Source organism: Patella vulgata, chromosome 8, assembly GCF_932274485.2.
Source record: "Patella vulgata chromosome 8, xgPatVulg1.2, whole genome shotgun sequence".
Taxonomy (NCBI): Eukaryota; Metazoa; Mollusca; class Gastropoda; family Patellidae; genus Patella; species Patella vulgata.
Window position 1 is genome coordinate 1,220,284 of NC_065886.2, and position 144,179 is coordinate 1,364,462.

Sequence of the window (144,179 nt, forward strand, 5' to 3'; positions counted from 1 at the left end):
ACTTTTCACAGGTTGTATGTACTCCAGAATCATATTGCTAAAACACTCGTCTGTCCTGCCAATTAAAGACAACTATTGTCCATTATTTGTATTTTGTGTATTTCTATAGCGAACCTTTCACAAAGTGCCCAGATGCGCTTTACAATTCAATAGAGTACAGAAGAACCACACTACATGCAAACCACAAGACAAACATGCGGACACAACAAACTACATGCAAACCACAAGACAAACCTGCAGATTAGACAAACTACGCGTACATTGCAATAAATTAACAACAAATATCAAATCAAGTGAATGGATAGGAATAGACACAACTCGTCAAAACAAGACCGAGGTCATTCTGAGACTAACATGTAACTATTGTTTTCTTATAGTCATATGTACAAGGATAGGATGGGACAGGGGCATTTCTGTCAATTCCTTGGGGAACTCAAACCGTCACTAATTCTTGTACATGGTCTTTCGTGCCAACGACTGGCAGCACGTTCTTTTCTAGGAACCGGGCTTGAAAAGTGCAACCGGGCTTGTCAAACCAAACCGTTCTTGATGGAAAATCCAGACCACCAGACAATTCATAAGCTTAGTTGTTTAAATAGTACATCGGCTGGTTTTACATGCATAACAAACGTCAGACATTCATGTCCAGTGAGAGCATTCATGTTCTACATCATGCATAATAATACGTGTCAGCTCTTATAGCTACATGTATGTTCAGGTCTAGACGGGGCATTGCCGGTATCCTGCACCATATATAACACATGTCAGTTCTTATAGCTATATGTATGTTCAGGTCTAGACGGGGCATTGCCGGTAACCTGCACCATATATAACACATGTCAGTTCTTATAGCTAAATGACGCGATAATATGGACTTAGATTTAAGGGTACAAAGTATCCAATGGGGACCTACACCATTTATTTAGGGAGTTAACACAATTAGCAATATATGACGCACCTGTTTTATTTAAAACGCAATTCCTTAGATCCAGTCTTAGTCTTGCTAATTATGTTTTTAAACACTGATCATGTGATCAAGATAAAATAGACCATAAAGTTTCCACGGACCAAATCTGAGTCTTGCTTATCATGGTGTGAATACTGAACAATTTGTCCAAGATAGGTCATAAATTGTCCACGGATGGATCCCGGTTTAGTCCTATTAATGATGTTTACAATACTTGCCTAGATAATATAGGCCATAAATTTTTCCACGATTATCATACGATCCCCACGAACTGTCCGACTGAATCTATATATAGAATAGCGAGGGGAAAGTTTGATCAGTGATGTCCGATGTTATCTTTTTCCTAATCAGCCATTGTCCTTTCTCCACTCCTTGAGATTGATAAAGGAACCTCTCATCAGTATTTATATAAATTCAATTAATTTTGATTTCAGTTAAATCTGATTTAATTCACGTGGAGAGACAGGTGCGTTATAAATATTACTTTATTTTTTTTTTATAAAAAGTTATTGTGCGAGATTTTACCTGTTTTCGGGTGATCTGCATGGTTCCGACATATTCCCGAACCAGTAGTAGGTGGTATAATGGGAAAGTGTGCGAGATTTTACCTGTTTTCGGGTGATCTGCATGGTTCCGACATATTCCCGAACCAGTAGTAGGTGGTATAATGGGAAGGTGTCAGACTTTAGTGTTGGAGATGGGCGTGTATTGGAAGATTTTGTTTTTTGTTATGCTTATGTTTTACCGTTGTCAGTCATTACATCACATGTTTGCCCAACCGGGTTTATATGGTTTAAAAGAGACAGCATTTTATCATAAATTTTAAATTTTGTATTTTTCAATAATGTATTTGATATAATTTAGCCTGTCTCGAAATAATCACCATATTTTTGGCGCAATATATCCCGGTTGGCGCTGACGTGCCATAAAAAAACATTTCATTTCATTTGTTATGCTTATGCTTATGTTTGTTTTAATTTTTTTGAGTTAACGTACGTCATCCAGAGAACCAACATATTTCTATTTTACCTAGAAAATCTAGTAATTTAAGTAGAAATTACACTGAATCCCCTTCTTTTTGCTAGAAAAATAGCTTATATCAGACAAGAACATTGTTTTTTAATATCTGATTCCTCTAATGGTTGACTGCAGGAAGCCTGGTATATTTATAAAGTTGTGTTTGGTATTTTATAAAAGGAATGATTTTTGTAGAAACATTATACAATTAATTCCCCCAAATCTTATCCTATCTTAAATATCTCAACCCCACCTTGGTAAAGTCCAACTTTTATTGCGACGATGGAACTGCGTCTAAAAATCTATCAAATATAATGAAATATGTCTCCAAATATTTCGATGGTTAGGCAGAATATTCATATATATATATATATATATATATATATATAGGAAGTCTTACCTAGTTTTCCCGAATTATATATTATTATATATTATTATATATTATTATATACTATTATTAAATACCAGTCTGATTAAAATAAACATCTATATTTCGTTTTTTTATACTTTCGATGACCTTTACTACATAAAGATTTTACCAGATGTAGTGCCTGGGGTCATAATTGCGGCTTTTGACCAAATCGTTGACGTTTCTAGTGGTTTACCCACAGTTCCGTGCACAGCACAACACGCTAATTCCTCATATCAACCAGAAAACCTTTTATATAACAACTCTTCCGGATCCTAGTGTACGTAGTAAAGACAATTAAAGCGAAATCTTGAAGTATAAAAAACGAAACGAAATAGGATCTGTGTTTTAATCAGATTGTACTAAATACACGCCTCTGTTGCAAGATTTGACTATTGCAGATCTTTCTCCTTACAGTGTCATACCTCCACATTTCAGTGGGGGTATATTATGTCGTCACCCCAGTCCGATGCTAGAGCTTTTGGTACCGTGACTTTCTGTTCCGGGGTTATTCATCTTATCCAAAACCGGATATCTTTCAAATATATAGTGTGAAATATCGTAGTCACAAGTGGACGAACGTTAGCGATTTTCATTGATTCGCGAATTATGGCCCTTGTTTGTTTTTTGAATGATCCTTTTCACATTGGTGTGAATAATTTTCGTCATGATATCGATCATCATTGTAAAGGGGTCGGGGGTCGTGGTGTAGTGGTTTAACGTGTGTGCGTGAATTCACAAGGTCTGCCATTCAGTCAAGTGGCGTAGTTTCGATTCCCCGCTTGAATGTGACAAGGAGTAGGGTCGCCTTTCCAACCTCGTGGGTTTTCTCTGAGTTCTCCGGTTTCCTCCCACTGCTAAAGACCCCCCCCCCCCTCCACGCGCAAGCAGCCACATGTTAGTGCTGAAATGACCTAGTTTGTGTGGAGTAGACGACAAATCCAACTTCTCTCTCCATCTCTCATTACACCGCGAGTTCTGTTCCTGAGTTATCCCACTTTTCCGAAAACATTGTGAAGCCTATTGTGATCAGAATAAGTACTTTGACTAAAGGTTTCAAAGTATTCATTTTTTCTTGTCTATTTTAAACCATTATAGCGTGAAAACGACCAGCTCTTTACCTAAATTTTACTTAACACATCTTTAATACATTATAAATCCTTCGAGTACAGCACCGCACACACGTTATACAGCTACGCCAATCGACCACGACAACTCGCCACCGCGCACACTTTACAGACATGGTCAATAAAGTATTAATACGTATTTTTAATGCACTATTAAAAAACAATAGAAGATTGAAATTCGCTGGAATTTTGATCAAAAATTGTCAAGTTTGTACATAATGACGTAATAACATGACTTATTGTTTACGGTGTTTTCATGATGACGTAATAATATGTCATATTGTTTATCTTGTTTTCACACTAACTAAGGCTTATTCAGCTATGGAACGAAGAACGAGCCACTTGTTTAAATAAAGATGTCAGGAAGTAATCAAATAGATTAGTTTATGTTCTAAACGATTCAAATGTTCTAAACATGACACCCATATATAAAATGAAGGTGAATATAAACAGCCTAGACACAATCATCTTCCTTTCATTATCAAATTATCAAACTAATCATTTCACACCTATCAGCCGTCAAACCCTCAATATCTGTAATCTATCATTGATATCTTCCATTATCTATATATCAAAACACACTTTCTGACAACTTTTGTTTCTCAAGCCTGGGATGACCATTATTCAATATAATATTAGTCAACTATGGTTCACAATGGTTGTAGTGGTATAATAATGTTATATTCGCCTACTTAGAACTCCATGTCCTTCATAAAATCTAAATTTGGCAGACTGTCGTAAAGAAGGATATCATCATCGTCATCATTATCATCATCGACGTCATCATCCTCATCGACGTCATCATATAGAGTTGTAGAAAGTCTAAACTGTTGAATTTCCTTATTACCGAAAATCAACAACACTAACCAACTTAGAATAAAATATTTTGCACTAACATTAGTTCAACAACTCACAATAAACTGTTAATGATACCTTATCCTATAGATACAGAGCTGACCGATCTTGCTGTGATAGATAAAGAATAGACAAAGCAAAATGAATATATTGAAAATGTTATTTTATTCAAATGACTTTATTCTGAGCGAAGTTATCAATAACGTTTTGACAAGATGTGGCGTTGATTGTTTATTATCGTAACAACGGTACTAGTATTTCGAGACCTGGCATCGATTCGCCATTTTTTCAATTAAATCATTAAAATGTTGGAATCTACTTGAAATCGGAGCCTAGAGGGTTGATTATGGTCTTGTCATTTTAATAAATCTCTAAATAAAGTAAGACCTGTAATAGGTAGATTTATCTCTTACATCATCTGTATATTTGGAAGATGGTTTTGTAGATTTATCTCAAATTTTACAACTATCTAATTAGAACATTCACGCTTTAATGGTTAAGACATTTGTTTTACCAAGCTTTCAAGCTTCCCAACAAGTTATTCTTACGTTCTTGATGCGATGCAGGGATGCCGATAAAGTTACATCCCTGGTTTGTCAGCATTAACTAAGCATTGTTGTGTACATGTATATATTGTCCTGTCATATTTTCATTTTTTATCATAGCTTGATAATGACTAGAGAAGCCAAGTCGAAACGTCGCTCAGTAAAAAGCAGTAATTGTATTCCATAGAATTGTGACCTGTATAAGTTATTCTTTAAGATAGGGGAGCGCGAGTAAACATTATGTACATGCCAGTAAAGACTTAGTCCTGTTTGTGCCGTATATTTTCACTTCACAGTGTCATAGCACACCACATGCATGGAACAACTTCAAAGTGACTGTCATGGGCACACGACATGACTTGTATCGACGTCACAGTGACTGTCATAGCACACCACATGGCATGTATCAACTTCACAGTGTCATAGCACACCACTTGACTTGTACCAGCTTCACAGTGACTGTCACAGCACACCACATGGCATGTATCAACGTCACAGTGTCATAGCCCGCCACTTGGCTTGTATCCATGTTGATTATCTGGTTGCCCAGTCGTAGAACGTTACACTCCGTTTATAGACCACCATGTCTATACAGTAGACCACTAGTTATCCCCGCCCACCTCGCTTGACCTATGTCATCATTTAATCTATCTAAAAGTCCACAGATAACACTAAGATGTAGAGTAATTATATTTAACACTACTAACCAACATAGATACCGGTCCCATACTTGTATTCTCCTCATATTTAACACGACTAACCAATATACATACCGGACGCATACTCCCGTCATCTCGTCATATTTACATGCAACCAGTGATATGAAATGAAATGGGGTTTAAAGTCTTACTGTTCTGCCCAGGCTGAGATAACGGACAAAAGCCATACAGTGTGCTATGAGGGAAATTTTGTCCGGACAGCGGAAACTAAGGCCTACTCGTTCTTAGAATTCCAACTGTCAAAAGTTCTTTAACGTGCACACTAATTTATACAAGAGACATCGGTTTTTGCCCTATCCGAACGACTATACGTTGTTTCTAGCAAAGCCCTCCGCCCTGCACAAAAGACAAGCGGGAACCATGCTGGTCAATCCCGATGAAATTTCTCGGCAAATATCGGGATGAAACAAGGGGCCTCCAGGTTAGTGAGCCAATTAATGAAGCAGCCAGCAAGATTACCGAACTGATCCGCAGTAAATAATCAATAGGTCGATCATATCACTGGTAAGGATCACATCGGATAGAGATAATCACCTCTTCTTCTCTTGCAAACTAATTTTTGTTTTAAAAAAAAGAAAGAAATATTTGTTTTCTATGACATGGGAATGGATACAGTCCGGCATGGCGTAAAAACAATGTTTACCCGTGTAATTCTACCAGTTTGTAGTACTACCATATTACCCTGTTGGTAAACATTAGGTTGTGACGTCACAAGCATAACTATACGGGGAAATCCCCAGGGCCTATTGGTTTCCGTGGATGTTTATTTTGATGTCAGTAAATGTTAATATTTTCAGATATTATAAGTGAAGATGCCAGGAGAACATAGAGTAGAAGCACCAACCCACGAACCGATCTGTAAGACGGTCGAGATGCACACAGGAGGCGAACCCGTGCGGATCATCGTGTCAGGATTCCCAGAGATTAAAGGGGAGACCATTCTAGAACAACGTCGTTACGTAAAAGAACATCTAGATCATTATAGAAAGTGCGTGCTCCACGAACCACGCGGTCATTTTGATATGTTTTGTGCTCTGTTAGTGAAACCGACCGTAGAGCAAGCTGATCTAGCGGTTATATTCATGCACAATGATGGTTATATAACAATGTGTGGACATGTGGTCATATCATTAGCAAGATATGCTGTTGATCACGGACTAGTTAAAAACATTACATCTCCTGAAACCAAAGTCAATATCCAATGTCCGTGTGGTTTAGTTACAGCTTACGTTGCGTTTGATGGAAAGAAGGCGGGAGCAGTCAGGTTTATCAGTGTACCGGCATTTGTTTATAGAACGGGTAGGTAGACATTCTTCAGCAGAACGGTTTGTCCTCGCATGCCGAGGTCCTCGATGCAATGTTTTACACACGACGTAAATAACGTTCTCTTTCAAATCGTAGTTTATTCCGGGTGCTGACTTAAATTGTCGAACACCAAATTAACATAATGTTCTATGAAAGGTACACGGACACAAGTCAAAGACATCGGTCAAATTTATTGAGAATGTGTTGATCAACATTTATCATGTTTCCTTTAACCAAGACAGCACTGGTAGTTATTGGGGGGGGGGGGTACATTTCGTTTAACCAAGACAGCACTGATAGTGATGGGGGGGGGGTGTATTAGATATGTTAAAAGTTGCACGTACTGAATGTTTATAATCACTATATTAGGGATTTGCGTAAGTGTCTGTTATTGGTTGTCGTTAATCGAAATATTTCCAATCTTATGAACAACAGATACACAGTCAAAACCTTTCTAAACTCGTTTTTATCATAAGAAATCAATCAGACTTTATTATTGCTCGAGCTCTGATGTAATAAATAATCAACAATTTATTTATAGTATCTTTTATTGTTAGATATTGAAGTAGATGTGCCCAGGTTCGGGAAACTGAAAGTAGACATTAGTTATGGTGGAGCATTCTATGCTTTCATTTCGGCTGATAAAGTTGGTTTAGATTTGAAATCGTCAAAGATTAGAGATATTGCCGATGCTGCAGATGAAGTATCAGGTGAGTTTGATGATGAACTTATTGTCAGTATGTAGGGTTCAGCCAATGGATAGATCACCGAAACTAATTTCCTTTGTTTCTTATAGTTCAAAATTGATACGGTCAACTTCAAGTGTGGCCAAAGATCACGAGATGTAAGCAGGGCTATTGCTAATCCTAACCCTAACGCTTACCCTGACCCAAACCTACAATCTCGTCAACACTCTCGTGGCCTGACTTTATTTACACCTCAACAACCTTGACGAAATCTTGACTTGGCCGTAGGAAATAGATCTATCCGTTTCCTCTGTACTAGGATCTGGTAGAGTTGTAAAACAACCCGCGTTTTGCTTGATATGAGGGATTAGCCAATCATATGACCTGTTGAGTCGAGTTTTGACCGGTTGGCACGCGGAACTGTGGGCAGTCATTCACAGCGATAGAAAACAAAACAAACCAAAAGATATATTTCCGAATAGCCACCTTCAAATCCGACTCGATTGGTTAATTGAATGGCTAAATAAAGCGTGACCCTTGACGCTACCCCCCCCCCCCCGATACAACTAGTTAGATCTTCATGTAATGAAGGCCACCGAAAGCATAAAAACCCCTAAATGAATTATAGATCTGTATTTTAATCAGACTGAGGTTCAAGTATATTCAGATCTATACCTAAAATACACACAGGCCCGTAGCCAGCTTGCTAGCTTCGGAGGGGCAGTGAAGTTTTTAGGGGGGGTACAGTGTACAGTAGGTATTTTAGAGCTATGATCGGCAATTTTTTTTTCGGGGGGGGGGCAAAACATTTTTTCTGGGGGGGGGGGGTATTGCCCCCCCCCCCCCGGCCCCTCTCTGGCTACAGACCTGAATACACAATTATCTGATCAACACGCAGAGAGAAAGAGAGAGAGAGAGAGAGAGAGAGAGGGAGGTTTAACGTCAACTCGACACAAACTAGGTCATTTCGAGACTAACACATGGTTCAATTTTATTTCAATAATTCGCTTGCGCTTACGGGTCTTTAGTAGTGAGAGGAAACCGGATGACCCGGAGAATACCCACGAGGTTGGACAGGCAACCCTACTCCTTGTCAAGTACAACCGGGGAATCGAAACCACGCCAGTTGACTCAATAGCAGACCGTATGATACAACGCACACGTGCTAACCATTCGGCCATCGACCCCCCCCCCCCCCCAATGATCAAGAAGAACAACAACAGCATAAGATGAATAAAGCTTGAAGACCAGATCCAAAAAATCATCTATTATTAAACAAGCATTATGCAAGAGCTAAATCTGCCGATTGCTGGTTTTTCTTTTGGCCTGAAATGTTATTTAAATTATTAATTAGACATTAATTGACTCACCCAGACCACAATCAACTCTCGATGCCATCGTTAGCCTGTGATATTTTGTGGATTTGAATACATTTTGTGATGGATAATTTAACGTTGCTGTGGAAAATTGAGACTTTTTGTAGTATAATACCAACGTTAGTAATGATGTTCGAGGTTAGCATAAAATTGAATCGCTAATATCTCGATTTAAAGTAAAGCAATTTGACTGAAATTGTTAGCATATTCTGTTTTCATTATCTATTTTTTTTAACCTTTTATAGCTAGGACTGTCAGCTCTTTATCTAATCTGCCCATTTAACTGTTATTTTATTTTTTTTTATTGAAAGCGGCTATAAAACGTCAGGTGAAGATTGAGATGGCTGGTAATAAAGATTTATCATATTTAAGTGGAACTATTTTAACTGATGGCAATGATTCAATCAATGGACGTACATCATCTCATGTCTGTGTTTTTGGAGATCGTCAGGTAAGTTTTCAACTAATTTCTTGAAGACCTCCAAATCACTACCGTTGAAATTTCTTGAAGACCTCCAAATCACTACCGTTCTAATTTCTTGAAGACCTCCAAATCACTACCGTTGTAATTTCTTGAAGACGTCCAAATCACTACCGTTGTAATTTCTGACACTAAATTTAGCGATATGCATAAAATTGACAGGCATTGTACATCCGAGATCGTTACGGCTGTGGCAAGTGTGTTGACAATCTTGTGGCTCAGTGGGTATGGCACTGGTTCGCTTATCAAGAGATTCCGCGGATCCTGGTGCTGTCCGAGACAGTTCCACGAATCCTGGAGCTGTTCGAGACAGTTCCTCGGATCCTGGCACTGACCGAGACAGTTACTCGGATCCTGGCACTGACCGATACAGTTCCTCTGATCCTGGTGCTGGCCGAGACAGTTCCTCGGATCCTGGTGGTGGCCGAAACAGTTCCTCGGATCCTGGTGCTGGCCGAAACAGTTCCTCAGATCCTGGAGGTAGCCGAGACAGTTTCCTATTTCATTGTTGTGAACCCAAAACCTCGAGCACGTTAAAGAGCATGTGTCAGTTGGAAGAAAGGTAGACATAGACACACTTGTCCGGGGAAAACCTCTAGTCATAGAACATGATCCCAGTTGGAGCAGAACATTTAAAGTTAATAAATCGACCAGACTCGCAGTTTCTTTTTCAATCGTGTTTGTTGTGTTAGATTTAGTGGTCTGTAAGTTACTTGTCAGTTAGTTGTGCAACCCTATTCCAAACTTGTTGGTTATGTCAGCTTTATTTTAGCGTTCTTTAAGTTTGTATGTTGGATAGAAGACAGTATTCAATACATCTAAGAATACTGTCGGATATCCCAGTTAGAGCAGAACATTTAAAGTTAATAAATCGACCAGACTTGCAGTTTCTTTTTCAATCGTGTTTGTTGTGTTAGATTTAGTGGTCTGTAAGTTACTTGTCAGTTAGTTGTGCAGCCCTATTCCAAACTTGTTGGTTATGTCAGCTTTATTTTAGCGTTCTTTAAGTTTGTATGTTGGATAGAAGACAGTATTCAATACATCTAAGAATACTGTCGGATATCCCAGTTAGAGCAGAACATTTAAAGTTAATAAATCGACCAGACTTGCAGTTTCTTTTTCAATCGTGTTTGTTGTGTTAGATTTAGTGGTCTGTAAGTTACTTGTCAGTTAGTTGTGCAGCCCTATTTCAATCTTGTTGATTTTTCTAGCGCAATTCCAAACTTGTTAAACTATTATTGCAGGTTGATCGATCACCATGTGGATCTGGTGTAACAGCTCGTGTAGCTTTACAACACCACAAACAATTAATACAACTCAATCAGACTAAATCATTCCAGAGCTGTAGAACTAAAGCTATATTTACAGGCAAACCTGTTAAACCGGTTTCTATTGGTCAACGTCAAGGGGTCAGAGTTGAAATTTCCGGAAAAGGCTTTTATTGCGGCAGCTCTACGTTTACATTAGAACAGGACGATCTGATTGGGCGAGGATTTTTGTTGTAAATTATCTACAAACTACAAATTATCTAAAAACTTACAAATAGTACGAACGGGTCTTAGTCATGTTTACTTTAGAATTTCTATCCAGATTTACATTGTTGTTAGACTGTAATAAACAGAACATTATTTGGACTGTTTTATACAAAACATCTATCGGATACGAATTTACTATGAATGTCTTTATTTTATATACTAAATAAAATCTATTTTTAAAGACTAATGTTGTTTCATCAAGACTAGTATCAGATATTACTGTCTGGGTGGTCAAGGGGATGTTAGATGGGTGTGTGTTAGAAGACTGTGTGAAGTATGGGGTGGGTGGTCGGTTATGTGTTAGAAGACTGTGGGATGAGATGGGAAGTATGGGGTGGGTGGTCGGGTATGTGTTAAGTGGCGGGACTGGACTGGGTTGAGAAGTATAGGCTAACATACCTAATTATAAATTCCTAACCGCATTTATGACGGTAGCCAAAGTGTAACGCTAAAACCATTCTGTGATCGACCCCTTGTGTGACCACGCTAACAATAGCTGTGAAAGACACTATTGACATTGGCATTTAAACGAAAAGTGCTGCATCCACCATACACTTCGTATAATTATTTTGTATCAACGCCATCCATCAGCATCACCCGCCCAGGTGTTCCACAATGTGGTATCAGATAGTATTTACACTCATGTACAACACCCACACACTACTCATGTACGACACCCACCACTGTACAGTCCTGATAATTAAATCCGCAACTAAGGCTACATGATCAACTGCAAACTTCGGACTAATAGCGTGCGTGGTCGGAGTCAGAAATTTCTGGGAATTAAGTGTGTGTGTTTGTGTTTATATGATCTATTGATCCAGCACTAACCCTCCATGGAGTTACCCATCTATTTAGTAACCCACCAAATACCCAACGACGGTATTTGGAGAGAGAGAGAGAGAGAGAGAGAGAGAGAGAGGGAGGGGAGAAATGGGGTTTAACGTCCACTCGACACAAACTAGGTCATTTCGGGACTAACACATGGTTTAATTTTATTTCAATAATTTGCTTGTTCGTAGGGGTCTTTAGCAGAGGGGGGAAACCGGAGGACCCGGAGAAAACCCACGAGGTTGGACAGGCGACCCTACTTCACACACGGGTTGGTAAGACCCGATGACTTTTAAACAAATAGTACAATATGATCGATAATAAGTTAAGAATTGATTCCAGGACAGCATATTGATATATTTAGTTTAACATGTTGCTATGGTAATATTGATTAGTTTATATACATACATACACTTCTATATTTACAATATTCACCTATCCAGGTGAGATTGAATTAAACTGTCATTTAAAAAAGGATTATACACCTGGAATAAAAGACACAGATGTCAAAACACAGAGATAAAACAGAACACCGACATGTGTGTTTTTCTACTGTTTTAAATCTAACAGTAGATTTCCACGTGGATATCAGTATGTTTTAATGTAGACTAAATAATAATTCAGTCAATTGTATTAATACTCAACCAAGACGATGATTCACTGACAATACTGTGATTGTTAATAGTGTGTGGTGACCATGTTATGATGGACGATTAAATACGACACGTGTATCTGTTCCGGTATGGTGACAATGTTATGATTAAACAACGTTTCAACAGATGTATCTGTACCAGTGTGGTAACCATGTTATGATGGGCGATTAATTAAACAACATTTCAACACGTGTATCTGTACCAGTGTGGTGACCATGTTATGATGGACGATTAAACTTCACACGTGTATCTGTACCGGTATGGTGACAATGTTATGATGAGGATTTAAATAAACAACGTTTCAACACGTGTATCTGTACCGGTACGATAACAATGTTATGATAAAGATTTAAACAAACAACGTTTCAACACGTGTATCTGTACCGGTACGATGACAATGTTATGATGAGGAATTAAACAAACAACGTTTCAACACGTGTATCTGTACCAGTGTGGTGACCATGTTATGATGGACGATTAAACTTCACACGTGTATCTGTACCGGTATGGTGACAATGTTATGATGAGGATTTAAATAAACAACGTTTCAACACGTGTATCTGTACCGGTACGATGACAATGTTATGATAAAGATTTAAACAAACAACGTTTCAACACGTGTATCTGTACCGGTACGATGACAATGTTATGATGAGGAATTAAACAAAGTTTCAACGCGCGTATCTGTTCCATTGTTGTGACAATATTATGATGAAGAATTAATTAAACAACGTTTCAAAATATGTATCTGTACCGTTGTTGTGACAATGTTATAATGGAATAGGTCATGCTAATTACATGGGATGTTTTGTTTTGTTTGTAAATAACAACAAGTCTCTCATCTTATTTGTTCGCACCATGTGAACATGTTATAGATTGGTATAGTAAACCGTATGTTTTATGAAAGGGTTAGGGTTAGGGTTAGTATATATTATCATTAAAGTCGTGATTGATAGTGAATCCATTAAAAACTACAATAGAAAATGAATACCAGTCTATAAACGGTTGAATTCTATTCCGTATTTATAGGAGAAGTAAAATAGATTAATAACAACCATCCGTATAAACAGGTGCTCGTGTTATGGTAAAACCCCCAAATAGTGGACGTACATAATATACAGGGTGGATCGTTATTATAGTAAGCTATATATCAAAGAGGATGAATGGCCGAATGGTTAGCAGGTGCGCGCTGTGTCATAAGGTCTGTCAGTGAGTCAACTGGCGAGGTTTCGATTCCCGGTTGTACTTGACAAGGAGTAGGGTGGCCTGTGGGTTTACTCCGGGTCCTCCGGTTTCCCCCCATTGCTAAAGACCCCTACGCGCAAGTGAATTATTGAAACAAAATTAAACCATGTGTTAGTCCCGAAATGACCTAGTTTGTGTCGAGTGAACGTTACCCCCTCCCCCTCTCTCTCTCCCCTCTCTCCCTGTCTCTCGCTACATATCATAGTGTAGAGAGATCAATGTATGTTACGTATATAACATACTGTGTGGGCCATATATTGCGCTATGTATGACAGTATAGAGACACCAATGTATATAATATATAGGCCAGGAATTTACGACTTATAATATGAATGAATGGTTTAACGAACGGGAGTGACGGGTATATCTATTGATGACTTGAGTTGTAATTGACCGTCTATTCAGTTAACTGTCGATATGGACCATAACGACCGATGTAAATAAACATGGCTGAACTCGTGTCAGGTGGGTGTGGATATGTTCAATACTAAAGATGTATCGGAAATATAAATTAAGTGGAGAATTTAACCATTTACCTGTTCTACCACCTATAAAAATGGGATGTGGTGTGTCAAATCACCTGGATCAGCATGTCAACAATAAACCCACGTTACAAAGGTAAACAGCATTATAATATATATTTTATGTTAAAGTTGTTTCCACTACGTATACACAACATAAACACATCAATACAAACCGCGGGGTTGGATGGCAGAATGGTTAGTGCGTGCGCGTTGTATCATAAGGTCTGTCATTGAGTCAACTGGCGAGGATTCGATTCCTCGGTTGTACGTGGGTTTTCTCCGGGTTCTACGGTTTCCTCCCACTGCTAAAGACCCCTGGGCGCAAGCGAATTATTGGAATAAAATCGAACCATATTTAAGTCCCGAAATGACCTAGTTTTGTCGAATGGACGTTAAACCCATCCCCCCTCTCTCTCTCTCTCTCTCTCTCTCTCTCTCTCTCTCACCATTCCATGAATCGCAACAGGCCCAACGAGTCTCGGTATATATGTCTTTCTAACATCAGCTGGTAACAGATACTAGAAGACCGGTGTCCAATATCCCTGTATACAGTATATGAACAATATCCCTGTATACAGTATGTAGATATGAACAGAGCTGAAGTCTTCAACACGTTTAATATATTTATAATATCTATGTAAAACAGGTTTAATATATTTATAATATCTATTCTATGTAAAACAGGTTTAATATATTTATAATATCTATGTGAAACGAGGAATGAAATGTAGTTTGACTGTCGTGTATACAAGTATCTGAAGCAGATTGTAACCACTCAGATTTTATAAGAATAATTTATGTGAATCCCGTCTTTCTAAGCTTTTATGTCTGAACGGTATTTTCTGTGTTTTATAAGAATGCGAATCTGAAGTCTGTGTGTATATTTTAACACGTAGTTTGAATAAACCTATTAAAGAATAAAACAACCTTACAAAGTGTATATAACGTTACGGTATGGGAGTGAATAACAATGCACACACTCAAATATGAATATTTTTTTGATCTTATGACCGATCTTTTCTTTATATCGAGAGTAGGTGTTTCAACACTATGGCAAATTTGCAGTTGACTAGATACTGGCGATAAAAGATATACATTTACGCTCCGTTAATATCTTTAATACAGTTAGGGGTGTAACTTGAATTTACCTTAAAGCTATTCAATTAATCAGTTTTCTGTTATAAATTGTATGTTTATTTTAATATATTAAGTCTAAGTATAAATCAATCTGCTTTAAACTATATGCTTCAGGCCAGTTTAGTTGTTGTGATTTCAAATCTACTTTGCATTAATAATGTATATATATACAAATTATATAGGGAGAGGGGTTTTACATACGCTCAGCCTGTTCCTCAATCCCATACAGACAACCTGAATAAAAAATTTAAAAAAAAAGAAAGTTTAAAGATCATGAATTGTGGGTCGTGCAGTCAAAACAAACTAGGCCATTTCGAGACTAACAAAGTGTATATTTTGATTGATTTATTAAACTGGACCATTACATGACTACCATATGACATATTATAATTCAATGATTCAGTAATGCACTTGCACGGAGGGCGTTTACCGGTGAGAAGAAACCGGAGATCACGAAAACGCTTCTAGTATAGAATGGTATAGAAGGCAAACCTTAACATCTAAAAAATAAGGACCAATAACCCCAAAGTAGAACACCACTCATCTCGTTTCTACTTATGGCAAATAATCATCAAAATATTTCCTCCTGAAACGGTGAACTGTGATTTTGTTTTTGTTTTTACCCGTGCATATTTCCAAATGGTTTTGAGGCTATACCCCGGAAACAGACACATCAAGACAATATATTTTATTCAACCGTTCTGTGGATTCCGAAGTTTCCAAAATTCTTGGCTTTGGCTTTGGTTCCCCGTTTATTCATGTGCATTTGATTTTCTGTTTCAGTGGGCTCGTCAACGAAACGACTGATCTCGACCACAATGAGACAAAACAAGACAAAGAGTTGATTGCAGAGCATAGTACATCTTTGAAACGCGCTAAAAGTCGAATTAAGCGAACTTTATCACAGTTTGATTTACGTAAAGATAAAACAGCGACCAAGCAGAAGTTAGATCGTAATACAAAATTAATATTAAAAGGGAATCTTTATGTAGATTTTCCTTCAACTGCTAAAATTGTTAGAATATTCACCAGCAGTACCTTTACAGGTAGGTTATTCACTTCTGGTGCTCTTAGTAAGCGTAGAAAAAAATTAAGTTTAAACCGAAATTTCCGGGTAATCTTCTAAAAAGCCGTTGTCTGGTCACCATTTTCCTCAAAACACACTGTATGGCGTATGCCCGTTTTCATAAGCCCACTCGCTTGTCATAAAGTTCAGTTGAACTTCAGTTTAAACTGAGTTTTCAGTTATCTTCGTCGACATCAAAATAAACCCCGGGACCGTAAATGTATAGGTACCTTTCACAGATGTCCTGTGCCAACTAAAGAAAGTTATTTAGGGGCAGAAATGATTGGTTCGTCAAGGTACGTGTAGTTAGGGGTGGGTAATTTGCACCAATTCTAATCGGAGTCCTTTTTTCATCATTCAGATACTGAACATGAGAGGAATTATTTAATGGAAAATACGTATCCTAGATTAAAAGAGTTCTGTCAGAATCTAGGTTATGAATTTCAAATTGTTGATATGAGATGGGGAGTGAGGAATGAAGCTATGGATGATCACATGACCACAGAGCTATGTTTAAAAGAAGTTGACCTCTGTAATAAATTATCAACTGGTCCTTCGTTTGTTGTAAGTAAATCTTCTAACACTATCTTAGTGATAACAGTAGACCAGTTTAGTAAATATTGGATTTATTTAGATCGGATCAGAATATCAAACAGTTACATAGATACATCATGAACTAGACTACATAGTAACTAGATTACATCAAGGACTAGACTATACTGGAACTATTACTACGACAGGAACAAATCTAACTATCTTATTATTTACATCGGATCAGAATATCAAACAGTTACATACATACATCATGAACTAGACTACAACAGGAACACATGTAACAATATTAAATTCATCAAGCCGTCCCTCTGCCAAAGCAGCGGCTAAGCTCGGGTGAGTACATGCACTCGTCCAGTGCCTAGTCCTTTGAAGTAATACGGTACGTGTGCACAGATCATATGTAGTTTGTAAATGACACATGGGATTAATTACAGGTTTAATTAGAACGTGACTAAACAGAAGTATATACAGAGTTGAAAAGTCAATATATTATATTATCAACAGCAGCTCAGGCCAATAAGGCCTATTCACCGAAATGAACGCTCAATTTGATGAAAGTTATAGAGTACTTTTTTACAATCTCCTAATCCTTCACCTGAACGAAATAACTGTATTTGAATTGGTTGGAGATTCCAGTCCATTTCAATGTTTTATTTATGGAATAGTTTAATAAGTAAATCCAAAATGATTGTATTATTTCAGACAGTAAATCTCTATTAATCGTGATTCCATATTTTATGGAGCTATACACAAAAAACAATGTAACATTTAGATGTTATAGATTTAACTGAGAGTTAGTTTGAGGTGGGGTAGCGTCACGACCAACCCACCACAAAAATATGTTAAATCATTGTAGTATATATGCTCCGTGTATTTTCAGACATTTTTATCTCATAAATATGGGTATCGAGATTTTCCTAGAGAAATAGAAGCTGATGAATTTGAACTGCTGCTGAGTAAAATAGAATCGAAAGAAAGTAAAAATCTGTTAAATAAGTAAGTATCTAGTATCGGTAATAAACAAAAATGAAATGAAATGAAATGGGGTTTAACGTCCTACTGTTCTGCTCCTATACTAGGCTAATGAATACGGACATACGCCATACAGTGTGCTATGAGGGAAATTTGCCCGGGCAGCTGCACTATCGCCTACTCTTATATCGAATTCCAACTGCCAAGGGGTCTTTTACGTGCATTCCAATGTATACACGGGACCTCGGTTTTTCGTCTCATCCGAAATACTAGACAGCTGTCCTTGTCAGGCCCTCCATCCTGCATCACTGACAAGGTGGAACCACACCGGAAAATCTGGATGAACTTTCTCGGCCAATGCAGGGATCGAATACCCGACCTCCAGGCTAGCGGTAATAAACAAACAAATTTATTATACCCCTTGAGTTATAATTATACCCCTTGAGTTATAATTATACCCCTTGAGTTAATTATACCCCTTGAGTTAATTACCCTCCTTGAGTTATATACAGTCTTTTACTACACCCCTGGAGCTATTGTAGTACCATGAGTCTTTTGTCAGACGTGGAGAGCGGACCACGCCAAAACGGTCGCCCGATTCGGTGCATCTTTTCTTACTACATATCTTAGTAGCCTTGTGATCGTCTAGTATTTTCTTAATGTTTACCAAATTATAACTCTTTGTATATACCAATCTGTCACCCATTCTTGGCTGCATTAGATACGACTTAGCCACGATATTAATTAATGCCGTTGACTATGTTATGTTATCAACACGTGCCATTATATACATTATTATATTTCAGGTGGTTTATAAGAGATGATAATTCTGTACCACCTACCTACCTTCTACAACCAATCAGTTCACAGCTACCTGATTTTATATCATCAGATGTTGACAAGAAGAAACAAGCTAAAGACACGTGGAATAATCAACACGAACAAATGAGAGAAGCTCTGGTTACATCTGCTAAACAAGCTTTAGATACATCAACAGCTCACAAATATCTTAGATCAGGTATGGACACCAAATATACAAATATCTTAGATCGAGTATCCCAGATAGTTCACAAAATCTATAACAACCAATCCAGGCAGCCCACAAAACCTACAACAACCGACCCAGACAGCCCAAAAAACATATAATAATCGAGCCAGACAGTTATTAACCAACAGATCATTATAAAAAGACAAAGCAAGAACCTATTACATCTAAATATTAAATAATCTTATTCTGTAAAGGTACGTTACTAGTTCTGGACGCATGATTAAAATGTTCCAACGCCCCCCAACCCATACCTTTTATTTTCATAGAGATCCTATATGAATCGTAAAATACAAATACGCATTCTACTAATTTTCTTGCAATAAATTCTTATCATGGATATTGTAATTTTGGTTAGGGTTAGGGTTAGGGTTTGTTTAAATGGTATAAACATGCATTATTGGTGTTGTTTGTTTTACAGTAACCGAAGCTGAGATAGACCGGGGTATACTGGATCACAGTCAGAGAGCATTCTGGTTTGATCGTCAAATACAAGATATAGACAAACAAGAAGCCAGCTATATTCTTAGTCGTTATAAAGGTTTATTACTATACCATTCAATTTATTTATAATTGTTTCTATTATATTTCTATACCTTTGATTATCATTTCATTTATTTTATTGTAATATTTTACTTCTCCCTTCCACCAGACCATATGTTTGTCTCCAACATTCAAAACCTCGACATTTTCAGAGAGCCATGTCCTAAGGGCGCCGATTCGATACACATCCGACAAATGTGAAAAAAGGGCATGCAGACATACCCTGATCCCAAACCACACACGATTATATGTCCACATCAGGGTGTATAGGCAATAACAAATGTACTAATCTTGATTTTCTATTTTAGAATGCAATGGAAAGAAAGAATATTTACTGGAATCTCGAAAACTTCTAGAGAATTTACGAAATAATAAATTAAAGCATAAACTACCGGAGGATCATATCAAGAAATATACAATAGATTGGACAGAACATGGTAAGACGAAGATCTTGGGCGTTGGTCTATTTTAATTTTAATTCTCATTGTGAATCACAGTAAACCATTGATATGCATATCATTGACTGACAAAACATCCAAAAGGCGACATGTACCCTATAGCATCCTGCACGCCAAACTAACCATTCTAAAACTAACCAAAGAGCCAATAACATCATCTATCCAAAAGGCGACTAATAACCGAAAATATCACACAGGTTGATAAATATTGTCATTGTTACTTCTATTGTAGATGTAGATACAATTATTGTCATTGTTACTTCTATTGTAGGTGTTGATATATTTATTACTTCTATTGTAGGTGTTGATCCAACTAAAGAAGAAAGTCATAGATTGTATATCAGTAAATTAGCTGATGATTTTGAGAGAAGTATAAAAGATGGTATACAGAGAGCTATACAAGAAAAACAATCTAATATATCAAATAATACAATCTGCCAGGAAGTTATACAACATATCAATTTCTGTAAACATAAATGTCATTCATTTCATGGTAGAAAAGACACTTTTTATGTGAGTTGATATTTATCTGTATGTCCGTTATACTATATCCTATTGGGATCGAACTAAACTCATAGTTCAATACCCTATACTATAGCCTATTGAGATCGTACTAAACTCATAGTTCATTACCTTAAAGTCTATATAAATCATGGCTAAACTCATATAATATAGCCCAGTGGTCAGGGTGACAGTGGTCATATAAGATAGGTAAGGTGACAGTGGTCATATAAGATGGCTAAGTTGACAGTGGTCATATAAGATAGCTAAAGTGACAGTGGCCATACAGCATGGTTTTTAATCATACAAATATTTTCCAGATTAATTGATGATAGTCGATGCGATTGGTTTATCAACTGGTTGCAGTTATATATGTTTGAATGACTTTCTAAGGGGGATAATTCCAATTTGTCTGACGGTATATTGTGACAATTTCAGTTCGTTAAATATAATCGGACATAAATGGTTTGTAATTCTATGCAGGAATGACTGAAATACCACTTGTAAAATGGTGAAAGTTAAACTACACGTATTTTGAATTTATAGGCAGTAAATAATCTGATTTTGTGCATTACAGATTATAGATGATTACCTGATGAACAACAGTGACGAACCACTGGTAATACACGGTTCATCTGGTTGTGGTAAAACATCTATTGTTGCCATGGCAGCCAAAAATACATTTGATAACAAAAACGGAGAAAAAAACACAATAATTATACGGTATGATATATATATTATAATGCGTTTTATGTTTGGACTATTTTGTTATACAAATTTACAGGTCTTATTTAATTGATTGACTACTTTAATTTTATAGGTCCTATTGACTCATGACGTGTACACAAAGTTTTACTATTTTGAAAGAGTATTCGGCACAGTTTGACTGCAAATATCCCAAGACTTTGGAATTTTGATGCCTGTTAAGTCTATTTGTTCTGATTCTATTATTTAGATTTCTAGGAACAACACCTGATAGTTCCAACATCAGTGCCTTGTTATACAGTGTTATTAGTCAGATTAAACTAGTTTATAAAGAAGAACCTATTAAACAGGGGCTGGTGAGTACATTATTACCACATTAAACATGGATTGGTGAGTAACAGTATATAAAATATAAATATAAATAAATAATATATAACACATGAATATAAAGAAATAACGCATTACAACGTTATAACTGGCCACCAATCTATGGATAAGACTACACTGAATTTGAAAAATTATATCTGGGTCAAGAATGGCAGCCAATTACTTCATCTAATCTTCACGACGCGGCTTGTGAAAACACCTGTACGTTTACACTACAGCCCCGACTCACACCAAATAAAACAGTGACACTCGGGCATTTAATCTCGCATATAGTTGAGAAATTAAAACGAAATGAAATAAAATGGGGTTTAACGTCCTACTGTTTTGCTCCTAAACTGGGCTAATGAAGACGGGCATACGCCATACAGTGTGCTATGAGTGAAATTTCGCCCGGGCAGAGGCGCTACAGCCTACTCTTATATCGAATTCCAACTGCCAAGGGATCTTTACGTTCACGCCAATTTGTACACGGGACATCGGTTTTTCGTCCCATCCGAACGACTAGACAGCTGCCCTTCCTGCACCACTGACAAGGGGAAACCACGCCAGAAAATCTGGACGAACTTTCTCGGCAAATGCAGGGATCGAACACAAATTAAAACGAAATTAAGCAATAATAATTTAACGCACGGTTTTTAATAATACGGACAGCCCATCATAAATTTATTCTAAGGGCCATTATTATAAAACGTGGCCAGGCGTGTAACAAGAGTGTCACTATTTATAATGCCCACCAATAGTGATGTATAATATTGTTCATTGATAGACAAGCGCTCCAAACTTTTCGACAAAGTAAACATATACATATTTGTCTTCTCTTATTGCAGAGTCTAAAGGATTTGACTGAGGAATTTCATCTGAGTTTAGAACATGCAAGGAAACGCCGACCAATGTTGGTACTTCTTGATTCTTTAGATCAATTAGATACCAAAGGTGGCGCTCGTCAGTTGTCTTGGTTACCACGTAAATTACCCGAGTATGTTAAGATGATTGTGTCCACTCTACCGGAAGCTGAATATGAATGTTTTCCTAAGCTCCAGGTATCGTAATCAGACTTCATTTGAACTTAGAGATGACTACAGATGATAGATAGTCTCGGATTAGAATCCGTACCAACTTAGAAAATTTTAAAAAAAACGAGAACAGGAAAATTTAATTCTGCCATTAAATTATTTCAAAGATTATACGTAATACATACGAGATAATCTAAAATCAAAGCCAAGGTGGGGTTGTTGATTAATAATACTCAATATTAGAACGTGTAGCTATACTTGTGATAGACATTTAAATATGGTCCAGGGTCACTTTTAAACTGTTAGGTATTGAAACGACCCACACCATTATTACAAAGCTAGACCACTATCATAACGTACTCGTTACATGTATAAACAACACGGTACCTTTATTTTGTAGGCGATGTTTTCAACAACATCATGTTTTCTACCAGTAGAAACTTTATCTAATGATGACGTTGAGGGAATTCTCCATAAATGGCTGGAAACCAAACAAAGAAAACTCCTGGATTCACAGTTAAAAATAGTTCTGGACGCTTTTCATCAGTGTCCATTACCATTATTTCTAAAACTATCATTTGACGAGGCGTGTAGATGGAAATCATTTACTCCACCAAGTGTATCAACCCTACAGACAACAGTTCGTGATGTGATCAATGATTTATTTGCTAGGGTTGAATCGCTACATGGACAATTACTTGTATCTCGAGCACTGGGCTATCTTACTTTAAGTAAGTACATGTATTTTTCAAATAACAATTGCTGATTTTAAGAAACTGCTGCTGCCATTTCCAGACCCGTTTACATTGAGAACGGTTTCGTTTAATGCATGGTTCAATTTTCGAGAACCATAAAACAGCCATCGCGTGTCCCAATACACCAAATTATAACTTTGCGTGGCTATAACATTGGACTCACAATTAGTATATCTCGGTCTTGAATTCCTACCGGGAAAAGTGATTGGAATTTTTTGAACCAGGATCTGCGAGGTGGACATATAAACCGAGGTGCACAGATTTGTGAAATATCCAATGGAATGTGAAATGCAAAATGTGGCCAGACCCAATCTCTAAAATACACATATTTCTTAATAGCATAACTAGAGGGCCCCACCATAAATAAATATCTTCAAATATCTCCAAATATTCGACAATTATGCCACAATATTGAATATAACAAATTTTAACTTACCTCCTCACATTTATAGTCATTAAATATACAACCGTGCACAAGTTATAACCACTTAAACATCGATAATAAATTAGATTGAAAATGTTTACAACAAGACGTCATTACATCCGGGCGTTTTTGGGTACAAAATAGGTTACGTGCCCTTGGTTTGAATTAGGCCCTTTAGCCAGTGTACCTACCGTTCTCCAACTGATTGAAGGAGCGTAGAAGAATTTAATTTTACTAATGAACACAATTTTCTTAAGCGGATGTGTAACAGCCAAGAAGCTAAATATTACTGTTATTCAGAATCAGAATCGTTAACAAAATATATTTTTACGGTTTTAAAAGTTTATAGCCTCATTTGGGGATTCTTGGCTTCGTGTCTAGCCAGAAATCAGTTCTTGACTAGCCACTGAAGTGTGCACATTCGATGTGGTGAGCTTTAATAGAGCAAATTTTGGCTGCGTGGGGCACCCTAGTATAAGTCCATACGTCAGAACATAATGGTATCAATTGGCATTTATGAGTAACTTGTCCGTAATGCTTACTTCCAGGTGGTGGTGGTCTGACGGAGACTGAATTAGAAGATATTCTGTCGTGTGATGATGACGTATTAAATGACGTATATATGTACTGGACACCACCTATACGGCGATTACCTCCCCTACTCCTCGTCAGAATCAAGGCTGAATTAGGACAATATTTTGGTAGATATATTAATAACATAATCTTATATTTAAATAGCAGTCAGTCAGCTTTCCCTTTTTATATTTATTATAAAGCATTTGCTATAAGAGAAATATATTCTAAATATTGTTTTCAAAATGAAATATTTAATGTTTTGAAAAAGGAATGTGTTATATGTTGTAATTGAGAATATTTTTGTTTTGAAAATGAGATGTTAATTTCTCCTCGCAACTTTATATTTTAAAATATATTATTATATTTTTTTGTTTTGGTTTGCAATGAAGAGTGAAGACACCAAATAATTTTCAGGACCCTTTTACTGTCGGATGTTCAGGGCAGTGCAAACAGTGCAGCTGTAGATCTTATTTATTTATTCGCTATTTATTTCATTTGCTAGAAGTGCTGATGGAGTTCGGGTGTTTTATTTATTCGATATTTATTTCATTTAATTAAGTTGATAGATGTGCTGATTGAGTTGGGGTGTTTTATTTATTCAATATTTAATTCATTTGATTAAGTTGATAGCGGTACTGATAGAGTTCGGTGTTTTGTTTATTTATTTAGTATTTATTTTATTTAATTAAGTTGATCGAGGTGCTGATGGAGTTCGGGTGTTTTATTGGTATCATCGTCAGTTCATTGAAGCAGCTACTGATAGATATTGTTCAGATGTTAATATTAAAGTAAAGATGTGTGGCGTTATAGCGGATTTCTTCTCAGGTATCTGGGCAAATGGTGAGTAATAATAGTAGTATAGAGGCCACTTTGGGTACTTTTTGATTGGCATCGTGGTATTGATTGATCTTGGTTGACCGTTTAACATATATACTAACATAACCATAGTATATAGAAAATAATAACCGTGGTTGACCTTTTAACCTAAAGATAACCTAGGAACCTATATCCTCGATATTATGGATTGTATTGGGTTAGGGTTAACGGTCATGGGGGTAAGTTAATGACGTTGACTGATCCACGACATACATTTTTATTTTGTGTTTTTGAAGACTGGCGTAATTTTAATTTTAAATGATGCGTACCGGGTATAGAACTCGTCACCGGGTATAGAACCCGTCCTCGTCTCCGTTCGGCCACATGATTAAAATGTTTTTTTTCGTACAATTTTGCTCCCCAATTTAGTTTTATACATGATCAAATGACATCAAATCGAATATTATATTTGAAAAAGACCTTAAGCTATATCTATAAAAAAATTTCAGGTAAAGTCAAACCATTTAAAACTAAAAGTGGTGAAGCATCAGAAGCAGATCGTTATGTGACGTCACAGCCTGTTAAACTAGGCGAATCGTATAATTTAAGGAAATTAAACAATCTACCTCATCACAGACAACAAGCTAATCAACTAGATCTATTAAAATCTGAATGTCTGTGTAACTTTCACTTTATACTTCATAAAATAAAAGCATCAGGTTTAAGGTAAGGAGTTATTTTAAATTAATTTTCAGTTTTGCATGTACCTATGCCCAGAATTGCAACCTCCTTAGTGTGCGTCTGTACGATGTAAATATTTCACTCTGTGTGTCCGAGGAAAAATCACCGGGAATATAATCGATGAGGAAACATTTTATTGAACTGTATTTCAGAGACCAGAAACAAAGCGAGATCATCTTGGGGCATCCTAAATGATACCTGGATCCTACCTTTATCATAGACCAGAAACAAAGCGAAATCATCCTAGGGCATCCTTGAATTATGGATCATAGACTGATTAACATATTGTTGAAACATCAGATCTCTCTATTGTTTTTTCACTTTTCTATTAAATACAGGCCTGTGCTGGATGATTTCTCGTCAGCTAAAGAAAGGTTTGTTGATGATGAAGATATTAAATCTATCTGCGATGCCCTACAGTTATCACAACGTTCACTGCAATATAATTCTAACGAACTACCATCACAGTTACTGGGACGTTTAAAACCTACCAAGGTATCTATTTGCTTTATTCCTCCCATCCCTCTCCCGCCACCAATATCCACCAGTTTCATCATTTCCAGCATCTCTCCAATCAATAGCATCACGATTTCGTATCTCTCCGATCAATAGCATCACGTTTCAGCACTTATCCGATCAATAGCATCCCGCTTCCGCATCTCTCCGACCAATAGCATCACGTTTCAGCACCCCTCCGACCACTAGCATCCCGCTTCAGCATTTCTCCGACCACTAGCATCCCGATTTTGGGCATCTCTCCGATCAATAGCATCACGTATTACTATCTCTCAGACCAACAGGAACCTGTTTTATTTTCTCTCCGACCAATCGCAATTAATGTATTTATTGATATATTACTTGTATCTTTGTTTTGTTTATAGAGTCTACAGCCTCTACTGGATGATTGTAAGAATTCACCATTCTACTATTTACTACCAGATAAAACTATATTAGCACAGCCTGGTGGATCTTTATTATATTGTTTATCAAATCATGTTGGTGATATACAGGGTCTTGATATAACTAAAGATGGTGAATTAGCTGTAACATGTAAGGGACATAACTCTTTTTATACTAGTGCACGACGGACGATCTGACGTGGAGATCTGCCAGAAGTCCCGTGTACACATTGGCGTGCACATAAAAGATCACTTGGCTATCCGAGCAAAAATTCTCTCATAACACGCTGTATGGCGTTTGTCCGTCTTCATTAGTAAAACTACCATGACTGAATGGTGTCAAAGAGTCTATATTTGACACGTTACTTCTGGTATCTCACAATATATTTACTGGATTCTGTTTAGTCGTTCACATGGGTGTGACTCTTGGTAGAGATTAATGGTCCCTTTAAAACAATAAGATTTATATAAAATACCAATACGATGAATACACGTATTGGTAAATTGCTAAAACTCTACCCAATTTTAAATAATTGTATTTATAGGTTCGACAGATAGAGCAATAAAAAACTCTACCCAATCTTATACAATTGTATTTATATAATCAATAACAACTCTGTTTAAACTTATATAACTGTATTATAGGTGCCACAGATAGAACAATAAAAACTTGGTCAGTGAAGTCAGGTAAACTTGTACGATCATATGATATCGGGGTTGAAGACCTAGAACATGTCCAGCTCTGCCACAATGACCAAGTTCTTGTGGCTTCTGGGACGAAGTTTCTTGTAGGTGTGAACTTTCTGACCGGAGTTAAACTGTATGAAATACCGACGGAATCTAAAAGTAATTTCTGTGTAGCTGGTGAAGATAGAGAATTGCTGGGAATATTTAAAGGGAAGGCTATAAATGTATACAGTGCTATAACAGGAGAATTACAATCACAGACTAAATGTCAGTTTTTGAAGGGAGAGATGGCATTTGAAGAATATGATTTTTGTGTTGGTGAGTATATTAATCTATTTGTTTCAACTGGTGACTGTAAATAAATCTAACAAACCGTGGCTTATGATGCTGTTAATAAATAGATTAATGAAAGCGCTGGGCTCGCTCCTCGTTTCCTAATGTAAGTCTGCTATTTCTGGGATATATTTTAGAGCATTAAACGGAAGACTTTTGGAAATAGAAAAATGTATTCTAATCCCAGGCGAGTATAGGTATATGGCGCTTCTTGATAATATGTGGAATACATGTAGATACATACCCCAGCTCTAACTGGTAGCTCCTGTAGTGTCCAGAGAACCATGTCTTCTCTTGCGTTTCTAACCTGATAGCGTGAACGTAATTGTGTTTTATTTCAGGTCAGGGTCGGTATATGATTGGTACGGATAATGATCAATACGGCGTAGCCATATTTGATGTCATTGAACAGAAGTTTCTTCATGTAACAATGATCTATCCAGAATATAAAGATGAGGATGGTGATTTAATGAGGAATACAGTGGATGCAATGGCTATATCACCAGATGAAAAAAATATCGCCATATATAATTATTCCGATAATAAATTTCGTATATATGATATAAAAACTATGAAGGAAATCAAAGTTTTAACTAGTATGTATAATATTTAATCAGTTATAATAGGGAGTTGGTAGAATGGGGTATAATAGTGTATTATATTCAGTTATAATAGGGGTTAGGTTGATTGGGGTTTGTATAAGGTATTCAGTTATAAAAGGGATTGGACTGAACAGTTTTCAAGTGCTTAACGGTACTTATAGAGGTAAATAACGTGATGAAAGCGGAGAGATATAAACATTGATAATATAGAGTTAAATAATGTTATAATAGCGGAGAGATATAAACAGTAATAACATTGTGAGAGAAGCATTATGCCAAATATGCTATTCTAGAAATGAAATGAAATGGGGTTTAACGTCCTACTGTTTTTTTTCCGAACTGGGCTAATGAAGATGGGCATACGCCATACAGTGTTCTATGAGGGAAATTTTGCCCGGACAGCGGCACTACGGCCTACTGTTATATCGAATTCCAACTGTCAAGGGATCTTTTACGTGCACGTCAATGTGTACACGGGGCCTCGGTTTTTCGTCTCATCCTAATGACTAGACAGCTGTCCTTGTCAGGCCCTTCGTCCTGCATCACTGGCAAGGGGGAACCACGCCGGAAAATCTGGATGAACTTTCTTGGCCAATGCAGGGATCGAACACCCGACCTCCAGGCTAGCGAGTCAGCATCGGGTGTCACCCATCCCTTTAACCTTTATGATCACTGAATAATTCCAGCAAATTAGTTATCTAAAACATATCGAAAAAGATAACCCAGCATCAACATTTGTCTTCGTGGAAAATTATTTCGCTAAACACACCTAGACATATTGAATTAAGTATACATAATTTTTACATTACGTTTTTAAGGATACGCAAAAGGATCGATTGAAAAACTTCAGTTTACTCCTGACGGTAAATATTTGTATGTGGGTGCTAAAAATGACGTTGTGGCGTTTAATCTAGAAACAGATGAGACGTTTATTGCTGTTCATCATCCTACGTCTGTCAGTTATGTTATTACTTTGGATATGAAAAGTGTAGTGACCGTTGGAGACGATCGAATCGTTAGAATCTGGGATCGCAGCAAGGATAACGATGTCACCAACCAGGAGACGCAGGAAAATACGACAAAGAAAACGGCTATAGGGTAATTAACATATCTTGTCTATAACAATTACTCGAAACGTCTCAACTGTACATTTCCTGTAACAAATAAAGATAGCTTAGTGATGGATTATGTAATATTTAGATAAAGAACTGGTCGTACCCTTTCTATTAATAGCTCAAACGTTGATAATAACAAATGAATATATTGAAAATTTCATTCAAATTACTTTATTCTGAGCAAAGTTATATGTGTTAGACGATGTAGCGTTTTTTGTTTATTACCGAAGTAACGGCAGTGGACAAGCGAGACAGTCCGTTTTCTTGTTAAATTTTTAAATCTCTTGATCGTTCTACAGGTCTAAATAATGTACGATTTCAAAATCAGAGAGGCACTCTAATCAAATCATTCTAGAAAACGACTTACTAAATGGATCAAAGCAAGTTTTTGTGAACAGTATGTTGACACATTAGTGATTAGGGGGGTTGTATGGCCGAATAGTTAGCACGTGCGCGCTATATCATAAGGCCTGTCATTGAGTCAATTGGCGTTGTTTCGAATCCCCGGTTGTACGTGACAAGGTGTTGAGTCGCTTGTCCAACCTCGTGAATTTTCTCCAGGTCCTCCGGTTTCCTCCCACTGCTAAAGACTCCTACGCGCATGCGAATTATTGAAATAAAATTAAAACCGTATGTTAGTCCTGAAATGAACTATTTTGTGTCGAGTAGACGTTAAAGCCCATTTCTCTCTCTCTCTCTCTCTCTTTCTTGTGATCCTATCAGACTCCTTCGTTAAAAATATGGTTAGGATTATCAAGTCTCGCGCTTCTAGCTAAAATGTCCTACATGTGGCAATCGAGTTGCAAAGTTCAAGGTTCGATCAATGTCAAGGTTGCTGGAAATCATGGTTGATCTACAAAGGCTGTAAACTTGTCTATTTCTTTTTCTATGGAGGCCGCCATATTTGTTTACAGTGTGTTATGTGCCATGACCTCTGATTGGACAATGCTAATTAGTCACGTGTAAACACAACGAGCGCAAAAATTCGGGAATTGTTGGGTATTGAAGCAACAGCTAGATGTTGTAAAACTCGCGGTCGTTGCTTCAGGAACATGCACAATTTCAAGACATTACGAGAAGGTTTAGAGTCTGTACACAGTCTATACATCAGTATCTCGTGTGTTCACCGCGAGTGTCAATAACATTGGCACTTGGAACCACACTATCAGAAAAGCCTGACGCAATCCATCGGCTGTGTCTCGGTACGACGTTATTAAGACTCCTCTGAATTTCATCCCAAAATGTTCAATTGGGTTTAAGTCCGGACTAAGGGATGGCCAGTGCATAACATTGACACCGTTCTGCTGTAGAAAGTCCCGAGTAACTCAGGCCGTGTGGGCACAGGCGTTGTCATGTTGGAAAACGTTGTTCGATGACGTGCGAAATGTGGTATGATGTGAGGGTCTGAGAGCTTGATCGATGTAGCGCACTGCTGTGATGCCGCCTCCTATCACGGGGCCAAAATTTTGGAACACCACAGGACCCACTCTCTGGTTCAGGCCGATTCCAACCCAAACCATTATACTTGAACCTCCCTTTGAGCCTCGTTCCATGCCACATTGGTCAGAATAACGGTGGCCACGTCGACGCCATATTCTGGTCCTGCCATCTGCAGTTGATACGCAATACCGACTCTCATCTGTTAACAGTACCATACTCCGTTGCCTATGTCGTCAGTTCTGGTGTTGTTGGGCAAACTGTAGAAGTTCACGTTGATGGCGAGGGGTGAGGAGCGGTCCACGGTAAGGTCTACGGCAATGGATGTTCTCTCTGGTGAGACGTCGGCGCACTGTATCGGTACTGATGGGTCTTCAGTGTGTTCCCACTGTCTGACGTGCTGTCTCAGATGCCCGCGTGAAAGGATTCTGCACGTGCTGCCGCACAACATGGCGGTCTTGTCGCTTTGTGGTAACCCTTGGTCTACCAGTTCGGGGGCGATCATCCGTGGTGTTGGTGGCCCGAAAGCTCTTTTCCTTATCTTCCACAGTGTATCTTTAACGAGTGTTTTGAGCTCCGTTATCGGCTGTCTGTTGAAGTATACCTCAAGAACATATCCTATAGAATACCAGTGTAGTTTTCTACAGAAAAGTTAACACTAACATATATTACCTTCCAATAACTCAATTCTGCACAGAGTTTTTTTTAGCTACGTGAAAACATGCAGTCTATTATTATAACGAGTCCCTCAAACATCATGTTGTCACTTAGTTCTCCGCTTTTCGTTCGGTTTTGTATATTTTTTTATAGTATGTAATAATATGTTTCAGTTCACCTATGTTCATTGACAACCCTCGGTATATCATCTCCAGATATAAACATACAGGTTCCTACTATTTACAGATTTACGATCTCGTCACAAATATGGTGGTGAAAAACACAAAGGTTTGTTTATATTATTCTTCCCCTTCCCCTCCTCCAACTTTCCTCAAGGCAGTATATGGAGTAAACCAGAAACAGTAAAAACCAGTTTCATTAAAAACATTTTACTCCAACAATTATTTGAATCCTGAATTTAGTGATGACCAGTTTATTTTTGCATCTGTTTCTTTTGATTTCGCTCTCTAATTGAAACCTGCCAATCCATTCTGCTTGGAGGTATTTATTATACTCAATATGTGCTTGATTACATGTGACGTTTCGACGATACGCTCGTCTTCAGCAATCACATATTACATATAAGTGAATAACAGACTTATCTATTAGTACAACGTTGCTGTACTGGTAACGTGGACTGTAAGCTCAACAAGGTTCCCAAAGTAATTCAGGACGTTTTGGTAACTTATACATTCTGGTGATAATAAATATTGTAATTTGTTATAGTTAGTGACAACTATCAACTTTGTTTTACCTGTGGATGATATAAGATGTCTGCTGCAACATGGTAAAAAGATGTCCCTGTTTGATCTACAAACATCATCTATAATACGAACATACCAAGGTCACGAGTCGTCTAAAGCATCTTCTGATCCAATTATAAATTCAACCAAAACAGGTCTGTATCAAGGGGTGTTGGGATGTAGATCTATGTGGTTATTTATAGAATTTTACACGCTATCACGTGACTGTCTATATAGTTGTTGTTTATTTATAGAATTTTACACCCTGTCACGTGGCTGTAAATGTATATAATTGTTTATTGATAGACTTTTACACCCTATCACGTGGAAGAATGAATATAAAGAAATATAATATAGAAACTGGTGTTTGTGAGATTATCAAAGGCTGTGGTGAAAAGCTTGGAGATTACATAGTGAGTATTCTTTATTTATTAATAACAATAGTGATGATGTTAATCACGCCAAAAGAGATACGAGAGGATAATTGATGATCTTGTAAGCAGAAGGGTGGTAAAATTGCAATGTTTAAAACAGTCTGGAACGACACCACCTGGTCAGGATTAAATAAATCCTGTAGAAATTTTAACCAATGGCCGTCCTCGCTGAAGGAATTCCCACCAGGTGTCGCTAGTAAAAACTCGGTTCCACGTGACCTTTTCGATGGTAAGAGAACCGTGTCGGTATTAAATTCCATATTAATGACAAAATCTAACGTTTGTCAACACACGAGTTCGTAATGAATGTACAGGAAAACTGTGGTATAAGGTAAACAATGAGGTCATTTGGGACCGCCTCGCCTTTAAATTATGTCCCTTTATCTCTAGCGAGGACGCCCATTTACACGAAGCCGCTTTAGAAGATAATGTGATTATTTTTCATCCTGTGATTCATCTTGGGATTCATATTGGGGTTCATCTTGTGATTCATCTTGAGGTTCATCTTGGGGTTCATCTTGTGATCCATGTAGACGTTCATCTGGGGGTTCATCTTGTGATCCATCTTGTGATTCATCTTGAGGTTCATCTTGTGATCCATCTTGTGATTCATCTTGTGATTCATGTTAAGGTTCATGTAGAGGTTCACCTTGCAGTTCATCTTGCAGTTCATCTTGGGGCTTCATCTTGGAAGTCATCTTGTGATTCATCTTGGAGTTCATCTGTGCTGCAGAAACACTGAGATGTTAAATCACAATTTTAAGATCTTACCTACATGTATTTAACAATTACCGAATTTAGTAGTACCCCGTCTTCTCCACAATATAAAACCATTCAAATTCTGAAATACGCGTCTGTGATCAAGCCAGTACTGGGGTTTGACTGTCTGAGGCTCGAAGATGTAGGCTGGTTAATTATATTAAACTCGACTCGATATAAAGTTATAACTGGTTTCAATTACAACAACAACACCTGCGCCAGTTACTACACAAACAGATAACCTTGCTTTAAGTTACAACAGGAACATATACACCAATTTTCAGTTACAACAAGAAAACTATCGGAATTCTTTAAATAACAATCAATGCGTGAAATGTTTTAAATCTTCTGTTGTATATATTTAGGTCAATGAAAGTTGTACAGTTCTGGCTGCGTCCATACATGACGATGAGTGGGTGGTTTTCTTTGATCTTGTCAATAAGCAAGTGATGTATCAGTTGACACCAGGGATGATAGGGGCAGATGAAAAAGATTCTATATATTTAAACGATGGTTTGGTTACCGAGGATGGTCGTTATTTGATATTTCAACATACGCTAGTACCACCAGGTCTGGACAATCCAGATGATTATCAGTCTACTTATATGGTAATGGTGTGGTGTATACCAGACAGTAAGTATAACGATACCGTGGTAAGGGAATGTGCTAATCACATGGTGTAATAATATTGCTAGAATTTTTGCTCTTGAAATAAGATGCCTTTATATTTCATTAATTAATATCTTTGGCAAGTTAGTAATTTCAAACATATTCACATATATAGTGTGCACTAAATCAACTTAGTCTGTAATTGACAGTTGACACATAAAAAAAGTTATTTATCGAAAACATATGTCACTCATTTACCACCAGAATTACACGTGAGTGGAATTATTCTAATTGCATCATTTGATTTAAAGTAACCAATCATTTTGTTAATTACACAAGTTCAGGGCCATGATCACGCTTTATGGTGCATGATATTCATTTACCTTTAAAAGAAACCGGGGAACCCTGTAAGTCAGACCTGCATTAGATTCCAGAGATCGAGGGTACATCTGACAGCCGAGAGGCTGGATAGGGTGGAGAAATTGTTTTAGCTATATAGTATTGTAATTTGTGCTATGCTTGTATACCTGTATTCAGTTATATGCTATATAAAATGTAGAAGCGAACTATGCATTATTATTCCTGGTAAGACAAACGTCTTAAGAAACTGGAAGAAGTAAATACACAACGTGAAGCAGAAGTAAAGACAGCTAGAGACAAATTCTAGACGATCACAAGGCTACAGAATATGTAGTAAGAAAAGATGCATGGGTCGTATGTAGGATGTGGCGACCGGTTTTCCATAGACGCCCTCCACGTCAGACAGAAGGACCTATGGTGCTACATATTCTATTTGGTTGCCGTGACAGTTTCGACCTTAAAGGGGAAGCAGAAAATTTGGAAGAAGATTAGAAGAAAAGAGAGTATGCATCACACGTTGGATGTGGGGAGTTCTCCTGTAATATTTTCCACATCTAACCAGTGACTGCATAGCACTGCATAGTCTTACATATTCGATTTGATACCGTAACGCAGTTTCGACCTTTAGGGTAAGAAGTCACTTTAGAAGACGAATACATATTTGAAGACGTTAAGAAGAAAACCTGTACAATCCAGCAACAGAAAAATTCTGGTGGAAAAAAAAAAATCTGGTGGAGATATTCGAAAAATTGGGTAAATACATTTTGTTTGGAAAATTAAATGTGTTAAATTTGTTTAAAGACCAAATACTATTAATTTAAAGTTAAAATCTGATAAGAAACTAAATATTTAAAATTTAACTGTATAGAGAATAAATTACAGTCATTCATAAGTTTTGATTGATAGGTATATTAAACAATATAATATGACTGGCTATAGGTATGTATATTGCCAGGTTAACATGACCTGTAGTAAATTTGTAGTAAAATTAAAGTTAAAGAGAAAGTTTAGGGAGTAGGTTTTCAAAAATAAATGTTTTGATATAACTAAGGAATAATAAGGAAACGGAATAGGGAATAAAATAGGAACTAATGTTGTCTCCGGCTTGCAGTAGAAAAGAAGGCAGAGCTAAGGATGAAGTTGTGAGTGATTAACTCTAGTTTCCTAGTTGGCCGTGGTTTTTACTGTGATTCGTTAATTTGTGTTTTTTGTTGTTTCGTATACTATATAATTTTGAGGCCCTTAGTCCAGGCCTTAGAGTTGTTGTAATTTAACTTTTGATTAAAAAGTTGGGTTATGAAAGAAAAAATCCCATATGGTTAATCTAGGGATGTTGGTTATAGGTTTCCTGGGGAAAAACTAAAATTATTGGCTCGTTAAATTGTGAGATTATCACAAAGTCATCAATACGAGTTTTATAGGAGGTTAAAGTTAAGAATACGACACTTTTTAGAAAAGTGGAGTTATACGGTAAATTTTGTCCGTATATAATTTTATGTAATTAAATTTTGCTTTAGAAACGTAATATAAACGTTTAATATATTTTTGCTAATTGCTATATTGTATTCATTTATTAAATGTTGCTTTAAATTGTTAACAAAAGATGATTAGAATGTGTAATTTGACATTAGGTCAGATTATTATAAACAATAGGTTCTAACACTGTGTTAAATTTGACGTGTGTGAAAGTCACAATATATAGGATAAAATGGGATGTCATTCAGATAGTGGCCATATCTGTGTGTCATCCTGGCTAATGTAATAATAAAGAGAATGTTTATATAATGTGGAATGTGTTCTAGGTGAATGAAACTGCAGTCGTTTATTTGTGACACAGTTCTATTTTGGATAAATTGTAGTCTGGTATTGTCATAGGTGTGAGCTCAGCTTGTGTTAGTGTCAGTCTGATAGGAAATGTTTATGTAATAATGGTTAGTGTTTATAAAAAAACGAAATACAAAATTGTAAATGATTAGGTCAAAAAGGTCACATTACTGACTGAGAAATATAAAATAATAATGGCGGAATTCTAAAACACAAACGGAAATTCTAAAACAGAAAACGCAATTATAAAATTACTGAGCGAGTTAGGTCAAGATATCAAAGTTAGTTTGAAGATTTATAATTAAAGGGACACATCAACGTTTATTAATGATTAAATAAAGTTTAATTTTAATTAAGAGTGAGTTACTTTAAGTTTTCGGAATAATATATTAATAATAATATTAGACTAATATGAAAATAAAGTTTTAAAAATAAAGATTTAGGAATAGTTAGTTCTTGGTCTGATGGCAATGACATGTTTGATTGACGGATAAAATTGTACAACCCAATCATATTTAGAGGAAAAAGAAAGAAGGTTTCAACTTGACACTATGGTAGCTGAAACAGACCAATACAAATCCAAGAAGAAATGGTTTACCAGTTTACCAAATTGACATTTTCCGAGACAGAATTTAAAGTGAAACCTGAACTTTATAAATATTACGTGATGTGTTATAGTGTTTTGAAATTAGGACACTTGAAGATTTAAAAAAGACAATTTGTGTTTTCTGTGTTTAGGCTTAGTGAATTTTCATAGGATTTTACAGTGATGAACTGTTTTGGAGAACTTTTGCATACAACTTTTGACTTTTGATTTTTGATTATTTGTGGGTTTTTTTCATAGCTTTGTTTTATGGTATAGTAATCATTTATATTTGCCTGATGCATGAATAATTATAGGGTTTAGTACATGGCAGTTTTTAAGAGTCTCCTACCTGTTCATTTAGCATAAATCTTGCAAGTGGGGGAGGTGATATATGTTGATTTTCTAGATTTCTGCTACATTTATGAATGGTTATATAATTCTACAGATGTTGGTATGGTTATTGTAAAGGATTCAAGGGATCTTTTACCCAATACCGAGCAAAAAGTCTTAAAGGAAGGGACGAATGTAATAATATTGCTAGAATTTTTGCTCTTGAAATAAGATGCCTTTATATTTCATTAATTAATATCTTTGGCAAGTTAGTAATTTCAAACATATTCACATATATAGTGTGCACTAAATCAACTTAGTCTGTAATTGACAGTTGACACATAAAAAAGAGTTATTTATCGAAAACATATGTCACTCATTTACCACCAGAATTACACGTGAGTGGAATTATTCTAATTGCATCATTTGATTTAAAGTAACCAATCATTTTGTTAATTACACAAGTTCAGGGCCATGATCACGCTTTATGGTGCATGATATTCATTTACCTTTAAAAGAAACCGGGGAACCCTGTAAGTCAGACTTGCATTAGATTCCAGAGATCGAGGGTACATCTGACAGCCGAGAGGCTGGATAGGGTGGAGAAGTGGTTTTAGCTATATGGTTTTTATGAATTGTCAGATATCCCCTCACAGTCTCACACAACAACTTTTGGTCTTGGAAGGAATTATTAGTGAGCAGAAATTCGCCCATGTATCTGTTATCACTCGTCACTTGAGTCAGTTATATAAAGGGATGACTCGTTCGTTCGTCACTTCCGATTCATGAAACCTGTATTACTAAGCTATCGTAGCAATGATCTCTGTGTTAAAATTATATTTGGAACGTGTTTAATTAGTTCTATCACATATGTGATAAAGACTGACAACAATATTGTCCTTTAATAATTTTGACAATAAATTCATTATTGAAATATCTAACGTATTAGAGACACACGGAGAGTAATTACGCTTTTAAATTAAGGTTTAATTGATTTACCTTTAGTGGCAAAGTTACAACGTTCTCTGATTTTTGTGGAATATGTTTTCTGTTTTGGTTGTCACTGAATGTATGTTTTTTTACTTTCTGTTTTCAATCCTTGGGATTTTTTTGTTATTTTTAATAGAAAAGCTTCATAAAACTCTATACGATGAGGAATATTTTATTAAGTATCACCAGATGGAGAAGAATAAAACTGAAGATGAAGAAATCCCTGATGTGTCCGTTGATGCGTTGTATTTACTGGATAAGAAAACTGTAATAACTAGTAACGATGATAATATTCTACGTGTTTATGATATTGACACGGGTAAATATATACACCATATACTAAAAATACCGGCTTAGGGTAAAATGTCGTATATTGTCTATCACTGACTAATAGTCGTTGGTCTATTGGCTGACAATCTGTTACTGATACAGAATATTGGTTGTTAAATATATATAGAGAATTGCACTCATTATTGGATATGGTTTAATAGGTGTTTCGATAGGTGTTACCATATTGGTGAACTGAACATCGGCATAACCGTGACGGTAATAGGTAATAATCCTGCACTTGAAGACAGTTTTAATTGTAGACCACTCGATAGATTTATTACCCTATGTCAATTGTAGTCAGATATATCCTCATCCGTTAAGCTGGAATATTCGTTAACCCGTAAGGACGCAATGCTTGGCCTTTTATAAACCCAAAGCATTAAGCCACAATGTCTACTTCTATTTCAGGTGACCTGCTACATCGACTTACTGGACATTTCAGCCATGTAGTAATAGTATTAAATAAAGATAGTCCATTCTTCTTGACGTATGCCGACTGGAGTGAAGAAAATTGTATCAGACTATGGGACAAAGAAACCTTTGAATGTCTAACATCATATTGTATAGAAACAAAGGTCAGTTTAAAGCCTTGAGTTAGGAGTGTGGTCACCAAATTTCTGTCACTTTGGGTCGAACCTGAATTTAGCCAATAGATAGCAAATGTTTTATCGAGATAAGGAGCAAATGTTTTATCGAGCTAAGCAGTAAATGTTTTATCGGGATAAGCAGTAAATGTTTTATCGAGATGAGGAGTAAATGTTTTATCGAGATAAGCATTAAATGTTTTATCGAGCTAAGCAGTAAATGTTTTATCGGGATAAGCAGTAAATGTTTTATCGAGATGAGGAGTAAATGTTTATCGAGATAAGCATTAAATGTTTTATCGAGCTAAGCAGTAAATGTTTTTATGGAGCTAAGCAGTAAATGTTTTATCGAGCTAAGCAGTAAATGTTTTTTATGGAGCTAAGCAGTAAATGTTTTATCGAGCTAAGCAGTAAATGTTTTATGGAGCTAAGCAGTAAATGTTTTATGGAGCTAAGCAGTAAATGTTTTATGGAGCTAAGCAGTAAATGTTTTATCGAGCTAAGCAGTAAATGTTTTATCGAGCTAAGCAGTAAATGTTTTTATGGAGCTAAGCAGTAAATGTTTTATCGAGCTAAGCAGTAAATGTTTTTATGGAGCTAAGCAGTAAATGTTTTATCGAGCTAAGCAGTAAATGTTTTTATGGAGCTAAGCAGTAAATGTTTTATCGAGCTAAGCATTAAATGCAGGTGAATTTCATTGCCAAAACTCAGGACGTGTTCTTATAATGTATACTGAGGCTTCGTCGAGCCAGTAGCAACAATATCACTCTAGAAATCAATTTACTAAGTTTTTATAGAATAATTCAAATTTAGAATAACGTAGAAGGTTCGTGCTCTCAAATTTTAGAAAAATAGCCGAGGCTTTAAACTGGGTTGAGTGACAAACAGTTACTGACCATGTACCGTCTTCTTGATTTGCTGCTTTTAAAAAAAACAGCCGACGTATTAAACCGGTTTTGGGACAAACGGTTTCCGCTAGTGCTGATTTTCCCAATGAAATTTGTTTTAGCCATTTGAGTATTCTGGAAAGGGTAGGCATACACACCATGTGCACAGCACGCGTCAATACCAATAGCCACATTAAACGAAAACGAAAAGGTTATGTGATAATCGACATTATGTTATTTTTAACCAGATAAAGACGCCCATGTTTACACCAGATGGATACACGGTAATGGCTACAGATAGTGATCTCGACTATATAAAGTTTCATTTAAAAGGTGGTGAAGATGTCTCCAGATATCAACCACCAAAACAACCTGATCAATATGAAGAACTGTTTAAACCTACTGGTAAGTCAAATTTAGAGATAGATTAATAAGTTCCATGATGCAATGGGTATACACTCATATATTTGTGTTATACCTGGGGAAAAGTCATCGGCGATGTGGAAATAAACAAATATTCGCCCAATGGTTCTACATGGTTCGCGACGGTCCCGAATCTTTCCAAGGACACCAGAGAACCTGTTCCCGACGCCTAGCAAGACTTATCAATTTCCATCGATATTATATCCCCGAACCATAAAATACCTAGTGGGACCTATGTATGAACGTGTACAAATTGAGCACCACGTAACATTGTATTGCTTATCAAGGTGAGGTAGCAGCTTTATGTTATAGACCCACTGTCGACAGTGGCATGGGTGACCAGATAAACCTCAAGCTTATAGAAGTCGTTCGCCCAGGAACAATTTAACCGTGCACTTCAACTTGGCTTGATGTTGAGTCCCCATAGATTTGTATACAAAAAGTACAAGGCATCTCGCAATTGATTAGATTTCAATCGATCAGTCTAATACATATACTCGTTATGCCCAGTAGTCCCGACATGACCTAGTTTGTGTCGAGCGGACGTTAAACCCAACCTCTCTCTCTCTCTCTCTCTCTCATTAGCCCAGTTGGTGCAGAAGAGTAGGACGTTAAATCTGATGCATACTTGAAATGGCTTCATCCCGATTTCTGGGTTAAATGGACGAGTATGATGATCAGTGGATATATCTGGAAAACGACCTAGATTGTATGACATGGAACTTGTAGATATTTAGAGATTCCAAGATCAAACTAATTCTACTGATATTTATCTTTACTTCAGACTATATCGTGGAGCTGACAATACTCGATACTGTACTCTTTGATTCCCCGGACCCAGACAATGATGAATCAGATGTAACAACAGATGATGACGATGGTGATGATAAAAAGAATGATGGTGCTGAAAAGCAGGAGGATGATTTAGATTTAGGACTGGATGACCTAGACCTTTCAAAAGATCTTGGAGATGATTTAGATTTTTTGGATGATTTGGACGATATGTCTGGTTGGTCTGATGATTCTACTGGAACTGATAAAAACAAAAAAGGAAAATAATGAAGATGCCATAGAAATATATAAACGGAGTTAGGAAAAGCTAACTGGGATAACTGATTTAAAAGGCTCCTTTCTCTCCCTTCAAATATGTGCTCTTAAATAATTACTACCGACTGTGAGGGAGAGAATTAGATACAATCCCATTAGTGACGACACAAGTACTTCGTTTACATAATATATGTTATTTAAATAAAAAGTAATATTATTCTCTATTCGTCGAAGTATTTTCGGAAAAACTTGACAATTTAAGAAATAATTACCGAACCATTTGGTAAAATTTAAGTAATACCAAAATGAACGAAGATGACGTTTAATACTATGATATATTTTAGAAATGGTGAAAGTCGAAGAGTGACAAATGTTTTAGACCATTGTTTAGATCTGTAACATTAACCATATCCGTATTGGCAGGACAGTTATCGAAGTTATGACACTATAATATTAAGTAAGAGGATGCACATATAGGGATTTTAGGTGTCATTGTAGATTATTTTAACAAATAATTCACTTGACAACCAAGACTCGTGGGCATCAACTTAGACTATATTGGTCATATTGACTTATGGACATCAAACTAGACTGCATTGGCCCACTTGACTCATGGACATCGACCTAGAATTTATTGGTATTCTTTACTCATGGACATCAACCCACACTGTATTGGTCTGCTCGACTCTTGGGTATCAACCTAGACGGTATTGGTATTCTTTACTCATGGACATCAAGCCACACTGTATTGGTATTCGTTACTAAGGACACCAATCCATAAACGTATTGGCACAATTTACTCGTGAACATCAATCCAGACCGTATTAACTGAAACCTTTGTTTTTGAAGGTCTGTCAACAGTGGGTCCACACCTCTTAAAAACTAAAACATTTTGTTATGAAATGAAATGGGGTTTAACGTCCTACTGTTCTGCTCCTATACTGGACTAATGAAGACGGGCATACGCCATATAGTGTGCTATGAGAGAAATTTTGCCCGAGACCTCGGTTTTTCATCTCATCCGAAGGACTAGGTAGCTGTCCTTGTCAGGCCCTCTGTCCTGCATCACTGACAAGAGGAAACCACGTCGGAAAATCGGGATGAACTTTCTCGGTCAATGCAGGGATCGAACACCCGACCTCCAAGCTAGCGAGCCAGCGCCTTACCCACCCAGCCACCGTGGCTGCTCATTTTGTTATGTGAACTCCACTAATGAGAATTGGTATCAGATTGTCTTTGAGTCTATCCGACATATATATATACTCCACCAGAAGTATAAATACATTTCTACCTCGTACACGAAACTCGTCACCATAGCTAACTTGTGGGCTCGTTTGTACCTTGATTTCAGAAACGGAAGATTGTGAGTCTTTCTATATCAACATCTATGTAATCGTCCCTGTTTGTGTGTGTGAAATTTGTGAACGACACCATTCAGGGTTTATTTTGACGGTAGTTTATGAAAGAGATCACGGAAACAAGTCATCGAGTATTATCTATATGTTGTAATATAATTTGACTTTCTAGAGAAACATTATAACAGAACTCTCAGACAGCTCATCTGTTATGAAACAAAATGATGTCTTATAGTTTCTATATTTATTATAGAAAACGATAAAATTACAAAACTGTCTTGAAATGTATAGAAAAGTACTGACATATCAGTACAGTTTCTTTTGTATTCTGTACAATTCTATTAAATACAATGAAATCGGGTGTACCACTATCAACAGAATGTCAGTAGTCGTAAATATAGAATTTACTTACATCGGGGCAGAATATGAAACAGGCCCATGAATACAACAGGATCATAAACACGATGCATTACTACTTTAAGACACCATTCCGACCACTGCCGAAGCAGCGACTGGAATCGATTAAGTCCATAAGCTCGTCTCTTCTCGTCTCAGCTCTTCTCAGCCAGGTATGTTAAACTGTATGAAAACTCGTTGTTATATACCTCTCACCAACAGTTAGTGTGGATACTAACATCAAATAAGGAAATGGTTCACAAAACACAATTATATATGACGTTTTATATACCACGTGTTATTGTATGGAATTAGCTGATTCAATATAAGAAACGACAATGTCAAAATATGTGGTGGGGGAAGCCTGAATGGTTAACGCGTGTGCGTTGGACCAGAAGGTCTATCATTGGGTTAAGCGACGTGATTTCAAGCTCCACTTTGTCGTGACAAGGAGTAGGGATGCCTGTCCAACCGGATGGGTTTTCTCCGTGACCTCCGAGTTTCTCCAACTGCTGATGAACGTACAGCCATTGAATTTTAGAAGTGAAATCGAAGCATAATTTAGTCCAGAAATGCTTTAGTTTGTGTGGCGTGGACGTTACACCCCCTTCCCCCCCCCCTCTCTCTCTCTCTCTCTCTCGCAATTACATGTGGGAGATTTGTTAAGTTTGTGATTAAAACATAAATGGAACACCAAACAGCTCTTTATTCAGTGTTCTTAGACCTTATTTCGTGATTCATAGTCCTTAATTCTTATTTCTTAATTTGTTGTATTTCGATATTTGTACACTAAATGAACATTTGTTTCTTAAAATCAATATTTGTTTTACAAATCAGACATTTGTCATGTCAGATTTGTAAAATGTATTTTAATTTTATTTCAATATAAAGATAAAATTTATTTTAGAAAATCAAAAATTAGCCTACATTTACATTTCATCAGAGAAATACAACGAAAAACAAATCTGGAACAACAAATTTCTAAATACAAATCTCCAAATACAAATCTTGCAAACATTTCTCCAAAAACATTTCTTCAGTAACATTTCTCCAAAAACATTTCTCGAAATCCATCGAATAGGAGGAATATGATGACGACACATCCCCGGTGAGTTGCCGGGTATTGAACATTATCAAAAAAATGAAAATCGCCGATAGAGGGCTTTTTCCATGGTGAGCCAATAACTATTTTCTTAAATTTTTACAAGGCTAGCACATGAAACACACTCGTTTTTTGGGGGGTCGCATTTGAGAGGCAAGAAGTTTTCAGAGCAAAACATGTTTGTCGTAGTGTCTTAAAGTTCCTGTGAACAGACTCGGAGGACTGTTGACTCCAGTGGTCACGTCACCGGGCTGGTGTTCTGCTCTGGGAACTCCAATCTCTGAGATTTGGTTCAGGCGTTTGTCTCTCAACAAACTGGTCGATATGGTAAAATATAGCATGATTGTTTGCTTGTTACTGGAATTCGTAGCTCATTATATGTACTTTCGAAAGACTTTATCGCTTGTTTGGAACCATCATCCAACTTGTTGCCGAAACTTCTAACCCCCCCCCCCCCCGCCACTAACTTAATAGTATTTAGCGTCACCAAACTGCCCCCCCCCCCACACACACACTAACTTAATAGTATTTAGTTTTTCAAGCTATGTAAATTTGTGTAATATCTGGAATGTCGTAGTATGACCCGTATTTTGACATTTAAAAACTCACCCACCCCCTCCCAATCAATTAATAGAGTTTAATAGTGTACAACTTTTCAAGTTATTTTTTTGCACATATATTTACATACCTTTAAAAAAGATCAATGCCATGATACTAAACTTTATTAAGTGAGGGAAAGGGCGAGGGATATTTAAAGTAAAACAAAAACATTTTAATAAGAAATTCTTCATATCTGTTCATGTTATGTAAATTATTTTCTTGAATATTTGTGTTACACCCCTTGAAAAATGAACAAATTTGAAATGACACTAACATGTATCAAATGGGGAGATGGGTGGGTGAGTGGGTGATTTGACGTCAAAATACGGGTCATAACACATAAGATATCGGGATGCTTATCATTGAAAAGGTTCGAACACATTTTCAAAATTGTAAAATATTTTCTGACATATTCATATTTACGTACCTTGTTAAGGCAAATATAATTTGGATCGATTGTACTCTATTTAATGAGGGGAGCTAGGTATTTAAAAGTCAAAATACGCGTCTTAATACGAAATTTCAGTTATCTTATAATGCTTCACCGGAAAGTTATTTGTATATCTCTCTTTGAATATACGAGTATTAGCGATTTTACTGGCATATTCATGATTACATGATTTAGAAGAGATAAAGTCCTCTTTCGATTGTCCAAAGAAATATGTCGCTATCAGACAAAACCTAATTTCTGAAAATAGATTACTTTCAATTTATTTTATTTAATGCTAGATCAGATTAACCAAAATATATATATATATATATATATATATATATATATAAATAAATATACTCAGCCAAATTAAAAACTTGACACTGATGAATTTCAACAATTTTTTTTTTCTCGTAAGTCAAATAAATTTTAAAGTGTCTATAACGATAGTAAGTAGTAAGAAGCCTTTAATTTCATAAAATTGTAAAGTCACGTGGATCACGTGACTTTTGAGCATATAAAGATGAAAAACCTGAAAAACACGTGCAAACACAAACTCGTGAGGTCAATCGATGCAAGTTTGCTTAAACTGAACACGCACACGTAACTTGAACTGGAAAAACAAATTAAAATTGTTATTTTCATCTTTGTTAGAAAATGCCGCGCCTTTCAAATGTAGAACGTCTACGTGCTATAGGTAGGCTCTATGTTGGCCAGTCTGTGGTCACTGTTGCAAGAGCCTTTAATTGTTCACGCCAGACAATAATTAATCTTAGAATGAGAGTGCTTCAAACTGGAACTATTGCGACCGCCCAAGGGCGGGAGCGCCACGTGTGACGTCATTCCAGGAAGATCAAGCAATACGATAACGTCATCTTAGAAACAGATTTGTCACTGCAACCTCCACAAGTAGAGAGATGTTTGGTGGAAGTGTAACTGCACACACTGGTCAAAATCGCTTGCAGGCTGCTGGTCTTCGAGCTCGGAGGCCCTATAATGGACCAATAGTGACACCTCTTCATCGCCGTAACCGACTTGTGTGGGCCACAAGACACATAAGATTTACCCAAAGACACTGGATGAACTTTCTCGGCCAATGCAGGGATCGAACACCCGACCTCCAGGCTAGCGCGAGCTAGCGTCTTACCCACTTAGCCACGTGATCCCCCCTATTATCAATAGCATGCTATTCAGTTCATCTAAGAAATATCGGTATATAAAATGTATAAAATAAAGTTGTTACAGGGGCTTAATGCCTTGCTATTCTGAACTGACTGGACTAATCAGCGTCCTACTTTTCCGTACCGACTGGGATAATGAGCGTACTACTTTTATGCACTAATGTGTGTAATATGAGGGAAATTGGACCCGGACAGCAGCTCGGCGGTCTAGTCATTGTTTCGATACTGTCATTATGTGACGATATCGTGTTATTAGGATCTGTACGGCCTATATAAGTCACCATGTGTGATAGTATACATGTATCAGATTTAGAGTAAAAAAAAGTAGAGCAATCTATTGAGCAATCTATTGATAACACAGACACTATCTTTAACGCCCCTTACACATTATTGACATATTACACAATGTCTCTCTCTCTCTCATGGCGTGTTCAAATACTTGTATGTCCAGTTTAACACTCGTCGCAGTCGAAGAGGAAACAGTATGAACTGGATTGATCGAGACTATATTTGAGCTGTGTCGTAATCCAATATATTTATAATGCAGATCATAGCGTACAAATACTCGCGTGACTATGATGAGGAAGCGTTTGAATGTTTATATATAAAATAGTAAGTTGACTAGTTGTAGGCTGATTCTATGGGTAATTGCTCATACAGGCGATAAGATAGAATATTGCTATATATAGTTGAATACATGTAATACCGGTGTGATTCGATATTAAACAACATCTTATTTATAACGAAACCGTATATTTAGTTCAGGTTATGAGGAAATACAAGTGATCGAAAATGATGAAGTTTTTCAGACAAGTTGGTATTTTGTTATGGAAGAATTCTTTAATACAAAGAAGGAAAATCTGTGCGTCGGTTGTGGAGGTGTTATCTCCCCTTCTTCTTGTCACCATACTGGTTCTAATCCGTCTGACGGTACCGGATAATAAAATATATCCTCCTAAAGTATACGAAGCTGTTGATCTTACAATACATGAAAATTGGTTTGGTGGATTGCTATTCTATTACGCACCAAAAACCCCAATAGTCGATGATATTATGCACAATTTTATTACAACCCTTACTAACGATGATGTAAAAGGTTCCAGAAAATGTAAGTACTACCATTTTCTTAATTCCTTGCTTTTTAACAGGTACTCTCTCTTTAATGTGAGAACTCAATCATCATTAGGGCGTAACGGTGATATATTCAAACGTTTTTTTTTTAAATCGGATACAAATTGTGATCTCTAGAGGGACCACAAGCTAAAAACGAGATTTTTCGAAAGAAACCAGATGATAATTGTGACCTCTAGAGTGTACACACGCTAAAAAAAAGTGACTTTTCGTACAATCAGGGGCCATAATTCATGAAGTTTCAATCCGATACATGCCAATATCGAAAGGAACCAAATCTTTTGGGGATAAACCTATATTTCAGGTCTCGTCAAAACCTGTATAGTGTCCACAAACAAATTATGGATGGACGTCCGGACGGACAGGGGTGACTACAATATAGGCCTACATCCATATGAAAATGTGGGTGTATAAAAATATCTATTTGATATAAGGTAAAACATAATACATTGCAATCTGCTAATTACAGTATGAGAACCATATAAAGCAGTGGACACATCAGCCGAATCGTTCGGCCGAATCAATCGGCGCCGAATTTTATTCGGCCGAATCAATCGGCGCCGAATTTTATTCGGCCGAATGGGTGGACACACTAGCCGAATGCTTCGCCCGATTCAACCTGTCGATTGCATCACCATTCACGTCACATGATTAAACATGGCGGCATCTATGGTTTCAATCTATCACGTGACTTCTCGATATGAGTGGTGATTGGCTAATGAATTCTATATTCGGCCGAATGCTTCGGCGAAGTGGACACACCAGGCGAATATAATTCGGCCGAATATATCAAACCTGTTTGATTCGGCCGAACGATTTGGCCGAATCATTCAGCTAGTGTGTACACATAATACATTACAATGGAAACGAGGCTGGGTGAAAATTCTTGGGTGAAAATTATAAATATCATATTATATTAAAACTGACTTGGGTGGAAATTATAAAAAAACAAATTATATTAAAATTGACTTGGGTGAAAATTATAAAAAACAAATTATATTAAAATTGACTTGGGTGAAAATTAAAATTGACTTGGGTGAAAATTATAAAAAACAAATTATATTAAAATTGACTTGGGTGAAAATTATAAAAAACAAATTATATTAAAATTGACTTGGGTGAAAATTAAAATTGACTTGGGTGAAAATTATAAAAAAACAAATTATATCATTTTTCATGTCCCTTATCAGCCACCGTATAAATGATATTTCATATACAGCTTTTGTTTTTAGCGTGTAAGCATTGTTTCCAAAAATAATGCAAATATAAATTTCTTTGATTGCCATTAGTAATTGAACATTAAAACAGTTAAAAAAATAAATTCTGTGTTTCGACGATGGTACCATAATCTAGTAGTTGATATTCCATATTTATTGTTTTAATCTGTAAGCAAAATCAGTTTGTATACGAATTTTATAATCATGTTTGCCATATTGTATCTACAAAGGAACACCCAATCAATTATAACTCAATTTTTTAAGAGAGAGAGAGAGAGAGAGAGAGAGCGAGAGAGAGAGAGAGAGAGAGGGGGAGGGTTAACGCCCACTCGACACAAAATAGGTTATTTCGGGACGAACATATTGTTCAATTTTATTTCAATAATTCGCTTGCGCGTAGGGGTCTTTAGCAGTGGGAGGAAACCGGGGGACCCGGAGAAAACCCACAAGGTTGGATAGGCAACCCTACTCCTTGCCACGTCCAACCAGGAAATAGAAACCACGTCAGTTGACTCAATGGTAGACCTTATGATGCAGCACACACGCGCTAATTATCCTGCCATCCAACTACCCTTATATTTAAATAATATGCATTTCCATATAAACGTCTGACTTCCAATGGTTCTACAGTACACACACCTTTGAAAAGATAGGTAATATTAAATGTAAATCCATCAATGGGGAATGGGTATATAGAACTTAGTTAAAATAGCTATATAATTAATGAAGAGTATTATTTATATAATAAGATTTGTTGGTTAGATCAAGATGCTTGATATTTATTGTTATATTGATATTTCTATCACTGCGATCTAAGATAGTTTTATACTGATTTTCCACACTTTCTATATTAGACTAGGTACATATATAGTGTGTTATTTACTTTTATGAATGTAATCTTATGGGGATATTGTATATTGTATACAAAGCCACTCAGTCATAAATTGTTTATTGTTTGAAATGTATTTTCTACATCTACATCGCTTAACTCTATATCTAAAATGTGTTCCCACGTTTCAATAGCTTTTGATCTACTAGATTTTGTTGTCATTTAACTATATTTTCAAGTAACGTTAAGAAGCTCATTATTTTATATTTTGTAAAAATAATTATTTATATCTTCCAAGGGAGTTTTGTTAAATTTAAACTTTTCGTGTAATGAGCCTACAACTTTGCTCGCGTCCTTTACATACCCCAAGATAGGTTTTTCTATTCTGTTTAAAATAATTTTGTGTTTATGTAAATATTGATTATCTATCTTCTTAATTTTATCAACCTATGAACATAACTACAGAATATTATTGTTAAAAAATACATGAAAATAAGGTGTACTAAATACATTGTACTATGAACATAACTACAGAATATTATTGTTAAAAAATACATGAAAATAAGGTGTATTAAATACATTGTTTATTAATAAGTCTTGTAAAGGGTTTTTATCCATCTGATAAAATTACACCCGAAACAGCACGCTCAAATGGGTCTATAGCCTCTTTAATAGTGAGTGCAGGAGGACCGCACTACACGCAAAACAAAAATCTGCAAGATAAACCTGCGGACATTACAGAAAATAGACATTGCACCAAATAAACAAAGCACCTGGCTTTTTCAAGTTTAAAAACTAATTGTGGATGACCCTGTTGTGGTGGAGAGGTGTGGAAACTTAAATAAACATAGGATTAGACTGTATCATTATTATTATTGTTCATCTATGTTAATAATTGGATATATATTTGTACATACGAATATTGCTCTGTATTATTTTTATATATTGTAAATATCTTTGTTTTCCCCTATTGCACTCTGATTCAAGGGTAATAAAACTTAAACTTTGATTAAATATATGAGATAAGTTTACATGTCATGAGTTAACGAGTATCGTGAATTATCCACTTACCTTCATTCATAATTTACTCATGAACGAATCAAATATATGATTTTACACAATGGTAGGGTGGCCCATGTACTCACAGAAATACAGTCCACCGCTGATAGTTCGAGACTACCACTGAAGCGTGCACATTCGCCGTGCCGAGACCAACTTTCTGACAGTAAGATACTATAAATAGCCATGGCACGTGCAATTCTCTACAAATCTATCAACTATTACAGCCGTAAAAAATTTATTGTTGACGATTTTGAATAGCAGTAAAATTAAGCTTCTTGGTTATTACAGCAGATTTAGAAATTACGTTCGTTTCATTTTTTAAATCGCTTTATCATTAACTGTACCGTTAAGAGCGGCATCTTTTGGTTTAGTACAAATAATATCTCTGAAACACTCAGGTTAGGCAAGAACATGATACTAGCAGTAGTTTCATTTTACTTTTACAAGCTTCTTAAAACGATTGTTGAGCTACCTAACGTGCTTATTTCTAAATTCAATTTCTTGTTCTAGCTTTCTGTTATGTTTCGTAAAAAAGTAGTCTTGATTATCCCGACCTGTCAATCAGACGTAGAATGGTCGATAGACTGGTTAAGCGAGACTAATTTCAAAACAAGGGCACGTAACCTATCTTTTACTCAAAAGTGTCTGGATGTTATGGACGACTCTTGGAACCAGTTTTCAGTCTATTATTTATACGTGATTAATGGCCATAGCTTATTAAGTACAACATGATCGTTTATTTAGTGACTATAATTGTGTGGAACTGATTTGAGGCTTGGCATATATATAAGTATTGTGGCGTAATTGTCGAGATATATGGAGATATTTATTTATGGTGGGTCATCCTAACAATGGACCCTTTGTTCTGACTCGGGTGTTCAAGTTACCGATCAACCTGTAATGTGTTGTTTTAGCACGTGCACAGGTGATCATTTGAGGAAACGTAGGTGTTCATATAGATGAACACCCCAACATACTAACCCGGTGATTGTCAAAACAGACCATGCATTTTCGTGCGTGCACTGTATTATAAAAAACAGGAAACACCGTGTTAGTTACAAAATATAAATACATGCAATTAAAACAATAAATAAATATTTTTTCAGTGTAGATTGTGAAATAGTATCATTAGCTAGAAAACGCATCCAATAGTATAAGGAATAAATACACAAAACCTAGCGAACTGGGATAAATTTCTGTTTGACCATGTTTTAGATAATTTGTAATCTTGTAAAATACCTTTCCTACATCATCGCACATGCTATTTTTTTCGCACATGGTTATTTTGTTCTGTGGCTGACAAATCGTGAATGTAAAACGTATTCCAGTCAATGCAGCATACCCCATTCACACCAAATAATTATTATATTATTCATTGGCCTGTTGTGGATTTTAAAGATAGGTTGCCAGACATCGAAACATACGCCCACAGCAGCTAAGTCGTCCGGGCAGTCAATAAGGGTGTCGCATATTTTTTCTTTTGTGGGGAAGGAGAGAGGAATGGGGTTTAATGTCCACTCGACACAAAAGAGGTAATTTAGGGACTAACGCCAGTTGACTCAATGACAGACGTTATGATACAACGCGCACGCGCTAACCATTCGGCCATCGAACCTCCCTTGTCGGTAAGGAAAACATTTACAACACATTAAAATATAAGTACGAATAACAACCCATTGAGTAATTGTCATACTTGTTTGGCTTCTAATTCTGCCCTATACCGACGTTGAGTACTCAAAACATTAAATATCAAGGGCCACAAATCTGGAAGTCATTATCGGAAATCATTGAAAATCAATAGGATTCTTCGTCTCATGACCATAATTGTTCAGCCTCCAGGGCGTGGACACCGGACGGGAGCGACATAAATATACGACATGTTGACGTATAAAAAGTGCCGAAAACCGGAAATCAGCAAATAGGCTTAAAATACATTTATCCATATACCAATCCAAATTCCTTAAAGTTGTATTTAAAAAACCTGACATTGGAATGATCTGATTTGTATGTATCGTAAATAAACAGGTTTACACTAGCTATATTCAGGTTATGCCCACCCCCTCAATCTGCTGAGTAAACGACAATACGTGACAGTCAAAATAATATATTGATACCTGTTATAGCCGAATTGGTCAAATTATTTTGTGTGATAAAGGGCCTCTGATTTTCGTCTCTCTCGTATCCGTCCATTTTCATTCACTCATTCATCTTCTTACAAAAACAAAGAATCCAGTGTGTAAGTGAGTTATCGACCTTCGATCCTCGGGGTCAAGTTAGATGAACACCCGAGCTCGCGCAATTGAACACTTCGAACCCTAACGCGTTCTTGACTGCTCCTACCATGAGGACAATAGTGGGGGTGGGGTGGGGTGGGATATAGAACATGTATGTTTACAAATATTATTATTTTAACTGAATATGAGTTCTAAGGAATTGTCATCTAATCGTCTACCTAAATATTCTTCCTATTTTGTTTTCTCTAAATGTGTGATAAATCTTCAAATTAATTCATTTACAATAAATATCCATTGACTTTAAAGTATATGAATGAACATTATAGAATAAAGTCAAATTATTAATTATATACTCTTAATTTATAATCATCATTACTCACTTTAAATATTTAATGTGTGATCATCATTACTCATTTTAAATATCTAATGTGTGATCATCATTACTCATTTTAAATATTTAATTTGTGATCTTTGTATAGTTGTTGCTAGTTTAAAATAAAGAAAAGTAGACGTAAATGACTTGGTAGGAGAGAAAAAGAAAAAAAAAGTCTTGTATAATATTAAATTTCTACCAAGAACTGTAAAGTGTCACTGGTTGATTTTTTTTTTTATTATATAATGTTTATTTATATACGTTATTTGGGGGGTGGATGGCTGAATGGTTAGCGTGCGCGCGCTGTATCATAAAGTCTGTCATTGAGTCGACTGGCGTGGTTTCGAATCCCCGGTTGTACGTGGCAAGGAGTAGGGTCGCCTGTCCAACCTCGTGGGTTTTCTCCGGGTCCTCCGGTTTCCTCCCACTGCTAAAGACCCCTACGCGCAAGCGAATTATGTAAATAAAATTAAACCATATGTTAGTCCCGAAATGACCTAGTTTGTGTCGAGTGGACGTTAAACCCCATTTCTCTCTCTCTATATATATACGTTATTTGGTTTGATATTGGAACCCTTTCTCCGATTTTTGAATTGTATATAAAATATATCAGTTAGTAAAGAGTAATTTATCAGACTTGCATATTTCTGGTTATAATTAATTCTAGATAAACGTTATATATGGTGAAATAGAAAATAGCAATATTTTAAACCATGGACTAGTTCTGCTTGTGAGGCTTTCCTTATCCAAGCAAATCAGACGAACATGGTGAATCTAAATATTATGTAATAAATATATTAAAACTCATGGTGTTAAGTGTGTTTATGCTATAACTCCACTAGCCATGGTGTAATATTATTTTCATGTTTTTATTTTTAGACAATGCTACTGGATTTATTAGTGAGGCTGACTTATTGAAATATGCCACAAATAACTCGGACTATTTAGAAATGGCGTTCGTGTTTGACAACATAACTACAGAAACTAAGACTCTACCCAGAAACGTACAATATGCTTTAAGGCCTAAATCTAATAACGATTGGAATACAGGTTCTAATTTTCCTGTTTTTGGAATGCAGGATGGATCTTATAGTACGAATGATGGTAGGTAGATTATTAAACATATCATTAATTATTTAATCATCCACTGAATATAACAGGATTTATACCTATGTTGTCAAATATATTTACATGACATTACACATGGAATATCAACAAATTCAAAACTGACGCAAGATTTTTAACTCCACTCTCCGAGTTCACAAAACATTCTCAGACTTAAGTTAAGAATTTACTCAAAATTGTTCGCCTTATTATAGCCCTTTATAAAATTTTTGTTGTTTTAATGTATACATACATCAATAAGAAACTATATGCAATTTTTTTGTGTTTTTGGACCAGAGATATTTCTCATAAACAGTAATTGAAAGATGAGTCTGAAAATGCTTTGTGAACTCGGGGCGTGATGTCCTGTTTACCATGTTGTGTTTTCTATATGTAATCTTAACTTTTAACTCCAGATGTCCTCTTTACCATGTTCTCTTATCTTTTAACATATAACATATAAGTTGTTCAATTGTTCTTTAGAATCAAGGATTGATTTTCACATATCGAAAATATATTGTTTAATTATTATCTTTACCATCCGCGCATAATATCATAAAACAACTATAATTAAAGCAACTTGAAGTTAACTTGTAGTTCTAGAAGTTAACTTGTGGTTCTAGAGGTTAAACGTGGGGTTCTAGAAGTTAAACTTGTAGTTCTAGAAGTTAACGTGTGGTTATAGAAGTTAACTTGTGGTTCTAGTTTTCTAGTTCGTTATTCACCAGATATAGAATAGGTAATATCATAAAGGCACTTTTTTAGGGAATACGTCGGGTGTGTTTGGATTATATTTATATCACTTCACAGTGGACTATAATAGGATTAAATATAACGGGAATACACCATTAACAATAAACTAGTTTGTGGTTCAGATACAGAATTTGTAATATAATTATTATATCCATCATCTATCTGAAAATAAGGATCTATAATTCATATGAAAACATTAATAATAAAATACCAGAATCTAGTATTCCTATGGAAAAAAGAGTAAGTATTCCCTGGACCATAATCAAATAATAATAATAATAGCCCTAATAATATAAACCAGAATAATATAGAGTAAGTATTCTCTGGACCCTAATTAATAATATCCCTAATAATATAATAGCAATGATAAACCAGAGCTATCACTTATGTGATAATGTAATAATATAATAGCAATGATAAACCAAAACTATCATTTATTTGATAATGTAATAATATAATAGCAATGATAAACCAGAACTATCATTTATGTAGTAATGTATTAACGTAATAGCAATGATAAATTATCGCTTGTGTTGAATGGGTTCTATGGCAGCACTACTGACATAATATCAGAATTCTGATCAAGACACTTCCAATTGGATATCTTGTATATTGTGTTGTCAACATGGCTATCGGGAAGTTATGCAGTTTTAGGCTTGTCAATAGCTTTTTATATTGTTTTGAGAAAGGTTTGCGAATTGATTAACCCACAGTTACAATATCTGTCATAAATGTCTGTTATTTCCTTTCAGAATATATCAGAGAAAGATTTGTGCATTATCAAAGATATTTGGATGCCGAGATTATCAAATACTGGGTACCAACATCTAATTTAACAGATTATGACTATTCCATCCAACAGATGCCTTATCCGGCATATGAAAACGATCAAACCATATCGTCTGTTCAGTTCATGTTTCCTCTAATACTGTGTTTTAGTTTTATCGTTAGTGTCTTCATCACAGCTAAAAATATCATCTATGAAAAGGAGAATAATTTGAAGGTACAGTTTTAAAAATATATATTTGTCGGTTTTATGTTATTATTATGTTATATGAGAAAATACAATTCCAGAGAATGGGACCCAGGAAATATTCACATTACATCATAGATTTGCTTTACTTGTCATGGACCTAGTAGTTTCTTTGTCTCGTTTATTTACTTTACTTGTTATGAACTCTTCGATTCAATTTCCTAAGCATAGGCGTCTCTATTTAATTTACATGGCGTGAAACCAGCGATTGAATTTAGTATAATCATCGCTGAATGTTGGCGAATGCCGCACAGGTGTTGAGTATTCTTCCTTGAACAATAGCCGTCAGTTGAAACAAAACACCTAAAACATTTGTTAATTCGCTTACACAAAGATATATACATTGTTGCCAATATGATCTGATCAGCTGCAATAAACCACCCAAGTTCTTCTACTTAAAGATCTCTCGTTGCTCCAACAGAAGTCTATTTTGTTTTAGAATAATCTCTTTTCATTCTAGGAATCGATGAAAATGATGGGCCTGACAAGTTCAGCGAATTGGACGGCGTGGTTTTTGACAGTGTTTATATACCTATTTGTAGCTGTGGTATTTTATACGATGGTTATGTTAATACCAATAGAGGGAAAGAGTCGTGTTCTAGCCCATTCAGATATGTCGGTCATCTTTGTGTTTCTGTTGTGTTATGTTACTTCTATTATATCATTTTGTTTTCTAGTCAGCGTTTTCTTTGATAGAGGTAAGTGGATTCTCAATCTTTTCAAATAAATATGCTTACCACCAAGTACTGCTCCCAACAGGCGATGGCTTAAAGAGTAATAAATCCAACAACTAATTAACCAAATAACCACGAAACAATGGTTAAATTGATTACGAAGGTGTAATTATAATTTGTATGTACAGAAAGTGTTATAATATTTTGAGTTCTGGGTATTCGAGGGTGCATTATAATAAAACTCCGGGTATTCAAAGCCACAATAATACTTCCGGTATAATACTTCCGGTATTGAGGCAATGGAGCTTTTCGACATGCTGTGGAATCAGGCATATTGTTTTGATCCCGTGCCATGTCAGAGTCCACTGTATATTGAGTGTTATCAACAGGATACTCTAGTTTGAAATTCAAATTGAAATGAAAATTATATCTGCTTTAATTCTCATATTTTATGTAATGTTTTTCAGCAAATCTTGGAGCTTCTGTTACTGGAATTTTATACTTCTTGTCCTTTGTGCCATTTTTTGTTATCTTTGTAAAGTACAAGAGTATGAGCCGAAGTGAAAAACTTGGTGCAAGTATTTTGTCGAACACAGCTATGGGGATTGGAGGATATATCATTGGATTTTACGAACAGATAGGTAATCTTCTTTTTTCATTGCCCCCCCCCCCTTCATACCGGGACATTTACGAACCTTACCGGAACGGCTTACAAGCTTTATGTCATCACCAAATTTTCCATCGATTTATTTGTCACTTAAATATACATTATGCAAGAGCTAAATCTGCCTATTTCAGGTCTTTCTCTAGGCTTGAAATGTTATATAAACTATTAATTAGACATTAATTAACTTATCCAAACCATAATCTACTTTCGATATCATCTTATGTGTCGGATTTTCACTGGATTTGAATCTGATCTGCTGTACTATGTTTTTTTTATCGTACCGACTTTAGTAATATCGATCGAGGCTAGGCTTAAAATTCAAAAGCTAATTTCTCGGTTCCGAATGGAACAATGTTACTGCAAGTTTCAACATATTCTATTTACTTTATCTATTTCTTAACTATGATAGCGAGAACAGTCAACTCTTTATCTAATCTCCCATAATGTATCTTTAAACAAAATGCTGTTGAAGTTAGTCTTAAGTGTCTGCCGTGTATCACAGCCATTTATGGCTATTTGGAGCGGCTTCCGCCAGACGATAAAAACAAGGCACCGTTCTCCGATTTCCAACACCTCGATGGGTCAGATTTATTTTAGAATTTTCAACCGAAACCCCTTATATTATATATTTATCGAAAGTCTTTAAATTAAAATTCCACATTGTCCCTATGACCTTCTGATCGTTGTCATGGAAACAGTAGGACTAGTGATGCATTCTTAGAAATAACAGGTCGGATTGATTAATTTATGTATCCATGTAAGGTGATATGTGTTGTTTATAGGTGAAGGTGTTCAGTGGAGCAACATAGCTTCTCCAGCATATTTCCAGGACAATTATTGCATGTTAGACGCCATGTTGATGTTGCTAGGTGACAGTGCTATTTACCTCACAATAATGTGGTATATTGAAAATGTTCATCCTGGAAAACATGGAGTCCCAAGGCCATTGTATTTTCCTTTTACGGTAAGTTCAATTTATTACTATGTCTGTGCGTATGACTAGGAACAGGCGTTTAGTTCCGTCTTTTATTTTTGACTAGACTAACAAAGACTAACGAAGACTAACGAAGACTGATAAAAAAAAGTCCTTGACCTCAAACTCAACTACGTTTATAAAATAATTGTTTGGGTTGTTTGGAGATATATATTACTATTTACCAACTTGAATATATTTTAGAGAAGTTACTGGTGTGGAACAAGCCCTGTATACTACAATAAAAATAAGCAAACGCCGAAAGACTCAAAATTCTTTGAGAAAGAACCAACTGGATGTCAGGCTGGGATAGTGATATCCGACCTTACAAAGGTACTTTCTTATTTTAATATTAAAAAAAATAATTTAAAACTGCTGTTGACTTAGGTTTCTAGTAATTGAAGAATAAGAATCAATTGACTTCTTATACTTCTAATCTATCCAATTCACAGTAGACCAAACAGTCATACTCTATATCTAATGCACAATTCTCAGTGATGAATACAACCGATATCAAAATAAACTAAAGAATATGGAATGAAAATTAAAATAAAACCATCGATATGCTAATAAATTCTAAATTCACCTTAAAGAAATCAATTAATACCCAGATTAGTGTAAGATACTAAATAAATTAATTATATGAATTTTAGGAGTTTAAATCTAGAGGTGGAAAGAAGAATATAGCTGTTGATAATATGAATCTGAACGTGTATCAAGGGCAGATAACTGTGTTATTAGGTCATAATGGCGCTGGTAAAACTACAACCATGTCAATGTTAACTGGTATGTTGTATTGTATAGTCCAGAGTATTAAATTCAGTGAAATTAGAATTAGTGATCTGTCATAATCTCTAGATTGTGTTTTAAAAACTTTGTTTTCAGGTTTAGATTACTTTGTGGATAGTGGAACACAAAATCTGCTATTTGGCACCATGACACCATTCAATACCTACATCTAGTTAGCACAAATATGAAATGTCCCCGACATTCTTGCCATTTTTGTTGGCGATAAAGGTTTATATTATATTTCTGCCAGGGTTTGATGAATGTTCATGAGGTGGAAGGATTGGTTACGTTGATATGTAAGGCGAACAGCTGTATGCCCACTCGCATGCTACTTCCAGTTTGTGTATCACAATATTTTTAAAGTGAATCTCAAACATGCTTTTGAGGAAGAGGTTGCCACGTGTTGGATCATTTGTGGTAGAATGCGTTCAACCAGACGAAAATGTGGAAAACAGTTAAAGGCCTTCACAGAGACTAGAATTGGCCAACACTATTTGCGAGATCACCTAGGCTACGACCCAAAAACTTAGTAGTGTGGTCAAGAGTTTTACCTGTAATTGTACATTTTGTTTTCAGGTTTTATTCCACCAACATCAGGTAAGGCGACCCAAAAACATAGTAGTGTTGTCAAGAGTTTTACCTGTAATTGTACAATTTGTTTTCAGGATTTATTCCACCGACATCAGGTAAAGCGACTGTAAACGGTCATGATATAACAACTGATATAGATGGTGTTAGAGAAAGCCTGGGATTATGTCCACAACATAATATACTCTTTGATACCCTAACAGTAGATGAACATCTAGAATTCTTCCTATTGGTAAGATATCTATTACATACTGTCCATCATATAGTAGATCTACATCTGATCACACCTGATGTAGATAAACATTTACAGGATAGAGTATTTGATAGTTGATAGGTTAAACACTCTCAGATTACCTTGCTGTTTGTTTTATTCGTCCAACCTCCTGGGGTTTCTCTGGGTCCTCCGGTTTCCTCCCACTGCTAAAGAACCATATGCGCAAGCGAATTATTGAAATAAACTTGAACCATATGTTAGTCCCAAAATGACCTAGTTTGTGTCGACTGGACGTTAAACCCCATTTCTCTCGCTCTCTTGTTTTATTCCAAACTTCACTAAACTACTTTCGTTTCAGCTAAAGGGAGGTAATCGAACTATGGTAAAACAAGAGATACAGACTACAATTCAAGAAATTGGATTAGAACCGAAACGAAATACTCGATCCCAGAACCTGTCTGGTGGACAGAAGAGAAAATTATCACTTGGCATTGCTTTAATTGGTGGATCACAGGTAATAGTTAAATTTAATTGAAACACTTTTGTTTAATTGAAAGAACCAATTTCAGTTGGATTTGTTTCCCTATTCTGAAGGTTAGCTAACTTGTTTTTTTTAAAAATAAACTAAATCATTGTTTTTTATCATCCTAAATATATCTGTTTTATACAAAATATCATTTTGGACTTTATTTTCAAATAAGATGTTTCCCCATTTAAAAGGTCCACTTAATATTGTTGAATGTTTCTAAATAGTCCTTTCATCTAAAATATATACTATCCCTAGATAGTCATCTAAAATATATACTATTCCTTTTTGTTAACAACAGACTGTTATTTTGGACGAACCTACATCAGGAATGGACCCGGCAGCAAGAAGACAAACTTGGGACATTCTACAAAGAAACCGATCTTCAAGAACGATTCTGCTTACAACTCATTTTATGGACGAGGCTGATCTGCTAGGAGACAGAATCGCCATAATGGCGGATGGAAGAGTTCATTGCTGTGGAGGATCCCATTTCCTGAAACAGCTTTACGGTAAGCCCCGTTAATGTGAAAGATATTAATGTCCGATATAAAACAGAACATTAAGACAACATTAACGGTCGCCGGAAAAGCTTCATAGTAAGATAGACTAGAATATGAGCGGAAGGACTAAAATGACGTCACGGATAGCTTATTGACGGAAAGTTACGAATACTCACGGAGAACGGCGAAAATTACTAACGTTGAAATTTACCTGTTGCAGGTAATATTGACATTCGGGTTCGTGTTATACTTACGGAAAGGATATGTTGACATAATTACTTGCATTATTTAAAAAAAAAATTGAAGCTTTTCCGGTAACCTTTAAGTAATCTCTGTAAATTATAGGCTATATCCAGGGTTTGTATGTTGATAAGGAGTATGGGTTAGGGTTAGGTTGTTTTTTTTCAATCGAATTGTTGAAAAGGAGATATACATGTATGAGTACTATATACCAGAATCTCAATAGGCTGGTTAATGTCGAGTGTATGCTGGCTATTTATGAAACAAGAGCTGGAATACTCCTGGATCTTATACTTAACCTTGAGGGACACCAATACAAATTACAAGGGACGATTAAACAGATGTTAGGTAATTAAGCTTTAGCTAAAGACTAAGTCCTGTGATTTTTATAAATTACTTATCTCGTAATATCTTTTTTGTAGGAAGTGGTTATCATTTAATCATGGTGAAATCAGAAACATGTGATGTTAGTGTGGTGACGCAACTTGTCCAGAGTCACATCCCATCAGCTACCCTGGAGAGTGAGATTAGTGCTGAGATATCCTACCTTTTACCCAATGAAGCTTCTCCTAAATTCTCTCCTCTCTTTAAAGACATCGAGATAAAGAAAGACGAGTTGGGTATTAATAGTTTTGGCACCACTGCCACCACTATGGAGGAAGTTTTTCTCAAGTACGTATGTGGATTGATAAAATACGATTTGATAAAGTTGACCGTAACCAGTCATAAAACTAAAACGTTCTTTGGGCGAATTTGACAACAGGGTAAAATCAGCATGTGTTCATGAATATAAAACTTATGACATTTCTAGCTGAAACATTTTGCTATATGTTTGTATTTCGGTTTTAAGGGTAGGAAATGAGGTTGATGATGTGGCTGACAATGATGAAGATGATAATGCTAGACTCTACAGGTTTCAAAATCTAAGATACACCAACAATGAATTACCAGAAACATCGTCATCAAATAATATTGACGTTGAAGAAGATATTCTTGGTAAATATATTTTATTTTACCACCCTATGATATCTTTTATCACGAGATGCATATGCGGTTCTTACAAATGTAATATTTATTTTGACATTGGGGTTAAGTTTGGCATATTATAATTTACATGTTGTTTAAAAGATAAGACCTCCCGACTACAGGCTCCAATTCCACTAGGACCACATGACCATATATATAGCCTCAATACTATGGCTTGTAAACAGTTGCCGTAGTAATTCAAAATTACACAGGATCTTGAAGATTCATCAAAACTTACGACAAACGATGAGTTATGTACCAAGAGCTACGAAAGTTCTGTCCTTGGATTGGTCTGATCTTGGTCCGGCTTACATAGTTTTAGGAAAATTTAGAACTTTCTGGAACAAATTTTCCACAACTTACCAAAACGCTTCGCCCTTTTGTAGAACCCTCCATCCTTTCCTATAACCATCCACCCTTTTCTAGAACCCGCCATAACTTTCCAATTATTTCTAAACACTAATTCCAGAAGTTTCCGTGGTTTCTAGAAGTTTCCAAATGATGATTCTAGAAAGTGCGATCGCCTAAAATGGTAATAAACGATGGTTTTCAATATATTATCATGACCACGTCACAACAAAGTACAGCAAAAATTGGTTATTAGCCACGCACAGCATTTCTTATAATCATAATGATGTCTATTGAGGATACTGAGAAGTCTTGTTACATCAGGGACTTTCTATCGCCCAGATACATGCTTTGTCGTTCCTAGTTGGGTATACTGGTTACAGATAGAGCTTGACTGACCACAGATACATGCTGTGTCGTTCCTAGCTGGGTATACTGGTTACAGATAGAGCTTGACTGACCACAGATACATGCTGTGTCGTTCCTAGTTGGGTATACTGGTTACAGATAGAGCTTGACTGACCGCCAGTTGGGTATACTGGCTACAGATAGAGCTTGACTGACCACTGTGTCGTTGCTAGCTGGGTATACTGGTTACAGATAGAGCTTGATTGACCACTGTGTCGTTGCTAGTTGGGTATACTGGCTACGGATAGAGCTTGACTGACCACTGTGTCGTTCGGGTACCCATCTTTATATAGTCTCCATAGGTTATTAATGAATCTAATTTTTGTTACTTTTCAGCTTTTAATCAGGGTTTAAGAAAAGTTACAGGAATACAACTTGAGCTGCACAGGTTTTATGGCATGTTTATAAAGAAAGCTATCCATACCTGGAGAAACAAACTAGTCACTGTATTCCAGTTCCTGATTCCCGTTTTATTTACCATTCTAGCGCTAGCTGTATCAATTGATACCCCGAATTATTATACAGAACAGGGTCAACAACCATCTTTAACATTGGACTTAAAACCATTTAGTAGTTCTATTACTGCTTATGGCGAGTCGGCCAGTTCAAATGTAACCGATGAATTGAGTAACAAATATTCGGGACTGTTTTCAGCAGGGGAGGCAACCGAACATGTAACACATCAACAAGCCCAAAACTTCACAAAGTATTTCCTGGATATGGCCAAACAGTTAAAAACAGACGTGTATACGAGTAGGATGGTAATAGGAGCCGATTTTGTTTCAGTTAATACAAAAACAACATCAATTAGAGGTTTTTATAATGGGAAACCATATCATTCGCCTGGGATTGCTGTTTCATTTATGATGAATGCCTTAGCTAAAGTGGTGTCTTCAGACGATACTGTTTCCATAACAACTCGGAATCACCCCTTGCCTCAACCAACTTCCAATAATTATGATTATGGTAGTGATTCTGTTACTAACGGGTTTCTCATTGGATTCTGTATGATGTTTGGGATGTGTTTTCTAGCCAGTAGTTTATCAGTATTCCTTATTAAAGAAAGACAAGTTGGCGCTAAACATCTACAGAAAGTCAGTGGTGTGGGACCAGTCGTTTATTGGTTGGCTAACATCACGTGGGATTTTATTAATTACATGATGCCATCTCTGCTTATTATTATAGCTTTTGCCAGTTATGGAAACGTTGAATTTAATTCTGGATCAAATCTATCCTACGTATTTCTGGTTCTGTTCATGTATGGCCTGGCTGTGATACCATTTATATACACGTTACAATTTATGTTTAAAACGCCACCTGGTGGAATGGCAGCCATTATTATATTCAGCATTTTTTCTGGTAATTATTCATTTTATGTTTCCCCTTTTACACTGGTAAGCTGTCACTGTTGACTTATGAACCTGGACCTTTTAGTAATAACAATTGTTGTCATTAAATCGTATAAGTGGTCATTATTATAAAATATTGTTTATTGTGTTTAGAAAGTGGTTAGGCATCATACAGTTGAATACACAATCGATACCAGCCAACACCTCCTTTTGACAGTGTAGGACCCCTGGCCTATTCCTTTTATGATCTCTGGTTATAGAGAGTGTAGATCCTCTATTCCTTTTATGACATTTAGCTAGGTAAAAAATAAATATCCACAGATATAACATTGTCTGTGTTCAACTCTTGACCCAAAGATGCTGATCAGAGAGATTTAATTCATTTAACCGTAGTCATACATGTAAAACAAACAATATAATATAAACGATTGTTTCTTTTACAGGGGCACTGTCAATAATGACCGTATATATTTTAAGTTTACGACCTGATCAACGAGAGACGGCACAGACTCTTGATGTTCTATTTTCAATGTTGTTACCCCACCACAATCTCGGATTATCATTGTTAAACATCGTCACGAATTACAACAATTTAGATTATTGCTCTGAAAATCCATGTGATAAAACACAGATGTATAGCTCCTGTTGTCCAGGTAAGATCAGTATCTTATTTAAATATCCGACTCACTGAAAAATGAACCGATATTCCGCATTGGAACAGAACTTTAATCCTGGCATTATGCTATGATACATCTAGCAATGGTGCCCCCGATAAACACGCCCTTATTGGCTTAAAATGGTTAATCCAGAAACTGTATAAGTGCTGTAAGTTATTGGGGTTGGGTACGCGAGTGACCTAACCCGTGTATTGCCTTAAATTCGTACCACAATGAAAGGTAATAAAACAACAAAATAATTCGTGTTTTCAATGTGTAATACTTTGGATGATATTGAGTTAGAGACTTAGCTACTTTAAAGGTAACATGGGCTTTCTTATTTCACACCGCCATCTTGATACGAGAACAAATCGAATTACCACGGATTTCGTATCCTTCATAAATTCATTATTAGCTAGACAGGCCGAGACAGACATTTTCAGAGTCCTCCTTCTGCCTGAACAATGTCAATTAATTTGAGAGCCTGCCAAGGACAGCTGTCTAGTCGTTCGGATGGGACGAAACACCGAGGTCCCGTATACACATTGGCGTGCACATAAAAGATCCATTGACAGTTGGAATTCGATATTAGAGTAGGCAAAATTTCCCTCATGGCATGGCACACTGTATGGCGTATACCCGTCTTCATTAGTCCAGTTCTGAGCAGAACAGTAGGACGCTAAACCTCCAGTTCATTTCATTTCATTTCATTTCATTTTCAATTAATTTGGTAATTTGTATAATGGTTTTACTTTTCAGAGGGTTGCCACGACTTTTGTAAAAAATACGAAAGTAATTACCTGTCCCTAAATCGACCCGGTATTGGATTATATATTCTCATGATGGCCGTTCAATCTGTATTATATTTCTCCATTACTTTGTGTATCGAAGGTCGTATACCTCAAAGGATTTGGTACTATATTAGACCCAATCAACAGCACGCAGAATCTATTGTAAATCCAGCCTACACATATTATGGTGGACAACAAACTGACAGTGACGTAACAAGCGAGGCTAATCGTGTTCAAAATATGGACATGGATCGACCTACGGATTCCTTCATATTGAATGATCTGTATAAAAGATATGGGAATTTTGTGGCCGTGGATCATATTAGTGTTGGTATACCGGATAAAGAATGCTTTGGTCTCCTGGGACAAAATGGCGCTGGTAAAACAACAACTTTTAAAATGTTGACTGGTGATGTAATGGTTACCAGTGGCAACGCGTATTTGAACTCAAACGACATAAAATCCAGTATTCAAAAGGTGAAGTTATTTTATGAAAACGTAACCGAACATATTCTGTATAGAAGCTCCTATTTGTATACCGCCCTTCGTGCATCTGCCCAAATCTGTAAGGTCTGACAAACATAACATGCATGTGTAAGAGCTCACAATGTTTCTAGTTTAGATCTTGAAACGTTTCAAATTATTTAATACAAGAAAATAATGGTAAAGTCTGGCCGTTTAACCAATGTCTAACCACGAGTTATTGAAACTTGTTTAATAATATATAGGTACAAGAGAATATGGGCTACTGTCCACAATTTGATGCTCTGATAGATCAGATGACTGGAGTAGAGACATTATATATGTATGGAAGACTAAAAGGGATACCAGAAAACCAACTAAAGGGCGTGGTTTATAGTTTAATTGATATATTGATGTTAAAGAAATATGCCAATAAATTAACACAAGTATACAGGTGAGTAAACAAATTAACACAGACATACAGGTAAGGGATGCACATGTTGGGGTTGTGTTAAAAAAATAGATCATGAAACGGGAATATGTTGAACATTTCAGTCAAATTACTTTACTCTGGGTCTAGTTACCGTTGTTACGATAATAAACATAGTCTCGATTTTCCATTTTTACGGCAACAGCATCAACCGCAAAATGGTTAATAAATGTCTTATTAATAATTTATATAACATTTAAGGCCTAAAGAAAGACCTACAATAAACTTATTGCCTGTTTAACAGTAGTGATAATGAACACATGTATTGGATTTATATCACGTGACTTATTTTAATTACAGTGGTGGTAATAAACGTAAACTAAGTACAGCTATAGCTTTAATTGGTGATCCGGGGTTTATTTTACTGGATGAACCTTCAACTGGTGTTGATCCCAAGGCCAGACGGCAACTGTGGAATGTTTTATCTAAGGTTCGAGCTAGTGGGAAAACATTGATACTCACTTCACACAGGTACGTGCTGTTACTCACTTCACACAGGTACGTACTGTTACTCACACAGGTACGTAATGTTACTCACTTCACATAGGTACGTACTGTTACCCACTTTACACAGGTACGTACTAATACTCACTTCACACAAGCACGTACTAGCATTAAGAATTTATTATAATCATAAGTGTTGTAATTATCAACCTAGCATGTTGTAATTATCAACCTATCATGTTGTAATTATCAACCTAGCACGTTGTAATTATCAACCTAGCACGTTGTAATTATCAACCTATCATGTTGTAATAATCAATCTAGCACGTTGTAATAATCAACCTAGCATGTTGTAATTATCAACCTAGCACGTTGTAATTATCAACCTAGCACGTTGTAATTATCAACCTAGCACGTTGTAATTATCAACCTATCATGTTGTAATAATCAATCTAGCACGTTGTAATAATCAACCTAGCACGTTGTAATAATCAACCTAGCATGTTGTAATTATCAACCTAGCACGTTGTAATTATCAACCTAGCACGTTGTAATTATCAACCTATCATGTTGTAATTATCAACCTATCATGTTGTAATTATCAACCTATCATGTTGTAATTATCAACCTAGCACGTTGTAATTATCAACCTATCATGTTGTAATAATCAATCTAGCACGTTGTAATAATCAATCTAGCATGTTGTAATTATCAACCTAGCATGTTGTAATTATCAACCTAGCACGTTGTAATTATCAACCTATCATGTTGTAATAATCAATCTAGCACGTTGTAATAATCAATCTAGCATGTTGTAATTATCAACCTAGCATGTTGTAATTATCAACCTAGCATGTTGTAATTATCAACCTAGCATGTTGTAATTATGACAATACACCAACACATCAATTTATAATAGTTACCTGTGAAATACGGACAGGTATATATTCTCCTTTCCCGGTCATAGATATTTATGGAAATCTGATTCAGTTATTTTGTTTATCTTATAGCATGGAGGAATGTGATGCTCTGTGTACAAGAGTAGCCATCATGGTTAATGGAAGTTTCAAATGTTTAGGAAGTCCACAACATTTAAAGAATAAATTCGGTCAGGGCTACACCTTGATCTGTAGAATGAAAACCAATGAAGATGATGGAGTGACGTCACCAATTGAGCCATTGGTGCAGTTCATTAAAAGTAATTTCCCATCAGCCATTGTGTTTGATGATCACCAAGGTTACGCTCATTTCCAGATTCCGGATAATAACACACCTTTAGCAGGTGTATTTGATGTGATGGAAGAATCAAAGAGTGAATATTCCGTAGAGGATTATTCTGTTCATCAGACAACTTTAGAACAAGTATTTCTGGCTTTTGCTGGAAAACAAATTCCACCACATGAAGATAAAATTTCTATTTGTAAACGTATATGTTGTTGTTGCTAGGGAAACCAATTGATATCTAATCTATGATAGGTAACCGATTGATTGTTGATTGGAAGTGATCGTGTAAGCACCGTATCGTAACTCACGTACCATATTGTTCATATAGAGGACGAATGTTATGATTTTAGCGAAACGAAGAAGTTGTAAGAATTGACGTATTAGTTGTCATACAAGATAGAAAGAGATGATATGTGTATATATTTGTTTATTGTTGATACGAATATGTATGCATCGTAATGATACTAATTGACATATTTATTTATTGTTGGTAAATATGGATGCATATGTGATTAAGTGACGGATATAAATAATTTTTGTGAAATCCAATTAATTTATTTTAAAAATAAATACTCAATTGGTATATAATATAAGGCTATTATGGAATGTAATGAACGACGGTATCATTAACAAGTTCATGTGACACTATCAATAACTTTAAACGGGCGGGGGACTCAAAGTGGTTGGTGCGTATCTCGCACCTAATCGTGGTCAATGCATAGTCAGTTCACCCAAGTACGTGTTGTCTGTGCACCCCACATTGGGTTCAAACAAATGTCATGTATATTCATGTTAACACCTAATATAGCTTAAACTTATTATCACCCAAATAATCACTTTAGTCTCAGATGAATCAGCAATTATCTATCTATATTATTGTTTTGAAATAAATATATCACAGTTGTCAGTTCTAGAAACACTAAGGAATAATGTTCACCATTTATTTATCCGAAATTGATCCTCAGTCCATGTCACAATTTGTGTCCGATTTTGACGAAACTTGAAATATAGCTCTATTTACCAATGACCTTGGTTCCCTTCGATATTGGCATGTATCGGAATGTAACGTCATGGGTTATGGCCCTTAATTGTGCGAGAAATCACATGTTTAGCTTGCGGGCACTGTAGGAGTCACAATTGTTATCCGATTTGAAAAATCGAAACGAAACTGCCGGTTCTCGTGCGCAAATAGTGTAAAAGTATGTAATACCAAGGTCGTTGACCCTCTAGAGGTTACAATTTTGATCCGACTTTGATGAAACTTCCATTATATGTTTATATTTACACCCCAAAGATCTTGGTTCCTTTAGATATTGTACATGTCGGACCGTATCATCCTGGATTATGGGCCCTGACTGTAAGGAAAATGGCTTTTGTTAGCTTGTTCTCTGTTCATCACTTGCTTAATGTGGGCGTATTTTGCAACAATTTATTAGTTAATAGTAAAGCTATTTATTGTACACTATCTTGGAATAAAGTCACATTTAATTATTTTCAGAAAGTAATATGGCTTTGTATTGCGGCTCCCCCGCTAGCTACAGGCCCGCGAGTGGACAGAGATGCAACGAAACCAATGGTGCTATCGATTAATAAATAAAGGGAAATAACTCCTCGTATGTTCAACATGATGGTGTAAATGCAATGAAATGGGGTTTAACGTCCTACTGTTCAGCTCCGACTGGGCTGCTGAAGACGGGCATACGTCATATGGTTTGTTATGACGGAAAGTTTGCCCGCGCAGCGGCACTATGGCCTATTCTTATATCGAATTTCAACTGCCAAAGGATCTTTAACGTGTACACCAATGTATACACGGGACGTCCATATCAGACTCCCCGTCCTGCAACACTGACAAAGGGAAACCATGGCGTAACCATGGTGATTAACATCCTACTGTTCTGCTCCAACTAAGTTAATGAAACCGAGCATACACCATACGGTGTGCTATGAGGAAAATTTTAACCGGACAGCGGCGCAATGGCCTACTCTTTTATGTGTACACAGGACCTCGGTTTGTCGTCCCATCCGAACGACTATACGTTGTATAGACCAACAATTGATTTTATGTATTCGTCTGTTATTTCCATTTCCTCTCCCTTATTTTTTAATGCAAATTTGTTTTCTGTCAGGCTTTGTCGTGTTTTGAGTAGGTAAACAGACACTAATTAGGTAAATCACGCACATAAATCTCACAATCTATTCACGCGAGATCGCTGTCGCCCTTTAATGGTTTATCCGATCAAGTGGTTATAAAGATAAAGATCATCGGTATTTTTGAAAACAATTTTATAGAAAAAGCAATGGCAGGAATATATAAGATCAGATAAAATTTGATTGTATCTTAACACCCCATTAGACTATTAGAGACAACATACAAATACAAACAAAACATTAGGCTACCTACCTGCGCTACAGCATTATCGATGGCAGGAATATAACGTTTAGATGAAAACAATTTTATAGGAAAAGAAATGCGAAGGACTATAATTTTGAAATGAATGGGGAGAGAATTACTACTAAAGAGAGAGAGAGAAATGGGGTTTAACGTCCACTCGGCACAAACTAGGTCATTTAGGGACTAACACATGGTTCAAATTTTTTATTTCAATAATTCGAGTGTGCGTTGGGGTCTTGAGCAGTGGGAGGAAACAGGGGGACCCGGAGAAAAGCCACGAGGTTGGGCAGGCGACCCTACTCCTTGTCATGTTTAACCGGGGAATCGAAACCTCACCAGTTGACCCAATGACAGACCTTATGACATAGCGCGCAGGTGCTAACCATTCGGCCATCCCCTACTGCTAATGAATGAATGAATGAATAGGGTTAGAATTACTACTGATGAATGAATGAAGGGGAAGATAAATACTACTAATGAATGAAATTGGGTTTTCTGCACCAACTGGGATAATAATAATAATAATAATAATATAATAAATTTATTAAGCGCCTGCATTCCAGTAAAAATTACGGCTCCGCGACGCTATAACATTTTGTTAAATAAAAAAATAAAAAATGAACTATACATATAATCACGGAAATTTAAGAAATATGGAGTTATTAAAATGACAGCGCAAGCATTATATAAAACTAAGCTAAAAAGTTCCGTTATTATAGGTCATCACAATCGCTACATAAAACGTTGTTAACAATGAAGAATCGTAAACACGATACACAATATTATGGGGCAAATGTTGCCCAGACAGCTATTGAATTCACACTGTTAAGGATTCTTTTATGTGAACGCCGACGTGTACAAGCGACATCGTGTTTTCATCACAGCCTATAGATTCCTTTGACCGAGCGTAGACAAGAGAAAGAAGAAATGTTGGTTAACAGGTTGTTAGGGTAAGTTCTTCTATATCTACACTATATTTTATAAAGTTGTCCAACTGACAAGGATAGAATTATTGATAATTATATTGTTATAATTTAAAATATGATAGAGGAGAATTACTTACATACAGAAGGAGCGAAGAGAAATGGTGTTTAACGTGCACGCGACACAAACTAGGTCATTTCAGGACTAACATATGGTTCAATTTCATTTCAATAATTCGCTGGCGCGTATGGGTCTTTACCAGTGAGAGGAAATAGGAGTACTCGAAGAACCCCCACGAGGATGGACAGGCGGGGATTCGAAACCACGCCGCTTGACTCAATGGGAGACCTTGTAATCAAACGCGCACATCCGCCACCCCCCCCCCACCCTACTTGCATTTAATGATGCGGTGTTTTGGTTTAAAGTGATATCGTTATTATACCACAGTGACTATCTATATTTTTACCTGTATCAAGGTCAGTGTTATTTATACCTGTATCAAGGTCAGTGTTATTTATACCTGTATCAAGGTCAGTATCATTTATAGTAATTAGTTTTTATTATTCTAATATGAAGGGACTGTTTCTTCTGATAAAATAATAAAAAAATAAAGCACAGAACACACTTAGTATAAGCAGATAGAACACGAGTCTATTTAATACACACGATAGGAATGTACAGTTTGTATGAATGAATTACTTTACTATAGCGAGATTCAATGAATACCATCCGTATAAGGAAGTAGAGCACGAGTCTGTTTAATACACACGATAGGAATGTAGGGTTTAGATGAATGGATGTTTTTACTATAGCGAGATACAATGAATACCAGTCGTATGAATAGAGGAAATAAGGTTAATGTTAACAGTCAATATAGACCATAACGACCGATATAAACAAACATGGCTGAACTCGTGTCAAGTGGATGTGGATATATTAGATACTAAAGATGTATCGGAAATATAAATTAAGTGGAGAATTTAACCAGTTGCCTGTTCTACCACCTATAAAAATGGCATGTGGCCCTTCAAATCATCTAGATCAGCATGTTAACAACAAATTAGAGTTAGAAAGGTAAGCGTGTTTGACGGACTTATATTAGGGCTAGATCTATTTGTTAAGGCCAGCTCTATTTTTGTCAAGGTCGCTGAGATGTAAATAAAGTAAGGGTACGTGATTTTTGGCGAGATTGTAGATTAGGTTTAGATAAACGTTAGGGGTAGGTCGAGGGTTAGGGTTAAGATTGGGATTAGCGCTAACCCTGTTTACACCTCGTGACCTTTGAACACACCTGAAGTTGGCCTTATGAAATAGATATAAAAGATGTAACGCATGGTATTAATCAGTGAAGAGGTAGGCCCTACATAATATAGTCTATATGAAATGGGTAGTGTGCTAAATATAAAACAATGTCCAATAGAAAATAACGCATGATATTAATCAGCGCAGAAAGACGGCCCTACATAATATAGTCTATATGAAATGGGTAGTGTGCTAAATATAAAAGAATGTCGAATAGAAAATAATTATCTTCAATCAATAAATCAATCAACAGATACATTTTCTACCGCCATCTATTGTCATGGTGAAAAGTCTCGCCAATCCAGTTGTTTACTTGTAGTACAAGTTATATTGATTTGTTTACTCGAAGAAGAAAAAAATAATTTAACTTGTTTTAACATTATTCCTTATGTCATCGTTCGTTTGTTCGTGGGGTTTTACGTACGCTTTCACATTGGGTGGCATCGAAGGCAAGCATATTTGTCACATGCTCTTTTTATACAGACTATTATAGGAACTGGTCTAGTACATGTTCTAACTATGGCAGGAACTGGTCTAGTACATGTTTCATCTATGACAGGAACTGGTCTAGTACATGTTCCAACTATTACAGGAACGGGTCTAGTACATGTTCCAACTATGACAGGAACTGGTCTAGTACATGTTCCATCTATGACAGGAACTGGTCTAGTACATGTTCCAACTATTACAGGAACGGGTCTAGTACATGTTCCAACTATGACAGGAACTGGTCTAGTACATGTTCCATCTATGACAGGAACTGGTCTAGTACATGTTCCAACTATTACAGGAACGGGTCTAGTACATGTTCCAACTATGACAGGAACTGGTCTAGTACATGTTCCATCTATGACAGGAACTGGTCTAGTACATGTTCTAACTATTACAGCAATGGGTCTAGTCTAGTACATGTTCTATTACGTCCCACTTACTTTGTTTATCAGCAAAACCCACCCGCCATACTTTAGGGTAAACTTAGTCTCGTTTAGTAAGATAATAAACACTCTACTGTATATCATCGCTCAGAATAAAGTTTAATTTTTCAGTATCTAGTTTTTCATTATCTAGTTTTGACCTATTATCTAGAACGGTCCGATTTGTCCTTATCTAGAACGGTCCGATTTGTCCTTACTTAAATCTTACATAATAAATCTTTAAATTGTGAATTTATGAATATTGCGTATTAAACTGTAATGATGGGACCATACAGTCAATTCGTTTTGAATATTACGTATTAAACTGTAATGATGGGACCATGATCTAACAGTCAATTCGTTAGAGTAGCCACTAGCCAGTAAGTCGTCCTTTTGCTTATATTAGTTTCTTATTTTCTACTTTATGATCGACTGTATTGTGAAATATTGGACATTGTCTAGAACTTACAGCAGATTTACTTTCAGTTCCATATTCTGAGTTCAGTTTAATAAGTTTTTAACTAACATAACATTAAAACTTCACGAATGTCGGGCGTCAGAAGCAGGTTAAATAATTACATGACTCTAAATGTAGCCGTTAAAAAAATAAATGGTTATATCTTAAGATTGGCCTTTAATGATGCCCACATAATCCCTAAAAAATATTACAAAATGTGACTTAATTAAATGTCTAGCACTCGAATATTTTCCTATGTAATTACGAAAGATCATTTCCATATAATTCCATAAGACAACTTGTTGCTATATAACCTTCATCACTATTTTATAATAATATTACATGGTAGATATTTCCATTCAATTATTCGGTTGATTCCAAATTTAGAATAAGGTTGTGTCTGTGTAACTTCTACTTTTATTCATTGAAAGAAGCAAATTTTCATTTTAGTGGGATCCTTACTGATGTCCTAGGCCCAAATCACACGGTGACGGAAAAATCTACTGACGATGAACAAGTATCTTTGGAACGAGAAATAACTGGAATTAAGTCAGCGTTACCAGGTGATAAAACAGTTATTAGGGAGAAGTTAGATCGTAATACAGAATTAATATTAAAAGGCAATCTTTATGTAGATTTTCCTTCAACTGCTAAAATTATTAGAATATTCACCAGTAGTACCTTTACAGGTAGGTTGATAACTTCCTGCAGTTTTCCCGACTCCGTGAAGCTTGCGTTACTGCTACTTTGACTAGTCAAACACCCTGGAAAATATCGGGAAAGTTCACTGTGACCGACTTTTGGTGGTTGAAATTGTCCCTGGTAACTCCTGTCGAACTTCTTCTTTAACCGGGTCTGCATCGGGGAATCGTCGGTTAGAGCGATCATGTGATGAGAGAGAGAGAGACAGAGAGACAGAGAGAGAGAGAGAGAGAGAGCGGGGGCTGCTGGAACAGGACCAACTTCCCAAACATTTTGTCCGATGACTCATGATTTGAATCATCTTCAAATTTTGTGTTTCTATGTTCACATTGCTAACAATTTATATTGTAACAATGAACATAGTGGACGTCTGAAAACTTTATATTGTACTTTTGTTAATTAGATACCCACCAAGAGAGGAATTATTTAATGGAAAATACATATCCTAGATTAAAAGAGTTCTGTCAGAATCTAGGTTATGAATTTCAAGTTGTTGATATGAGATGGGGAGTGAGAGATGAAGCCATGGATGATCACATGACCACCGAATTATGTTTAAAAGAAGTTGATCTCTGTAATAAATTATCAACTGGTCCTTCTTTTGTTGTAAGTAAATATTGTAATCCTCGACCTTGATGAATTATTATATGTTTTGTTTTAATGCTGGATATTGATGGATAACTATTATATGTTTTGCTGTTTTTCAAGTGTATGGTCTCTGACATTGATATGTTTTGGTAAGCTGCGACCTGATCCTTGACGTTTTTGCATGTGAATTGGTAGACATGAATAATATACAATACAGTGGCATACGAAAACCCAGTAATATACAATACAATACTCTAGTGGCCTAAATAGAACCAGCAATATACAATACAGTACTCTAGTGGTCTAAGTAGAACCAATAATATACAATACAATGCTCTAGTGGCCTTAATAGACCTAATAATATTATGAATACAATATATACTTATATACCAAATAACATAAGAATTTTACAACAAATAAATAAGTGTTGAAAAACCCACTAATTGAGTTTCATTACGAAAATGAGTAAATCAATGACGCAATGTTTACAACGCGGTCTCAAGGCTAGAAGGAATGCGGGTGGTGTCCATTAATTTACCTTTCCGAGAGAGACTGATCTTTCCCACCGTCTTGTCCAGTCGTATACTGCTACACGGAGTAGACTTGGAGACAACATGCCGGAAAAGGAAGAATGTCTTAAAACCAAAACACCTGAACGTATTTAGCTGCACTTTCAATTACTGTTTTACATATATTTTCAGACATTTTTATCCCATAAATATGGGTATCGAGATTTTCCCAGAGAAATAGAAGCTAAAGAATTTGAAATACTGCTGAGTAAAATAGAATCAAAAGAAAGTAAAAATCTGTTAAATAAGTAAGTGTTGAGTATCAATATGTACAAAACACCCCCAGTTAAATATATATGTGTGACATGGTACTCACGATCCTTTGAAACATATAGAAGCTTGTAAATTTGTTAATAGCTCCACTTGGTTTTCGTGTCTCTGTTGAAGAGTCCAGCGGACCCGAAAGCTTAGAATACACTGGGATTATCTGGATTAATGTGTTGATTTATTTCCTTGTTTGGATATACACCTATATACACGTGCTATTACACCCCCTTGAGTTATACAGTGTTTTATGATACTCCGTGAGTTGTACAGATGTACTAGCATACCCCTTGAGTTATACAGTCTTTTATGATACTCCGTGAGTTGTACAGATGTACTATCATACCCCTTGAGTTATACAGTGTTTTATGATACTCCGTGAGTTGTACAGATGTACTATCATACCCCTTGAGTTATACAGTGTTTTATGATACTCCGTGAGTTGTACAGATGTACTATCATACCCCTTGAGTTATACAGTCTTTTATGATACTCCGTGAGTTGTACAGATGTACTATCATACCCCTTGATTTATACTGTGTTTTATGATACTCCGTGAGTTGTACAGATGTACTATCATACCCCTTGAGTTATACAGTCTTTTATGATACTCCGTGAGTTGTACAGATGTACTATCATACCCCTTGAGTTATACAGTGTTTTATGATACTCCGTGAGTTGTACAGATGTACTAGCATACCCCTTGAGTTATACAGTCTTTTATGATACTCCGTGAGTTATGCAGGCGCCCTTTCATACCCCTTTAGTTATACAGTGTTTTATTATAACCTTGAGTTATACAGTCTTTTATTATAACCCTTGAGATATACAGCCGTTGACTATGGTATGTTATAAACACGTGCCATTATGTATATTATTATATTTCAGGTGGTTTATTAGAGATGATAATTCTGTACCAACTACCTACCTTCTACAACCAATCAGTTCACAGCTATCTGATTTTATATACATTGTTATATTTCAGGTGGTTTATTAGAGATGGTAATTCTGTACCTCCTACCTACCTTCTACAACCAATCAGTTCACAGCTACCTGAGTTTATATACATTGTTATATTTCAGGTGGTTTATTAGAGATGATAATTCTGTACCACCTACTTACCTTCTACAACCAATCAGTTCACAGCTACCTGATTTTATATCATCAGATACTGACAAGAAGAAACAAGCTAAAGATACGTGGAATAATCAACACGAACAAATGAGAGAAGCTCTGGTTACATCTGCTAAACAAGCTTTAGATACATCAACAGCTCATAAATATTTTAGATCAGGTATAAACATCATCATATACAAATATCTTAGATCGGGTATACGACACAGAAGCCAAAAGTATTATGGTCCATTGTAAAGTCATATTTCGTTCCGGCTTATTACTCAAATGGTATAAATTTGTTTCATTGATGGTGTTTGTTTTACAGTAACCGAAGCTGAGATAGACCGGGGTATACTGAATGACAGTCAGAGAGCATTCTGGTTTGATCGTCAAATACAAGATATAGACAAACAAGAAGCCAGCTATATTCTTAGTCGTTATAAAGGTTTATCATATTATCGTTTTTTTTTTAATTTCTACAGCCCCCGTTATTGTTTAAGTGCTTTATTACTTAATGGTGAGCCACGGTAGCTCAGTGGGTAAGACGTTGGCTCGCAAGCATGGAGATCGCGTGTTCGATCCCTGCATTGACCAAGAAAGTTTATCGGAGTCAGTGGTACAAGACGGGGACAAAAAACCGTGGTCCCATGTAAACACTGGCGTGCACGTAACAGATCCCTTGGCAATTGGAATTCTAAGTACGAGTATACATTGGTGCCGTTGTCCGGGCAACGTTTCCCTCTTAGCACACTGTATGGCGTATGCCCGTCTTCATTAGCCTAGTTGGAGTCGAACAGTAGGACGTTAAACCCTATTTTATTTTATTTTCATTTTTATTACTTACTGTAAATATATGTTATCATCAATTTAATTGATTGACGCTTTACCCTATACAAACTGTGGTACCGATAGGTCAAATTGATCTAACCATTGATTGTCCCTAACATAACACCAGTTATAAATAAATATAGATTGTGAATATGCTAATAAGTTAATGAACGATGAACATCGAGGTTCTATTCACATATTATATTGTTTCAGAATGCTATGGGAAGAAAGAATATTTAAATGAATCGCGGCAACTTTTAGAGAATTTACGAAATAATAAATTAAAGCGTAAACTACCAGTGGATCATATCAAGAATTATACAATAGATTGGACAGAACATGGTAAGACAATATTTCCAAAATTTACATAAAGTATTTAGTTTTGACTGCTGGTTTCTAGTACTAGGTCATGACTGCTGGTTTCTAGTACTAGGTCATGTGTGTGCGTGATCAGTGGAACCTTTGTTATACTAGAACCATGGCATACTTTCTAGCCCAACAAGGCTGGAAATTGTAGGTGTTGTAGGTGTTGATATATCTATAACTTCTATTGTAGTTGTTGATACATCTATAACTTCTATTGTAGTTGTTGATACATCTATAACTTCTATTGTAGGTGTTGATACAACTATAACTTCTATTGTAGGTGTTGATATATCTATACCTTCTATTGTAGGTGTTGATACAACTATAACTTCTATTGTAGGTGTTGATATATCTATAACTTCTATTGTAGTTGTTGATACATCTATAACTTCTATTGTAGGTGTTGATACAACTATAACTTCTATTGTAGGTGTTGATACATCTATAACTTCTATTGTAGGTGTTGATACATCTATAACTTCTATTTTAGGTGTTGATACATCTATACCTTCTATTGTAGGCGTTGATATATCTATAACTTCTATTGTAGGTGTTGATCCAACTAAAGAAGAAAGTCATAGATTGTATATCAGTAAATTAGCTGATGATTTTGAGAAAAGTATAAAAGATAGTATACAGAGAGCTATACAAGAAAAACAATCTAATATATTAAATAATACAATCTGTCAGGAAGTTATACAACATATCAATTTCTGTAAACATAAATATCATTCATTTTATGGTAGAAAAGATACTTTTGATGTAAGTTACATTTTGCTTCAGGGGGGCATTTTGCAGATGTTCTAGCATTTTGTCCATTGTAATTTATAACCCACAGTGTAATAACTAATATTCAAATAAATTCATACTTGCTGAATCTGTAGACAGACTTTTAAAGTATGTGCTGTTTCTAACATAACGCAGCTTCCGGCTTGTTAATCTGTTATTAAAAGATGAATTGATCTGGCTCGGGTTGTGGAAAGCTGAAATAAGTTAGAAACTTAGCCTATATTGGGCTAACCGACCATAAACAGACTTCACTGAAGTCTTCGGATCAGGAGTATTCCATTGTCAATCTGGAAGAGCATTGAGGAGAGTTCAAACATTAATCCCTCTGTTGTTTGAAACCAAATGATTTGATGTTTATATTACAGATTATAGATGATTACCTGATGAACAACAGTGACGAACCACTGGTAATACACGGTTCATCTGGTTGTGGTAAAACATCTATTGTTGCCATGGCAGCTAAAAATATACTGGACAATAAAAACGGAGAGGAAACCACGATTGTTATACGGTAGATTATATGTTGACTATTTTTAATCCAAGTGCTTGTCATATTTCTCCTTCCATCCATCCCATTTACGTCTGATTTCAACCAAATATGGTATTATATCGTTTGGGGAAACGACTATTTGGGATTTGTCCCTATTTTTTTCACAACGTGTTGGAGCAAAGTGTGGTGTGTTGCTTTGATGGTGCATATACGTTTAAGTTACTGGATCTAGCTACCCTGATACGATGTAGATAAACAGAGGAAGTGATTACTAGACATTCTCAATCATGGAATTATGACAAACAAGCTATAACTAAAGCCCATTTGGAACTTAGAAAAAGATTCAAGATTATGTTTAATGTTTTCAATTCATTTTGGTCCATGGCATGTAGACTGTTGCTAATCGACACAGAAATAATTAACATAGTGAAGGTCTATCCCAATTCATTACGCAATGGTGGACTTTGTTAATTTGTTAATCCTTATTTGTATTATTTAGATTTTTGGGAACGACCCCTGATAGTTCCAACATCAATGCTTTGTTATACAGTGTTATTAGTCAGATTAAACTAGTTTATAACGAAGAACCCATTAAACAAGGATTGGTGAGTAGTGTTGCATATGGTAGATGTCATTGATAGTTATCGTGCCATCTTGACACATGAAAGCAGAATTGATTAAATATCTTTATGTCGGCTATTGACACCCATGGTTTACCAGATTGCACCCACTACCCATTACCATAATATAAACTTATAGCTGGCCATAGTTATGTAATGTCCTATGTCTTGTACTGAACGTTTAATACGGTAAATGATGCATAATCTCTTCTGTCACCCTTTGTCTAGAAAGGATTTATAAGCAGGAATGAAAGGGAGATCGTCCAGAGAATGCCATGGGCGCCATGGGTTAAGGCTAGAATCAGGGCCATGTAAGTTTGAACCAGTGTTGTCAACCAGAACCGATTCAAACAACCAGTAGCAGTATGTAAATGTATGGTAATAAATAGCACACGAGTGCCTAACTTCATATCATGACTTTACTATTAACCTATTTTAAATTTACGTACAAATCACCTCACTTCAAAGTAATAAAATAGTTGCAAAGTATTTTACTTCAAATCGAATCAGTGGGTGTTAGCTAAGTAATTTCTTACCGATTTACCCTGTGGCAAATAATATGAAGTTTTCAGGATAGAGTAAGCACTCACCGGGTAACGTTAATTGATGAAACAACTTTATACATTAACTAACTGCGGCACATTACAGCAGTATACACATGTGAGATGATTTGCTTTGTTCTTTTTGTTTGCAGAGTCTGAAAGATTTAACTGAGGAATTGCATCTAAGTTTAGCACATGCAGGGGAACACCGACCATTGGTTGTATTACTAGATTCTTTAGATCAGTTGGATACCACAGGTGGCGCTCGTCAGTTGTCATGGTTACCACGTAAATTACCTAAATATGTTAAGATGATCGTATCTACTCTACCGGAAGCGGAATATGAATGTTTTCCTAAACTCCAGGTACCGTAATCATTCCAGGGTGGCGGTTGGCGAATGTTTAGCGCGTGCGCTTTGTATGATAAGGTCTCTGCCAATGAGTCAACTAGCGTGGTTTCCATTCCCCGGTTGTACGCGACAAGGAGTGTGGTCGCCTGTACAACCTCATGGTTTTATTTCCCGGGCCCTCCGGTTTCCTCCCGCTGCTAAAGACCCATACGCGCAAGCGATTTATTAAAATAAAATTGAAGCATACGTTATTTCGGAAATGACGTAGTTTATGTTTATTCGTTTAATGCCTTCAGAAATATTTTCAAATGATGTAAAATAAATTGCGTGTTTTTTTTCTACTGGTTTTGAACTAAATTATTTGTATTCCAGAACACGATAACCTATTCTGTCTGGTGAACAACCTCGACCAGGACTTCAAGGAGCTAAATCGCTAATAGTTAGGACATAGACATTGACACGAATAAATGCAACGCATATAATAATGTAATATGAATGTATATAAACTGATTTACATTCAATCGGTGAAATACGTCAGAAGTCTTAATCGAATGGCAATCTCTAGCGTGGATATTCCAGTCTACACCGATAGTATTTATTACGCATGCTCTCCAGTTAAGAATATGACGTCACCGTTTAACATGACTTGTGGAATATGTCTAGACTCGTTCTTCGAGTCCCTTGTTACAAATGGCGATGAAACGCATTATGGTACACGATTCGTGTACCAATGGTAAAATGTTTATTTAGTCTTAAATATTGGCTATCAGAAGCCCATCTTTTCCAGGTAAGATCACAACATCAATGTTGATTTAAATTGACAAACAGTTCATGTTTTCAATGTCGAAGACTTTGGATGATGCTGAGTTAGGGACTTAGCTACTTTAACCTGTTTGTATCGCTTATTTTGTAGGCATTATTTTCCACATCGACATGCTTTCTACCAGTAGAAACGTTATCTAAAGATGACGTAGAGGGAATTCTCAATAAATGGCTGGAGACCAAAAAACGAAAACTCCTGGATTCACAGCTAAAAATAGTTATGAACGCTTTTCATCAGTGTCCATTACCGTTATTTCTAAAACTATCATTTGACGAGGCGTGTCGATGGAAATCATTTACTCCACCAAGTGTATCAATCTTACAGACAACAGTTCGTGATGTGATCAATGATTTATTTTCTAGAGTTGAATCGCTACATGGGCAATTACTTGTATCTCGAGCACTGGGCTATCTTACTTTAAGTAAGTACATAGACAGTCTAATGTATATTACGTTAATATCGTGTAAAGCTGACAAAATCACTAATTTTGGTGATATTGGGGGTGTATCCTATATCCCTTTACAGTTTAAGTGTGTAATGCCCACTTAATACCCACAAGTTAACATACAACATCATAATCATTTGCTAGTCTCAATATTAACGAACTTAACCATAACACTTACTCTCCCTTTGCCCCATTGCCCACTTCGTTCGGAGCAAAACAGTAGGACGTTAAACCCCATTTCATTTCATTTTCATTGCCCACTTCAGACAAAATTCATTGCATGTGGTGAGTTCAAGTTTTAATAAAGAAATTTTTGGCTTCGTGGGGCACCCTAGCATAAATCCATGTGTCAGAAAATGTTGTAACCAATGGTATTAATTAGCATCGTTATGAGTAATGTGTCCGCAATGGTTGATAATTCCAGGTGGTGGTGGTCTCACAGAAGCTGAATTAGAAGATATTCTGTCGTGTGATGATGACGTATTAAATGACGTATATATGTACTGGACTCCACCTATACGACGCTTACCTCCCTTGTTGCTCGTCAGAATTAAAACTGAATTGGGCCAGTATTTTGGTAGGTATTTAGATTTTCATGGCATATTTGCCTTGTTTATGAAGACGTCAAACAATTATTTTCAAAATGTAATGTTTGCTTTTAAATTTCCCTCGCTGTATAGTTGATAGAGGTGCTGATGGAGTTCGGGTGTTTTATTGGTATCATCGTCAGTTCATAGAAGCAGCTAGTGATAGATATTGTTCAGATGTTAAAATGAAAGAACAGATGTGTGGCGTCATAGCTGATTTCTTCTCTGGTATCTGGGCAAATGGTGAGTAAATATCATAAACTAAAACATGAACTATTAACTCGTCGATAGCAGGCGATGTTGTCAAAAAACATATATATATTGATGAGGTCACATTTCACAAAATGTTGGAAATCAGTGATGGACAAAGATATTTTATCACTTAGAGTTTTAAAGAAAGACTTTAATTCACCATATGTGATCTCTGCAGGGTGTTTTCTGTGTATACCAATAACACCATCCAGGTAATACTAAATGTTTGAATTGTATAAGGGATTTGCTCAATGTGGTAACCTGTGTAAGAGTACTATGGCCTTACCCGTATACATATATTTGTTATTATCTTATCACCCTTGAAGAATATAACTCCTTTAATTTCGATGAAAGTTACCAACGGGTTTCATTCGTTAGGTCAGATGATATAGAGAAGCAAGACACGAAACCTTTATTGTGGGCAACTTATAAATTATATTTCGAAATAAATTTCAGGTAAAGCTAAACCATTTAAAACTAAAAGTGGTGAAGCATCAGAAGCAGATCGTTATGTGACGTCACAGCCTGTTAAACTAGGTGAATCGTATAATTTAAGGAAATTAAACAATCTACCTCATCACAGACAACAAGCTAATCAACTAGATCTATTAAAATCGGAATGTCTGTGTAACTTTCACTTTATACTCCATAAAATAAAAGCATCAGGTTTAAGGTAAGAAAAACGATTTTATACAACTTTTAAGTTTAAATTGCGTTATATATAAATATATTTTTTAAATTACATTTTATTTAATAATAATATGATTGGGGAACTGGTTAGGTCTATATTCCCTCTTATCTCTTAAAGAAATCGATTTACTATTAAATTACATAAATACATAATATGTATAGTCGTGTCCAAATCACATAATTTGATACCATTCCCCGGAGCAGCTGTTGGTTTATGGCAATCATTTCGGTAATTCAAATCTCCGCAGTTATTTCATTTTTTGAGACTAGGATTGAAAACTAACGTTTTGTTGTTAACATAGAAACTCCGATACTCTGATATTGTTAATTATTTGTTAAATACAGGCCTGTGTTGGATGATTTCTCGTCAGCTAAAGAACAGTTTCTTGATGATGAAGATATTAAATGTATCTGTGATGCCCTACAGTTATCACAACGTTCATTGCAATATAATTCTAACGAACTACCATCACAATTACTGGGACGTTTAAAACCTACCAAGGTATCAATCAACTTTTTCGTTTAATTATATATATTTTCGGCGAACAACTATTCGTACATTATCTTTCTTTCCATTTTAGTATCTCGCGACCATCTGTCTTATCGGCAAATAATGTTTCAATTATTCTCTACAACCACCATCTTTAAGTTTTAACATGTCTTCAACCACCATCTTTAAGTTTTAGCATCTCTACAACCACCATCTTTTAGTTTTAACATCTCTTAAACCACCATCTTTAAGTTTTAACATATCTTCAACCACCATCTTTAAGTTTTAGCATATCTACAACCACTATCTTTTAGTTTTAACATCTCTTAAACAACCATCTTTAAGTTTTAACATATCTTCAACCACCATCTTTTAGTTTTAGCATCTCTACAACCACCATCTGTTAGTTTGAACATCTCTACAACCAATATCTGTTAGTTTTAACATATCTTCAACCACCATCTTTAAGTTTTAGCATCTCTACAACCACTATCTTTTAGTTTTAACATCTCTTAAACCACCATCTTTAAGTTTTAACATATCTTCAACCACCATCTTTAAGTTTTAACATCTCTATAACCACCATCTGTTAGTTTTAGCATCTCTACAACCACAATCTGTTAGTTTTAACATCTCTACAACCACCATCTTTTAGTTTTAATATCTCTACAACCACCATCTTTTAGTTTAAACATCTCTACAACCACCATCTGATAGTTTAATGTCTCCCCGCAATAGCCGTTACATCAGTCTATGTTCTTTGTATTAGCAATAGCAGGTAGTTTTTATTATCTTTCCAGTTATGAGCTGTATTTTGGTTTATATCGCCGTCCTAAAGCTATTCGTAATAGAGACTTTAGCAATTCTCGAACTATTCAAAACAAACACGAATAATGTACAACTTCCGGGTGGTCGTAACTGTGATCATTAGAAGACATGACTTTTTTTCTGGACTATTTTCACGAAGTCTACTGACCGATCATATTGTCTGCTTCGCTAATATTGATACAAGTCCGCCTCTATGTTGATAGATTTATGTTGATATTTCATACAAAAAGGATTCCAAATTGAACCAAACACCTTCATTGTTTTAATTTGTTATTGACAGAGTCTACGGCAACTACTGGATGGTTGTAATCGCTATTTGTTTTATTAATGTATTTATTAATTTATCTTTGTTATTGACAGAGTCTACATCCTCTACTAGATGATTGTAAGAATTCACCATTCTACTATTTACTACCAGATAAAACTATATTAGCACAGCCTGGTGGATCTTTATTATATTGTTTATCAAATCACACTGGTGATATACAGGGTCTTGATATAACTAAAGACGGTCAATTAGCTGTAACATGTAAGGGACATAATTATATTACACCGTAATCTTTGGGGTGAGACCAGTGATTATATCCCAATTGACTTTCTTCCTCAAAATGCTATTTCCAAATCTTTGTCTATAACAATAAGTTTTACATGGTAGTATGTCTCGTTGACTCCCACAGACCACTTGGATACGTGTTGTTATTATCTATAAGTCAGATTTGCTATTTTGATATAATTTGCTATATCTGTACCAGTATTACAGGTTATATTTAATAATCCAATTGTGTGGAAAGGACAACTTAACTTATATATCTATAATAACATAAAAAACCTTATTAATATATATTGATTCTAATAAGACAATAAACCCTACATTATATAAATCTAAATACAAATTATTTTCACGGTATCGTCCATCTTGTATGTTGACGCTTTCAGTGAGAATTTGTATACCCTGCCTTGTCTACGTGAATGGTCAATAAATATAGTTAAAAACAGTAACAACTGCGACTGGATTTCGGAATTATTATTTTTTGTAAATCATGGCGATAAGAAATTAATTGTAAAATAATTAAACATTACTTTTGTCTTCAGGTGCGAGTGATAGAACAATAAAAACCTGGTCAGTGAAGTCCGGTAAACTTGCACGATCTTATGATATCGGTGTTGAGGATCTAGAATATCTCAAGCTCTGCCACAATGACCAGATTATCGTGGCTTCCGGAAATAAATACATTGTAGGCGTCAACTTTTTGACCGGAGTTAAACTGTATAAAATAGCAACAAAATGTAAAAGTAATTTCTGTGTTGCTGGTGAAAATAAAGATGTTCTAGGAATATTTCAACAGAAGGGTGTATCATTATACAATGCTAGAACAGGGCAGCCACTGGGGCATGCTCTGTGTCCGCATTTGGTGAGACCGAAGATGTTTCGAGAAGAGGACCTTTGTACTGGTATGGGCTATTTTGTTTCCACTTAAAGATTATAGAAACATGTTATAATTTGACCAACAATATCAACCCATGGTAACTTTACTGATTAGAACTCATATCTCAATTCGTTTATAGTTCCTTATTACTTGGACCATAACAAGACCAACCAATGCCTCAATAATTCGAGGAAAGAACCCATAGATTACGTGCAAGGGTCACTGTGCCCAGAACTATAGGACATGGGCCACGCCCCATCCCTTGCCCCATCCCATGCCCCATCCCATGCCCCATTCTTCTCGTTCTTACCGTTATATTTAACGAAGGTGTTAGGCTCCGTTATCTGTTTAACGATGGCATTAACAGGATGTCAATTGAAATATATCCTTACCAAAAAGGTCATAGATTACCAGTGTAATGTTCTATAGAACATTCTAGGGGGTTTTGCGAGGGGTGGGTGGGGGGGTAGGGGACGTCTATTCCATTTTCTATACGATAGAGTTTAACGGGTCATTAAAATAACTTAGTTTTGAGCAGCCGGCCTCTGGAATATATTACTAAACTACCAACAGTTATATGCTGCATTATCGTGGCCTGTATTACCTATGATACTTCTGCTGGGGAATAGCTGAGCTAGAAGAACCGAATCAACACTTGTAGTTACCCACTCTCCGTCTTCATTAAAACCCCAGTTCATTTCAGTTGCCCAGTCAGCAGTCTATTTACAATTACTTGAATATGTTTCAGGTCAAGGTCGATATATGGCTTGTGTAGATAATGACAATTACAGGGTAGCCATATTTGATGTTACCCAAAAGATGTTCCTACATCTAATACCAATATATCCAGACTATCAGGATGAGGATGGTGATATGGTGCGAAATACAGTAGATGCAATGGTCATTTCACCAGATGAAAAATATATCATCATGTCTAATTATACCGAGAACATACCCCTTGTATATAACATAGAAACCATGTACAAAGTGAAGGAGTTAACGGGTATGTTTCAATAATTGATTATAACATTTTAGTCAGCCTTCATGAAAACTCTAATTAAGTTTACATGTCTCCATTCAATTAATAAAACTAATCTTTTTGACAAACCATACACCCACATTTATTGATTTAACCGGAATTCTCTCGCGTTACACAAGAATTATCTTTTCCTAATAGATTAAATGGGAACCGATCTTTACTATGTTCAGGGACCTGAACACGCAATAGGAAATACTCTTTCCTATGTAGGGGGTCGAGGGATCTAGGGAGTAATATAATGGGTATCGCTTTATACGACTAATACAAGACCACGTTACATATTTCACATTTCCATGTTATTCGTACCATGACGAAGAATTCTCTGAAATTATTAAATACACAGGATCACCGTTTACGACTGATTGGGACATAACTTATTTGTGTTTCTGTCTGGAAGAGATGTTTCTGTTCCCAAATGCCTAACTTTGACCCACTTCTATCGGATCGTCGTTGTTCATACAATTGTATATTGGGTTCCCTGTTGACCCGTCTTGATAAATCTATGTCTCATTTGATTAATCTCAACAAACTATCAGACTTGTTGCAGATAGTTAAACACCACCTTTGTTGATGATCAGTTTTTTTTGTTGAGTTTTCCAAGAAGTATCTTCAGAAGATAAAATGGCTTATTTCATTCAAATCTATTATATCTCATATTTACCTACACATCTGGTTTCAAATCTATTATATCTCATATATATACTTACACATTTGTTTTGTAACTTGTAACGTCTCTCCGGTTTCGTATAGTTAGTGTCTTCACATAGTAGGACCCAATCAGTGTCGCCATACCGGTATAACACCTGTCTCGACACCTCTATCATTAACGGGCCATGTAGCTATACCTGCAAAAATAATAGGCTTAAATCAGTGTCGTCATACCTGTATAAACCTGTGTCAATACCTTTATCATGAAAGAGCCATGTAGCCATACCTGTTCGTGAAAAAAGATAATCTGTTTTACTTTTTAGGAGACCCGAAAGGTACAGCTGAAAATTTTCGATTTACACCTGATGGTAAATACCTGTATTTTCCTGTTTTAAATGACGTCGTGGCATATAATCTAGAAACAGAGGAGAGATTTATCGCCCTTCATCATCCATCGTTTGTTAATTCTGTAATTACTCAAGATATGAAAAGCATGGTGACGACTGGAGACGATCGAATCGTTAGAATCTGGGATCGTAAGAAAGATAAAGGTGTTATCGATGGCAAGAAATCGTTAAATACGCCACAGACAAAGGCTTTCCGGTAATATATCCAGAACTAGTTTTTATCAAATCGTCTACTTTCGGAATTCTTAGTTTCTTTTAAGCGAAACGTCAACAAATACCGTGTTGCTTAAACGATTGTTTTAGGCCATAATACGATTGGTTAACAAATTTCCAACAGCTAATTAATCCAACAAGACAAAACATTATTAACTTGTATGAAAACCCGTCAATGTCTATAGCTAAGATAATTTAGCCGAAGAAACTGGTAGACAATGTTGCAGGTTTGAGGGTCTGGCAAGGCACATGGCGAGTAGTTTGGTGTAACGAAAAACCGAGGTCCGATGTACACGTTAACGTTCAATTAGTAGAACCCATGGCCGTAATACTGGAATATGATTAACTGTAGGTGAAAACGTCACTCTTTGGGCTATATATCCCTTTTTGGTGCAAAACAAAAAATATTTTAAACCTGATTTTGTTTCCGTGTTAAATTACCGAACCTATCAGAGTCAACAACGTATAGATCATTCTTAGACTGTATTAACGTTTTGTTTTGCATGTGTTCATAGGATATGAATAACTTGATATAACATATTTAAATGATAATTATTTATTATAGTTCATCTCTGTTCATTGTATATCATTAATATGATTTCAGGTAGATCAATAATATGATATAAAGATAAGTATTTATTGCAGTTTACCTGTGTTCATAGTATATCATAAATATTACCTGTACTCATTTAAATATGATATAAGATATTTATATGATAATTATATATTACAGTACACCTGTGTTAATGGATAATCCTCGATATTTCCTGAGCAGATATAAACAAGTTAACATCAACTATCTACAGATTAATGATCTAGCTACAAATTCACTGGTCAAAGAAATTAAGGTTTCGTTTATTTTTTTAACAGTTTTCATTGTTGTCGTCTTTCAGCACTATTAACAGAGTTACCATAATAAAACTATATAGAGTAAAAAACATTCATTCATTAAAATTATGAATATGTGAACTTCCGCTGTCCAAATCCTAATCGAAATAACATCCCATTATACCAAGTGCTTGGCGATGGGTTAGAAATCTAAATGTTTACAAACAGAGTGATATAGTTCAGGTGACCAAAATCATTATTTCTACAGTCACTGTCACCAAACATGTCACAGAAAATGTTTTCTAATCTATATTGTTTACCTTATTTTATTCGGAAATCACCTTCTATCATTACATTAAAATCGGACTTGAACATTTTTACATTGTCTTTCTCATTTTACTGTTTTTAAGAACTGTTTTTTTTTTATTTTGTTTTTTTATAACTTTTCTATTTTTATCATAAATTGTATTTTTCTTTGTGATTGTTAAGCCCTTCTGAACACTTCATTGAAAGATGCGCTATATAAATGTATTAAATATAATAATAATAATAATAATTGTTTAGGTGATCTGTATTTGCTGAAGATTCTAAATCTTATTATAGATTGGAAGTGTTAATTTTGTTTTACCTGTGGATAATACAAGATGTCTGATTCAACATGATAAGAAAATATCCCTGTTTGATCTACAAACATCATCTATAATTCGAACATACCAAGGTCAAGAGTCGCCTAAAACATGTACAGATCCGGTTATAAATTCAGCAAAAACAGGTCTGTATGATAAAAACAGGTCTGTATGATAAAAGTATTTCTTTTACATATTAATTATAAAATGACACTGGTAGCTGCTGGTGACCCCTTTTCACAGTTGTTTCAGCGATACAAGACTATTTCATCTGAATAATTCATCCTTTTTTATTTCACTTTCGTCAGTCCACAAAATTGTTTATCTTAGTTCAGGACCTTTATCCAGTAGCTTCAGCATTACATGACTGTTTCATCTACCTGTATTTCATTACACAACTATTTCATCTACCTGTCTTCATTACACAACTATTTCATCTACCTGTATTTCATTTAACAACTATTTCATCTACTGTCTTCATTACACACGACTATTTCGTCTACCTGTATTTCATTAGCCCAGTCGGCGTAGACAAGTGGAAACTTAAACCCCATTGAAATTTATTTCATCTTTATTTTATCTTTCTGGACTACGGAAACGATAATCATAATACGCCGTCTGGCTACTTTCATCCTTTCAGAATTCATTTGCGTCAGTCTGGTACAATGTGAGATATGTCCAATATGGATCTGATTGAACATCTGCTGTGACTACCTGGTGCCCTACTGTAATATCATTCAGCGGTAGTCAAAACTACACAGCTATTGACAGCACTAATTCGGACTCTAGTACAGTCAATGGGGATATTCTGACAGATAGGAAATAAACCACACAGTTATACGTAGAGCCAATACTACAGGTGCTTGTACAATAAAAAGTAATATTCCCGGGCCTGAAGCACTACCTGCTTACTAACAAGGATACAGACTGTTCAAGTTAGTCGTTTTAATTGACTTATCAAGTTGAATTTTCGGGCAATCAATAGTATGGGACAAAGAGACAAATTGTGACGATAAAGTATTTTTTTCTTGTTTCGGTAGACCCACCAAAACAAGAGTAGTTAATGGACAAATGATGAGTATATCTATGGCATTAGGAATCATTCCTACAGTAGTAAATCGATTGGAGAAGTCACGTCACTGTTGTTTTTAAATTTTTCACTTTATCACGTGACTGTGAATATATTTGTGTATTTCTAGGATTTTACACCATTTACTTATTTATAGAATTTTACACTCTATCACGTGACTAAGTTTATGTGTTTGTTTATAGAATTTTTCACGTGACTCTGAATATATGTGTTTATTTATAGAATTTCACGTGACTGTGAATATATGTGTTTATTTTAAAGAATTCACGTGACTGTGAATATATGTGTTTATTTATAGAATTCACGTGACTGTGAATATATGTGCTTATTTAAAGAATTCACGTGACTGTGAATGTATGTGTTTATTAATAGAATTTCACGTGACTGTGAATATATGTGTTTTTATTTTTAAAGAATTCACGTGAATATATGAGTTTATTTAAACAAATCACGTGACTATGAATATATGTGGTTTTTTTTTAAAGAATTCACGTGACTGTGAATAGATGTGTTTATTTAAACAAGTCACGTGACTGTGGATATATGTGTTTATTTATATAATTTTACACGCTATCACGTGACTGTGTATATAATTGTTGTTTATTTATTTATAGAATTTTTTTCCCTATCACGTGGAAGAATGAATATAAAGAAATATAATATAGAAACTGGCGTGTGTGAGATTATCAAAGGTTGTGGTGAAAAGCTCGGAGATTACATAGTGAGTATTGCAAATATTTTCACCATAGTGAGTGTCGCATACAGTAACGTCAATTCACACTTTTTATAGGAGCTAAATCTATAAATGATTTACAATACGTCTATTTTAATTTCTTATCAGTTTTGTTCGTCAAAGTACGTGAATATCCCACATTGAATGGCTGTCTGGTTTGCCATTTCACTTACACTCATGCATCAATGCTGTTTGAACATAGAGTACACAAGGGTGTGTTCTGGTGTTAAATTTCTTCACTGTGTCTTAAATGTTGATTTAAACTGAGCAAAAAGTCGTCTTTGTAATATCGAAGACTGTGGATAAGATTGAGCTTCACACCCTTTAAGTTCAAAGAGACTTTGCTGACATTATAACGTAATGATGAGAGAAGGGGGGGGGGCATTAACGTCAACTTAAAACAAATTAAGTCATTTTTGACTTTCATGGTATAGGGGGCCTTATCATTTATGCGTATGGGACCTTATCATTGGGTTAGACAGGTAAACTCTCTCCTTGTCAGGTACAAACCCCATCCTTTTCAGGTACAAACCACATCCTTGTCAGGTACAAACCTCATCCTTGTCAGGTACAACCCCATCCTTGTCATGTACAAGCCCGAAATCGATGCCACGACACGTGACTCAATGGCACATGTTATACCACAATGAACATAAGAGATCGCTAGCCAGGAAACGTTATCACTACTGACACGTGTTGACGTAAGAATGTTTTAAATCTTCTATTGTTGTATATTTAGGTAAATAAAACTTGTACAGTTCTGGCTGCGTCCATACACGACGATGAGTGGGTGGTTTTCTTTGATCTTGTCAATAAGCAAGTGATGTATAATATGATACCAGAGACGATAGGGGGAGATAAAAGAAAGAATTTTATAAATGATCATCTGGTTACTGACGATGGTCGTTATTTAATATTTTCCCATATGCTTGTACCACCCGTTCTAAAAGGAGTAAAAGATGCAGAGTCTACTGAATTGGTTGTGGTGTGGAATATACCAGATAGTAAGTAGGTTTTTTATTGTAACATGGAAGGGAAATATTTCTTTGCTCCTTTCGTTCAATAAGCAGATCGTTTTCCCTCTAGTAGATTGGGTGGATCTTAACCGTGCAATAACTAGACTTGTAACATGGACGGGAAATCTTCCTTTGTTCTTTTCGATGAATAAGCAGATTGTTTCCCTCTAGAAGATTGGGTAGAGCAACACGTGATAATGGCTGACACCAACATTGTCCTTTAAATATCACTATCAGCCATTAATGAACATCGCCATCTGTATCTGTAATATTTGTTATATTTTAATAGATAAGATTCACCAAATACTGTACGACGAAGAATATGCAATTAAATATCACCATATGGACGTGAATGAAACTGATATTGATGAAATGCCTGATATATCGGTGAATGATTTACATATCCTGGACGAGAAGACGGTGATTACTACTAATGATGATTATTTTATACGGGTGTATGACATCAAAACGGGTAAATATACACACATTTATTTATCGATATGAAAACAAGTAAACATACACACATTCATTAATTGATATTAAAACGGGTAAATATACACATACTCATTAATTTATATTGGCATTAGTAATTATACACTCATTCATTAAATGATATTTATACGAGTAAATATACATACATTCATTAATTGGTATCAGCATTGGTAAATATACACAATGCACACATTCATTAATTGATATTGACAATTGATATTGACACATTCTTTAATTGATATTAAAATAGGTAAGTATACAAATAGTCAATTATTGATATGGCAAAGCTACTGGTCACGTATCTTACATCCGGGTGGCGTGCAGCGGGTGAACGTAAAATGTTTAAAGGAACTATTTTGTTTCTATTTCAGGTAATCTTCTACATCGACTTACTGGACATTTTAGTAATATTAAGTTGGTATTGAATAAAGACAGCCCATTCCTTCTATCTTATGCCAACTGGAGTGAAGAGAATTGTATCAGACTATGGGATAGACAAACCTTTCATTGTCTGGCATCTTATTGTATAGAAACAAAGGTCAGTTTACGAGATGTTCTAATATGTGTACCCTCGGGTTATGAGTAGGTTCATCGAATCGGTGAATTGTCAAGAGACCTAATAAAGGCATTGGGACTGACCCGGTGTTTTACTGATAGAAAGTAGATGTTTTATCACACTTACAGTTAAATATTGGTGGAATTAGGGTGGAAATGATCGCCCTACCTAAGGCTAAAGAACATCTATAGAAACCAGGATCACTGTACGGATTATGTAAAACAACTTAAACTAAATCAAACCAACTATTCTGTAATTTTATATGTTGTGTATTCAGTCTATGTAAATAAAGACAGTTTGTTAAAATTATAAACGAACCATGAACCATTGGCGTCAATATTAAATCCATGGCGTTTTTTGACTTATAATAGTTTTTCTTAAAACATTCCTGTTATCTTAATCTTTATAATCACAAAGATTTGAACGCGACTTAAAACGTGGCGGTCGGGTACAGTTGAAATCAACCTACTTGTAATGAAAAGTTGTAGCATATGTTTTAATACATTGCATACACCGAGAATACATTACGACGATAAAGTGGATTACGATTGTCTTCAAGAAACTTTCAAATCGCAGATTAAAACTAATCTTTTCAACTAGACTTTTTCTTGTCAAATTTGAAAAATTGTGCAAACTTGAAAAACGCAAAAGAAACTTCCATAAAGTATTTTGAGCTATATAAATTTATAATTATTATTATCAACAGATAAAGACTCCCATGTTTTCATCAGATGGATATCATATAATAGTTACATATAAAGATGTCGGCTATGTCAGGTTTCATTTAAAAGGTGGAGACAGTATCTCCAAATATCAACCACCAAAACAACTTGATCAATATAAAGAACTATTTAAACCTACTGGTAAGTCAGATCTACAGCTAGAATAACCAGGATCCACTGGGTATCCGCTCATATAATTCTGTTAATTTACGGTAAAGTGTGCCTTGCGGGAAAGTTTCAGTTACTGGTTTTGAGTCATGCAGAATTATTCGTCAAAATTACGGGACAATTATTTTCTTTGTGAGGTTTTGATTTCTTTGAAACGCCAATGCCAGAACCCTTGTTGGACTGTATCGTATTTTCTGGTCTTGAGTTTGTCAGCGTCAGTGATATTTGTACATATGACATGGTGGTTAAGAACATGTAGTTGCTGTTACTAGGATTAGAAATAAAAACCACATTAAAGTTTTGTTCTCCTATCGCCATCAGTATTTTTATATAACCGCAACTAAGTACGTCACCGCGTTTATAACATGACGTGGGAAAACCTCACCGGAAGTCAAAGAGTAAATTATCCAATAGACTACACGCGTCCTTGATAGACACAAAACTTGATACGACAGTATTCGATAAATTCTACTGGGATTTATAAAATTGCTAGGTATATTGTGCATATTATGTTTATCAAACTGCTAGGAATATTGGACCTATGTTTATCAGACTGCTAGGAATATTGTGCATATGTTTATGAAACTGCTAGGAGTATTGGACCTATGTTTATCAGACTGCTAGGAGAATTGGACCCATGTTTATCAAATTGCTAGGAGTATTGGACCTATGTTTATCAAACTGCTAGGAGTATTGTACATATGGATACATTCTATAGATTATAAAGGATTATAAAAGTTTCACACTATTAGTGGAATTAAACAGTTTTATGTCCACCAAGCACAAACCTTTTCATTTTGAGACTAACATAGGTTCATTTATATTTCTAATTATTCGCTTTAGGGCAGACTGGAGGACCCATTGAACACCCCCGAACAGGCGACCAACTCCTTGCCATTTACAAATGTAGGATGGAAACCAGGGCAACCACTCCACTTGACTTAATGACAATAGACCATTCGGCCTCCCAACCACCCGTTTTATTGACTTGATGTGTAATCTTCAATATAAGTGCGAGTAGTATACCATATATGTATAGAGATGACCGAAATATAATATATATTTTACCTTTTTTCCCTTTTCATCAGATGAAATTGTTGAGTTGAAAATACCTAATAATATAACCTATGATAATCCTGACCCAGACACTGATGAATTAGAAGTAGCAGATGAAGACGGCGATGATGACGATTTTGATTGTGGTGATAGTTCATCCTATGATTCAAGTACAACTGACACTGATGAAAATTGAAAAGGAAAAATAGTTTATGACTGACTATATGTCAAAACTGTAATGTGCCAAATAAATTTAACTTAAAAATAATCAAATGTGAAAATTTGTGCTCTTAAAATACTTCAGTTAAAATAATGTAGGACGTGTTTGATTTTACCACTATATATTTTGAAAATATTGTACAATTTAAAGTAGCTAAGTCTCTAACTCAATATCATCCAAAATCTTCAACATTGAAAAAACGATTTATTTGTCAAATTAAATCAACATTCATGTTGTGATCTTACCGGAAAAAGATGGGCTTTTGATATCCAATATTTAAGACAAAATAAACATTTTACCATTGGTACACGAATGCGCTTCAGTCCCAGTTGAATCAAGAGACCCGAGGGTCGAGGCTAGACACATTGCACCAAATCAAACGGCGTATGTAGACTGGAATAACCAGACGCTAGAAATTTGCATTCTCTTGAGACTGCTGGCTTATTTCGCCGAACATAACTGATTTGAAATTGGAGTAAAAACGGAAACCATTGAATGTAAATCAGTTTATATACATTCATACTACAGTATTATATGTGTTGCGACCTACTCTTGTCAATTTCTAGGTCCCAAATGTTAGCGATTTAGCTCCTTTAAGGGAATACACAGGATACACAAATTCCAAGGTATTAATTTGTTTCCATGTGCCTTGTTGGTGGGGTATATACTATATATTATGTAAAATATTAAGTAATATATGTACAGTATAATTACAGTATTGTATAAATAGATAATAAATATGGTGAATTGATAAGAGGCCTCAGTGCAGGATTATATCGAGTTTAGCTGCAATTCACTATTACATTCAACTGGTTCATCTGTTATCTTGTATATCTCCTGTCATCTGAACCACGGACAACCGACAATCTTTATTTATCAGTGTATTAACCATCAAATAAAGATATATACCACATGATATCGAGTTCAACAGTCAGGCGAAATGGGAACCAACGAGTGTTATGAAATGGGAACCGGTGGTTGTAATGAAATGGGAGTCATTGGGTGGAATGAAATGGGAACCAGTGGGTGGAATGAAATGTGAGTCAGTGGGTGGAATGAAATGGGCACTAGTGGGTGTAATGAAATAGGAAAACCAGTGGGTGGAATGTAATGGGAACCAGTGGGTGGAATGAAATGGGGTTTAATGCCTTCGATCATCTGAAACTAACATTTACAGTTCAATAGTCGCTTGCAAAGCTGGTTCTGGTGGAAGTCGATCTTTTAGACTACTATTCTTTGAATGTCCCCGCCAATGTGTATACGGATCTATCCCGTGTTCCTTTGTCACATCCAAACAATTAGGTATTTTTATTGTCCGCGCCACACCTACCACTCTGCGGAGAAAACTTGTTTCCGGTTCTAATATTCACGGATTAGACCCGCGCTATTACGTCATATATATACATATTTTTTCAGCTCTTATGGGATGATGCCGCGAGAAGAAGAACAGCTTCGTGTTATTTTATATATCATAATAACTTGATGCATACATTGTATCATGTATTTAATGAGGGTATAATGTATAGTATTGTACTTTTATATTTAAAGTTATAGGCCTATAATATACTGCATGTATGTTTACAAGAGGGTCGTCTTGTAAACAACGTGTGTTGACTATTAATTAAAACTGAACATTGCTCTTGGCGATCAAATGTGACGTCCACCTAAAATAGCCCGTGACAAGTGCAGAGAGAAATGATAGTACTATTTTATTTCAATAATCTATTTGGAAGATAACCAGAGGACCCGAAGATTGTTTGGTTTAACTTGATCGCCGGAACGCAAAGGTGGTATCTGGGCCAGGAACTGACCAGAAATTGTGACGCCATATAAAAATCGATGCGCAATTGTCAAGTTGGTATTATAATTGTGAATTGAGAAGGTATATAAGGGCTGGACTAACTCTATATACTTTTTGCCGTGACATTTTATTGTTTCATTCTGTTTCCTGTTAGCTTAATCAACCATATGTATAAAATTTGATTATGCAACATGACAGCCATGCGAATAAATCAATAAATTAAACATGTTCAGAACTTGAATAAATTTTATTTTTTTATTCTGTTTCCCTATGTTTTAATCCACCATATGGATAAAATTTGATTATGATATGCAACATGACAGCCTGGTGAATAAATCAATAAATGAAACATATCTATTGCTTTAATAAATTCCTTTTATTTCCGCCACTGGAAGTAAACAAGATTACAAAATATTTTCATACCCGGTTACAGGCGCAAGTCCACACATATTTAAGTCATGCTATTTATCCGCATGTGGGAAATAAAAACAGCATTTTTTGCGTATTATTTTCTTGGTACTGGAAATATGCGTGTATTAAAACTAGGCAGGTAACGGAAAATTGAATGATTCGTCCGATCTTATATTTTTGTCTCAACCGAAGGGTTAGATATTCTTTTTTGTCCCCCGCCTTTGGGACACAATAACTCTCCTAATTGAGCTAGAATGTTCAAACTTGGTGTAAGGGTTTACTAGGTCAATGCCTTGATGGAGTTCAAAGATGAGCATTTTGTGCTTAGGCTAAGCAGAGATAAGCAATTTGATTGGTTGATGCTTTGCGACACTATAACTTTTGTTTTAATTAAGTGAGAGTGGTGAAACTTGGTGTATAGTTCAATTACATCAATACCGTGACTAAGTTCGATAATGAGCATTTTCTGCTTACGGTAAGCAGAGCGATAAGCAATTTGATTGGTCGAGACTTTGGAACACAATAACTCTCCTTCTAATTGAGGTAGAATGTTCAAACTTTGTGTAGGTGTTTATTGGGTCAATGCCTTGATGGTGTTCGAAGATGAGCCTTTTTCTGCATAGGGTAAGCAATTTGATTGGTTTATGTTTTGGGACACGATAACTTTATTAGTTCTAATTAAGTGAGAATGATGAATTTTTGTATATAGTTTTATTACATCCATAACTTGACTAAGTTCGATAATGAGCATTTTCTGCTCGGGGTAAGCAGAGCCATAACTCTCATTCTAAGTGGGCTAGAATGTTCACACTTAGCGTAGATTTTTATGAGGTCAATGCGTTGATGAAGTCCGAAGATGAGAATGTTCTGCTTAGGGTAAGCGGAGATAAGCAATTTGATTGATTGATGCTTTGGGACACGATAACTTTAGTTCTAATTTAGTGAGAGTGAGGACACTTGGTGTGTAGTTTTATCACATAAATACCTTGACTAAGTTCGATAATGAGCACTTTCTGCTCAGGGTAAAAAGAGCGATAAGCAATTTGGTTGGCCGAGACTTTGGAACACAGTAACTCGCCTTCTAATTGAGGTAGGCGTTCATTAGGTGAATGCCTTGATCTAGTTCGATGGTAAACATTGTCTGCTTACGGTAAACTGAGATAAGCAATCTGATTGGTTGATGTTTTGGGTCACGATAACTTTGGTTATAATTAAGTGAGAGTGATGAAACTCTGAGTATAGATTCATTATATCATTACCTTGACTAAGCTCGATGATGAGAATGTTCTGCTTGGGCTAATTAGAGACAAGCAATTTGATTGGTCAAGACTTTGAAACAGAACAACTCTGCTTTTAAGTGAGGTAAAATGTTTAAACATGATGTAGATGTTTATTAGGTGAATGTCTTGATTAAGTTCAATGATTAACATTTCGAGCTTAAAGGACAATATTGGTGCCAGTCATTATCACATATGTGATAGAACTGGTTAAACACGTTCCAAATGTTATTTTATCATTGCTACGATAGATGCGTAATCAATGTTTCAACAATCGGAAGTGACGAACGCAGAAGGAAAACACGAGTTATCCCTCTATATAACTGACTGAAGTGACGGCTCACTAGTGGCAGTAACCCTAGCAGAGATTGATTAACCATTTTTACAAGGGACAATAACAGTTTGTAGAGTGATAATGTTTCCCTGTAAGAATCGGTAAAGATACGTAATAAATCTATATTTCCTGGTAATTGAATATGCTAACCAATCATTAACTAGTCTATCGACTGTTGAGGATATAAATATTTAAACACGTGTTTACTATCGATTTTAGCCGATATCTACATGTATAAATGTGGGTACGCAGGGTAGCCAACATAGCCCTCATCAATGCAAAAACCGAAAATATTGGAGATGGTTGATAAAGCTCTAATTCGATGAGATTTCCTACCAGTGTGGCCATGTTCCTTGCCTTCCCAAAAAGTGCCCTCATTTCGTTTAGTTCTGGGTTGTTCAGATCTTCGGGACTTAATCATAATCTCTCAACCAAGTATCAATGTATGGTATATCATCACTCAAATACGTCAAATCTATTCTAGCATGTACCACTGAACTACAACATTGGTCTGCCTACCCTCCTTCGGAGGCCCCAGCACGCCTTTACATAATTATGTCAATTTCAGCGATTGCCGTTGCTACTGTCAAGCGGGATGGGGGAGGGAGTGTTGTTTTATTGTTGAATTCCTCAGTTCTTGTAAAACGGACTATACGGTCATAATGTTACTGATGTATTACCAATCACGTAAATCTTGGTGGTGGCAGGTTGGAGAGAATATTTAAATCTCACATGACGGTAGATGTACATTCATGACTAGTCGTGCTTTTTTGTTATTTGAATTGTATATGGCATTAAACTGAATTCTCTTCCTGTTATTGTATAGTACAGACATTAGCCTGGGTATACCCATACTCCCAGCAGTGTTTCGTTTGATTAGAGCTAATCCCACTAAACACTGCTTTAATGGAAGCAAATTTCTGTTCCAAATTTTGACTGATGAATAGTCCGATTAACAACCAATAGCTGAAATAAATGATGATGATGCCCGAAACATTTCGCGCTTTGAGCCGAGCGGCTACACTGTTTATTACACTAATTCCCGAAAAACTTATGAAACAAATAATGATCGATGCCCGCAAATTGTGACATAATACAGATTACTTCCAGACCAAATAGTCATGGGATTTCAAACTCGTAATTTGATGACTAGAAGACAAAAAGAAAAATAATGAAAAATTCCCGCCCCATATTTTTTTTCACACTTTACCCGTCTTCCCGAACAGAATCAGATCTTAAATGAAACAAATAATGCTCGATGCCGAAAAACTATCACATAATGTACAATGGCCTCAAACCAAAACTTAGTGTGATTTCGGGCACTTTATTTTGCCGACAAAAAAAGTTATTTTCAACGTCATGCATACAAATATCTGAAGTGGTTAATTTTTTATATTATAGATATTGTGGTGGGGTACCGCCAGACCCTATCATAGTACCAACTGGTGAAAACACCACCGTGATATTTTTGTCAGATTACAACTATCCATGCCTTGGTTTTAACCTGAGCATCACCTACACAGGTATGAACTCTTGTATTATATGTTTATACAAGTAACCACTGATATAGACTAGTAAATAAATAATAACTACTTGTATATATTTGTATGTAGATAATAACCATTGGCATAGTTTTAATTTGTCATTTAAAACAAGCATTTGCAAGAACAAAATACTGCATTTAAGTATGTCGATATATTTTACCTAATTCTCTTTATTTGTCTATTTTCAGATGTATAAAGCCAAGACATCAAGAGATGTATACATTTGAGACATCGAGAATAAGTCGTGTTATATTTCTTCATAAACAATTTTTGCCATCAATGTAGTAACTATTAATCTAAATTCATTTAAATAACAAAACTAAACCCATTCTGGAAACTGACTAATAACCTAAATAAACAATTCTTACTGTAATTTTCATTTATTCACTTAAAGTCTCAATGCGTCATTTTAGCGCTATTGAAATCACCTGCAAACGACATGAATCTGAAAGATGAATCTGTAATAAGACCAAAAGCAGTACAACAATGACCCAATTCCGTTCAGTACTGAATACGCCCACACAGCATCTTTGTCTCAACTGCAGCTGATCTGAAAAGAAAACTTGGAGGTTGAACAAATTTGAAAAGGATAGAAAATTACTAAAAAACGTGATTGTTGGAAAAACGATCGAAGTTATTAAATATTTATTATATAACATGAAAACCAGTAGACAGTCATTTAATTTGGTAAAAGAGCGAGACTGCAATTATTCCAGAATAATATTAATAATGTAAATGCTGAAATAAAACAAGTGGTTGCCACGCAAGATACGCCCACATTTTGCTAGAGATGGATAGAGAACAATCAGTGGCCATATCGACAGGAACAGAGATCTGTAGGATATAAACATCTTTAAAGTTTCACCAAAATCGGATTAATATTGTGATCTCTATCGGGTCGAGAACCTTGGTATTACATACTTTTATACTATTTCCGTACAGGGAGCGGCCATTTGGTCATGTGGTTTCTCGGTCAACCATCATTACGGTGTAACGGTGATAGAGGGTTCACAAGCTCGAAATTGATTTTTCGTACAATAAGGGGCCATAATCCAGGAAGTAAGTGTCCAATATGCGACGATATTGACAGGAGTCGAGATCGGTGGGCTACAAACAAACATTTTAAGTTTCATCTAAATGGTTTACAAATTGTGACCTCTGTGATTTTTATTTTGTATATTGAGGTGCCAAAATAAATGAAGTTACATGCCTGCCAATATCGACAGGGGGTGGGCGGCCGAATAGTTAGCGCATGCGCGCTGTTTCACAAGATCTGTCATTGAGTCAACTGGCGTGGTTTAAATTTCCCGGTTGTGCGTGACAAGGAGTAGGGTCGCCTGTCCAACATCGTGGGTTTTTCCGGGTCCTCCGGTTTCCTCCCACTGCTAAAGAACCCTACGCACAAGCGAATTTTTTAAATATAATAGAACCATGTTTTAGTCCCGAAATGACCTAGTTTGTATCGAGTGAACGTTAAACCCCATTTTTCGACAGGCACCTAGATCTTGGGATATAAACCTATATTACAATTCTCGTCAAAATTGTGACCTGCAAAGCGTCCACATATAAAAATGTGGACAAAATATACGTCCAATGTGGGCGTAGAAATAAACAATGTTACGTATCCAATCGGCAAGACATTACATGCAGTTTGCTATTCCCATTTTAACTTTTGCTAAAATATCAAATTTCCCACGGCATAATTTTACATGTTAACAATTAAGAAAACCAGTCAAAATTTCGACGATAAATAATCTCCCGGTTTGGATTTACTCGAATTTATATCAGGTCTCTCAATTTGGCTCATGACAAATAATGATGACGATGGACTTATCTACAGTCGGCAAACCTCGGCAGATTCTACTAGGGTGCCGAATGAACTTATGTAGCGTAGATCGATGGAGTTTTCAAGGGATTTCTATAGCGCAAAATGACGCATCGGGTCTTCAAGTTACATTTTTATCAATTCCATCGGCCATTAATTTGCTAAAACCACAAATACATAGAATCACGTATTGAACATGTTATGTATCTGGGATAAAACTATTACTTTATAAAATATAAACATCAATTCCTCTGAATCCCCCCCCCCCCAAAAAAAAAACCAAAATAAAAACTGACACGCGTCAGATACGGACGGATATGTTTCGATACGACCAACAAGACTGCTACGACTGACCTCAACATATGATAAGATCTGATAGGATCACCAAAATTACTCCAGATAGCATAAAGCTATCTGTTATAATACCAGTATATTTCCACCAGGAACAAGAAAATGAAACAGGAACATAACCAAAAACATACACACATCATTACACGGGTGCGTACACGTACACAGTGCACGCTAATGGCTAGACCAACCATAGGTCTACGCCTTTAAAGCAAGAGGGTCACGTGAATAATTTTAAAACGTCATCGTAGACTCGATTGTCTAACTAGCGAAATTTAGTGAGTATTGCCACTGGTTGACGGAATTATTAATTCCAACCGTTTCCAAACTTGGTATTATTATATCGACTGAAGGAGAATCGGTTTCAGGCGAGTTATTCCCCCTGAATTAGAAGTCGGATTCAGACCACATGATCGTAAAAGACTTTAGACATTACACTTGGTCATATAGCTTAGGCCTAATGTTATTTGTTAAATATTTTCCACGTTACAGTCGTATATATATACCCACACTAGTTACCCATAATGACTACAGTCTGATTACTGCCAAATTTAACTAACTAGTAAACATTGTGTATATAAGTTGACGACTTGTGTTTGTAAAAGTAATTTGTTCAAAAGTCAACGATTATAAGTTTACAGTATCATGTTCAAGAGGTGAACCCGTACCAGACGTACCAGGAATGATTGACTACCTGTTATCAGACCCACTACGGATGGTTGTACTAGTATCCAGTTCATGTGATGAGTCTACACCGGTACTATCATAAAGCGTTATATCTGATGATGAAGGTTATTAAAAAATGTTATTTCTGGTGACGAAGAGTATTCTAGAATATTATTGCTGGTGATGAAGAATATTCTCGAATATTATAATTACTGGTGATGAAGAGTTTTACAGAACATTATATTTTATGGTAAAAAGTACATGCACTACAGAACTTTGAAACTGGTGATGGAAAGTATTTATTGAGCGTTATTTATGGGGATGGAGAGTACTCTAGAACGTTCGTTATTTACGGTAATGAAGTGTATTCTAGAACGTTTTTTTTGGATATGAAGAATATTCTAGAATATTATGTCTGGGTATGAAGGGTATTCTAAAACGTTATTCACGGTGATGTAGTGTATCACAGAACATTGTTTCTGGGTATTATTAGTCAGGAAGGACTATATTGTCATTAAGTTCACGATAGCCGTCACACCACATATGTTTGTACTGGTATTGAGTTCACGGGACAAATCTTCATGCAGACTCGCCATGGATGTTTGTACTAGTATCCACTTCAGTTGTTGAATCTACAAGTTACGTCTGCAGCAGATCCACCAGGAGGGACTGTACTGTTATCTAGTTCAAGCGTAAGCGGTGTTTCAGCAAAACACCCACCGCACCAGCCCCCACAAACAGCTTCAATAACATGATAACTACTTCTGTTAAAATATTTTATTCCAATCGAGTAGCCAAGGTTCCGCCACACAGCAGTTCTATTAATTATTAATCCTGTTTCGCGTGTGTCTATCTTGAAATATCCAATAACGGCATCGGCACATGCACCATTCGAATTGCTGCAATCTTGGGCATTTCCGTACTCGTGATTAATCCCCGACAAAAGTCGGGGGAATTGGTAGTCACTTTGGTTTATAGCCATGTTACTTGTTGTAATTCGAATTTTATCAAATACTGACTCACCGCTATCTGTACGATATGTTGGTACCAAATCACAATTAGAGCTACCCGCTTTCTTGTCTGGCCACAGAACCCTATTCTCTTTAGGTAATGTAATGTAATCCGCCGGGTTGTCTGTGGCCAATCCATTACAGTACACCTTCACTTTTTCATCATTACCAAATGCATTAGGATATAACCAGTATTCGCCATCCTCGTAGCTTGAATCACAATCTCGGATGTCTTCACAAGAGGAAACCCATTTACAGTGCTGCCCTTCCCATATCCCTTTATCCGAGCAGGTCAAGGTCGCGACTTCGGCTTTCACGCCAATCCCCGAGCAGTTATAATCAGCTGAATAACCAGTTACCGTTTCTCTATATTCTACACTAGACCCGAATTCGATTGCTGGGGGTATCCCGCAATCATTTAGAACACAGCGTGTTCCGTTTAGTACAGGTTCACATCGATGATTGGGTGGACAATTGACATGCCGACATGTTTCGGCAATAGCAGTCACCCAGTCTGACTTTGCGGCATAGAGATAGCCAGGCTTTGAAACTAGAGGCAGGGATGGTCCAGCTATAGATCGTGTTAATTCACATTGTCCAGATATTACCGACTATAAATTGAAGTCAAAAACTTTTTTCTATATAAATTCTTCTATTTCATCTAGACATTGATTTTTCCATTCTTGTTGACATTCGTAACACTCCCAGTAATTCTGTAGTTGCTTCTTTAGATCTACGTCGATCAACCGCTCATGGGACAATTCATCAATTACATAAGGACCAAACATTAGTCAGACAGGAGTCTTTTTCACAGTAGGCTTCTCGGAAAAAGTGTGTCTTCAGTCTCGATTTGAAGATATCAATTTTGCCCAAAGCTCTAAGCTCCAGGGACCAGTAAGACCAGCGACCATGAAAGACCGGTCTCTAAAGGTAAGGGATCCGGATGGTGGCACATACAGGAGGCGGCCGTGTGATGTGTTCGAAGTTCTTGGTGCCTGGCTGGTGCATTCTATAACCGCTGGATGATGTAGTCAGGTAGACCGTGAAGCAGACAATTACATAATGTTGTGAAAGTGTTCGTATCGGCTTCCATAGATTTAATTACTAGACGAAGGACTGTGGCATGCATTTTCTAATCTGGTCAATTTGTTTACACTAAGGCGCAAAGACTTTTCTAAACCAAAGCTACCACGGCATGCATTTGTCTAATCTAATCAAATATGCAAATGTGCAAAATCTGTTCCTATTCCCTTTTAAACACATTTTAGTCAGCACATTGACTGACATCAAGGTAAGCTGAGAATATTGTGGTTGGTTTGGCTTTATACACACAGACCTTGAAACGAAAGAAAGTAGAGTGGCGTGGGATGGGAGTAAGATCGAATCGACAGAAACGGCGTCACTGCGGTCAACGTAAAAACACGGATCACTCTACTCTTTGGGAGGGGGTGGCTCAATGGTTAAAGCTCTTTCCGTAGTTTAAGATATTCACTAACTTTTCAGCACCAATCTTATTAAGAATATGCATACTTTTTTCATCTGTAAAATGACATATCACAGTCCGATCGTTTGTCGTAATAATCGGAATACAAGCGGAAAGAAAAAAGATTATAGCAAACGAGAGGGTTGTTGAATAAATCACAAAATCTCGTTTGAGGGTAAATAATTAAAAAACACAGATTTTAAAATACTTTGAGCAGAAATTTTAACGTTTTTGGTGTCGACATGTCGCTTTTAACCCCTACTTTCCATCTTAGTATTTTGGATATATCTTTTTAGCATTTTTGCGGGTGTTCGATCCCTGCATTGGCCGAGAAAGTTCATCCAGATTTTCCTGCGTGGTTTCCCCTTGTCAGTGATGCAGGAAGGAGGGCCTGACAAGGACAGCTGTCTAGTCCTTCGGATGAGACGAAAAACCGAGGTCCCGTGTATACATTGGAATGCACGTAAAAGATCCCTTAGCAGTTGGAATTCGATACAGGAGGCAAAATTTCCCTCATAGCACACTGTATGGCGTATGCCCGTCTTCATTAGCCCAGGTTAGGAGCAGAACAGTAGGACGTTAAACCCCATTTCATTTCATTTCATTTATTTCATCGTTTATTTTTGTGGGGTTTCAAGGATAACAGACAAAATCACGGTCTATAGCCAAAGGTGACCCGTAGGTTTCTTGAACTTGCATTTGGCATTTTTCATGCCAAATTTGACGGAAATCCATGAAAATTCGACTTTTATTGTCATCATCACCCTTTTTTGTCGTGCTTTTGTGCAAAGTTTTGTACTTGGTTAGTAAATGAATTTGGAAATTGTTTGGTGATTAATATTTAGTTTATCACCCCAAATACCAAAAAGGTGGTTCTAGAGACATCCAGATAATCCAACGTAAGTCGCAGTTTTGTTTGAATTCACTTCAACAATGGGCAACCAAACATGGATTTTGTCCTTCGAAATCCAAAACATTATCACTTATCAAGATCGTATATCAAAGAGCTTGACACCATACTCAACCAAGGACTTACAATCAGCTTAGGAACATTTCGTACATCTACACTGGACAGTTTATGGTCAAGGCATATAAGCCCTCGTTGAAAGACCTACCTGATAAGCTGGTACTGTAGTATGCTTCGACAAATGCATCGCTTCCTAATCATGGGAAATAAAGTAGTTCCATCTGTTGGTATTCGCATGCAACCACTTTTGTCTGAGGATGGCATTCTGGGTATTGCGAATACTCCTTTCTTTAGTCCACCGCCGTGGGCTATATCTGCACAACAAAAAAAGAAGGATTCTAGATCGACGGCGATTCAATATCATTTCCGAGAGTTAGGGTCTAAGTATCGTGATTGTGCTCCTATTTATACATATGTTCAGAAACATGGTTATCGGGATTCCTCGGCTACTGACACGCCATCTAAGATAATTATGCTTGTCTGGCACCTGTTGCTTCCAGCCATTAATCATCAACACACTACAGCACGTCATCTGTACTGATTCTCTGTCATCCTTTCGGACAATTAACAATAACAGCTGGAACACCAAATAAAGGGGGGTGATCAAGCGGTGCCCAAGCTGCTCTAGATCTTCCCCAGTCACAATGTTACTACCAATATCATGATTTTAAGGCTTCGATCATTTCATTTATGACCGTACAAACAAGCTTCATAACACTTAAGACCCTCTTTCGAGAGGAATGATGTTGACCAAAAAAAATCAACAAGTTCCAGTGTGATCCTTTATAGAACAACGTATGGCGTACGCCCGTCTTCATTAACCTAGTCGATAACCTAAGGACTTACAATCATAGAATCGTGCCGATCTATGTGACACAATCACTGATAAGCATATGTAGATGTACTTATACAAATTCTATAAATTACTGTCATTTTATCTTGTCCGTTTTATTTATAGAGTAGTTGATTGTCTGGCACCATGCATGTAAGTTTTGTTAATAATGTTATTGTCGTTAGTCAAGGGGGTGGGTGGCCGAATGGTTAACGCGTGCACGTTTGGTCAGAAGGTCTGTCATTGAGTCAAGTGGCGTGATTTCGAATCCCCGCTGGTACGTGACCAACCCAGTGGGTTTTCTCCGGGTCCCCGGTTTCCTCCCACCGTGAAATATTGAAATAAAATTGAAACTACTTTAGTCCCGATATGACCTGGTTCGTGTCGAGTGGACGTTAAACCTCTCTCTGTCCCTATCTCTTTAGTTAAGGTCTCCAATTAAAACCACACACCTTGTAACAGACATTAAAACTACGCATCTTGTAACTGATGTAATGTATATTAAAACCACGCGCCTTGTAATTGACGTTAAAACAACGCACCTTGTAATTAAAACCACGCACCTTGTAATTGACGTTGAAACAACGCACCTTGTAATTAAAACCACGCACCTTGTAATTGACGTTGAAACAACGCACCTTGTAATTAAAACCACGCACCTTGTAATTGACGTTGAAACAACGCACATTGTAATTAAAACCACGCACCTTGTGATTTAAACCATGCACACTTTTATCATATTTATTAATTGGTCCCCCTCTCTCCCTCTCTCCAGGTAAAACCATGTCATGCACCTTGTAACTGGCATTAAAACCACGCAACTTGTAATTAAACTACGCACCCTTGCATCATTTGTATTAATTAGTATAGAGAAGTATTATATATGTAAAACTTGACGCACCTGCTAGATAGATAACGATTATTATAAAACATACAGATATTGTTATGTTGGCTTATTGCTAAACAATGTTTCTATTATTTTATATAATAATCGCGAGAAGTACTAGGCACTGAATCCATTGGTAACTCTCTATGTACTGGAATTTCTCCATTTTAGGTGTTGGGACTAACAATAGTGGTGCTCGTCGGCCATCTTGTTCATGGATATAGTCCAGGGATAAACTTTGTTGGAATTGGGTACAATTTACTGAAAGCTAATCCAGAAGGAGGAGTTGGAGCTGCTGGTGGCGTCGACCCAGGACTGAAAGGCGTAAGAAAAATATTACAGCTGTCTTCAGGGGCCGTACCAAAGGAAGTGGCTTATAAGGCGAGACATAGCTGCTTACAGCAGAAATCAACACATGTTTATTATGGAACCAAGTCTTACCAGTCGAGGCTTGGTGTTGGTGTAACTGCTTCAGGTATGGTGGTAATTATCCTACAAGATGATCAGTTGGTCATTGTTTTCTTAAAACAACATACTAACTTGGTTAATTTTCTCTTTGAGATGTGTTTGGTATATTGTATTCACTATTTATATTCATGTTCTCTGATGTCTTCACAGTCAGTAAACAATTCCTTAATTATGTTTCTGCGATAGGAACAGTATAACCCGATTGTTCTGTTTGAAAGTAAGTACAGGGTGACACCAACACAGATAACAAACTCACAAGACAAACCCGCGGACATCACCTACAATGTATACAGATATTTTACATCAAAAGAAGAGACCATGAATATAATATAAGTCACGTCATGGATGTGTCTCTTCTTTTGACACGGTTTCCTGGCAATTATAAGACCATGTGCTTTACTTTGTCACGTTCTTTATATTTATACATGTTAATGCTGCTTGTAACAGTTGTAAAGAGTACTTCCTCATTGCTGCCAATTCAGGTATCGAACACGCGACCTCCAGGCTTGCGAGCCAGCGTCTAACTCACTTAGCCACCGTGGCTTCTAGATGATAGGAGTAGTTCTCCTTTAACACTAGGTGGCCTATATATAAACTGATATTTTGTGATACGAAATAGAAATGGGAATTCTAATATCTCTACACAGCAGTTGTACTTTAAATATGATACGAAACACTAACTGTACATTAATTAAAACGTCACATTAATTAAAATAGTAATTGTGTTGCATATTATGTTTTTGTGTTTACTACACTTGTCAATTGCTGAATGCCGCTCAAAGAAAATAATATATAGTTGTATGGAATAAAGACATGATAATTTACTTAATTCTTAGCCTCAGTATGTGAACTTTATATTAATATTATGTTTAATGCCCTATGTAGGACAAGGTAATACAGGAGTTGCCACAGCAGCTTTCAGTTTAAGTGCAGGTAAGTTAGTATACTGCTCTCATTGTTGTCCTATAAAATATTTAAGATTGTTCAGTGTCCGTTCGAATTAGCGGGTAGTTTTTATATATTAATCATAAATTGATCAAGGTACAGATCACTGCTACTATACATTAATCACAAATTGATTAAGTAAAACCTATAAACGTTGGCATATAACACCTGTACTTTCAAAAGTACATTGGCTTGCTATAAAACAGTGGATCATCTTCAAAATCTTACTCCGTGCATACAAAGGACAAAATGAATCCGACAGGGGCTACATTCTTCTCTAAAAGACATTTTTTCCACACCGCCATTGGCTTCCTATAACAAAGATGACCATCATAAAAATGACAAAATGCCGAACGATAGAAAAGAATTGCTTAAACACAGTAAATCTGGCAGAGGACTACGTTCTTCTTCAAAAGATTGTTTACCACACCACCATTACAACCCGAACTCGGGAAACATTGCGTGTATAGCACCATATCTCTTGAATCAATTACAAATTAACATTAGACAATCCAAATGAATAGAAACATTCAAGTTAGAATTGAAATCCCATTGTTTTAAACTAATTGTATGTACGGAAGTAAATTTTTAGTAATCATGATATTATTATCATTATTATTATTGACAATATTGCTTCATCGTATTATAATTTTAATAGCTTACTGAATTTTAACCAAACATGGCTTTTGTGTTCTTAACTCAATATTACAGGATATCAACGGGCATACAGTGAAACCAATAAAGGTGGAAACGTCATCTTTGATGATGAAACTATTTGTAACTTGGGAACTGCCAGATTCACCGAGGAACTCGCCTCACATCACACCCTTCATGTTACCACTAACTTTGCAGCCGCTCTTTGTTCCCTTCCTGCAACATATAACACTGCCAGCTATATGAAGTTCCTGGACGATTGGGGAACGGTTTGTTATTTTATTATCAGCAATATGGCTTGATGCAAACAACAAAATAGTATTTTACGTGCAATTATACACGTACATTATTGATACAAGTTCCATTGTCTACCACCTCTCAGAAAACCAAGTATTTATTTTGTGATTAGCGAGAGATGGGGGTGGCATACTGTTGTCTTGTTTAAAGTTATTATATGAATATACTAATATCATAAACTTATAACTGAATTTACTGATATATATTTATCTTGTGATTAGTGAGAGATTGGGGTGGCGTATTGTTGCCTGGTTTAAAGTTATTATATGAATATACTAATTATCAGAAACTTATAGTATATCATCAACTTATGATTGTATTTATTCATATGAATTTACTTATACCATAAACTTATATTTTTAATTATTGATATGGACAGAATGCATACATAGAATACCATTGCATTTATCTTACAGCACGTGGTAATGCAAGTTGATTTTGGTACAAAAGTAATCAAAAGATATGAATCTTCTATGACAGAATTTATAAATCACGTACAGAAAAGTGTAAGTCAACCCACATTTACGTTAGTTTTTAGTACTAAAAGCGGGATTCTTTTAAAATTTTACGTGAAACACTGTGGCCACTAGATGACGAAACCTATAATTATTGTGCAATCCGTTACCTTCTCTTGCAAGGTTTTGCCCCTGTTTTAGACAAAGGGGGCAATACACCTCTAGTAAATATCAACAGGGTTCGACCACAGTGCCCCACACAAAAATTTCAATAGAATTCATTGAAACCGAACAGAAATCAGCAGAATATCAGCACGGAGGGTTCACTCAAGACCCCAGTCCTTCAAACAAATTTTGAAAAATAATCAGAAAGTCGTGGTATGCTGAATATCCTCTCGATTATACCAACAATGCTTCACAGCAAATTCCAAAAGGATCCGTCAACCACTCGAGCATCAATCACGATGATAACGATTTCATCAAAGAGGGAAATCGCTAAAAATGAAAGTCGTGGAACGTTGAATATCCACAGGGTTTATGACAGTAGTGCTTCACATCAAAAATGAACGGGACCCGCTACAGACCTTAAGAGTCTATCACGTTCATACGGTTTTCGGAAACTGGAGCATAATTTTAGTACAGCAGCTCGCAGAACGCTGATCATCGATTGGCTTTGTCCTCTCATGACCAAAAAGCTTCACACCAAATCCTTCGATTTTTGGTAGCCTCTGTCGCGTTTACAAAACAATTCTTAACTTAACAGATCACACTGAAATGTGGCAGCATAATAAAATGCAACATGCTAAGAAATGTGATGGATTTCACATTAAAGTAAATGAAGGGATTACTATTAATCTTTAGTAATGTTTGCAATTTAGAGTTGCAATTTAGAGTGGTCTCCTTTCGTTCTTAATCTGAAGCAATTGCCAGAGAAATCCCTCTCTGGCCATTGCTGGACAGTTTAAGGTATTACAAAATGGTGAAATTATTGTTCATCTCCAAGCAGTAGTTTACATTGTAGCCGTTTTGATAGTCTTGTTTGTCATGCAATTAGCTTTCCTACAATCTTATGCTATGCACTAACCTTATGTAAACGAAAGATATTGTTATGCAGTGGGATTAGGTCTAATCAAACGAAACACTGTGAGGAGTATGATTTTCATTTAGTACCTCACCTTATTAAGCTGGAATGTGAAAGCTATTTTGGTGACAGTTGCATTCATCGTGATGCTTGACCTATGTATACAGTCTTTTATATTTGTGATTATTCATTTTAGGGAGGGTTTGGATTGTCAGTTGGCGGGTTTCTTAGTGTAGATTTCAGAACTTTTAAAGCGAGTAGCGCATATAAACTGCGATTTGGAACCTATCAGTCAACTCTTACATCTGGTAGTACGAGTCAACCAGAACCAATTGGTCTCACCGTCAAGACTATCGCAGAAGCTCTTAATACTAACTATTGGGGTGGCACTGACGTCTCGAAGGCATGTGGAGGCCATCCATTAACGTATTTGCATACCAAACAATCTAATCTAGTAAAGGCCTTAACTGGTTATGCTAAATTCAAGCTATTTAAATCACCCACAGGTCAGCCTTTAAACTTTAAACTTGTCAGATCCTACCTAAATGTAACGTGCATATATAAATTAAAACCAAGTTCAAACTGAATTAATTCAGAAGACATCACAGTAGTATACGACTACTGAGTTTGTATTTTCCCGAATCAAAACTTTTCTCTTTATTGGTTATCTTATTTTGTTATCTCTTGTTAAACCTCTTATACGGATTCCACTCATCGGGAACATGATCTTAGAAAAACTACTTCTAAGTTTAGGTCTTTTCTTTTCTTAGATCCCCAGCTACGGATTCCTCTCACATGGCCATCTGGAACATATGGTCTTATAAAAGCAGTTTCTGGATGCCCCGCTGGAAGAGTTACTTGGCATTTAGGATCGAGACATCAAGACGACTACAACCGTCATAGACATATGCCTCCACAAATTGAACTCAAAAATCATAACGAGTGGTCTAATCCTAACCATATAGCAGGTAATTTTCATCAACTTCACACATGAGATCTTAATATTCATATCTTAAACGGTATACGTGATCTCTGTCCGTTAGTATACTTTAAACGTTATGAAGAATCCGTGCCCGTTTTTTTAAAAAAAAAACCCAAAGAATGTCAAAGAGTGAACGTTACATTGCGTTTTTTTGTCGAAACCTCAACAATAGCATAGGATGGATATTGACCTGATACACCTGCTCTAAAACTATCTGTACTACAACTACACACCTATAGTACACCTACACACCTATACTACACCTACACACCTATACTACCTATATACTACAACTGCACACCTATACTACAACTATGCTACCACTACAAATTAACATGTACTACAACTACACACCTATACTACAACAGCCATATATGAGGTGGAACACACACATCTAAACTACAATGCTATCATAACTCTAGCTTTACGTACTGTGTTTGTCTGACATCCCTGTTCTACAACCGCATCATAAGATCGACATTGGTCTGACAAACCTAAACTGCAGTGTCATAGGTTCATGATAAATAACGGTTTGTTGTTTGTGACATTTTCAGGTTCCAAAGGCCAGGATATCACCCTGGATTTCTGTATGAAGGGAGACGAAAAAATCACTGAATATGATGGTGATTGGCCAGCTGGAGATTATTGTATTCTGAAATATGGTGACTGTCCTAAAGGTAAATTAAATAATTATTACATGGACGTTGTTGGGGTGTAGAATCGGTTAAAACATGGGTTGACAAAATAATATTAAAAGGGACTTAAATAATGGAACAGACTTAACATCATTATTATAGTTCAATTCGACCAATTCGGACCACAACTACTTTTTATCTGCACACATCGCTTGTCAATTTACATTTTCTCCTGTGTAATTTTAATTTTGTTACTAGTTCATTAAGAATGTGTAAAGAGCGACAGAATACGAGATGTTATAGAATGCAATGTCATGGTCCTGTTAGTAGTATATGAATCCTATAAATTCAGTTGTTGTGATAGTCTGATCAAGATGTTATAGAATGCCATGTCATGGCCCTGTTAGTAGTATATGAATCCTCTAAATCCAGTTGTAGTGATAGTCTGATCACTACATCACTACATACATACACAACCTGATACATGTTTACATGTTTTACATTCTCCACAGGCTTCCAATCAGGATCAATCTTATGGGATGATGAAAATAAGAACAACCATAATTCAAAGTATGGAACATTACCAGATGGTCAGTACGGTGCCGATACAAGAATAGATTTTTGTTGCAGGTACGTATTACATTACAAATTCCAGTGCGATACCAAAAAAGGATCCGTGTGTTCTGTTATGGTTCAACACATTTCCTATTTCATTTCGTTTTACTTGTCTTTACTACACTAGGCGTGCTTTTGGTGTAAGCTGCACGGAACTGTGGGTAATCCACTAGAAACACCAATGTTGATTGGTTAATCGAATATCTGATGTCATAGGGTCAAAAGCGACTCGTATGACCTCTGACACGGCGCCACAAAACAACTGGTCAGATCTTCATGTAGTGTAGGTTATCGAACGAAATATGGACCTGTATTTTAATCAGATGCGTCGTTGTTAAAATCATTGATTATAGATTGTCGGTCACAGAATCCACCCGATACACAACAACCGATTTAATAATATATAATAATTCAATAATAATATTAACAATAAAATAATATTAGAACAAATAAGTACAAGTTTGGATATAACAATTACAAATAATAAAATAATATTAGGAAAAATGAGTATAAGTACAAATATAACAACTTTGATTAGAATCAATGTACAAGATATTACTCACAGTATGCTAACAATATTTATGGATTCATCCTGTCAGAGACATTTACAATATCTAAACATTCATTCATTCTGTCAGACATTTCTATACAAGGGAGAGGATACCGAATTTCACAGCCTAAGTGAAAATCAGTATAATTTATATGAATAGATCTATTTAAAGGAAATAAATAAATTACAAGGTTGACAAAATTATAACAATATAAATTAGTAATTACATGTAAATTAACATATACCGCAGTTAAACGAGCCTGAGGAATGACCAGAGCAAAAGGAGGTCAAGTAGGGTCGACACCGCCACCGACCACGCCAAGATAGAAAACTTGGAACAATGCATATTTCCACTAAATTACTAATTGACACATATTGAAAGCTTATCCAACATATAAATAAAATGCTATACTTTGACTTTCGATACAATTTATACCTCATTCCTCATTAAATTATCAAATATACATCTTTCTTTCCTTCCCTGCTTCACTCGCGCCAGAAAACTCTCGTGTTGACACTACTGGTACTATACAAAATTTGGAATGGGCATTTTACAAAAATAATTAGCGAATAATTTGAAACGAATTGAAAGCATTAAAAAATGACGTTCATCACATTACTCATATTATTCTCTCAGTATTCGGCTGAAGTCTCCTTTTCTCTCAACTTAGAAGTAGTTAATTGTAGACAGTCCTTTATAGATGCCTTCTCCTAATTTCTCTTAAAACCATGATATAATGAATCGAGACCACCGACACGTGGGTCAAACAGAAACTTATAGTTCTGTACGAAGTGTAAAGAAAGTTCTCCTAAAGTTCTCTCTCGAACTGGTTTTGTCTGCCTTGAATAGTTTTTATGAAATTCTAGAACTTTCCAAACTTTACTAAATCCGTCTAGAATCCATCCCCCAATTATTACTAAGCGCTGTTTAGTGAATTTGTGTATGGTTTCTAGAAGTTTCCATGGTTACAAAAGTTTCTAAAGGACGATTCTAGCACAAACTGCTAATAAACAATAGATTTCGATAAATTATCATAACCTCATAACCTCCATTAAAAATACTAGTACGATACCATTTCTGTGTTGTAGGTAAAATATTCCATTGACAATACCATTACGATACCAACATAGTACCATTTCTGTGTTATAGCTAAACTACGCCATTGATAAATAACTTACTATGAGATGCTATAATAATCTTTAATAATAATAATCTTTATTCCAACTGCTTAATCAGTAAACGCCATATCCTTTCCACCTATCTCCAGCATACCATGATGTAACCGATATCATTTACTCGCCTGTATCTGATAGTGATAGAGTAGGTTGTGTATATACTGATTTTTTATCATTCATAATTTCAGACAGGATAGTTTACCAACCCACGAAATCCTGCTACCAACAGAAAAACCCTTTATCTTGATGAAATATACCCGGGAATGTCAACGAATAAAGGGTATGGAAGTGAGGGAAGAATATATAGTATGGACGGATTACCCTTTCAGCAATCTCGACAAGGCTACAGGAGCTCACCCTTTTGATGATGGTGGAAGCAAACTGCACAAATTACATTTTTGTTATTATGCTAAATCAGGTTCATCATTAATAGGATAAATGGTTTAACGATGTTCTCGATGACAATACTAATTGTTTTTAAACCTTGAAAATAAAACTGTTTAAACCATTCTTCTTTTACCTAAATAGGTTATATTTCGCATCATCGACCCGAAAGCGTATCCGTATTCCAATCCACGGATCTCGGGGATTAATTGGTTATTACGTACTTTTACACTAGTTGCAAACGAGGAGCGTCCATTTTGTCAGGCAATTTAGGATCGATTATTACTAAATTGGAGCTCAACCATCATTACAGACAAAGTAACAGTAATACCTATGAACGGATTTTAAAATCGACTATTTTGTGTGATCTCTAGAGGGTCCACAAGCTAATAAACGTGATTTGACGTACAATCAGGGAACATAAACCACGAAGTTATAATCTGACATGCGCGAATATCGAAAAGAACCGTGATCTTGGCTTTTAAAGATGCATGTTAAGTTTTATCAAAATCAGATACAAATTTTTTGTCAAACAACCTATAAGTTTCTGAACGACGTTATCGCCCCTTGAAGTGTTCACAGTATAACCTTGATTGTCTCATCAAAATGATCTAAAGCGTTGATTATAGGATTTACTTGTGAATAAAAGTATAATTTATGATTTGTACAGCATTTTAAACCAAAAACAAACATGACCTGCAAACGACCGATTTAGCTTTTACAGTATTCATCCTTAAAGGACAATATTGATGTCAGTCATTATCACATATGTGATAGAACTGTTTTAAACACATTCCAAATATAAGTTTAACACCGGGATCATTGCTACGAAATATATGTTCTGAAGATTTCAAAAGAGGGAAGTGACGAACTCAAAAGGAAAACACGAGTTATCCTTCTATATAACTGCTCACTGTGGAAGGATATCTGATAATTCAAAAAAATACTTGACTGTCACTAGATAAGAGAAAGCGAAATAGTCCGTGCATTGCCATGTTTTTATTAAGTATAGAATGAGTAAAAGTAAGGGAATGTACGGACTACTTCTATTTTTCTCGTTTTCCCTTATTTAGTGACATGCGATTACTTTTTTGTTTAACCAGTTCAATCACATATGTGATAATGACTGACATCAATATTGTCCTTTAAGCATTTTTACTCAAAGCGTGCACTTTACACCACATCTCCATCGTGTGAATTTACGTGTATATTTCACAAAGGTCTAGTCGTTTAAATTAAACATTGGAGAAATGGCGAGCAATTTGCGAGTCGAAGTATCACCTGGAACGGACAGTAATTTATAATTTATATAGCATTGCAGGCAAAAAACAAGACCTGTAAACGGATGATTTAGCCCTTACATAATATATTTCTAATCCTTTTTGCTCGACATCCCCATCCTGTCCAATCTTATGAAATTACTTGTAGGTATGTAATTCAAATGAGCAGTAACTAAATTACATGGTAGGCCTATTGTCATCCATTCCATCACGATGCCTTTCCACTAAATCACTCATGCTAGGTTCCCACTATCACGATTCATGCTGCAAATGGAATCGTGATTTTAATCGTGGAGTAATCGTGCTGATGCTATCAGTTCGTATCATATATAGAGGTCAGTCGTGTTAATGTACCGAACATATCTGCACGTAGCAGATCGAGGACTCAATAGGGACAATCCTATCGTTATGCATCACAGGTGTAATAATAATAATAATAATATGCATATTTATAATGTGATTGTACATTTAATTCTAGCAGTTAGGTAAATCGTACAAGATATCTTGCTAGTTTTCTTATTAGGGCTGCCAGAAACTATACGATACCATTCTGGAACCCGCTTCAAAACACAAACGGTCATGTTAATCCCGTGTCATAGGTTCATATCCCGTAGACATAAATATTCGCACTTTACGTACTTTTAGTGATACAACTTTATAAATACCTATTTATGCAGTAACCAAATACAATTATCATATACAGGCCTGATACGCCACATATAGTATATAATATATAACACAGGTTGTATAACTCAGCTTCTGACACATGGCTAAAAATATCAACAGTGTAAAAGGGGCGGGGAATATTTTGGTCCACCATACTGAATTACGTTTGTATATGTTAAACGCTAGCACTAAATATGGCGAATGATATGAAGCCTTCAGCTAGTAGTTTTAAGTGATTTGATTTTAGGGTCAAGGAAAGTATCCATATTGCACGTTCCAGTCAAAGTGACTTGGCAGTATCCATATTGCATGCTTTAATCATAGTGACTTGCCAGTATCCATATCGCAGGTTTTAGTCATAGTGACTTGTCAGTATCCATATTGCATGTTTTAGTCATAGTGACTTGCCAGCATCTATCTATATTGCATGTTTTAGTCATACGCCAGTCTGGCTGTTAAGTAAATCAACCCTACAATCGTTTGTATTCTGAATGTCTACAGAGTGGTCAATCCACACCAAGAGAGAGAGAGAAATGGGGTTTAACGTCCAATCAACACAAACTAGGTCATTTCGGGACTAACATATGGTTTAATTTTATTTCAATAATTCGCTTGCGCGTAGGGGTCTTTAGCAGTGAGGGGAAACCGGAGGACCCGGAGAAAACCCACGAGGTTGGACAGGCGACCTTACTCCTTGTCACGTACAACCGGGGATTCGAAACCTCGCCAGTTGACTCAATGACAGGCTTTATGATACAGCACGCGCGTGCTAACCATTCGCCCCCCCCCCCCAATCCACATCAAATGTATATCATGTGATATAAGAAATTCTAACAAAATGAAATAGGTATTTCCTTTCTGTAACTGCTATATAATTACAAGCAATAATTGAAGTCACCGGCATATTTTAATTCTTATTGATAAAAGTTCAACATCTGTACGTTTTACACGGCGACCGTTTTATCATATATCGGTATTATGTGCACTTATAAATGATAAACAGATGTTTTGTCATATAATATTATCTGGTTCGTTTTATTTATAGAGTAGTTGATTGTCTGGCACCATGCATGTAAGTTCTGTTATTAATGTTTTAATCATAGATTAGCTAATAGAGGCTACGGTTTTCAAAATTAAATTTGAAGCATTGAGGTCATGAATATCCGATAATTTATCTCCGAGATTTATTCCAATAGCAGTATGTACTAATTCGTGCTCATTCTGAAGGCTACAAGAATTGATGGATTCTTTTGTATGGTGTGACACATTGCATTTGGAACAAGAGATGGTGTCATATAAAATTTCTTGTTTATAGTGTTTATGTAATTTGTTTTCAAATTTTCAATAGCATTATGTACCAATTGGTGCTCACTCTAAATGCTACAATTATATATGGATTCTTTTCATTTTTATGGTGTGAGTCATTGAATTTGGACAAAGGGATGATGGTGGCATACATAAGTTCTTGTTTATTATTTGTTTTCAAATTTGGTTTGAAGCATTGGAATCATGACAGGCTAAGCATCATAAACTTGTTAAATATATAATTCCTCCCATATGGTAACCTTACACATACATCTTTTTCAAACACGAAAATTTCATCCTGTCCGTCGATATACAGTTTTCGATGGATTCTTTTCAAATTTGATATGAAGCATCTTGGTCATGAGCGAACAGTGTCGATATTCAACATTCTGTGACCTTTCGTACTACAGTACTGACCCTTTAGTCGAAAAAAAATCGTGAACAAAATTTATAGATGGGAGCTACATTTATTAACGACATCTTGCCGTCATAAGATGAGAAGAGTTACCCTCCCTTTGCGAAAACCCCGTGAACAAGCTACAGTTTTTAAATTTGTTGCGAAGCATCTGGATCATGAGAAAGTGTACCATATCGATATTCAAAGGTCTGGGGCTTTTCCGTTTTGTCGAAAACGTTGGGATGCGATAGAGGCTACAGTGATTGGAAGAGTTTTTTTTTAAAAAATTTGGTGGGAAGCATTATGGTCACGAGAGACAAACTCTATCGATATTTAGTGTTCCTCGACATTCCGTTTGGAGTTATCCCTCTTTGTGGGAAACCTTTTGAACACGATTAAAACTGTAGCTATTAAGTGTTTTGCAAAGGAAAAAATTATTGATCTTTTTTTTATGTAAACAGATCTGATTTCTCAATCTGGCAAGACTTGATTTGGCATTCCTTTTCAAAATGTTAACACCATTTATGCGGAGGACCTGCACTATGGTACGACATGTGAAACGTTTTATTAAAATGATATAAATGAAATATATAAAAAGTGTACCCGTTTACTTAGCCACCCGATATCACCGTTTTTATTGGGCCTGTTTTTGCCGAAAAGTAGGATGTAAAACTCATTTCATTCATTTATGCATTACATAAAACTTGACGCACATGCCAGGTAGAGGGTGATTCATACAATATATACAAATGTTAATATGATAGTAGATTCGACTATATTATGTTGAAATTAGCATGAGTTAATATGGACTTCCATTACAGGGAAAGTCATTTTAGGGAATATTGACATCATCTGTGTACTGAGATTTCTCCATTTTAGCTATTTGGACTAACTTTATTGGTGCTTGTCGGCCACCTTGTTCATGGATATAATCCAGGGATAGACTTTATTGGGATTGGCTACAATTTATTGACAGCTAATCCTGAAGGAGGAGTTGGAGGTGCAGGCGGTGTGGATCCAGGATTGAAAGTCGTAAGACAAATATTGCAGCTGTCTTCAGGTAGCGTCCCGAAAGAAGTTGTTTATCAAAAGAGATCCAGTTGCTTACAAGTGAAATCGTCACATATTTATTATGGAACCAAGTCATACCAGAAGAGGTTAAGTTTTGGTTTAAAATCTTCAGGTATGTTGGTAACATTAATTATCATCAAACACGGAGATCTGTTGATGATTGAAATTGGTGGACTAGAATATGTTTAACGAGTATCAAACATGTACATTCCGTGTACAAGTGGTTCATATATAATTTATTTAGACGAGGAATCAAAAATACCATCCTCACCGCCATTGTGTTATAGGGGATAAATACATGAGAATTAATACCTTAGCCATATTACATATTACCTTAATGTTAAGACGCACCTGTTATGAATGGTAAGCCGATACCATTTACTTATAGACAATTGGACGAGGAACCAAACATACCATCATCACCGCCATTGTGTTCTAGGGGATAGATACATGAGAATTAATACGTTAGCCATATTATATATTACCTTAATGTGAAGACGCACCTGTTATCACTGATAAGCCGATACCATTTACTTTTGAACTCGGGCCTTTCAGTAATGGTAATTCTTGTCATTAAAACATATAAATGAGCATTATTCTAAATTAATGCTTAGTATACATATTATGATAACAATCACTATTGATTACACAAACCATTCAATAGTCATGATATAACGCCAACTTAATGACTACAGTTTAATTACTAAATATTTAACTAATAAACATTATGTATATAAAATGACGACTTTGGTCTGTTTGTGTGGTACATATGTTCATTTATAAATGTCAATGTTATAAATTTAATTTTATATCTAATATTTGACATCATCTATTTTAGGACAGGGAAATGGTGAGGTTGCCTCAGCAGCTTTCAGTTTAAGTGCAGGTATGTCAGCACCCGGCTCTTATTATTGTCCGCAATAGACATTAGGAAATGGTGGATTGTTAAATTACTTAATGTTAAATTACCTTAAAATTATTTTTAATGGTTATTGAATTTTATAGATGTTTCCCCAAACCGACTGATAGGGATCAAAACACCTTTTTATCTAATTTATTTTTCAAATCCCCACAAAACATTAAATCGCAAGGACCTTTCACGGATTGTATTTGTCGCTACTCACTATCCATTTACAATGTAAATGTTCTGCCGTTTAATCTGCACGTTACAGTCTCCCACTCATCAACCTAGCAACTGTAAGCCATTCGCGCAACACGTACAAAGCGCTGCTAACGTCATTCTAGCTAACAAGATGACAGTTTTCAGTTAGTGACACCCCAACATTGTTCTGTGTGCTTCCCTAGAATCCAGTAACTGTCTACTGAGTTGCCATACCTTCTTTTGAACAACTACCCTATAAATGCTTTCGTAGGATTTCATCACCAACCAAAATAACATTACAGTTAACCTCAAGTCAATTTTACAGGATATAATCACGCATACAGTGAAGCCCAAAAAAACCGAAACGTACACTTTGATGACGAAACTATTTGTAACTATGGAACAGCGAGATTCGCCGAGGAACTCTCACGAATGCACAACTTTCACGTAACCAATAACTTTGTATCTGCTGTTTGTAAACTTCCTAGAACATACAACACTGCAGCTTATATGAAGTTCCTGGACGACTGGGGAACGGTTTGTCTTTATTTTTTTTCTCCCCGTCACAGCAACCCTACACCCTTGTCTTTCTGGCTAAATTCCGATGACACTGTCATAATGTTCAGACTGGAAGCAGATATTCAACAGATGAATACCCCTTCATTTTCAATTATTTACACAGCATTCCTCTGCTGATTTCATTCATTCTTTTCTGGTTGTAAAATGGCGGCCCGCTGAATGACGACCCAATACACAATTAGTATTATAAACTTATAATTGTATATAGGAACATTATATACTTATAATTGTGTATACGAATAATATAAACGTATAATTTATATACGAATATTATAAACTCATAATTGTATATACGAATACTATAAACTTAAAATTGTATATACGAATATCACAAACGTATAATTGTATTTATTGATTTGAATATAAAACATACATAGAGTAATATTGTATTTATCTTACAGCACGTGATTATGGAAGTTAATTTTGGTACAAAAGTGATCAAAAGATATCAGTCAACTTTGTCAGAATTTATAAATCACGTACAGAAAAGTGTAAGTGAAACCAAATTCCAAATAGTGGTTGGTACTCAGATTTCCTTGGGACAGTACAGCACACTGATCACTGGCCACCCGATCTATTCATAGGATTTGATATTTGTTGTTTGCTTCTTGCTATGGGTTCTCCGGCATTAACTATTACTAAACGTCCTCTCGACACAAACTAATACATGGTTCAATTTTATTTCAATTGCGCGAAAGGGTCTTAACCAGTGGGAGAAAAACCGGAGGACAGGCGACTCTATTTCCTGTCTTGTACATCCGGGGAATCGAAATCACGCCAGTTCACTCAATGACAGACCTTCTGATACATAGGGCACACGCTAACCATTCGGCCGTCCACCCCCCCACCCAAGATGGCACAGAATCGCTGTCTTGCTGAGGTGATGTTCAGTACATGTTGGCCACCTGGTGGATATACGTAATGTTAAAATATATATTATAGGTATATCAATATTATTAATCTTTCACGGAAGGTTGTTCTCCCACCATAATATCGATGAATATTTAGAGTTATTTCCCTTGGACGTGTAGCTACTTTGTCTCCAGCCATATCCCTAGTCTTCTATTTGTTTGATTATTTATTTTAGGGAGGGGTTGGCTTTTCGGTTAGCGGAACATACAACGGGTATGGAGCATCACTCGGTGTAGATTTCAACAAGTTTAAATCCAGTAGTGCATATAATCTTAAATTTGGAACCTATCAATCAACTCTTACATCTGGTAGTACCAGTCAACCAGAACCAGTTGGTCTTACCATCAAGACTATTGCAGAAGCTCTTAATACAGATTACTGGCAAGGGTCGGTAGTCTTGAAGGAATGTGGCCACTCGTTGTCTGATTTGCGTTTGAAACAAATCGACCTAGTGAAGGCCTTAACTGGTTATGCTAAATTCAAACTATTTAAACCACCTACAGGTTAGTCTTACGTCTTTAAACTTATCAGATTCTAACTCAATGTGACGGGGATATAAATTAAAGCCAAGTTCAAGCTGAGTTAATTCAGAAGACATCACAGTAGGACGGTGGTTGTAAATGTGTCATTAGATGAAGGGAGGCCATAAAGGTACTCCAAATCTCTACACCCTGAGATTAAGATGTCTTGTGATCATATATTTATATGTCAGTGCCATATATGAGACCTCCTTCAATTCCACGCCCTCAGGAAGATAAAAATGTGGTTTAAACACAATAAACAAAGCTGGTGATCATGGTTGATGTTTATCACAGTGCCAAATCTATTATACACATTGGTAAATCCGGTACCGCATAATAATAAATGTCGACTAGTATTTCAGTCAAACGGATATGTATGTACAAATGTTTGACTGTATAGTATTATTTCCATCAATCAAAATGAATTCTCTTTTGTGACCATTTAGTTATTAAGGGTTTGGGACAATCCGGGATTTTATGTTTGTTTATCACTGGGGTTTTGGCTATTTCAGAATTTAAAATAGTTTTCCAACTGTATGACATCTGCATAGAGCTGTTATCCTAAAACAACAGTTATTCTATTCAGGCATTATCTGATTTTATTGTGTTTACTTTTGTTAGATCCTCAGCTACGGATTCCTCTCACATGGCCAGCAGGAACATATGGACTCGTTAAATCAACTTCAGGGTGTCCTGCTGGTAGAGTCACATGGCATCCGGGAATGAGGCATCAAGGCGACAACAGTGTCCGTCATAAAAACCGCTTCACTCACGTTGTATCAGGTATTTCCATTAACATGTATTTGCTTGGTATTATACCACAATTTTTCATCATTGCATTTTGATTTTATTTTCTCCAAATTTAATAACCAGTCAAAGCATAAAGTTTCATTCAATAAACCTCTGAGATATATTCATTTGTCCAGAGCCAAGAGAAACTGCCCTATATTTTATTGCGAGTCATGTTTAGCGCCACCAGTAGTAGTTCAGACATCCACCCATGCTATCTTTAGAATATCTTCAAATTATTTAATTTGCAAGTTTGAAGTTTACTTTCTTTTTCTGTTGATCATTTTGCTTAGTCCGAGTTACCGTTTAGTCCTCGAACATTGGCAGAAACCGGACTGAAATGGTCATATAATTTAATTTGTAGTTTCAAATGACCATAAAATTTGTTGTTTCAATTGACCATATAATTTATTTCAGGCGGTCGCAGTACGACCATAGAGTTCTGTATGAAGGGAGATAATAAAATCACTGAATTTGATGGTGATTGGCCAGCTGGAGATTATTGTATTTTCAAATATGGCAACTGTTCCAGAGGTAAATTATTACATGGACGTTCTGTTGGGGTGTAGGAAAAGTTAAGTTAAAAGTAAACAATAAAATCTTAGCAAATTCCCTGAGTTTATCTCTCTACTGTCCATTCATATTTTGTCACACGACTACACAATATTTCAGCGAAAAAATACGGGATATTCAGATCTTATTGTGAAAATAACATCTCTTATTGTGAAATATAACTTTGGTCTGTAATTAGATGTTGGAAGCGTATGAATCGTGTTCTCCACTTCAGTGTGATAAAAGATCAATAGCAAATATTTAACATTAACCTGCTATATTTCTGCTTGATTTACTTTCCTACAGGCTTCCAAACAGGATCCATATATTGGGATGATCCGGATACTAGTGGAAATACTGATAGTAAGTCAGGCACTCTACCTGATGGAGAATACACTTCAAATACAAGAATGGACTTTTGTTGTAGGTAGGTATTTCATTATAGATACCAGTCCCATACCAGCACAAGACCACCTCGGTCGTGTAGGTATACTATTCCAGTATAGATAATAGAAGATAGCAGCACAGAACCATTTATCTGTTGTAGGTACAATATTCCATTGGATCTTCAACTCCATATATACTTTTATTCTTCCAAACATATAATGTACAAAACTCCTTAGTTAATGATTCCTTAGTTAACTTGCGTGTTATGGGATCCCAAAATCTTATTCTTAACTTGACCGTCTATCGTTGTTGTTGTTTTTTACAGATTTAACGTCCAATACACTATATATGATATTATGGACAGGTTGATTTAATTAAATTATTTACACCTAAAAACGCAAAATAAAAAAGCCCTTGTACATCAACAAGTCACCTTAAAACACACTTATAAAATCGCTGTAGTGCAGAGAGGGTGAATTAAAAATAAAAAATGAAATGAAATAGGGTTTAACGTCCTACTGTTCTGCTCCGAACTGGGCTAATGAAGACGGAGTGGGTGGATTAAAACAGGAGGTCCAGCTGACTGACATTTGGCGTCATCAGCGCGGATAGAAAAAAAAACCGTTGGAAACAAGAAACATAGCCGCACCCGTGGATTATTTATATATCAAAAAACGTTCGTCTAATACGTTCCATACAGTTAACGATTAAATGTCCTTTAAAGCGGTTCACAACTCCAGCGTTTAAAAATTATAGGCAGACTCTCCCCAGATAAAAATTACCTGAAAAGAAAAAGAAGGGCACAGCAGTAACATAGCACAGAACAATTAAAACAAATTACAAAATTTATAAAAATAATACATGGTATTAAATCTTTAAACATTTGTCATCTCTATTATATTAAATCATACAGGGCATACTCTCCTGCAACAATAGTTCCTTCCATTGTAACTAAATATATAGTTCCCTATATTAATGTCAATTTATTCTAATATTATTAAACATACATTATACGAGAGTTAAATCTGCTTATCTCAGCTCGTTCTTTGGACCTGAAATAAACTATTTATTAAAAATGAATTAACTTATCCAAACCATAATCAACTCATCAATCATTGAATCCAAAATTGGATAATCGAGACTATGCTTTTTATCGTACCGAATTTAAAATGATGATCGAGGCTCTGCTTAAAATCAAGAGCTAAGATTTCAGTTCATAGTGGAGCATTGATCTGTCGTTTAGATCCTCACTTTTAACCCCTTGAACCTGGTCAGCTCCCCCACCTCAAAAATCCCACCCACACCCATACAATGTGACCTGATTGAATAATTTTCATTCGAGGATGGACTATGCTCCGATTGGGTAGAAAGTGTCAGCTACAGACACGTGCTGGGTGTGTGGCTCCGGAATCAAAGAATGTCAAAACGAATACACGACTGGACCATTACATAATGTCAGATAAGCTTTCTGTACAAATTACTTTTACACGTCAACTGACATTATAGAACTCAGCCTAACCATTTGGTAATGGGTCAATAATCTGGCAATGAGAGATTAACTTTTTAATCAACCATACAACTGATTCAATACGGGTGTATTAAACCATGTTCTATGTGCTTTGTAACGATTATGTCTTTTGCATTGATTAATGTCTATGATTGATGTGATTTTATTGGTACCTATTTAAAGCGTCCAGGAGCAGCTCTACGAGTTGAATTGTTGGCGCTATGTAAATGAATTATTATTATTATTATTATATTACTTTCGCGTGTCATTGCTGACATGATAAGAATATTTCATTAATCCCGCTTTCATGTGTCACAACTGACATAATAACTTTTCAATAATATCCCGCTAGTGTGTAACATATATAAAATTACTTAACCAATTAATATCGTTTGGTAATTTCTATGAAATTGTGAACTATTGAAAATATGGAAAAGTTGGTAGCATTGGTAAGTTCGGAAGATCCAGAAAGTAGTATTTTGTATGTTTCTCTGACGTGTTGGGAGAGTCTCAATTGTTATCCGTCGTTCATCCAAATACAAGGGGCAAACTAGTACAATGTTAGTCCCGAAATAACCTATTGGGGTATTGAAGACTTAGACACATTAGGCCCATGGACTTTAAACTGATTTTTATCATTATTATTTTCAGATCGGATAGCTTACCAACCCATGCAATTATGCTACCAACGGAAAAACCTTTTACCTTGCTTAAATATAACAGGGAATGTCAACAAGTAGCAGGTATGAAAGCGACTATCCATTATATGAGATGGGTGGACGAGGAGTCCCATAATCACGACTCGGTTACAGGAGCTCACCCAATGGATAGTGGTGGGTCCCACCAGCACACATTAACCATTTGTCAGTATTCTAAAACCGGCACATCATTGATTGGATAAATTATACTAGATTACAATATGAATTGTTTAAACCTTGAACTAAAACTGTAAACTATTTTCTTTTTTTTATCTCAATTATAAATAAAAACAAATGGATTTGACAGTAGCTTCCAAAGTATTGCAAACATTGGCCAATGGGTAAACTTATGTTATAGATAAATATAATCCACGTATCCAAAACTTGATAAAATCTTATGTAATCTATAATAAATATACATGGATAAAGCGGCCAAATACATTGGATAAGCTTTCCTTATTGAAAAGTGTGATATATACATATAACTCATAGAGAGAGAGAAAGAGAGAGAGAGAGAAATGGGGTTTAACGTCCACTCGACACAAACTAGGTCATTTCGGGATTAACATATGGTTTAATTGTATTTACATAATTCGCTTGTGCGTAGGGGTCTTTAGCAGTGGGAGGAAACCGGAGGACCCGGAGAAAACCCACGAGGTTGGACAGGCGACCCTACTCCTTGCCACGTACAAACGGGCATTCGAAACCACGCCGGTCGACTCAATGACAGACTTTATGATACAGCGCGCGCATGCTAACCATTCAGCCATCCACCCCCCTATGACTCATAGAAATAAATTAGTTCAATGGAATGAACATTAAGGAATATGTGCAAAGTCTAATGTACAATCACAAACAAGGAAACAAAAAGTAGAAAATAAAGGCAGCGACATAGAACGACAAACGATATTTTTATATGCTACTGATTATTATCCAAACACGATTACAAGTGTGAAACATGTGCAGCCATCTTGAATCAACCCATGTGTGCTCTGTGGAAATGAAAGATATGTCACGGAACTATTATACGACACATGTTGAGTCAATAAAGCACATATCGTATCATCTGGGTAATAAAATGATTTATCTTAAAATCAATTAAAATACAACAAATTGTCATAATACAAAACAATATACATTGTCATCTTTGTCAGACAGTTGTTATTGTATCTGTGGAGTGACCAACTCTAGACATTCAGAATACAAACGATTGTAGGGTTGATTTAGTTAACAGTCAGCCTGACGTATAATTAAAACGCGCAATATGGATACTGGGAAGTCACTATGGCTAAAACGTGCGATGTGGATATTGGCAAGCCACTTTGACTAAAACGTGGAATATGGATGCTATTCTTGACCCTAAAATCATATTAAATCACTAGCTGAAGACACCATATCATCCGCCATATTTACATCAATCTGTTCCTATCTTCATATAACATAATTGGATATAGCATACCTGACCAATTGTATTGCATGCCTCAATATTATATTAGTTCTATAAGTATTTTCTACCGTAAATAAATATAATTCTTTATGTTGCGCCAAATAAACCTATCTATCTACTATACAGAATTACAAATTACACGCGTGTGAGTGTGGCGAACAGTGACCAGAATGAATACCCCCTCCCCCCTTACACTGTTGATGCAAGGTCCCGGTTATATTTTTAACCATGAAAGCTTGAGCCGGCCTTAGATATATGAATGTTGGTTACTATATCAACCAACTCAGGACAGAAGCTGATTTATACAGCCTGTGTTATATACTATATGTGGAATATCAGGGCCGTGTATGTATATTTTATTACCGTCACAAATACGTATTTATAAAGTTTTATCACTGAAAGTACGTAAAGTGTGAATATTTATGTCCACGGAATATGGACCTGTGACACAGAATTAACATGATCGTTAGTGTTTTGAAGCCGGTGCCAGAATAGTATCATATAGTTTCTGGCAGCCCTAATGAACAAACTAACAAGATATCTTGTAATATAATTTAACTGATGCATTGCTAATGTACTTTCTAGATTACATATTACGATAGAATGAAATGTTTAATACCATGGAGCAGTATGCATGTCTTGTTTGATTTTTGTCTGCAATGCTGTACAAATCATAAATTGGACTTTTATTTACATGTAAATCCTATAATCAACTCTTAGGACAATCGTATGGCCACGATTTAAATGTTATATGAATAATTATTTAGACATTCCTCACTTGACGAGCCCATTATCAACTCTTTAGAATATCAGGGGGGATCGTCGTTTTAGAATCAACTCTTTAGAACATCAGGGGGGGGGGGGCGGGCGTCGTTTTCAATTGATTGAAACACGAGAGTCATTGAAATTGCACAATCGAGACTTAGTTTATCGGAGCAGTGATACTACACAATCGGGATTATACTATGAGCACTTCTGAACAGCTGATAACTAGTAGTTAGGTATGTCTAAAGATCACGATTCTTTTCGATATTCGTGCATGTCAGATTGTAACTTCGTGGTTTATGGTCCCTGACTGTACGAAAAATCACGTTCGTTTTACAGCGTGTGAACTCTCTAGAGGTCACAATATTTAGTCTATTCGATTTTAAAATCGCTTCATATAGTTTTATACAGTGATGATGCTTGAACTCAAATTTCGTATAACTATTAAGTATATTGGAGTCGGTTGTCTAACTAGTGAGATTTAGTAAAGCAAGTTTGAGACTAGTACACAGAGTGTCATGTCATGTCCATGTCACGATCTTTAACAATACCACCTTTGTTAGTCCAAACGTAAAACAACACGCCTTATTAGAAAATAGAATGGAAAGGTATTAAGAAAAAGGAAGGTATATTCGGTGTTCTATCAAAGATAAGCATACGTATCCTGATGCACTACATTGACATTCTGGTCGATAATCATAACCAAATAATCCCCGAGTACCCTGGATTGGAATACGGATACGCTTTCGGGAAGATGATGCGAAATATAGTCTTTTTAGTTAAAAGAAGAATGGTTTAAACAGTTTTATTTTCAAGGTTTAAAACATTTAGTATTGTCATCGAGAACATTGTTAAACCATTTATCCTATTAATGATGAACCTGATTTAGCATAATAACAAAAATGTAATTTGTGCAGATCGTGTCCACCATCATCAAAAGGGTGGGCTCCTGTAACCTTGTCGTGACCGTGGTAATTGTCATCTGTCCATACTATATATTCTTCCCTCACAACCATGTCCTTTATATGCTGACATTCTCGGGTATATTTAAACAAAATGAAGGGTTTTTCTGTTGGTAGCAGGATTTCATGGGTGGGTAAAGCATCCTGTCTGAAATTATGAATGATAAAAATCAGTTTCAACGTCTTTAAGTCGCCACTCGCTCTATAACTACCAGGCGAGTAACTGATAGGACTAACATCACGGGCTGACAGAGAGGGGGGTGGAAATGATATGGTGTAACATCACGGGCTGACAGAGAGTGGGGTGGAAAGGATATGGTGTAACATCACGGGCTGACAGAGAGTGGGGTGGAAAGGATATGGTGTTAACTGATTAAGCAGTTGGAATAAAGATTATTATTATTAAAAATTATAACATCTCATATATAGTAAGTTATTTACTACAATCGTATTATCAATTGAATATTTTACCTATAACACAGAACTGATCATGTGTTGGTATCGCACTGGTATTATAAATGGAATATTTTACACTATGATAGTGATAGGGTTATGATAATTTATCGAAATCTATTGTTTATTAGCAATCAAACTTTCTAGAATCGTCCTTTGGAATCTTTTGTAACCACGTGGTCGATGTTCTCGATTTATCTCACGGTTTTTCGAGAAATTATCTCTCTGTTGTAATCCAAGTTTAGGATTCATGTTGTTGGTTGTTACCAAGACGGATTCAAGATTATTCATCCTGTTTAATTCTGCCAATTATTGAGTTACTACGTAGACGTCAAGACGACATCTTAAAGAGAACTGTCTACAACTGACTACTTCAGAGCTGAGAGAAAAGGAGACTTCAACCGAATACTGATAAAGCTGGAAGAATACTGTAAGTAATATCTTGTACATTGATTATAATCAAAGTTGTTATATTTGTACCTATACACATTTCCCCTAATAGTATTTTATAATTTGTAATTTTTTATATTCAAACTTGTATTTGTTCTAATATTATTTTATTATTAATAATATTAATGAATTATTATATATTATTAAATCGGTTGTTGTGTAGATTTGTCTGATCGAGTTATTGGGTGGATTTTAAATCTGTAAACTACACAGAAAACTGTATTGGTATCATTTATAATGTAATATTTTACCCTACGACAGAAAACTGATCCTGTTTTGGTATCATACTGGTATTTATCATTGGATACTTACCTACAACAAAAATCTATTCTTGTATCGGCATCGTACTGGCCGTCTGGTACAGTTCCGCCCTGAAAATTATGATTTCTCGTGTCATTATCATCCCAGAAGATGGATCCCGATTGGAAGCCTGTGGAGAATGGAAAACATACAAACATGTATCAGGTTGTATAAGTATGAATGTAGTGATTAGACTATCACTACAACTGAATTTATAGGATTCATATACTACTAACAGGACCATGGCGTGGCATTCTATAACATCTTGATCAGACTATCACAACAACTGAATTTATAGGATTCATATACTACTAACAGGACCACGACAATGCATTATATAACATCTCGTATTCTGTCGCTCTTTAAACTTTCTTATTACTAAGATAGCGCTGTCACAGGAGAAAAACTTGTGTAGCACAATGGGTCGTCTGTCAGACATGGAGAACGGGAGGTAGCTAAAACCGGTCGCCACATCCGGCGTATAACCCATGCATCTTTTCTTACTACATATTTTGGAACAGCCCGTGATCGTCTAGTATTGTTTCTGGTCGCATATATAATTCCTGGACGTATCTTTAAATGTCATTCTGACATTCCCCATTAATGACGACTTTACATTGTGTTTGAATATACTGCATCTTAAATGATATCATGAACAGGAACAACAAATACCAGAGTTTCTTGATTACAGTTTTATATTAAGCTCCAATACGTAAGATATATAGTTACAAGCATTATAATAAAGTCATTCTCTCTAACCCGCTCCCATGAAGACTCAGCGAGTCTGCTAGCGGAAATTCCTACATCTCCTCCCTACAAGAACTACATTGCTGTCTGCCGTAGAACGCACACTTTATTAATTATATATTCTCAGATTCACAGCCATTAATCATGTGATTGGTCACTCATGCCAAAGATGAAATGGTAACTTTCCAATAACGCGTTTTTAGAAATCTATCCTTGAACTTAGACCTCCTTTCCTGTTATTCTCGCAATATTTCTTAAACAATTTAAGTTGCGTTTTGATAAACTCATGCCATAACTAATTTATTGACAATGAAGAATAGAAATAAAATATATGTATTTATCAAATTGTAACTCATGTCCTCTCGTTCACAATTGACAAGAGATGTGTTGTAGACAAATGTAGGTGTGGTCCGAATTGGTCGAATTGAACTGAAATAACGACGTTATGTCTGGTCCAATATTTGTTTTAGTCCCTTTTAATATTATTTTGTCAACCCATGTTTTAACTTTTCCTACACCCCAAGAAAACGTCCATGTAATAATTTACCTTTAGGACAGTCGCCATATTTCAGAATACAATAATCTCCAGCTGGCCAATCACCATCATATTCAGTGATTTTATTATCTCCCTTCATACAGAACTCTATGTCGATATCCCGACCTTTGGTACCTGAAAATGTTCCAAACAACAAATCGGCAATTATCATCCCATGATACAGCGGTTTAGGTGTGTCGGACCAATGTCGATCTTATGATGCGGTTGTAGAGTAGGCTTGGCAGACAAACACAGTACGTAAAGCCCAAGTTATGATATGATTGTAGTTTAGATGTGTCAAACCCACCTCATATATGACGGTTTATGTGTGTGGTAGTAGTATATAGGTGGTATAGGTGTTATGTGATGGTGATGGTGTGTAGTTGTAGTATAGGTGTGTAATATATTTGTGGTATAGGTAGGTAGTTGTAGTCTTGGTGTGTAGTTGTAGTTGTAGTATGGGTGTGTAGTTGTAATATAGGTATGCAGTTGTAGTATAGGTTTGTATTATAGATGTGTAGTTGTAGTATTGGTGTGTACTTGTAGTATAGGTGTGTACACGTAGTATAGGTATGTAGTTGTAGTATATGTGTTTTTTGTAGTATATATATGTAGTTTTAGTATAGGTGGTATTTTTAGTACAGTCGTGTAGTAGTGTGGGTGTGTAGTTGTGGTATAGGTGAGTAGTTGTAGGTTAGGTTGTAGCTGTAGTATAGGTGTGTAGTTTTAGTATAGGTGTGTAGCTGTAGTATGGGTATAAAGGTGTGTAGTTGTAGTATAGGTGTGTAGTATATATGTGGTATAGGTGTGTAAAGTAGTATAGGTGTGTAGTATAGGTGTGTAGCTGTCGTATGGGTATAAAGGTGTGTAGTTGTAGTATAGGTGTGTAGTATATATTTGGTATAGGTGTGTAAAGTAGTATAGGTGTGTAGTTGTAGTATAGGTGTGTAGCTGTCGTATGGGTATAAAGGTGTGTAGTTGTAGTATAGGTGTGTAGTATATATGTGGTATAGGTGTGTAGTTGTAGTATAGGCGTGTAGCTGTAGTATGGGTATAAAGGTGTGTAGTTGTAGTATAGGTATGTAGTATATATGTGGTATAGGTGTGTAAAGTAGTATAGGTGTGTAGTTGTAGTATAGGTGTGTAGCTGTAGTATGGGTATAAAGGTGTGTAGTTGTAGTATAGGTGTGTAGTATATATGTGGTATAGGTGTGTAGCTGTAGTATAGGTGTGTAGGTTTAGGTTAGGGGTGTCAGGCCAAAATCCATCCCATGCTATATTTATAATTTCGACAAAACGCAAGGTAACGTTCACTCTTTGGCACCCTTTGTTTGTTTTAGAAACGGACACGGATGTTTCATAACGTTTAAAGTATACTAACGGACATGGATCATGTATACCGTTTAAGATATGAAAATTAAGATCTGGTGTGTGAAGTTTATGAAAATTACCTGCTATATGGTTAGGATTAGACCACTCGTTACTATTTTTGATGTAGTAATTTGAAGCAAATTCTGAGGTCTTAGCTCTATGACGGCTGTAATCATCGTAATGTCTCATTCCTTCATGCCAAGTGACTCTACCAGCGGGGCATCCAGAAGTAGTTTTTATAAGACCATATGTTCCAGATGGCCATGTAAGAGGAATCCGTAGCTGAGGATCTAACAACAGAAAACACAATAAATGTAGAAGTAGTTTTTCTAAGACCATTTGTTCCAGATGGCCATGTAACAGGAATCCGTAGCCGAGGATCTAAGAAAAGTAAAGACATGCATGTAAAAGCAGATTTTCTAAGATCATGTTACCGATGAGTGGAATCCGTATAACAAAATAAGATAACCAATAAAGAGAATAGATGATGATTCAGGAAGATACAAACTCAGTCGTATACTACTGTGATGTCTTCTGTATTAATTTTGATTTATATGCATGTTAGATCGAGTTAGGATCTGAATTAATTTAGTTTAAACTTGGTTTTAATTTATGTGCACGTTACATTTAGTTACGATCTGATAAGTTTAAAGTTTAAAGGCTAACCTGTGGGTGGTGTAAATAGTTTGAATTTAGCATAACCAGTTAAGGCCGTCACTAGATGGATTTGTTTGAATCGTAAAACAGACAACGAGTGACCACAAGCCTTCAAAACTGACGATCCTTGCCAGTAATCTTTATTTAGAGCTTCTGCAATAGTTTTGATGGTAAGACCAATTGGTTCTGGTTGATTGGTACTACCAGATGTAAGAGTTGATTGATAGGTTCCAAACCGAAGCTTATATGCACTACTCGCTTTAAAAGTTTTGAAATCTAAACTAAGAAATCCGCCAACCGACAATCCAAATCCTCCCTAAAATGAATAATCACAAATGTAGACGAATGTATACCCTACCCTCTTTCTGTTCTAATAGGTCTTACTAATTCAAGTATCATGATGAATGCAAAGACTCCAACAGCTTTAGAACAGAAGTATGAGCAGACTGGTATTTTCACATTCCAGCTTAATAATGTGGGGTACCAAACGAAAAGAGTAGGAGTACAAACGATATTAAGGATTAATAGTAATCCCTTCATTTACTTTAATGTGCAATCCATCACATTTCTTAGCATGTTGAATTTTATTATTTTATTATACGCTCACATTTCAGTGTTGTCGTATTATGTCGTCAACCAATCCGACGGTCCGTCTGTTACTAATTCTTTTGTAAACGCGACAGAGGCTGTCAAAATCGAAGGATTTGGTGTGAAGCTTTGGGGTCGTGAGAGGACGAAAACTATCCATGTTTAGCGTTCTGCGACCTATTGTACAACAATTATGCTCTGTTTTCCGAAAACCGTATGATTTTCGACTTGAAATAATATTCATAGAGTATTGTGGTGTTTTTCACCACAAGAGTTCCACAAGATATTTAACTTTTTTTCCACACGATTTTCGACTTTTGATACACTGTTTTGGGTTTGTGGTGTTTTTTACCACAAGGGTTCCACAAGATATTTTGGCCTTTTTTAAAAATTCTTCACAGACCTCCCTAAGTGCCTGTGTCGTACCACATTCCACAAATGTATTTTGGGTCTGTGGTCGAAAAATATTGTGAAATGTGGTACTACACAGGCAAATAGGGCGTCTGAGAAGAAATTTTTGAAAAAATTGCTATTTTTTCTATGTCCAATATCTTGTGGAACTCTTGTGGTGAAAATTTTGTAGAATATACTTTCCTCACATCTTACAAGATGATTTGTTTTTAAACAATATTTTTATTCAGGCTGTCTGAATGGAATTGGGGAACAGGCTGATAGGATAAACTATTATTTTTCAAGCAAAATAAAAAGAAAATGTTTCCAAACGCCCCCAAACCTTGCCACGAAAGCGATATACTCTAAGGTTTGTAGCGGATTCCTTTTATATTTAGTGGTTGATGGGTCCTTTTGGAATTTGGTGTGAAGCATTGTTAAGCCTTATAAATATTCAGCATTCCACGACTTTTTGCTAATTATGGAGTTAACTGATTGTTTTTCAAATTTTGCTTGACGGACTGAGGTCATGAGCGGACAAGTATTGATGTTCGGTTTTAACGAATTCTTTTGAAATGTTGTGTGGAGCACTGTGGTCGAACCCTATTGATATTTAGAGCTCTACGACATTTAGTACAGGAGTTATGCCCCCTTTGCCGACAACAGGGGCTAACAACTATTGCACGGAAAGGTAACTGATCACACAATAACATAGGGTTCGTCATCTCATGGCCACAGTCTTTCATGCAAAATTTTAAAACAATCACGCTTTGAGTACTAAAAACTAATAGAAATTTGTGTTAACTTACACTTTTCTGTACGTGCTTTATAAATTCTGTCCTAGAAGATTCATATCTTTTGATTAATTTTGTACCAAAATCAACTTGCATTACCACGTGCTGTAAGATAAGATAAATACGATAGTATTCCATGTCTGCTTTCTGTTCATATCAATAATTAAAAATATAAGTTTATGATATCAGTCAATTCAGTTATAAGTTTATGATATTAGTATATTCATATAATAACTTTAAACAAGACAACAGTATGCCATCCTCATCTCTCGCTAATCACAAAATAAATACTTGGTTCTCTAAGAGGTGGACGACAATGGAACTTGTATCAATAATGAACAAACCGTTCCCCAGTCGTCCAGGAACTTCATATAAACCGCACTGTTATATAATACAGGAAGGGAACAAAGAGCGGCTGCAAAGTTGATGGTAACATGAAGATTGTGCTGTGAAGAGAGTTCCTCGGTGAATCTGGCAGTTCCCAAATTACAAATAGTTTCATCATCAAAGATGACGTTTCCGGCTTTATTGGTTTCACTGTATGCTCGTTTATATCCTGTAATATTGAGTTTAGAATTTGAAAGCCATGTTTGGTTAAAATTCAATAAGCTATTAAAATAATAATACGATGAAGCAATATTATCAATAATAATAATGATAATAATATCATGATTACATTCAAGTACTTTCTCGTTGGTAGATACAACTATTTTGAACACAATGGGATTTCAATGCTGACTTGAATGTTTCCATTCATTTGGATTTTAATTGGTAATTGATTTCAGAGTGTTGCAAACGCAAAAGATGTTTCCTGAGTTCCGGTGCGAATGGTGGTGTGGTAAACGATCTTTTGAAGAAGAGCGTAGTCCTCTGCCAGATTTATTGTGTTCAAGGATTTCTTTTATATCGTTCGGCATTTTGTCATTTAGTCCTTTGTATGTAAGCAGTAAGATTTTGAAAATGATCCACTGTTTTATAGCAAGCCAATGTGCTTTTGAAAGTACAGGTGTTATATGCTCACGTTCATAGGTTTTAGTTAAGAGTCTTCCAGCTGTGTTCTGTACCATGATCAATTTGTGATTAATGTATAATGTATTATTAACATAATAACAACCCACTAGTTCGAACGGACACTGAACAATATTAAATATTTTGTAGGACACTAATGAGAGCAATGTACTAACTTACCTGCACTTAAACTGAAAGCTGCTGTGGCAACTCCTGTATTACCTTGTCCTACATAGGGCATTAAACATAATATTAATATAAAGTTCACATACTGAGGCTAAGAATTAAGTAAATTATCATGTCTTTATTCCATACAACTATATATTATTTTCTTTGAGCGGCTTTCAGCAATTGACAAGTGTAGTAAACACAAAAACATAATATGGAACACAATTACTATTTTAATTAATTTAACGTTTAAATTAATGTACAACTAGGGTTTCTTATCATATTTAATAGTAAGTGCAGGGGCACTGCACCACACAAAATTTACACAAAAACAAATACACGGGCAAGACATCATACTCAGAAAAAACACAAACAAGCAAACAATTAAAAAAAAATGAATGGATCTGGGGGCTAGCCGTAAGCGTCCACTGCCCTGTACAGTCCCGTGTCAGTAGTGACACAGACTTCACTCAAATTTGAAAGCAATCAGGAATGCAACCCAAAGAAACCATTGTATAATGTCAGCATGGGTCATGATCTGCTATATGCTACAAGAAATACGAATGCAAGCATATGTAGTTAAAATTTCAACTATATAAGTAACCACATCGGTGAAATGTATAAAAAAAAATAGTCTAAATCTAAATCAGTCAAGAAAACGTTTCAGTATTCAATGGAATCAAGGTATATTGAATACATGATATAGGGTACATGTTCCATCCGTCACAAAAACAAAACTGAATACAAAAAAGCGAATAGGAAATATTAAAATTCTCATTTCTATTTCGTATCACAATATATCAGTTTATATATAGGGTACACCTAGTGTTAAAGGAGAACTACTCCTGGCATCTAGGAGCCACGGTAGCTAAGTGGGTGAGACGCTGGCTCGCTAGCCTGCAGGTCGCGTGTTCGATCGATCCCTAAATTGACCGAGAAAGTTAGTGTTAAAGGGGAAGTACTCTTAACAACTATCACAAGTAACATTAACATTCTAAATGTATAAATATAAAGAACATGACAAAGTAAAGTACATGGTCTTGTATTTGCCATGAGAACGTGTCAAAAGAAGAGGCACATCCATGGCGTGATTTATATTATATTCATGGTCTCTTCTGTTGATGTAAAATATCTGTATACATTGTAGGTGATGTCCGTGGGTTTGTCTTGTGAGTTTGTTATCTGTGTTGGTGTCGCCCTGCACTTACTAATAGCAGTGTTTGAAACAGAACAAGCGGCTTATACTGTTTACATCGCAGAAACATAATTAAGGAATTGTTTACCGACTGTGACGACATCAGAGAAAACATGAATATAAATAGTGAATACAATATACCCAACAAATCTCAAAGAGAAAATTAACCAAGATAGTATGTTGCTTTTAGAAAACAATGGCCAACTGATCATCTTGTTGGATAATTACCACCATACCTGAAGCAGTTACGCCAACACCAAGCCTCGACTGGTAAGACTTGCTTCCATAATAAACATGTGTTGATTTCTGCTGTAAGCAGCTATGTCTCGGCTTATAAGCAACTTCTTTTGGGACGGTCCCTGAAGACAGCTGTAATATTTTTCTTACACCGTTCAGTCCTGGATCGACGCCACCAGCACCCCCAACTCCCCCTTCTGGATTAGCTTTCAATAAATTGTAGCCAATTCCAACAAAGTCTATCCCTGGACTATATCCATGAACAAGATGGCCGACCAGCACCAATAATGTCAATTCTAACACCTAAAATGGAGAAATTCCAGTACATAGAGAGTTACCAATGGATTCAGTGCCTAGTACTTCTCGCGATTATTATATATATAAAATAATTAAAACTTTGTTTAGCAATAAGCCAACATAATAATATCTGCATGTTTTATATCGCGATCTATCTAGCATGTACATCAATTTTTACATATATAATACTTGTCTATACTAATATGATAAATATGATAAAAGGGTGCGTGGTTTTAATTACAAGGTGGGGTGGTTTCAACGTCAGTTGCAAGGTGCGTGGTTTTAATATACATTACAAGGTGCGTGGTTTTAATTGCAAGGTGCGTGGTTTTAACGTCAGTTACAAGGTGTGTGGTTTTAATTGGAGACCTTGACTAAAGAGCACGGTCATTTCGTTCAAGTTTCTTTCAATAATTCGCTAGCGCGTAGGACCTTTAACAATGGAAGGAAACAGGAGGACCCGGAGAAAACCCACGAGGTTGGACAGGCAACCCTACTCCTTGTCACGTACAAGCGGTTATTCGAAACCACGCCACTTGATGACAGACCTTGTGATCAAACTCGCACGCGTCAACCATTCATCCCCCCCCCCCGTGACTAAAGAAAATAACATTATTAACAAACTTGACTAAAGACAATAACATTATTAACAAAACTTACCTGCATCGTGCCAGGCAATCAAATAACTTATAAATAAAACGGACCAGATAAAATGACAGGAATTTGTATTAGTTCACCTACACGTGCTTATCAGCGATTTTGTCACATAGATCGGCACGATTCTATAATAATTGTACGTCCTTGGGTTATCGACTGGTTTAATAAAGGCGGACGTACGCCATACATTGTTTTATGAAGGATTTTCTCCCCGAGCAAGGGGTTACGGTCTACATATATTATGAATTTCAATTGTCAAGAGTTTTTCTCTTTTGTTTTGTCGCACCCGGCCCTCTGACCTACACTACAAACAAGAGGAAACGACTCTGGAAAATCAAGTGAGGGTTTAACAGTATTTAACGCATTGCTTTTCAAGTTTATGGACCCTCTAGAGCCCATCCTTTCTGGTTTGATGTT

At 36.0% G+C, this 144,179-nt stretch overlaps 7 protein-coding genes and 1 long non-coding RNA gene across 8 annotated transcripts; 7 read left to right on the top strand and 1 right to left on the bottom strand.

The window, feature by feature from the left end:
* The first annotated feature begins 6,451 nt into the window (after positions 1–6,451).
* On the top strand, positions 6,452–11,147 carry LOC126830603 (trans-L-3-hydroxyproline dehydratase). Its single transcript, XM_050561000.2, has 4 exons — positions 6,452–6,938; positions 7,502–7,654; positions 9,318–9,457; positions 10,732–11,147. Exons 1-4 carry the CDS (start codon positions 6,452–6,454, stop codon positions 10,990–10,992), a joined length of 1,041 nt encoding a protein of 346 aa, XP_050416957.2. The 3' UTR covers positions 10,993–11,147.
* Positions 11,148–14,056: 2,909 nt separating this feature from the next.
* On the top strand, positions 14,057–41,827 carry LOC126829317 (NACHT domain- and WD repeat-containing protein 1). Its single transcript, XM_050559102.2, has 28 exons — positions 14,057–14,369; positions 16,196–16,458; positions 16,840–17,042; positions 17,914–18,029; positions 18,812–19,023; positions 19,472–19,591; positions 19,902–20,030; positions 20,353–20,564; positions 21,130–21,275; positions 21,508–21,613; positions 22,472–22,684; positions 23,058–23,388; positions 24,385–24,537; positions 25,103–25,252; positions 25,738–25,954; positions 26,308–26,464; positions 26,851–27,019; positions 27,514–27,873; positions 28,230–28,484; positions 29,309–29,588; positions 31,873–31,987; positions 32,426–32,597; positions 32,749–32,855; positions 34,001–34,268; positions 38,471–38,653; positions 39,073–39,239; positions 40,384–40,540; positions 41,343–41,827. The coding sequence occupies exons 1-28, from the start codon at positions 14,245–14,247 to the stop codon at positions 41,615–41,617; spliced, it is 5,361 nt and encodes a 1,786-aa protein (XP_050415059.2). The 5' UTR covers positions 14,057–14,244; the 3' UTR covers positions 41,618–41,827.
* A 5,467-nt stretch (positions 41,828–47,294) lies between these two features.
* LOC126829318 (phospholipid-transporting ATPase ABCA3) lies at positions 47,295–70,276 on the top strand. Its single transcript, XM_050559103.2, has 19 exons — positions 47,295–47,777; positions 54,395–54,619; positions 56,125–56,375; positions 56,866–57,103; positions 57,547–57,720; positions 58,529–58,710; positions 58,924–59,052; positions 59,373–59,505; positions 60,174–60,328; positions 60,669–60,824; positions 61,138–61,348; positions 62,002–62,251; positions 62,430–62,575; positions 63,698–64,720; positions 65,154–65,363; positions 66,126–66,634; positions 66,886–67,073; positions 67,410–67,580; positions 68,564–70,276. Exons 1-19 carry the CDS (start codon positions 47,462–47,464, stop codon positions 68,997–68,999), a joined length of 5,103 nt encoding a protein of 1,700 aa, XP_050415060.2. The 5' UTR covers positions 47,295–47,461; the 3' UTR covers positions 69,000–70,276.
* Positions 70,277–75,358: 5,082 nt separating this feature from the next.
* LOC126830602 (NACHT and WD repeat domain-containing protein 2-like) lies at positions 75,359–84,777 on the top strand (the record flags this gene model as incomplete). Its single annotated transcript, XM_056102791.1, has 12 exons — positions 75,359–75,458; positions 75,875–76,077; positions 76,761–76,876; positions 77,975–78,186; positions 79,573–79,598; positions 80,357–80,502; positions 80,981–81,086; positions 81,862–82,008; positions 82,907–83,237; positions 83,686–83,838; positions 83,942–84,091; positions 84,557–84,777. Coding segments are annotated over 12 exons (1,911 nt in total), but the record flags the coding sequence as incomplete, so codon positions are not given.
* Positions 84,778–85,141: 364 nt separating this feature from the next.
* LOC130014016 (uncharacterized) lies at positions 85,142–89,819 on the top strand. The gene is made up of 5 exons (XR_008788995.1): positions 85,142–85,292; positions 86,469–86,637; positions 87,201–87,560; positions 88,284–88,538; positions 89,546–89,819. It is a non-coding gene; the product is annotated as an uncharacterized LOC130014016 (long non-coding RNA).
* A 770-nt stretch (positions 89,820–90,589) lies between these two features.
* Positions 90,590–98,102, top strand: LOC126829320 (uncharacterized). Its single transcript, XM_050559106.2, has 8 exons — positions 90,590–90,690; positions 91,274–91,442; positions 93,001–93,107; positions 93,859–94,123; positions 94,425–94,607; positions 94,999–95,165; positions 95,890–96,046; positions 97,162–98,102. Exons 3-8 carry the CDS (start codon positions 93,027–93,029, stop codon positions 97,323–97,325), a joined length of 1,017 nt encoding a protein of 338 aa, XP_050415063.2. The 5' UTR covers positions 90,590–90,690; positions 91,274–91,442; positions 93,001–93,026; the 3' UTR covers positions 97,326–98,102.
* Positions 98,103–112,073: 13,971 nt separating this feature from the next.
* LOC126830601 (uncharacterized) lies at positions 112,074–119,034 on the top strand. The gene is made up of 8 exons (XM_050560998.2): positions 112,074–112,134; positions 112,858–113,069; positions 113,514–113,603; positions 114,830–115,139; positions 115,404–115,601; positions 116,170–116,292; positions 116,763–116,880; positions 118,780–119,034. Exons 1-8 carry the CDS (start codon positions 112,074–112,076, stop codon positions 119,027–119,029), a joined length of 1,362 nt encoding a protein of 453 aa, XP_050416955.2. The 3' UTR covers positions 119,030–119,034.
* A 14,764-nt stretch (positions 119,035–133,798) lies between these two features.
* Positions 133,799–143,771, bottom strand: LOC126830600 (uncharacterized). The gene is made up of 10 exons (XM_050560997.2): positions 143,766–143,771; positions 142,808–143,111; positions 141,389–141,436; positions 140,545–140,756; positions 140,216–140,305; positions 138,438–138,744; positions 137,852–138,061; positions 136,413–136,535; positions 135,131–135,248; positions 133,799–134,063 (listed from the first exon to the last, which is right to left on the bottom strand). The coding sequence occupies exons 1-10, from the start codon at positions 143,769–143,771 to the stop codon at positions 133,814–133,816; spliced, it is 1,668 nt and encodes a 555-aa protein (XP_050416954.2). The 3' UTR covers positions 133,799–133,813.
* Positions 143,772–144,179: the final 408 nt, after the last annotated feature.

Excerpts from the sequence above, each read along its gene's own strand:
- LOC126830603 (XM_050561000.2), top strand. The coding sequence starts at position 6,452 with ATGCCAGGAGAACATAGAGTAGAAGCACCAACCCACGAACCGATCTGT. Across the intron at positions 6,939-7,501 it reads GGCATTTGTTTATAGAACGG|ATATTGAAGTAGATGTGCCC; the intron begins GTAGGTAGACAT and ends TTTTATTGTTAG. Across the intron at positions 7,655-9,317 it reads TGCTGCAGATGAAGTATCAG|CGGCTATAAAACGTCAGGTG; the intron begins GTGAGTTTGATG and ends TTTTATTGAAAG.
- LOC126829317 (XM_050559102.2), top strand. The coding sequence starts at position 14,245 with ATGTATCGGAAATATAAATTAAGTGGAGAATTTAACCATTTACCTGTT. Across the intron at positions 32,856-34,000 it reads AAAAGCTTGGAGATTACATA|GTCAATGAAAGTTGTACAGT; the intron begins GTGAGTATTCTT and ends GTATATATTTAG. Across the intron at positions 40,541-41,342 it reads AGAACTGTTTAAACCTACTG|ACTATATCGTGGAGCTGACA; the intron begins GTAAGTCAAATT and ends TCTTTACTTCAG.
- LOC126829318 (XM_050559103.2), top strand. The coding sequence starts at position 47,462 with ATGATGAAGTTTTTCAGACAAGTTGGTATTTTGTTATGGAAGAATTCT. Across the intron at positions 62,252-62,429 it reads ATGGAGGAAGTTTTTCTCAA|GGTAGGAAATGAGGTTGATG; the intron begins GTACGTATGTGG and ends TTCGGTTTTAAG. Across the intron at positions 67,581-68,563 it reads TTGATACTCACTTCACACAG|CATGGAGGAATGTGATGCTC; the intron begins GTACGTGCTGTT and ends TTTATCTTATAG.
- LOC126829320 (XM_050559106.2), top strand. The coding sequence starts at position 93,027 with ATGAATATAAAGAAATATAATATAGAAACTGGCGTGTGTGAGATTATC. Across the intron at positions 94,608-94,998 it reads GGTGTATGACATCAAAACGG|GTAATCTTCTACATCGACTT; the intron begins GTAAATATACAC and ends TTTCTATTTCAG. Across the intron at positions 95,166-95,889 it reads CTTATTGTATAGAAACAAAG|ATAAAGACTCCCATGTTTTC; the intron begins GTCAGTTTACGA and ends TATTATCAACAG.
- LOC126830601 (XM_050560998.2), top strand. The coding sequence starts at position 112,074 with ATGCCCTATGTAGGACAAGGTAATACAGGAGTTGCCACAGCAGCTTTC. Across the intron at positions 112,135-112,857 it reads AGCTTTCAGTTTAAGTGCAG|GATATCAACGGGCATACAGT; the intron begins GTAAGTTAGTAT and ends TCAATATTACAG. Across the intron at positions 115,140-115,403 it reads GCTATTTAAATCACCCACAG|ATCCCCAGCTACGGATTCCT; the intron begins GTCAGCCTTTAA and ends TTCTTTTCTTAG.
- LOC126830600 (XM_050560997.2), bottom strand. Across the intron at positions 140,306-140,544 it reads TCCTGGACGACTGGGGAACG|CACGTGGTAATGCAAGTTGA; the intron begins GTTTGTTCATTA and ends CTTATCTTACAG. Across the intron at positions 138,062-138,437 it reads ACTATTTACACCACCCACAG|ATCCTCAGCTACGGATTCCT; the intron begins GTTAGCCTTTAA and ends TTCTGTTGTTAG.